Source organism: Oncorhynchus mykiss, chromosome 24 (genome assembly GCF_057628025.1).
Source record: "Oncorhynchus mykiss isolate SJ-2025 chromosome 24, ASM5762802v1, whole genome shotgun sequence".
NCBI lineage: Eukaryota > Metazoa > Chordata > Actinopteri > Salmoniformes > Salmonidae > Oncorhynchus > Oncorhynchus mykiss.
In genome coordinates, this window is record NC_143045.1 from 11,027,501 (window position 1) to 11,138,016 (window position 110,516).

General features: G+C 45.6%; 3 protein-coding genes across 10 annotated transcripts in view; all 3 read right to left on the minus strand.

Annotated features, from left to right (window-relative positions):
- The window catches only part of slc8a2b (solute carrier family 8 member 2b), a 104,273-nt gene extending 96,570 nt beyond the window's left edge, over window positions 1-7,703 (minus strand). Inside the window, exon 1 of the mRNA XM_036961149.2 lies at window positions 7,520-7,703. The gene's annotated coding sequence lies outside the window, so the exon portion shown is untranslated. The remainder of the gene's footprint in view (window positions 1-7,519) is intronic.
- A 43,115-nt stretch (window positions 7,704-50,818) lies between these two features.
- LOC110503707 (alpha-actinin-4) lies at window positions 50,819-98,757 on the minus strand. Of its 7 annotated transcripts, none has more exons than XM_036961895.2 (22): window positions 98,358-98,757; window positions 67,424-67,538; window positions 66,869-66,988; window positions 66,033-66,119; window positions 64,970-65,057; window positions 64,336-64,414; window positions 64,173-64,254; window positions 60,181-60,266; window positions 59,113-59,205; window positions 58,700-58,930; window positions 58,229-58,376; window positions 57,743-57,893; window positions 57,472-57,580; window positions 57,116-57,256; window positions 56,510-56,692; window positions 56,166-56,300; window positions 55,736-55,915; window positions 55,128-55,274; window positions 53,934-54,014; window positions 53,473-53,538; window positions 52,951-53,109; window positions 50,819-52,816 (listed from the first exon to the last, which is right to left on the minus strand). In XM_036961895.2, exons 1-22 carry the CDS (start codon window positions 98,490-98,492, stop codon window positions 52,658-52,660), a joined length of 2,775 nt encoding a protein of 924 aa, XP_036817790.1. In that variant the 5' UTR covers window positions 98,493-98,757; the 3' UTR covers window positions 50,819-52,657. The 7 variants fall into 7 exon arrangements, with proteins under 7 accessions (XP_036817790.1, XP_036817789.1, XP_036817795.1 ...); XM_036961894.2 differs by lacking the exon at window positions 60,181-60,266 and adding an exon at window positions 61,551-61,636 and having other exon boundaries at window positions 98,358-98,755; XM_036961900.2 differs by lacking the exon at window positions 53,934-54,014.
- Window positions 98,758-99,549: 792 nt separating this feature from the next.
- Window positions 99,550-110,198, minus strand: zgc:85932 (CysPc and EFh_PEF_CAPN13_14 domain-containing protein). 2 transcript variants are annotated; one of them, XM_021582183.3, is made up of 20 exons: window positions 109,675-110,198; window positions 108,528-108,597; window positions 106,391-106,509; window positions 106,093-106,226; window positions 105,625-105,796; window positions 105,313-105,384; window positions 105,034-105,125; window positions 104,874-104,948; window positions 104,621-104,784; window positions 104,300-104,457; window positions 103,893-104,101; window positions 103,208-103,250; window positions 103,005-103,094; window positions 102,847-102,907; window positions 102,451-102,515; window positions 101,988-102,056; window positions 101,609-101,687; window positions 101,306-101,422; window positions 101,047-101,105; window positions 99,550-100,859 (listed from the first exon to the last, which is right to left on the minus strand). In XM_021582183.3, the coding sequence occupies exons 1-20, from the start codon at window positions 109,921-109,923 to the stop codon at window positions 100,833-100,835; spliced, it is 2,124 nt and encodes a 707-aa protein (XP_021437858.1). In that variant the 5' UTR covers window positions 109,924-110,198; the 3' UTR covers window positions 99,550-100,832. The 2 variants fall into 2 exon arrangements, with proteins under 2 accessions (XP_021437858.1, XP_021437857.1); XM_021582182.3 differs by having other exon boundaries at window positions 101,949-102,056.
- Window positions 110,199-110,516: the final 318 nt, after the last annotated feature.

A 110,516-nucleotide genomic window follows, 5' to 3' on the forward strand; every position in this document is an offset into this window, starting at 1 on the left:
GTCTGTGACAGAGGGGTGTGGGTATTTGAGGTATTTGCTGTGGCCCGGCGCGGTCCGGCTCTCCTCCTGTCAGATCCTGTCACCACGTCCTCTTGTCCTGTTGCTCTACCGCTCCGAAGCACCCAGCTGCCCAACCCACCCTGTGTGTTGGTGTGTGTGTGTGTGTGTGTGTGTGTGTGTGTGTGTGTGTGTGTGTGTGTGTGTGTGTGTCACTCTGTGTCAGGCTGCACCACTCTCACACAAAGCCCAGAGACCTCAGCCCTGACAGCAAGGATTGGATGAACAAGAGAGAAAGAGAGAATGAGGAAAAACAGGAAAAGAGAGGGTCTGGGAGATTGCACCGACACACTGATACAGACAACAACACAGTTTTCATTATCTCTCTCTCTCTCACAAACACACACACCTACATGCACACACACACACTGTTTTCTTCACTTCCCTTGTTGTTCCTAACAACCTTTGCATTTCATACGATATACCTGGAGGGTGAGAGCTGTGCTCGAGCAACAGACAAAGTGAAAACAACAGAGAAACAGTGCTGCTGATCCCTCCCCCTGGAGCATCACGACCGCCTCCACCTGTGTGGCTACGCTCCTGTTACCCCTCAAAGAGAATGAACATTCAGGAAGTCAGGCTGACAGGACATGCTCTCTCTCTTTCTCCCTCCCTCCCTCTCACTCTTTCTTTAACTCTTTCTCTCTCTTGCTCCCTCCCTCTCTCTCTCCATCTCTCCTCCTCAAAGTTCCTGCAGACTGCATGCATTATGCCTCAGTGATAACCATGGTTGTCAGGACTCATCCTGGGCTGACAGACACACCGCTTAGCCAGGTACTGTAGCTGTACTGAATAGGGTGCATTGGTTTAGATCTTACTTAGCGTTAGGTGTAACATTGGATAAGGCATAGTATCTACAGTTGAAGTCGGAAGTTTACATACACTTAGTTTGGAGTCAACAAAACTTGTTTTTCAACCACTCCACACATTTCTTGTTAACAAACTATAGTTCTGGTAAGTCCGTTAGGACATCTGCTTTGTGCATGACACAAGTCATTTTTCCAACAATTGTTTACAGACAGATTATTTCACTTATAGTTGTCACGTTCTGACCTTTATTTCCTTTGTTTTGTCTTTATTTAGTATGGTCAGGGTGTGAGTTGGGGTGGGCAGTCTGTTTGTTTTTCTATGTTGGTTTTTGTGTTCAGCCTAGTATGGTTCTCAATCAGAGACAGGTGTCGTTAGTTGTCTCTGATTGAGAATCATACTTAGGTAGCCTGGGTTTCACTGTTGGTTTGTGGGTGTTTGTTTCCGTGTGAGTGTTTGTCGCAACACGGTACTGTTTCGGTTTTCATCACATCATTTATTGTTTTGTATTTCAGTGTTCAGTTCGTTTTTAATAAATCGGCATGAACCCTTACCACGCTGCATCTTGGTCCGATCCTTACTCCTCTTCAGACGAAGAGGAAATCTGCTGTTACAATAGTTCACTGTATCACAATCCCAGTGGATCAGAAGTTTACATACACTAAGTTGACTGTGCTTTTAAACAGCTTGGAAAATTCCAGAAAAGGATGTCATGGCTTTAGAAGCTTCTGATAGGCTAATTGACATAATTTGAGTCAATTGGAGTTGGACCTGTGGATCTATTTCAAGGCCTACCTTCAAACTCAGTGCCTCTTGCTTGACATCATGGGAAAATCAAAATAAATCAAGACCTCAGAAAGAAAATTGTAGACCTCCACAAGTCTGGTTCATCCTTGGGGGCAATTTCCAAATCGCCTGAAGGTACCATGTTCATCTGTACAAACATCTGTACAAACAACAGTACTCAAGTATAAACGCCACGTCAGGAAAGAGACACATTCTGTCTCCTAGAGATGAATGTACTTTGGTGCAAAAAGTGCAAATCAATCCCAGAAAAACAGCAAAGGACCTTGTGAAGATGCTGGAGGAAACAGGTACAAAAGTATCTATATCCACAGTAAAACAAGTCCTATTTTGACATAACCTGAAAGGCAACTTAGCAAGGAAGAAGCCACGGCTCCAAAACCGCCATAACAAAGCCAGACTACGGTTTGCAACTGCACATGGGGACAAAGATCGTACTTTTTGGAAAAATGTCTTCTGGTCTGATGAAACAAAAATGGAACTGTTTGGCCATAATGACCATCGTTATGTTAGGAGGAAAAAGGGGGAGGATTGCAAGCCGAAGAACACCATTCCAACCGTGAAACACGGGGGTGGCAGCATCATGTTGTGGAGGTGCTTTGCTGCATGAGGGACTGGTGCACTTCACAAAATAGATGGTATCATGAGGGAAGAAAATGATGTGGATATATTGAAGCAACATCTCAAGACATCAGTCAGGAAGTTAAAGCTTGGTTGCAAATGGGTCTTCCAAATGGACAATGACCCCAAGCATACTTTCAAAGTTGTGGCAAAATGGCTTAAGGACAACAAAGTCAAGGTATTCAAGTGGCCATCACAAAGCCCTGACCTCAATCCTATAGAAAATGTGTGGGCAGAACGGAAAAAGCGTGTGTGAGCAAAGAGGCCTACAAACCTGACTCAGTTACACCAGCTCTGTCAGGAGGAATGGGCCAGAATTCACCCAACTTATTGTGGGAAGCTTCTGGAAGGCTACCCGAAACATTTGACCCAAGTTAAACAATTTAAAGGCAATGCTTCCAAATACTAATTGAGTGTATGTAAACTTCTGATCCACTGGGAATGTAATGAAAGAAATAAATGCTGACATAAATCAATCTCTCTGCTATTCTTCTGACATTTCACATTCTTTAAATAAAGTGGCGATCCTAACTGACCTAAGACAGGGAATTTTTACTAGGATTAAATGTCAGGAATTGTGAATAACTGAGTTTAAATGTATTTGGCGATGGTGTATGTAAACTTCCGACTTCAACTGTATTTTACTGGTCTGTTATGACCATAGAGCATGTGAGGAGGAGGAAACAGTAGTGACTGTCACCCCAGAACATCCTAACCACCTATAATGCTAGGAGCAGTGAGAGTGGGGGAGGAGGTGTCTGTGCCTCTGAGGTCTGTGTGAGGACCAGAGAGGATTATGGCTTCTTCCAATAGATCTGAAAAAGGGCTGGAGTCAAGGCCAATCCTGCTCTCCTCTCCTCCCTCACCTCTTCCCTCGTTCTCCATCCACTTATCCTCAGCTAACTCTGCACTCATTCATCCTTTCTCCATCGCTTGGTAGGTTCTCATTAAGTAGCTAACTGGATGACAGAGCTAACTGCCATGCTAACTGACTGAGGCAGCCAGAGCAACAAAGTGTTAAACAGCAAAATCATCCAGGCAGAGAGATAACAGCCTAGACTGACACAAAGCTACAGGCTACGTGGAAAGAGAAAACAAAACACTCGCTCACGTTTAGAGAAAGAGAGCACCCTGTGTGTGTGTGTGTGTGTGTGTGTGTGTGTGTGCATAGGCTGAGGTTAGCCCTGTCACAACTACTGAATAATAGGCCCTGTGACTTTGTGCCAACGGACCAACAGTAACAATGAGAGCTGCACCACCCTGCCTAGAGCTGAGCTAACCGACTGTCCACCGACGGCCCTCTGCTCTCAAAAACAAACCCCGCTAACACAGCCAACGCACGCAGGCAGGCAGGGGATTGACTCTCTATCATCCACACAGAAGGTATCCCAAGGTCTGGCTGCATGCTGACGGATAAGCACACAGCTCTGACATATGCAAACGCAATTTGTAGAGATCCAGAGATCTGGATGTGCATACTGCACGAAAGCACATGAAAGCTGGTTAGACGTAAATCAACATGTCACGTAACGACTCCTCGGATTAGACCGAGACTTCACACGAGTGCTAAGAGTTAAAGAAAAATGGGACGTGAAATCTCGACGCATGAGATCAGCTTCTTATATCAGAAAAATATCAATTAAGCGAGAGTCAAAAAGCCACCTGCAGAAAATCTCTGTTCGGCTGATGGGAGAGGAAATTCAGCTGCATCTAGAACGCCAAGCTGTGTTCTTTACCACCCAACACACATGTTCATCATTGAGACAGCAGCCTGTTTGCATTTTGCCTCTGCCAATTCAAGGGTCAATGTGTGGATTGGAACGGAGTGTGGTGGAGATTCAGCAGCTCTGAATCGTATTACACAGGACAGATTGATAAAGATCCGATGGAGCCTAAGACAGAGAGAGACAGAGACAGAGACAGAGACGGAGACGGAGAGGGAGAGGGAGAGAGGGAGAGGGAGAGGGAGAGAGGGAGAAGGAGAGGGAGAAGGAGAGGGAGAGAGGGAGAGGGAGAGAGATGAGAGGTGACTGCTGAGGGTGTGCACGATACGCACAGCAGAAACCGGAGCCCCTGCCTCGACGACAGCAGAACCGACCGATAGGGGACAGCTGGTACCATAGTGCTTGGATAACATCCATTGGGTGTGTGTGGGCGAGAGCAGTTGGGCACTTGGGCGTGTGTCCCGACTCCTTGGCTACCGTGTTCCCATGTGTATGACGAGCCATCACAGCAGGACTTGTGTTTCCCATGTGAGATATTCTACATGGATCTGTTAGGAGGAAGGATGTTAGGGTCAAGATGGAGTCAAAACCAAGACCAATCCCTAGTTCCTCCAATCCCATAGGTACAGCATCAATACAGTGGACATAAAGACTATGATAAACACCTGTCACCAAGAGATGGGTCAGAACCACCTGGCATTTCATCTGACTACACCAAACCCAAAAGGATCACCAGAAATCCACTGAAAGAGAGGGTGAAAATGCAACATACCCAGAGAGGAAATCCCTGATCCCTGATTCTGGATTTGTACAGTAAAGCCCCAGAGTCCTTTTCACCCAAGGAGTCCAATGAGAAGACCAGCTCAGTGACTCAGGCAACTACGTTTCAAACGGCACCCTATTCCCTTTATGTAAATCCCGGGGAATAGGGTGACATTTGGGACGCACAAGGGAGCAGGGCAGGCTAATCCTATGTGTGTGTGTGTCAGGGTAAAAAATACCCACCATCCTTTAAGAAACGTGACATTATAATCCTCATAAATATTAATGAAAGCCATGCCAGGGAGGGATAAGGTTACTGTGTTCATCAGCAGCCTGAGGAAGGGAGGTGGAAAAAGTGACAATGAAATGGTGAGAGGGAGAGAGTCTTCTGTTCACAACGGGAAAAGCTCATTTCTGTTTGTTCTTACTGCAGGGGGGAACCACTCCCCATATACACTTCTGTTCTGTCGTTTCCACACCAATAAGAAGCTGGCTCACACACTGAGACACACCCAACAGACAGACCAGACGACACGCTTCTCAGCCCCACAGCTGGGCATGGAGAAACAGCACAGATGTACAGCGCACTGAACAGGCGTGCGCACACACACACACACACACACACACACACACACACACACACACACACACACACACACACACACACACATACAGTAAGGTCAACATACACACAGCATAGCAGCACATACAGGACATGCACACATTCACCCCCCACCCAAACTGCAGAGTGGGAGTGGCAGTGAGAAGGGAGCTCCCTCAGCCATCCTCAGACCGCCACCCATTGTCAAAGCACTGCAGCAGCTCCCGCTCTTCTCCAAGAACACCCCGCTCACGTCTCACTGCTCAGCCTCACACTGCACGGAGGCATGCACGCACACACACACGCATACACACACTACACATTGCGTCCCATCTCCCCCACCCACACCCCATCCTGCAGGGGTCTGCATAAACACCATGTTACCCTCCACCCTCACACTAAACCTTTCCACTCCACCACTCCAAAGGCCCAGCGCAAATTTAGTGTAAACTAATCAAGCACATAATTTGTGTAATTAAAAAACTGTGAAAATTGCTCTTTGGGTGGCATTAGACAGATTGCCTGTTCACCCCTCAGAGAGCAATCAGGACTGTATTTCCAAACTGAATGAAACACGCTTGATGTTTGTTCTGGGGCATTCGAGGAAGGGATGTGGTGGATATGCAGACTGTCAAACATCTACACTTGAGTTATTACTCTGTAACCTATGAGAGAGAGAGAGAGCGAGAGAGAGAGAGCGAGACAGACAGATTTCAATTGTGTCTCCTCTGACAGATAGTCTAGTCTGCAGTCTGTGCAATTCTGCAAATAATAGCCTATCCCCTGTATGAAAAGATCCCATAATAGATCAATTGGGAGGTGAGCACTTGGATACATTGAAGATAAAATAATCCCATTTGGGATCCCGAACGGTAATGAAAAAGGGAGGAATGAACCATAAAACCTACATGTAGTCAATGTTCACAAACTGCCATCCAAGGAGCAATACATAGTGGGTTCTCCTCCGTTAGTTTGGGGGGATGGGGAGTGGAGGGATATAGCGCATGCAGGGAAATCCAAACTGCAGAAAATGTCCACACCAAGGAAAGCCCCACTACAGCCTGCCCCACTACAGCCTGCCCCACTACAGCTGCACTGAGCTGGGTGAATCCCCACTTCCTATCTCTATGACGCAAGCACAATGAATAGAGGATCCGTTTTAAAGGGGGACCAATTGAGCCTTGCACTTGCTTAACAATGATGCTGTGATTCAGTATTCGGGTATAACGGTATATATTTATAGTTGGAAAAGCCTGTCATGTAATGTGTCTTTGAACAAGTGTGGGTTTGACAAGTGTTTTTTTTCTCCAATCATACAGGAGTTATAAAGGCCTAGTTAACTAATTTCGTGGACAACTGCTTGTATTTATTTTTTTACTATTCATTTGAATTCATCAGGGTGTGCTGCAGCACCCTCAACACCCCTGCAGTTATGGATCCAGGCGAACTCACAAGGGAACTAAAGGTCTTTAGGATTTCCAATTGATAGGCTATATGTTGAGCTTTATGCCTTATCACAAAGAAACATCTTGTGTCAACTAATAAGCTGTATGCAATTGACATATGGACATTTGCCTTCAAATTAATTGAATAAGGCTTTTATCCGTGGACAAATAAAGACATTGGTTCTACCGACTGTGCACACCGTATAGAGTAGCCTCAAGCACGGTTCCATATAGGCAACATCTTTAAGTATTTCAATCACGCAGCGGAACACTTCAGGGAAATGATGCAACATGGTATCTTATATATTGATATGTGACTGTGCATTTTATCAACACAGCCTTTTACAATACACGGAAACACAGTGACAGGGTTACATCTTGGTTGTGCTCACAATCTTCCCATCAATATTATTTGCTTGATTGTAAATCGTACTTCTGATAACTACTTTGCATTTTCAATTATTATTAAATCAATGGATCAAATCGAATATTAGAGCTACCCCACATGGTACATTGTTGTACCATATTAATCCATAGAGAATAGTCTACCCAGAATCCAAACAAACATCGAGCAAGTCAGTGTAGGGCAGATCGAGAAATGTTCAAGTGTAAAAGGCAATGACTTAGTACATATTTCAACACATCTGACATAAGTCCTCAACATTCAAAACTGAACACTTTTATAAACACATTCTTACCTTATATCTTAGTTTTTAGAGTAGCTCAAATCAGGTGCGGTCGTAAGGCACATATTGCTGTTGTTAACATGAAAAACTGTTCCCGTTAATTTTGCTGTTCTAGCCGCGGATCGGCTCGCATTCAGACAACACTCACAAACACGCTCAGTCAGTCTCTCCCAATCACATTGGAAGTGCGCGTTCTGGGAAGGGAGTTATGTTTAGGAGCGCGCATGGCACAGTGTTACGACCACGTGTCATCCGCTCGAGAAATGATGTATGAGCTAACCTACTTTCTTTATTAATTAATAACAGTCGCATTTCAGGTTGTCTAAAATATGTACAGGTGGAACACTATCCGTTCCTCAATGTAATCACTGAGACATTATTTGATGGGAGGACAGCTATGGGTTCCATCATGTTGACGGATCCATGTGTCAGTGTGTCACATGTCGCTGTGCCATGAAAGGCAAGGAAATATATATATTCTTTCAGAGTCTTGAACAGGGTCCTTTACTTTTTTACTATCCACTAAGTCCCTTGTTCCTGATGATGTTAGCTGACCAAGCACAATTTCAGTGGATGGTACTCAATAATAGGCTTCCCAGTGGGGTTTGGTCCCCAATGATATCCGTGGAATTCTACTCCCCTTCAAATTGGTAACTTGGAATGCTTTTTCAACAGTCTTGAAGGAGTTCTCACATATGCTGAGCACTTGTTGGCTGTTTTTCCTTCACTCTGTGGTCCAACTCATCCCAAACCATCTCAATTGGGTTGAGGTCGGGTGATTGTGGAGGCCAGGTTATCTGATGCAGCACTCCATCACTCTCCTTCTTGGTCAAAGAGCCCTTACACCACCTGGAGGTGTGTTTTGGGTCATTGCCCTGTTAAATAATAAATGACAGTCCCACTAAGCGCAAACCAGATGGGATGGCATGTCACTGCAGAATGCTGTGGTGGCCATGCTGGTTAAATGTGCCTTGAACACCATCACACTTCCTCCTCCATGCTTCACGGTGGGAACCACACATGCGGAGATCATCCATTCACATACTCTGCGTCTCACAAAGACACGGCGGTTGGAACTAAAAATCAGAAAGACCAAAGGACAGATTTCCACCGGTCTAATGTCCATTGCTCGTGTTTCTTGTCCCAAGCAAGTCTCTTCTTATTATTGGTGTCCTTTAGTAGTGGTTTCCTTGCAGCAATTCAACTATTTTATTTATTTTTAAATGTTTTATTTTATTTCACCTTTATTTAACCAGGTAGGCTAGTTGAGAACAAGTTCTCATTTGCAACTGCGACCTGGCCAAGATAAAGCATAGCAGTGTGAACAGACAACACAGAGTTACACATGGAGTCAACAATTAACAAGTCAATAACACAGTAGAAAAACAGAGAGTCTATATACATTGTGTGCAAAAGGCATGAGGAGGTAGGCGAATAATTACAATTTTGCAGATTAACACAGGAGTGATAAATGATCAGATGGTCATGTACAGGTAGAGATATTGGTGTGCAAAAGAGCAGAAAAGTAAATAAATATAAACAGTATGGGGATGAGGTAGGTAAAATTGGGTGGGCTATTTACCGATAGACTATGTACAGCTGCAGCGATCGGTTAGCTGCTCAGATAGCAGATGTTTGAAGTTGGTGAGGGAGATAAAAGTCTCCAACTTCAGCGATTTTTGCAATTCGTTCCAGTCACAGGCAGCAGAGAACTGGAATGAAAGGCGGCCAAATGAGATGTTGGCTTTAGGGATGATCAGTGAGATACACCTGCTGGAGCGTGTGCAACGGGTGGGTGTTGCCATCGTGACCAGTGAACCGAGATAAGGCGGAGCTTTACCTAGCATGGACTTGTAGATGACCTGGAGCCAGTGGGTCTGGCGACGAATATGTAGCGAGGGCCAGCCGACAGTGGTGGGTGCTATAAGGTGCTTTAGTAACAAAACGGATGGCACTGTGATAAACTGCATCCAGTTTGCTGAGTAGAGTATTGGAAGCTATTTTGTAGATGACATCCCCGAAGTCGAGGATTGGTAGGATAGTCAGTTTTACTAGGGTAAGTTTGGCGGCGTGAGTGAAGGAGGCTTTGTTGCGGAATAGAAAGCCGACTCTAGATTTGATTTTAGATTGGAGATGTTTGATATGAGTCTGGAAGGAGAGTTTAAAGTCTAGCCAGACACCTAGGTACTTATAGATGTCCACATATTCTAGGTCGGAACCATCCAGGGTGGTGATGCTAGTCGGGCGTGCGGGTGCAGGCAGCGAACGGTTGAAAAGCATGCATTTGGTTTTACTAGCGTTTAAGAGCAGTTGGAGGCCCCGGAAGGAGTGTTGTATGGCATTGAAGCTCGTTTGGAGGTTAGGTAGCACAGTGTCCAAGGCCTGATTCACGCAATCCCCTCTGAACAGTTGAAGTTGAGATGTGTCTGTTACTTGAACTCTGTGAAGCAGATTGGGCTGCAATCTGAGGTGCAGTTAACTCTAATGGATTTATCCTCTGCAGCAGAGGGAACTCTGGGTCTTCCTTTCCTATGGCGGTCCTCATAAGAGCCAGTTTCATTATAGTGCTTGATTGTTTTTGCGACTGCACTTGAAGAAACTTTCAAAGTTCTTGAAATGTTCCGTATTGACTGACCTTCATGTCTTAAAGTAATTGTTACGGTGCGTGAATGAGGACCCAAAAGCGAATCAACTTAAACAGAGCTTCTTTAATTACCAAACATAGGTAGGCTCAGATGGACCGGCAGATTCCGACAGGACAGGACAAGGTTACAGCAAACATGACGACAGTCTGGTTCAGGCATGAATGACACAAACAAACAAGAATCCGACAAGGACAGGAGCAGAAACAGAGAGAGATATTGGGACCTAATCAGAGGGAAAAAAGGGAACAGGTGGGGAACGGGGTGAATGGGTAGTTAGAGGAGACAAGGGACAGCTGGGGGAAAGCGGGGGAGAAAAGGTAACCTAACACGACCAGCAGAGGGAGACAGGGTGAAGGGAAAGGACAGAGACAAGACAACATGACAGTACATGACAGTACCCCCCCACTCACCGAGCGCCTCCTGGCGCACTCGAGGAGGAAACCTGGCGGCAACGGAGGAAATCATCAATCAGCGCACGGTCCAGCACGTCCCGAGAGGGAACCCAACTCCTCTCCTCAGGACCGTACCCCTCCCAGTCAACTAGGTACTGATGACCACGGCCCCGAGGACGCATGTCCAAGATTTTACGGACCCTGTAGATAGGTGCGCCCTCGACAAGGATGGGGGGGGGGGGGGGGAAGACGAGCGGGGGCGCGAAGAACGGGCTTAACACAGGAGACATGGAAGACCGGGTGGACGCGACGAAGATATCGCGGAAGAAGAAGTCGCACTGCGACAGGATTAATGACCTGAGAGATACGGAATGGACCAATGAACCGCGGGGTCAACTTGCGAGAAGCCGTCTTAAGGGGAAGGTTCTGAGTGGAGAGCCAAACTCTCTGACCGCGACAATATCTAGGGCTCTTAGTTCTACGCTTATTAGCAGCTCTCACAGTCTGCGCCCTATAACGGCAAAGTGCAGACCTGACCCTCTTCCAGGTGCGCTCGCAACGTTGGACAAAAGCCTGAGCGGAGGGGACGCTGGACTCGGCGAACTGAGATGAGAACAACGGAGGCTGGTACCCGAGGCTACTCTGAAAAGGAGATAGCCCGGTCGCAGACGAAGGAAGCGAGTTGTGGGCGTATTCTGCCCAGGGGAGCTGTTCTGACCAAGACGCAGGGTTGCGAAAAGAAAGACTGCGTAAGATGCGACCAATAGTCTGATTGGCCCGTTCTGCTTGACCGTTAGACTGGGGGTGAAAGCCGGAAGAGAGACTGACGGAAGCCCCAATCAAACGGCAAAACTCCCTCCAAAATTGAGACGTGAATTGCGGACCTCTGTCCGAAACGACGTCTGACGGAAGGCCATGAATTCTGAAAACATTCTCGATGATGATTTGTGCCGTCTCTTTAGCAGAAGGAAGCTTAGCAAGGGGAATGAAATGAGCCGCCTTAGAGAACCTATCGACAACCGTAAGAATAACAGTCTTCCCCGCTGACGAAGGCAGTCCGGTGACAAAATCTAAGGCGATGTGAGACCACGGTCGAGAGGGAATAGGAAGCGGCCTGAGACGGCCGGCAGGAGGAGAGTTACCGGACTTAGTCTGCGCGCAGACCGAACAAGCAGCCACGAAACGACGCGTGTCATGCTCCCGGGTGGGCCACCAGAAACGCTGGCGAATGGAAGCAAGCGTACCCCGAACGCCAGGGTGGCCGGCTAACTTGGCAGAGTGAGCCCACTGAAGAACGGCCAGACGAGTAGGAACGGGAACGAAAAGAAGGTTCCTAGGACAAGCGCGCGGCGACGGAGTTTGAGTGAGTGCTTGCTTTACCTGCCTCTCAATTCCCCAGACAGTCAACCCGACAACACGCCCCTCAGGGAGAATCCCCTCGGGGTCAGTGGAGGCTACTGAAGAACTGAAGAGACGAGACAAAGCATCAGGCTTGGTGTTCTTAGAGCCCGGACGATAAGAAATCACGAACTCGAAACGAGCGAAAAACAGCGCCCAACGCGCCTGACGCGCATTAAGTCGTTTGGCAGAACGGATGTACTCAAGGTTCCTATGGTCAGTCCAAACGACAAAAGGAACGGTCGCCCCCTCCAACCACTGTCGCCATTCGCCTAGGGCTAACCGGATGGCGAGCAGTTCGCGGTTACCCACATCATAGTTACGTTCCGACGGCGACAGGCGGTGAGAAAAATACGCGCATGGGTGGACCTTGTCGTCAGAGAGGGAGCGCTGAGAAAGGATGGCTCCCACTCCCACCTCTGACGCGTCAACCTCGACAACGAACTGTCTAGAGACGTCAGGTGTAACAAGGATAGGAGCGGATGTAAAACGATTCTTGAGGAGATCAAAAGCTCCCTGGGCGGAAACGGACCACTTAAAGCACGTCTTGACAGAAGTAAGGGCTGTGAGAGGAGCTGCCACCTGACCGAAATTACGGATGAAACGACGATAGAAGTTCGCGAAGCCGAGAAAGCGCTGCAGCTCGACGCGTGACTTAGGGACGGGCCAATCAATGACAGCTTGGACCTTAGCGGGATCCATCTTAATGCCTTCAGCGGAAATAACAGAACCGAGAAATGTGACGGAGGAGGCATGAAAAGTGCACTTCTCAGCCTTCACAAAAAGACAATTCTCTAAAAGGCGCTGGAGGACACGTCGAACGTGCTGAACATGAATCTGGAGTGACGGTGAAAAAATCAGGATATCGTCAAGGTAAACGAAAACAAAGATGTTCAGCATGTCTCTCAGGACATCATTGACTAATGCCTGAAAGACAGCTGGAGCGTTAGCGAGGCCGAAAGGAAGAACCCGGTATTCAAAGTGCCCTAACGGAGTGTTAAACGCCGTCTTCCACTCGTCCCCCTCCCTGATGCGCACGAGATGGTAAGCGTTACGAAGGTCCAACTTAGTGAAAAACCTGGCTCCCTGCAGGATCTCGAAGGCTGAAGACATAAGAGGAAGCGGATAACGATTCTTCACTGTTATGTCATTCAGCCCTCGATAATCTATGCAGGGGCGCAGAGACCCGTCCTTCTTCTTGACAAAAAAAAACCCCGCTCCGGCGGGAGAGGAGGAGGGGACTATGGTACCGGCGTCAAGAGCTACAGACAAATAATCTTCGAGAGCCTTACGTTCGGGAGCCGACAGAGAGTATAGTCTACCCCGGGGGGGGGTGGTTCCCGGAAGGAGATCAATACTACAATCATACGACCGGTGTGGAGGAAGAGAGGTGGCCCTGGACCGACTGAACACCGTGCGCAGATCGTGATATTCCTCCGGCACCCCTGTCAAATCACCAGGCTCCTCCTGTGAAGAAGAGACAGAGGAAACAGGAGGGATAGCAGACATTAAACATTTCACATGACAAGAGACGTTCCAGGAGAGGATAGAATTACTAGACCAATTAATGGAAGGATTATGACAAACTAGCCAGGGATGGCCCAAAACAACAGGTGTAAAAGGTGAACGAAAAATTAAAAAAGAAATGGTTTCACTATGATTACCAGAAACAGTGAGGGTTAAAGGTAGCGTCTCACGCTGAATCCTGGGGAGAGGACTACCATCCAGGGCGAACAAGGCCGTGGGCTCCTTTAACTGTCTGAGAGGAATGTCATGTTCCCGAGCCCAGGTCTCGTCCATAAAACAGCCCTCCGCCCCAGAGTCTATTAAGGCACTGCAGGAAGCTGACGAACCGGTCCAGCGTAGATGGACCGACAAGGTAGTGCAGGATCTTGAAGGAGAGACAGGAGTAGTAGCGCTCACCAGTAGCCCTCCGCTTACTGACGAGCTCTGGCCTTTTACTGGACATGAAGTGACAAAATGACCAGCGGAACCGCAATAGAGACAGAGGCGGTTGGTGATTCTCCGTTCCCTCTCCTCAGTCGAGATGCGGATACCTCCCAGCTGCATGGGCTCAGTACCCGAGCCGGCAGAGGAAGATGGTAGTGATGCGGAGAGGGAGGCGACGGAGAGCGCGAGCTCCTTTCCACGAGCTCGGTGACGAAGATCAACCCGTCGCTCAATGCGAATAGCGAGTTCAATCAAGGAATCCACGCTGGAAGGAACCTCCCGGGAGAGAATCTCATCCTTTACCTCTGCGCGGAAACCCTCCAGAAGACGAGCGAGCAAGGCCGGCTCGTTCCAGCCACTGGAGACAGCAAGAGTGCGAAACTCAATAGAGTAGTCTGTTATGGATCGATTGCCTTGACATAGGGAAGACAGGGCCCTGGAAGCCTCCTCCCCAAAAACAGATCGATCAAAAACCCATATCATCTCCTCCTTAAAGTCTTGATACTGGTTAGTACACTCAGCCCTTGCCTCCCAGATTGCCGTGCCCCACTCACGAGCCCGTCCAATAAGGAGAGATATGACGTAGGCGACACGAGCAGTGCTCCTGGAGTAAGTGTTGGGCTGGAGAGAAAACACAATATCACACTGGGTGAGGAACGAGCGGCATTCAGTGGGCTCCCCAGAGTAACACGGCGGGTTATTGATTCTGGGCTCCGGAGATTCGAAAGCCCTGGAAGTGGCCGGTGGATCGAGGCGGAGATGGTGAACCTGTTCTGTGAGGTTGGAGACTTGGGTGGCCAGGGTCTCAACGGCATGTCGAGCAGCAGACAATTCCTGCTTGTGTCTGCCTAGCATCGCTCCCTGGATCTCGACGGCTGAGTGGAGAGGATCCGAAGTCGCTGGGTCCATTCTTGGTCGGATTCTTCTGTTACGGTGCGTGAATGAGGACCCAAAAGCGAATCAACTTAAACAGAGCTTCTTTAATTACCAAACATAGGTAGGCTCAGATGGACCGGCAGATTCCGACAGGACAGGACAAGGTTACAGCAAACATGACGACAGTCTGGTTCAGGCATGAATGACACAAACAAACAAGAATCCGACAAGGACAGGAGCAGAAACAGAGAGAGATATTGGGACCTAATCAGAGGGAAAAAAGGGAACAGGTGGGGAACGGGGTGAATGGGTAGTTAGAGGAGACAAGGGACAGCTGGGGGAAAGCGGGGGAGAAAAGGTAACCTAACACGACCAGCAGAGGGAGACAGGGTGAAGGGAAAGGACAGAGACAAGACAACATGACAGTACATGACAGTAATGATGGACTGTCATTTCTCTTGCTTATTTGAGCTGCTCTTGCCATAATATTGTCTTGGTCTTTTACCAAATAGGGCCCTCTTCTGGATACCACCCCTACCTTGTCACAACACAACTGATTGGCTCAAACGCATTAAGAAGTAAAGAAATTCCACAAATGAACTTTTAACAAGGCACACCTCTTAATTGAAATGCATTCCAGGTGACTACCTCATGAAGCTGGTTGAGAGAATGCCAAGAGTGTGCAATGCTGTCATCAAGGCAAAGGGTGGCTATTTGAAGAATCTCAAATCTCAAATATATTTAGATTTGTTTAACACTTTTTTTGGTTACTACATTATTCCATATGTGCTATTTCATAGTTTTGATGTCTTCACTATTATTCTACAATGTAGAAATAGTAACAATAAAGAAAAACCCTTGAATGAGTAGGTGTGTCCAAGCTTTTGACTGGTACTGTATTTCCAATGACTACTACTGCTATATGTACCAGTGAGTTGTGAAGACAGAGCTGTGTATTTCTCCTACATGCCTTCAAGCATAGCGATGATCCTGTATGATCCTGTGATCATGCCGAGATGAGAAGTGAGCTGAGTTGTCTGTAAATAACACATTAGTCATTAAAGGATCTACTCTGCGGCGAGAATCTTGCATGTATCAACGATGCAAATTTGCCAATTAAATACAGTGTGAAGGAGCCTTTGATGTTACTTTAATGAGTTATTGTCTGTAATCCTCCTTTGCTGATCATATATTTCATATTATTCTATTTCCACTGTGTTTTGGTTATAGGCTTTTATGAATATTCATTTGATGGATGCCATGAAGGTGCATGCACTGTGTATATACAGTAATCAAATGTTGATATTGTAGAGAACTGCGGGGCAGGAAAGCGAACCGTGGTTCCTGGCGTGAAAGGCAAACACCCTACTCATCACACCAATAGGATTAATGGGAATTGGAACTTGGCTCATATAGCAAGGATCACTACATGCGTTAACATTTTGTGGTTGCCAAATGGGACCCTATTCTGTTCATAGTGTATTACTTGTCATACTTGAGTTTATAGTGCTTTAAATGGCATACTTGAGTTTATAGTGCATTAACGTAAATATACCTTAATAGAAAAGTGAAATTCATCCAGTAAAATACTACTTGTGTAAAATTCTAAAAGTATTTGGTTTTAAATATACTTAGTATCAAAAGTAAATGTAATTGATAAAATATACTTAAGAATCAAAAGTAAAAGTATAATTTGTATCAAAGTATCATTTGAAAATTCCTTATACTAAGCAAACCAGATGGCACAATTGTCTTGTTTTTTTAATTTTATTTACAGATAGCCAGAGACACACTCCAACACTCAGACGTCATTTACAAATGAAGCATTTGTAAATGTGAGTCCGCCAGATCAGATGCAGTAGAGATGACCAGGGATGCTCTCTTGATAAGTGTGTGGACCATCGTTTTGTCCTGCTAAGAATTCAAAATGTAACAAGTCAGGGAAAATGTGTGGAGTAAAAAGTACATTATTTTCTTCAGCAATGTAGTGAAGTAAAAGTTAGAAAAAATCGAAATAGTAAAGTACAGATACCCAAGAAAACTACTTATGTAGCCTTTTAAAGTATTTTTAATTAAGTACTTTACACCACTTCCTGGTCTTTCGCTCACTGAGCAATTGCTATGGTAACGATATACATGCTTGGAGACAGACAGGGAAGGCCATGAGTGACATTTAATTCCCTGAGTCAAACATCCTGACAATACACAGCCTCATCTCTTCCAGATGGAGGGGGTGTGAGAGAGAGAGTGACAGAGACATAAAAATAGAAAGCTACAAACTTGTAATTTCCTCTCTCTGGGAGATATTATTATTAGACTGATTGTCAAATTATTATACATTTTGCTCAACAGAGCGCTATCAGCATCACCAGGGGCTGGGGGGGGATTTTGAATGGGACTGAATTGTGTGTCCCCACAAGGTTAGTTATACAAGACTGTGTGTGTGTGTGTGTGTGTGTGTGTGTGTGTGTGTGTGTGTGTGTGTGTGTGTGTGTGTGTGTGTGTGTGTGTGTGTGTGTGTGTGTGTGTGTGTGTGTGTGTGTGTGTGTGTGTGTGTGTGTGTGTGTGTGTGTGTGTGTGTGTGTGTGTGTGTGTGTGTGTGTGTGTGTGTGTGTGTGTGTGTGTGTGTGTGTGTGTGTGTGTGTGTGTGTGTGTGTGTGTGTGTGTGTGTGTGTGTGTGTGTGTGTGTGTGTGTGTGTGTGTGTGTGTGTGTGTGTGTGTGTGTGTGTGTGTGTGTGTGTGTGTGTGTGTGTGTGTGTGTGTGTGTGTGTGTGTGTGTGTGTGTGTGTGTGTGTGTGTGTGTGTGTGTGTGTGTGTGTGTGTGTGTGTGTGTGTGTGTGTGTGTGTGTGTGTGTGTGTGTGTGTGTGTGTGTGTGTGTGTGTGTGTGTGTGTGTGTGTGTGTGTGTGTGTGTGTGTGTGTGTGTGTGTGTGTGTGTGTGTGTGTGTGTGTGTGTGTGTGTGTGTGTGTGTGTGTGTGTGTGTGTGTGTGTGTGTGTGTGTGTGTGTGTGTGTGTGTGTGTGTGTGTGTGTGAGAGTGTGTGTGTGTGTGAGTGTGTGTGTGTGTGTAAGATATTCCTCTGGAACCAGAACAGCTAAGGTAATCAACAATTCTGCAGCGTAACTCAACCAAGACGGTACAGTGCCAGAAATCCATCCACTCTCAGACAGGGACCAGTCGGATGAAGAAGTGATGGAGATGGAAGCAGTTCAAGGCAGGACAATGCTGCCAATGCCAATGCTGCCAGTGCTGAGTCTTCCACAGAGATGAACAGACGTAGGATCTTAATTTGAGACAGTTTGCTACAGCCGGAAAATAATCCTGCAGCAACAGAAAATGTGAATTATTATGTGGAATATAATTTATGGATTCTTTTGTAGGGGTTGATACATTTTTCTTTAGGGCAAATCAAGTCTAACATTTTAAAGAGTAAATTACAAAAATATAGAAGCCTTTTTAACCCTGAATACACTACAAATGTGCATGTACTGCTGTGCTGGAAGATTCTCAGCAACAAAAGAGCAATCAAATTAAGATCCTACATCTGTACTTAGTCAAAGTAGAGAAGTAGAGCAGGTGTTATGTTTTCATACTGAGAGAGGTTGGAAAATAATAAAAAATACAGTAGCTCATTTTGTAATTATTTACCACCACCCACAGCACAAACCCTCTGGGCACACCACATCATTTCAACATGGAAATGTGGGTAATATTTGGTTGAGACGTTGATCAATGAGATTTCAACCTTTATTCACCCACTCAAAATGACATCCAGAAGTTTGTTGAATACCCAATGTGTTATCACTGTGCTTTCAACCATCTGAAAGCACAACCAAGTTCAAATGGGAATACAATTTCAGATATATTGTATTTATGCAACAACTTAATGTGTTACCACTGTGCTTTTTAGTTTAGTTGAAGAACCGAATCCTACATATAATAAGTTAACTTCTCGACAAGTTATTACACTTTTTACTGTATTGCAAAAGTGATATTGAATTATGTTTGGTTGTCAACGCAACCAAATATCAACATTTGATAGAGATGTACACTCCCCTTCAAAAGTTTGGAGTCACTTAGGAATGTCCTTGTTTATGAAAGAAAAGCAACTTTTTTGTCCATTGAAATAACATCAAATTGATCAGAAATACAGTGTAGACATTGCTAATGTTGTAAATTACTATTGTAGCTGGAAACGGCAGATATTTTATGGAATATCTACATAGGTGTACAAGGCCCATTATCAGCAACCATGACTTCTGTGTTCCAATGGCACATTGTGTTAGCTAATCCAAGTTGATCGTTTTAAAAGGCTAATTGATCATTAGAAAACTCTTTTGCAATTATGTTAGCATAGCTGAAAACTGTTGTTCTGATTAAAGAAGCAATCAAACTGTCCTCCTTTAGACCAGTTGAGTATCTGGAGCATCAGCATTTGTGGGTTTGATTACAGGCTCAAAATGTCCAGAAAGAAAGCACTTTCTTCTGAAACTCGTCAGTCTATACTTGTTCTGAGAAATTAAGGCTATTCCATGCGAGAAATTGCCAAGAAACTGAAGATCTCGTACAACGCTGTGTACTTCTCCCTTCACAGAACAGCACAAACTGTCTCTAACCAGAATAGAAAGAAGAGTGGGAAGCACCGGTGCACAACTGAGCGAGAGGAAAAGTACATTAGAGTTTGAGAAACAGACGCCTCACAAGTCCTCAACTGGCAGCTTCATTAAATAGTACCCGCAAAACACCAGAATCAACGTCAAAGGTGAAGAGGTGACTCCGGGATGCTGGCCTTCTAGACAGAGTTGCACAGAAAAAGACATATCTCAGACTGGCCAATAAAAAGAAAAGATTAAGATGGGCAAAAGAACACAGAAACTGGACAGAGGAACTCTGCCTAAAAGGCCAGCATCCCGGAGTCGCCTCTTCACTGTTGACGTTGAGACTGGTGTTTTGCGGGTACTATTTAATGAAGCTGCCAGTTGAGGACTTTCAAAAACAAGGAAATTTCTAAGTGACCCCAAACTTTTCAACGGTAGTGTATATTTTGTGCAACTGACTTAGTTTGGCTTTATATCCAGTTTGTCTTCAAATTAATTACATATACAGTACCAGTCAAAAGCTTGGACACAACTACTCATTCAAAGATTTTTCTTTATTTTTACAATTTCCTAACTCAAAATGATGAAATAACACATTTGAAACATCTAGTAACCAAAAAAAGTGTTAAACAAATAAAATAAAAAGTAGCCACCCATTGCCTTGATGACAGTTTTGCACACTCTTGGCATTCTCTCAACCAGCTTCATGAGGTGAGGACCCTCGGAGTGTGGTGTCAGGAAAATAACCTCACACTCCACATCAACAAAAAAAAGGAGATGATCGTGGACTTCAGGAAACAGCAGAGGGAGCACCCCCCTATCCACATTAACGGGACAGTAATGGAGAGCGTGGTGAAGAAGGCGCAACAGTGCCTCTTCAACCTCAGGAGGCTGAAGAAATTTGGCTTGTCACCGAAAACACTCACAAACTCTTACAGATCGAGAGCACAATCGAGAGCATCCTGTCTGGCTGTATCACCGTCTGGTACGGCAACTGCTCCGCCCACAACTGTAAGGCTCTCTAGAGGGCAGTGAGGTCTGCTCAACGCATCACCGGGGGAAAACTACCTGCCCTCCAGGACACCTACACCATCCGATGTCACAGGAAGGCCAAAAAGATAATCAAGGACAACAACCACCCGAGCCACTGCCGGTTCACCCCGCTATCATCCAGAAGGCGAGGTCAGTACAGGTGCATCAAAGCTGGGACCGAGAGACTGAAAAACAGCTTCTATTTCAAGGCCATCAGACTGTTAAACAGCCATCACTAACATTGAGTGGCTGCTGCCAACATACTGACTCATCTCTAGCCACTTTAATAATGGAACATTCGGGTCTCCCGGGTGGCGCAGTGGTTAAGGGCACTGTACTGCAGCGCCAGCTGTGCCACCAGAGACTCTGGGTGCGACCGGGAGGTCCGTGGGGTGACGCACAATTGGCCTAGCGTCGTCCGGGTTAGGGAGGGTTTGGCCGGTAGGGAAAATCCTTGTCTCATCGCGCATCAGTGACTTCTGTGGCGGGCCGGGCGCAGTGCGCGCTAACCAAGGTTGCCAGGTGCACGGTGTTTCCTCCGACACATTGGTGTGGCTGTCTTCCGGGTTGGATGGCGCTGTGTTAAGAAGCAGTGCGGCTTGGTTGGGTTGTGTATCGCATGACTTTCAACCGTCGTCTCTCCCAAGCCCGTACAGGAGTTGTAGCGATGAGACAAGATAGTAGCTACTAAAACAATTGGATACCACAAAATTGGGGAGAAAAAGGGGTAACATTTTTACAAAATTAAATAAAACAAATAATGGAAACTTGGATGTAATAAATCACTAGTGACAAGTTTCACTAGTGACTAGTCACTTTAAACACTTTAAACAATATATAATGTTTACACACCCTACATTACTCATCTCATATGTATATGCTGTACTATATACCATCTACTGTATCTTGCCTATGCCACACGGTCTTTGCTCATCCATATATTTATATGTACATATTAATTACTTTACACTTCATAGTATAAGGTAGTTGTTGTGAAATTGTTAGATTACTTGTTAGATATTTACACTACACTTACTACACTCGTATTAACATCTGCTAACCATGTGTATGTGACCGATAACATTTGATTTGATTTGATATACTCACCTGGAATGCATTTCAATTAACCTTGTTAAAAGTTCGTGGAATATCCTTCCTTCTTAATGCAGTTATGTTGTGACATGGTAGGGTTGGAATACAGAAGACAGCCCTATTTGGTAAAAGACCATGACCATATTATGGCATAACAGCTCATGTAAGCAAAGAGAAACGATAGTCCATCATTACTTTAAGACATGAAGGTCAGTCCATATGGAACATTTCAAGAACTTTTAACGTTTCTTCAAGTGCAGTCGCAAAAACTCATCAAGCGCTATGATGAAACTGCCTCTCATGTGGACCACCACAGGAAAGGAAGACCCAAAGTTACCTGTGCTGCAGAGGATACGTTCATTAGAGTTAACTGCACCTCAGATTGCAGCCCAAATAAATTCTTCACAGAGTTCAAGTAACAGACACATCTCAACATCAACTGTTCAGAGGAGACTGCGTGAATCAGGCCTTCATAGTTGAATTGCTGCAAGGAAACCACTACTAAAGGACACCAATAATAAGAAGAGACTTCCTTGGGCCAAGAAACACGAGCAATGGACATTAGACCGGTGGAAATTTGTCCTTTGTTCTGATGAGTCCAAATATTAGGTTTTTAGTTCCAATCACCGTGTCTTTGTGAGACGCAGAGTATGTGAACGGATGATCTTCGCATGTGTGGTTCCCACCGTGAAGCATGGAGGAGGAGGTATGATGGTATGGGGGTGGTTTGCTGGTGACACTGTCAGTGATTTATTTAGAATTCAAGGCACACTTAACCAGCATAGCTCCCACAGCATTCTGCAGCCTTACGCCATCCCATCTGGTTTGAGGTTAGTGGGACTATTATTTGTTTTTCAAAAGGAAAATGACCCAACACACCTCCAGGCTGTGTAAGGGCTATTTTATCAAGAAGCAGAGTGGTGGAGTGCTGCATCAGATGAACTGGCTTCCACAATCACCTGACCTCAACCCAATTGAGATGGTTTGGAATGAGTTGGACTGCAGAGTGAAGCAAAAGCAGCCAACAAGTGCTCAGCATATATGGGAACTCCTTCAAGACTGTTGGAAAAACATTCCTCGTGAAGCTGGTTGAAGATTTAAGATGGCGCCAAAGAACATGGCTGACGTTTTAAGTTCTCCCAACCAATTGTGCAATTTTGTTATTTTTTAACTTATTTTTTTAACTTATTGTGTTGCTGCTACCATCTCTTATGACCGAAAATAACTTCTGGACATCAGCAAAGCGATGACTCACCACGGACTGGAAAAAACGTTTTCCTTTAACGAGTCCGATGAGAAGGCTATCCTGTTTTCACTGGAACAGGCCCAGATCCACGACTTTTGCGTGAAGAAAAGATAGTGGAAAAGGGGACGCAAATCGGGGATCCTTCTGAGAATCCGTAGGCGAGTGAGTAAACTCCCAATGCCTTCCAAAATTGATGACCTACTATTAAGATTATCCTACTAATGGGATATTAAAAACTGTAACATCTTATGTTTCACCGAGACGTGGCTGAACTAAGAAACGGACAATATAGAGCTCGTCGGATTTTCCATGCACCGGCAGAACATAGACGAGACCTCTGGTAAGACAAGGAGTTGGGGTGTGTGTCTTTTTGTCAATAACAGCGATGTCTAATATTAAAGAAGTCTTGAGGTATTGCTGTCGACCACACTATCTACCAAGAGAGTTCTCATCTGTATTATTCGTAGCGGTCTATTTACCACCACAAAGCGAAGCTGGCACTAAGACCGCTCTCAACCAACTCTATAAGGCCATAAGCAAAGAAGAAAATGCTCACACTGAAGTGGCGCTCCCAGTGGCTGGGGACTTTAGTGCAGGCAAACTTAAATCAGTTTTACCAAATTTTTACGAGAATGTCACATGCAACCACAGAAGAAAAAATCCTAGACCACCTTTACTCCACACACAGAGATGCATACAAAGCTCTCCCCCTCCATTTGGCAAATCTGACCATATTCTATCCTCCTGATTCCTGCTTACAAGCAAAAACTAAAGCAGGAAGTACTCGCTCAAAAGTGGTAAGATGACGCAGATGCTACACTAGAGGACTGTTTTGTTAGCACAGACTGGAATATGTTCCGGGATTCATCCAATGGCATCGGCTTCATCAATAAATGCATCGATGACGTAATCCCCACAGTGACTGTACGTACATATCCCAACCAGAAGCCATGGATTACAGGCAACATCTGCATCGAGCTAAAGGCTAGAGCTGCCGCTTTCAAGGAGTGGGAGACTAATCTGGACGCTTATAAGAAATCCTGCTCCGCCCTCAGACGAACCATCAAACAGGCAAAGCGTCAATACAGGATTAAGATTGAATCCTACTACATCGGCTCTGACGCTATTCAGATGTGGCAGGGCTTGAAAACTATTACGGACTACAAAGGGAGACCCAGACGCGAGCTGCCCAGTGACGCGAGCCTACCAGATGAGCCAAATCCCTTTTATGCTCACTTCGAGGCCAGAAACATTGAAGCATGCACGAGAGCACCAGCTGTTTTGAATGACTGTGTGATAACGCTCTCAGTAGCCGATGTGAACAAAACCTTGAAACAGGTCAACATTCACAAAGCCTCTGGACCAGACGGATTACCAGGATGTGTACTCAAAGCATGTGCGGACCAACTGGCAAGTGTCTTCTCTGACATTTTCAACCTCTCCCTGACCGAGTCTGTAATATCTAATGTTTCAAACAGACCACCATAGTCCCTGTGCCCAAGGAAGCAAAGGTAACCTCCCTAAATGATTACCACCCCGTGGCACTCACGTCATGAAGCCATGAAGTGCTTTGAAAGGCTGGTCATGGCTCACATCAACAGCATCCTATCGGACACACCCGAGACCCACTCTAAATCGCATACCGCCCCAACAGATCCACAGATGACGCAATCTCAATCGCACTCCACACTGCCCTTTCCCACCTGGACAAAAGGAACACCTATGTGAGAATGCTGTTCATCGACTACAGCTCAGCATTCAACACCATAGTGCCCACAAAGCTCATCACTAAGCTAAGGACTCTGGGACTAACAGCTCCCTCTGCAACTGGATCCTATACTTCCTGACGGGCAACACCCAGGAGGTAAGAGTAGGCAACAACACATCTGTCACGCTGATCCTCAACATTGGGGCCCATCAGGGGTGTGTACTTCAGTCTTTTGTATTTTTGCTTGAGATGGAAACATGTCAATTATTGATTTGTAGAAAAACTGTAATTAAAGCCAAACTAAGTCAGTGGCACAGATGGAACTATCCAAGCAGAAGATAAATCTCCTTCCCAACATAAGTGCCTTTGAACGGGGTATAGTAGGAGATGCCAGGCGCACCGGTTTGAGTGCGTCAAGAACGGCAACGATGCTGGGTTTTTCACCCTCAACAGTATCCCGTGTGTATCAAAAATGGTCCACCACCCAAAAGAAATCCAGCCACCTTGACACAACTGTGGGAAGCATTGGAGTCAACATGGGCCAGCATCCCTGTGGGGGGAGGGGAGGTGGGGGGGTGCAACTTAATTTAGGAATTTGCTAAACAGGGCTGGGTTGGTTAAAACCCTGGGCGGGAGACCAAATGGTTGGCTGTAGATAGATGAGCTCTCCATTAGGAGGTGCTTCCCAGCTCTGATGCTGTTTGAAAGGTACAAATTCAACATATTTTATAAAAGCTTTATAAAAAGATGTGTTACTATAATGACATAATCCTGTGGTTGAAATTTCACCATAAAACAACAGTTTACGTTGTTGACTTTTTGCAAATCCAATATATTATCCATGTCACAAATTACATTGAAACAATGTTGATTCAACCAGTTTGTGCCCAGTGGGGACTGTGGTGGTGGAATTATCTTCATCTTACATACATAGGACCAGGAAGCCCAAGAGCTCAAACACCAGACTTGCCTCGTCTTCAAATACAACAGAGGACAGCTTTTTAATAATGCATCTGCCAATGTCTGGTACCCATAATGGAGGTACCAGGCAAACAGGACAGGAAGCGATTTGGGCAAGCCGATCCCTGTGTGTCACACAAATCTAAATTGAATCTGCACCGACCGCTGGGAAGCCGCTCTCCACAAAGAAAAACAAATTAGAGTTAAATCAATGCCCTCGGAGGTACGAGGACTGAACACGAGCCATCCGTGATGAAGTCTGAGCTGAACGGTCGCTGGGTGGGTGGGCGGGGTAGACCTATTGGAAATCATTAAGAAGACACCTTGCTTTGAACTGTGGCACAGTATAAATAAAGGCCTAAGATCTCAGTTTTAACTAAAGGAAACCCCTTCACAATGGATGGAGAGAATGCAGGAAGGGAATGATTCAACACTGGGTGAGAGAGAAATAGAGAGGATTCTGGAATACGGAGAATAGGAGAGAGAGGAAGGGAAGAGAAAAGAATGAATGGCAATGCCCTGTGGTCATCAGTGTAAGAGCAGTGCCTTTTGTGCTGTATGAAATTAGAATGACTATACCTTTAAAGCTATATTAGCACTAAACTGCTCATGCCCTGAGGAGTGTCACAGTGTGTAAGCTGTCCAAAAGGATGGAGGAAAAACAGAGAAGAGATGATGAACAGGAGAGAAGGAGACTCGAGTTCCACAACAACAGAGAAAGGTAAGGAGAGAGGAAAAAGAGAGATATAAGAGCCTTATGTCTGCTGTCACATTGACTTGTGCTCTTGTCTCCTGTCAAAACAACTTGTTTGCCAACAGAGCATCTGAGAAAAATGATGAGGAAAAACAGAACAATATTTAGATGTCATAAAGTACTGCAGTATGACACATGGCAATTGGCAAGACATCAGAGAGAATTGTTTCAGGCTGCTTAATCACACTCAGCTTTAACCAGAGACTCCATTCCCAATTAGCATGTGATTAGTTGGAAAGTAAATTAATTCAAAACAGGTGTGCTCTCTTAATTTGATCACTCTGTTGTCCCAGAGAATTGTCCTGTGCAGCAGGAAATGCAAATTGTAGTGTATTCAAGGTTTGAAAAGGCTTCTAAAAGTTTGTAATTTCCCAGTTAAAATATCAGACTTGATTTATCATTTATCAACAAAAAATGAATCATTTCCTACAATTAATTAGAATCCAAGTAATATTTCACATTTCCTGTTGATGAAGGATTATTTTCCTTGTATTAGAACCTGTTCAAAATAAGATATCATATAAGTGCACAAACACATAAATTATGAAGCTTCTCAGAGTACGAGTGTTGATCTAAGTCAGTTTTGCCTTTTAGATAATTATGGATAAGATTACCTAGACAGGGAGAACCTGATACATATCAGCACTACATCTCTGAAACACTTTGTGAAAACAGGTCCTGGAGAATGAACCAAATCCAGCTCTGTGACTGAAAAAAACGGTATTTTATTCAATAGAAATAGCCAAATCTATGTGGTGTCGTATGTAAAGCTGAATGGTCCAGACAGTTCAACCCCACAGTGGAATCCAATAGAATCTCCTCTGTTTCCATCTCATTAAGTCAGGGTGATGGCATTGAACAGTAACAGCAGAATTGGAAAAACATAATGTCAGTATCCAAAGTATATGGTATTGCAAAAAGAGCTATGGATTGCATGAATTATAGATTCATCATAGCATGCAAATATCTGAGTTTCTCAAGGGGTTGGGGTATTGGGAAGGGGGAGTGAGATATATAACCAATTTGGAGATTGCTGAGATATTTATCACCCAGTATGACCTCATGGTCATGCTCCAGCCATTTGTCACAGTCTTGGTCCTTTTTTAAAATGTAACCTTTGTTCGACTAGGCAAGAACTAGGTTAACTAGGTTAAGAACAAAATCGTATTTACAATGACGGCCTATCGGGGAATAGTGGGTTAACTGCCTTGTTCAGAGGCAGAACAACAGATGTCAGCTCAGGGGATTCGACCCAGCAACCTTTCAGTGACTGGCCCAATGCTCTAACCACTAGGGTACCTGCCTTTGATACAGGAGCCCATAGCATACAAATAACCTTACATATCCATCCAACCATTCACGCGCATGCAAACACACACAATGTAACATCTCATTTTGTTTTATGTATGCATGCACTGAGGTGCTATTCTGCCTCTGGGCTGGGAGCGTATCTGGTAAAATAACCCCATCTCCTGGTCAAATTTGAGAGATTATCTGAAATACCGGGTCTCTCGCAGACATTTGTCCTCACAAGAGTAGTTTTAAACACACAAATATCCCAACATTTAACACACAAAACCATGCATACCAGGCATTATCAATATCATTGGCTAATAGTTTGTCATTCTTCGCTACTCTTGAACATGCCAATTGCACCGACATACAGTAGAAGTCGGAGGTTTACACACACTTAGGTTGGAGTCATTAAAACTTGTTTTTTTACCACTCCACACATTTCTTGTCGGTTAGGACATCTACTTTGTGCATGAGACAAGTCATTTATTATTTCGCTTATAATTCACTGTATCACAATTCCAGTGGATCAGAAGTTTACATACACTAAGTTGACTGTGCCTTTAAACAGCTTTGAAAATTCCAGAAAATTATGTCATGACTTTATAAGCTTCTAATAGGCTAATTGACATAATTTGAGTCAATTGGAGGTGTACCTATGGATGTATTTCAAGGCCTACCTTCAAACTCAGTGCCTCTTTGCTTGACATCATGGGAAAATCAAAAGAAATCAGCCAATTATAGACCTCCACAAGTCTGGTTCATCCTTGGGAACAATTTCCAAACGCCATCTGTACAAACAATAGTACGCAAGTATAAACACCATGGACCCACGCAGCTGTCATACCACTCAGGAAGAAGATGCGTTATGTCTCCTAGAGATTAACGTAGATTGGTGCGAAAAGTGCAAATCAATCCCACAACAACAGCAAAGGACCCTGTGAAGATGCTGGAGGAAACAGGTACAAAAGTATCTATATCCACAGTAAAACGAGTCCTATATCCACATAACCTGAAAGGCCGCTCAGCAAGGAAGAAGCCACTGCTCCAAAACCGCCATTGCTTGGTCGCAAATGGGTCTTCCAAATGGACAATGACCCCAAGCATACTTCCAAAGTTGTGGCAAAATGTCTTAAGGACAACAAAGTCAAGGTATTGGAGTGGCCATCACAAAACCCTGACCTCAATCCTATAGAAATTGTGTGGGCAGAACGGAAAAAGCATGTGCGAGCAAAGAGGCCTTACAAACCTGACTCGGTTACACCAGCTCTGTCAGGAGGAATGGGCCAAAATTCACCCAACTTATTGTGGGAAGCTTGTCGAAGGCTACCTGAAACGTTTGACCCAAGTTAAACAATTTAAAGGCAATGCTACCAAATACTAATTGAGTGTATGTAAACTTATGACCCACTGGGAATGTGATGAAAGAATTAAATGCTGAAATAAATAATTCTCTCTGCTTTTATTCTGACATTTCACATTCTTAAAATAAAGTGGTGATCCTAACTGACCTAAAACAGGGAATTTGAACTAGGATTAAATATCAGGAATTGTGACAAACTGAGTTTAAATGTATTTGGCTAAGGTGTATGTAAACTTCCGACTTCATCTGTAGGAGTGCACAGAATTATGTTGCAGATATGTTTATGTAATGGGTCAGATCATACGGGATAAATTCACCCCTCAGCTTGAAATGCTGCCAGTGCAGTGACGATTTTAGCATGTCAATCTTGGTGGGGCAAACTGAACAACAAAACAATTAGATACATGCCAGCAAAGCCACTAAATAATACATTAATTGGACTATAACGTGACAAACGGTACCCACAAAATGTTAGGGCCTAGGGAGTCCCAACACCTTACCATCGCTACAGGAGCCTTCTGGCAGTGAAACAGTTCATTCAGCCTCATTTACAGACTTTTAAAAAACATAGCTGATATGGCTGACTTACTTAAACAAATCTGGTTTCTACTGACAATTGAGATGTACAAACTATGCGGGGACGAGCGGATAAGAGGCCATCCGTAATTTCGATTAAAACATTAATGAGCGAGCTAGGACGGACATAGTCAATACAATTATTTGTTCAGCACTTTTGAAATGTACAGAGACAGAATTCAGAACATAGGCCGTTCTTACAGTATTCTCCCTGTACACCAAGTCAGAACCGTAGGATAAATAAAGGGGGCATATAAGCAGACAATGAAAGCTCTTACAATATTCGATGATGACATTTGTCTAAAACAGGCTATAGGATACATGTGCACCACCAAGTCAGAACAGTAGGCTAAATTATGAAGGGAAAAGGGACCAAATTATTAGGGTGAGGCACATGGGCTAGCTTACTACACAACATACACTTAGTATTACTGTCTTAGTTACAGTATACATATCTCCCTGGCATATTACATAATTTATGCAACAGCACACAAGACAGTTTTGGACACCTTGTCGTGCTCACTTGAACAGGAAGGTAGCGTGGCGGTCCTTCGTGGGAAAATTTTGTCAACAACCTTTGTCATCAAAGTCTGGCATTCTCGGGATTTATGGTGCTTTCAAGACAACTGGGAACTCTGAAAAAAGCAAGGCTGAATCATGACGTTAGTGATCTTTAGGTTGGAGCTCTAGAAAGAGGCCCAAGTTCCCGACTTGGAATTCCGAGTTGGATGACCATTCAAAACATATTTTCCCAGTCGGAGCTCGTTTTTTTCAGAGTTCCCAGTTGTCTTGAACTTACTGAAGTCTGAAATTTCCCAGTTCCGAGTTTCTAGTTATTTTGAACGCTGCAGAAGTCATGCTGGATAGACAATGGCCAATGTTGAGTGTTTATCCTTTTATGCTTGGAAAAGAGACCCTTAAACCCAGACTTGGACCACACATCCACTGCACTGAATAGCAGACTAGTGATTGCGTCGCAATGCTTGCAGTTAGCCACTGATTCCTTCCAAACCACTCAATTTGCAATTTCCAACTTGTTGTGTAATGTTTATGTCCAATTGCCGATGAGCACCGATATGTTTTATCTATAATTTCTATTCATAATTTCTCTTTCTCTTGGGCTCCCGAGTGGCACAGCGGTCTAAGGCACTGCATCTCAGTGCAAGAGGTTTGAATCCAGGCTGGATCACATCTGGCTGTTTTTGGGAGTCCCATAGGGTGGCGCACAATTGGCCCGGCGTCGCCGTGGTAGGCCGTCAGTTGGCAACCAACTTTAAGGTGCATTACCGCCACCAACTGGACTGGAGTGTGGACCAGAAACAGTGGAGGTCTAAATCCTACCCAATATCCTTGTCTCCCTAAGGAAACTAAATACATAATTAAATACTACATCCCCTGAACATTTTCCCATTAGTTCACTTAAATTCTGGCTCTTCAACCCCATTACTCTTTCTTTCACTTCCATATTTCTGGCACGAAAATAGAACGTGTTCCACTGTCTCCATTTCCTCCTGACAATGATCACACCTACCAGTCAGATGTTTCCCCACCAATTTCTAAGGACTATTGAGCCTTTTGTTTCTCAGTCTCAGCCTTGTGACTACACTTTCCTCCCTTCTCACTCAGCCTGATGACCTCCCTGCCCCCACCTTTTCCTGAATCTTATACAGGTGTCTTCCCTTTCCCTCCCCTTTCCACAACTCTTGCCATTTGTTTTTAACCACTGTTCTTATCACCCCCTTCCTTGGCTTCTGCTTTATTGATTGGTAATTCCATCTCAACATTAGGATGTTTAAGAGCCTGCTTGGCGATAACACCCTCCTCATTCCCCTCTACTCCCACATGAGCTGGTACCCAGAGGAACATCACAAAAAAAACCATCTGTTTCACTCTATACAAACACTGCAAAACCTATACAAACATCCAGTCTGCTCTGAGACACGTTAATTTAAGCTCATCAGTGCTGCACAGGAGTCAGAGTAGATGACTACCCTGTCTGGCCTCACCTCCTCCACCCAGTCTGCAGCCAAGAGTATGGCCATCAACTAGAAGTCGACCTATTCATCGGAATGGCCGATTAATTACGGACGATTTCAAGTTTTCATAACAATCGGTAATCTGCATTTTTGGACACCGATTATGGCTGATTACATTGCACTCCACGAGGAGACTGCGTGGCAGGCTGACCAGCTGTTATGTGAGTGCAGCTAGGTGCTAAGGTGCTAGTTAGCATTTAACTTATCTTATAAAAAACAATCAATCTTAACATAATCACTAGTTAACTACACATGGTTGATGATATTACTAGTTTATCTAGCTTGTCCTGCATTGCATGTAATTGATGTGGTGCCTGGCCATAGAGAGGCTTTTATTCTCTATTTTGGTTAGGCCAGGGTGGGACTAGGGTGGGCATTCTAGTTTCTTTATTTCTATGTTTTCTATTTCTTTGTTTTTGGCCGAGTGTTGTTCCCAATCAAAGGCAGATGTCTATCGTTGTCTCTGATTGGGAATCATACTTAGGCAGCCTTTTTTCCCACCTGTGTTTTGTGGGTAGTTGTTTTCTGTATAGTTTATTTGCCTTACAGAACTGTTCGTTTTTCTCTTTGTTATTTTGTTCGAGTGTTTTGATCAATAAAAATCATGAACACTTATATTAAGTTAAAATAAAAAGTGTTCATTGTTCATTGCTATTTTTGTCACTGCCACCTTAAACTCAGGAAAAGTAAAAGCTGCTCTTGTCCTCCTGTTCACTTACAACTGAATCTACTCGTTCCTTAACATGTCTTACCCTCTCAAGCAAACCTAGATCTATCACTGGTTGAGGGAGAAACCAAGATGGGATGGCAGGAAGAACCACAGAGGGGCTAAACTCCCTCCCAAACAACCCCATCTCTCTCGCCATGCAATTGGCTATCCACCCAAAACTTTATTCCGATTTCATTCATGTTCCCAGCACTCTAGGAGTACCTTTCTTGTAAGACGTGTAACCTTGTGTCCTTGTAGATTTACCCAATATGTCATGGCTGTTGTCTTCTTAACTTGAACGGTATCTCTCCCAACTCTACCTATCAAGTATAAAGGTAAGACCCAGATGCAGACAAATGAACAATGGTTTAATAATCCAACAGGGGCAGGCAATAGACAGGTCAAGGCAGGCAGAGGTCAATAATCCAGAGGTGGGGCGACGGTACCAGACGGCAGGCAGGCTCAGGGTCAGGGGAAGGCAGAGTGGTCAGGCAGACAGGCTCAGGGTCAGGGGAAGGCAGAGGTCAATAATCCAGAGGTGGGGCAACGGTACCAGACGGCAGGCAGGCTCAAGGTAGGCAGAGGTCAATAATCCAGAGCTTGGGCAAAGGTACAGGTCGGCAGGCAGGCTCAGGGTCAGAACCAGGAGGGCGAGAAAAAAAGAGACTGGGAAAATCAGGAGCTGAGAACAAAAACCACTGGTTGACTTGACAAACAAGGCAAACTGGCAACAGACCAACAAAGAGCACAGATATAAATACACAGGGGATAATGGGGAAGATGGGCAACACCTGGAGGAGGGTGGAGACTATCACAAAGACAAGTGAAACAGATGGGTTTGTGTGTGACACTACCTGCATCACTGCCACCGGGGAGGTCCTGAGGGCTCCACAACGTGTTCTTAGGGCTTAAGCCTGGATAACATCTAGCTTTTTAAAGATGTCTGAGCTGCTGATCCATATGCTATACTTCCATAATCCATTGAAGACATTAACGGCGCTGTATATATCATTTTCAACAGCATTCTATCTGCCCCCCACTCCCTTCCTGACAAGCAACATTCAATATTTTCTTTCCTTTGACAGCTACTCTTCTAATATACTCTGCCCATGTCATTTGAGTGTCAATCCAGACCCCCAGGAACCTAAACACTCCCACCCTCTCCAGATTCCTTCCATACAACTTCAAGTATATTTCATACCCAATCTTCCTTCTCAAAAAAAACTGTCTTTGTTTTCTCAACTGAAAACTTAAAGCCCCACCTGAGGGACCATGCTTTTTGAAATCTCCTGGCTGTATGGATAATATTTCTCCTCCTCTTCCACAGTGCCTCGTCATCCGCAAACAATGACCTCCCAATATCAGGTCTCACCTGGAAGAATACATCATCAATCAAAATGGCGAACAACAAAGGACTAATGACACCTCCCTGGGGGGTACCATTATCTTCCTCATAGCTTTCTGACATAGTGCTCCCCATCCTGACTTGGATTGATTGCCCAAAAATAAAATCCTTTATCCAGTTAAAAACCCTTCCTCCAACCCCCATGTTATCCAGCTTGATAAGTAGGCTTTCGTTCCACATCATATCATAGGCCTTCGGTACATTGAATAAAATGGCTACCACCACCTCCTTATTTGCCAGTGCCTACCAAATGACTGACTCAAGGCAGTACAGGATCCATCGTTCCCCTGCCTTTCCAGAAACCACTTTGATCTGGTGACATTATTCCTCTACTCTCCAGAAAGTACAGAATGTCAGTCTTTATGTTATCATCCTTTCCATACGTTTCCATACGTTTCCATACGTGAGACGTCAACGCTATCAGCCTGTAGCTTGAAGGACTAGTAGAGTCTTTTCCAGGTTTACCTATTGCCATCACCACCGCCTGCTTCCAACTTCCAGGCAGTTTCCCCTCCTGCCTCACCTTAATGTAAAGGCCCAATACTTTCCCCATTGCAGTGTCACTGCTGCCTGTGACTGGAACGAATTGCAAAAATCGCTGAAGTTGGAGACTTTTATCTCCCTCACCAACTTCAAACATCTGCTATCTGAGCAGCTAACCGATCGCTGCAGCTGTACATAGTCTATCGGTAAATAGCCCACCCAATTTACCTACCTCATCCCCATACTGTTTATATTTATTTACTTTTCTGCTCTTTTGCACACCAGTATCTCTACCTGTACATGACCATCTGATCATTTATCACTCCAGTGTTAATCTGCAAAATTGTAATTATTCGCCTACCTCCTCATGCCTTTTGCACACAATGTATATAGACTCTCTTTTTTCTTTCTTTTTTTTCTACTGTGTTATTGACTTGTTAATTGTTTATTCCATGTGTTGTCTGTTCACACTGCTATGCTTTATCTTGGCCAGGTCGCAGTTGTAAATGAGAACTTGTTCTCAACTAGCCTACCTGGTTAAATAAAGGTGAACTAAAAAAATTGAAAAAACTGAGACAAGCCATCATGATGTAACCCATCTCATCCTTCCCAGGAGATGTTACCCCAGCTTTAGCTAATTGCTCTCTTCAAAATCGCTGCTTTACTCGCAGGAATGTCTTTTATGTCCAGTCCTCCATCAATCACGATGTAGACTTGAGCGCCGTACATCTCCATTTGACAGTGATTCCTTCAAAAGATATTGAAATTCTTGTTGAATTCATCATAAACACACACAGATGAAAACCCTACCTGGAGAGTAAAATAATTTCACGATGCCACTTGCTCTCCGGGGGGGTTAATCCATATACAGATCTGTACACTGCAGTATTGTATTTTTAAAATCCATGTTGTTTATTGTCAACAAATATTTGAGCAGGGGTTTAAGGATTAAAATGACAAATACACAAGTTACATTGTGGTTTTACAGCAGAAGACCATTACTGATAAACAGGACTATGAGTAAATGATCATAGTCGACAAGATAACACAAAAGACATAGGACACATTAAAATAAAGCGGAGACTATATTCTCTATTCGGTGGACTGTATATTCTGCAACGGCGCTTCAGTTGAGGCCTTATGTTTGTGCTGTACAAAGTGCCGCAGAACTGGACCTTCCAATGACAATGTGACAGGAGTGGAGCAGAATGCAGGTCTTCAGGGCCTGTATTTACCAAGCGTTTCAGAGTAGGAGTGCTGTTCTAGAATCTGTTTTGCTTTTGAGATCATAATGAATCAGATTACATGGACCTGATCCTAGATCAGCACTCCTACTCTAAGACGCTTAATTAATACAGGCCCAAGGCTTCAGGCTTGGATCTTCTCCTCGATTCTACTGACAGATAGAGGGGAGGAGTGGAGAGAGAGAGAGAGAGAAAGAATTTATGAATGACTGTCTTGTTTAATTCAACAGGACCTCTAACCAATGTCTTGTGGGCTTTAGTTCTGTTTCAGATGAGTCATTCTGAATCATTGGAGGCCTTCCTCATTATTCCCATTACTGTCACCGGGAGTGTCTGGGGGATGGATACGTGTGTTAGGGAGAAGCCATTACAACACCTCTCACCTTCTCCCCTAGCTGTCACTACGCCTCAGCTAGACTGAATAATTGGAGGTTAAGGGTCGGGTGGGATTGATAGCTGACAGGGTGACCATTTGGGCTCCAAACAGCCATCCCTGGTGAGCTAGTACAAACTTGAGGAGGTAAAAGACCCCCTTTCTCTCCTCTGTCTCATTCTCCCGCTCTCTCACCCTCTCGTACATGGAATGGAGATGAGGAGAGAGAGGGAGAGAGAAACCAAAACACAGAGACCCATCTGGAGCTGGTATGGAGAAGGTCTGGGCCAGTGGAGGATCCTGAGGGGAGGACGGCACACAATAACGTCTGGAATGGAGCAAATGAAATGGCATTAAACACATGGAAACCACGTGTTTGTTGTATTTGATACCATTCCACTCCAGTCATTACCACGAGCACATTGTCCAACCGCCTGTGGTCTGGGCCCCTGAGGGACATTGCTGACAGGTCTATACACTGGGGTGAGAACACACAGCTTCTGGTACTGCTCAAACCACATCTTGTCATGGTCTTCATATGGCTGAATGGCATGGCACTATGTATGTGTGGAGCTCCTTAAGAGAGATCATGTATTTCCTCACCCTCCATGTAATTTAACGGGGCTAATCTCAACACATATTTATGCTAAGATACAGTAGAGCACATATACAATGTGGACAGGCCTCGGGAGAGAGAAGCAGTGGGTTGGAAGAGCTTAGAAATGCCTCAATCCACTCCATCGGTTCCTGTTCTCTCCGATGCTCTGTACCCATCTCTGTACCCATCTCTCGCTCTGTGGATTCACTGATAGTCATTTACTTAACCTCCGCCTCACTCATCTCTACAACACACACTCCCCCCACCTCTCCTCCTCCTGGCACTACTTCAAATGTGACTCATGAAGAAGAGAGCAGAGAGATCCAATTTCCCAGCTTGAAATGACTCTTTTTCTCTGACAAAGCATGTACCTGGCACTGACACCGACAAATAAAGTGTTCCACTTAAACGACCCCTGAGTGGTTTTCTAAACCGATCTTGGACTTTCATCAAATACAGTTGGTCTTACATAGCATATACAGAAGGGCTGATCTCACAACTCAAAGCCTCTCAGCTCAAAGTGGTAACAAACTAAACATATCAAAAGGCCAAATCTTAACCCATATTCACCTCTTCAGATGTTTTTTCTCAAAACTCAAACCCAACTCTCTCCTAGAACCAAACCCACCTCCCAGCCCCAGACAGGGTGAGGCCGCGCTCCCTGTGGCGGTCACAGTACTGGGCAAACTCAGCACAGCAACGTGGCTTTAACCTCCTGATCAGGTAGAGGCGGAGCGGCTGGGCCTCACGTTCGCTCAGCTCTCCACTGTCATCCGTATCTGAAGTGCCAGCGCAGCCCCTCATGCTCCCCGCCTGGGTCTGACATGTCCCCACTCCTCAACCCCCAGGGAGGGGACCGAGCTGGATGGGGGAGGGGACATGGTGCCTGACAGGAGGGCATCTGACACCCTGGTAAAGAAATTACACATTTTAAACCAGTAGCATCTCTCTTCTGTGCACTATAGTCATGTATTGGCTTGTATAGTCTTGAATTGAAATACAATGTTGATTTTAAGTGATGAGCCACGCACAGAGAGTATCTAGCAGACACAAATCTGAGAGTAACTTCTTACAGGGCCTCCCACTGACATACTGAAGATGACGCTCCACTGTGTTTCTTACAGAACCACAGAGTCTGACTAGTCAGTGAGTCTATACTGATGAGATACCTGCAGTCAGGATAAAATAATGAATTTCACACAAGCACTCCATTTCCGAACCTTAGCTGAAGCAATGCTGCTTGTCAGTCATATAACCATGTTCCAATTTCTGTGCCGAGACGAAAAGAGCAAACCAGTTATTTATAAACAGGGGTGAGAGAAACAGGGAATAGAGGAGGGTTTTGGAGAGAGAAGGGTGAGAGAAACAGGGAATAGAGGAGGGATTTGGAGAGAGAGGGGTGAGAGAAACAGGGAATAGAGGAGGGATTTGGAGAGAGAGGGGTGAGAGATACAGGGAATAGAGGAGGGTTTTGGAGAGAGAGGGGTGAGAGAAACAGGGAATAGAGGAGGGTTTGGAGAGAGAGGGGTGAGAGAAACAGGGAATAGAGGAGGGATTTGGAGAGAGAGGGGTGAGAGAAACAGGGAATAGAGGAGGGATTTGGAGAGAGAGGGGTGAGAGAAACAGGGAATAGAGGAGGGATTTGGAGAGAGAGGCGTGAGAGATACAGGGAATAGAGGAGGGTTTTGGAGAGAGAGGGGTGAGAGAAACAGGGAATAGAGGAGGGATTTGGAGAGAGAGGGGTGAGAGAAACAGGGAATAGAGGAGGGATTTGGAGAGAGAGGGGTGAGAGAAACAGGGAATAGAGGAGGGATTTGGAGAGAGAGGGGTGAGAGAAACAGGGAATAGAGGAGGGATTTGGAGAGAGAGGCGTGAGAGATACAGGGAATAGAGGAGGGTTTTGGAGAGAGAGGGGTGAGAGAAACAGGGAATAGAGGAGGGATTTGGAGAGAGAGGGGTGAGAGAAACAGGGAATAGAGGAGGGTTTTGGAGAGAGAGGGGTGAGAGAAACAGGGAATAGAGGAGGGGTTTGGAGAGAGAGGGGTGAGAGAAACAGGGAATAGAGGAGGGGTTTGGAGAGAGAGGGGTGAGAGAAACAGGGAATAGAGGAGGGTTTTGGAGAGAGAGGGGTGAGAGAAACAGGAAATAGAGGAGGGATTTGGAGAGAGAGGGGTGAGAGAAACAGGGAATTACAGATGGGCGGATATGTAAAACAGAAGAGGTTGAGTGAAGGAGATAGTTGTGTGTATAAATGAACTGAGTGAAAAACTGACAGATGTAGCGATAGATTGGAAAAGAGGTATATAGCATTTAAGTGGCCACGAGAGGGAGGAGAGATGTAAGGGTGAGAAAGAGAGGGATGAACTGGAAAGATAAAGTATAGAGGGGTATGCAGACTGACCTGTAGTAAGAAAGAGAGGGATGCAGTCAAGACATAAACAGATGGTAGAAGGAATAAGTCCAGTGGGTTTAATTACACTGAACAAAAATGTAAATGCAACATGCACCAATTTCAACGATTTTACTGAGTTACAGTTCATTTAAGGAAATCAGTCAATTTAAATAAATTCATTAGGCCGTAATCTATGGATTTACACATAGTCTGCGGTTGTGAGGCCGGTTGGACGTACTGCCAAAATTCTCTAAAATGAAGTTGGAGGAGGCTTATGGTAGAGAAATTAACATTCAATTATCTGGCAACAGCTCTGGTGGACATTCTTACCACCAGCATGTCAATTGCACACTCCCTCAAAACTTGAAACATCTGTGGCATTGTGTTGTGTGACAAAACTGCACATTTTAGAGGGACCTTTTATTGTCACCAGCACAAGGTGCACCTGTGTAATAATCATGCTATTTAATCCGCTTCTTGATATGCCACACTTGTCAGGTGGATGGATTATCTTGGCAAAGGAGAAATACTCACTAAACAAATTGTTGCACAAAATTTGGGGGAAATGGGCTTTTTGTGCATATGGAACATTTCTGTGATCTTTAATTTCAGCTCATGAAACATGGGACCAACACTTCACATGTTGCATTTATATTTTTGTTCCGTGTGGTATGCAGACTGACCTGTGAGGGCTGAGTATTCCAGACTGTCTGGCTCTCACCAGACTCTGCAGGAACTCTTTCTTCGGGCCCCAGGGCACCCTGGGAGCAGACAGAGGGTGTTAAGGCAAGGCAAGGGGGTCAGTTTAAGTTGTGACTCTTGGCAGAATGAGGAAAGCCCACCCGCTATGATGTAAACTAGACAGGACTCCACATGCTGTTCACCACAGCTCATTGACACAGTACCCACAGTACTCAGTATAGAAAGTATCAATCAAATGTACAGTCTTAGTGTTAGCCTGGTCCTAGAATACTTTGTAATGTCTGCCAATGACTATAGGAGTTGGCAGAAAGAACAAACTGATCTGGGACCAGGCTAGTAAAAATGAGAAAGGTCATTGTTGATCTATCCAGGTATAGTGCAGTGCAGTTTGATGATCTGACCTGGTAGAGATCTGTCTCCGTAGCTCCTGTCAGGGTGACTGCTGTGGGGCTCCTCCAGGCTGCAGTCTGGCAGCTGGTTCCTGAAGGGGGCAACAACAACCATGGGAATGATCTACGTCTGCAGCCGTAACTCATAGACTCCTCTCCAACCATTTAGTTGCTATGATCATACATCACAATGCATTAACCCAATGGTTTGTTCCCTTTTGTCATTTGTTATCATCTTTGTCATCATTCGCCATTGGCAGGAGGAAAAAAAATCCTTATTTTTGGTTGAGAAGACCTTGAAAAGACGTCTTTGAACCAATTTTGCTCACTGGGGTGTCAGTGGCATTGTTAGTCAGAGACGTATAGGAAGCTAAGAGAAAAGACAGTGAAAATGGATGGAAATGTCCATTAAATAATGTTATGGAACCAGGATGCTGAAGAAGGCCATCAATAAAACCATAGCATTGCACTATGAAAACTTTAGTACGGTGCAGGGGGCTGGTCTAGTTGTAGTGCTGTGGCCCCCAGACCACTTCTGCCCCTGGAGGCAGTGGTTCAATCCCCGTTCTGCCACTCAACACTCACTGTTCCCTCTCCTCTATCTCCCTATCTACAATACATACTGTATCTATACTAAAACTTGAAAAAAATGTTAAAGTAGCAGTAGAAGGTTTTATTGGTTTCTCACTGTCATAGACTGAATTGTATACCATATATAAATAATTAGAATTAGATAATAGATCATTACTAAATGGTAAAATCCTAAACACCCTTTTTTCCCCTTAGAACAGCCTCAATTCATCGGGGCATGGAGAGATCCTTATTTATTCTCTATGTTTGGTTAGGTCAGGGTGTGACTGTCTCTGATTGGGGATCATATATAAGTTGTCATTTTCCGTTTGGGTTTTGTGGGGTGTTATTTTCTGTTTTGTGTCTGTACCTGACAGAACTGTTCGCTTTCGTGTTGTTCTTTTGTTTGAGTGTTTTTGATAATAAAAATCATGAACACTTTCCACGCTGCGCTTTGGTCCACTCCTTCAAACGAGAGCCGTTACACATGGACTCTACAAGGTGTCGAAAGAGTACCACAGGGATGCTGGCCCTGTCACGCCCTGGTCGAAGTATTTTGTGTTTATCTTCATTTATTTGGTCAGGCCAGGGTGTGGCATGTTTTTTTTTATGTGGGGTGTTTTGTCTTGAGATTTTCGTACGTATTGGGATTGTGGCTTAGTGGGGTTTTCTAGGTAAGTCTATGGCTGTCTGAATTGGTTCTCAATTAGAGGCAGGTGCTTATTGTTGTCTCTGATTGGGAACCATATTTAGGCAGCCATATTCTTTGAGTGTTTTGTGGGTGATTGTCCTTGGTGTTAGTTTGCACCAGTTTAGGCTGTTTTGGTTTTCACATTACGTTTATTGTTTTTGTACAGTTCATGGTTCATCATTGTTTAATAAACATGGATCGCAATAGCCACGCTGCATTTTGGTCCGACTCTCCTTCTACCGAAGAAAGCCGTAACAGAATCACCCACCACAGCAGGACCAAGCGGCGTGGTGACAGGCGGCGGCAGCAGGAGCTGCGAAAGGAGGAATGGACATGGGAAGACGTCTTGGATGGCAAGGGCTGTTACACTTGGGAGGAGATACTGGCTGGAAGAGATCGCCTCCAATGGGAACAGGTGGAGGCACTTAGGAGCGCAGAGGCAGTCAGAGAGAGGAGCCGGCGATACGAGGGAACACGGTTGGCAAGGAAGCCCGGGAGTCAGCCTCAAAAATTTCTTGGGGGGGGGGGCTCACAGGGAGTATGGCTACGCCAGGTAGGAGACCTACGCCAACTTCCTGTGCTTACCGGGGGGCTAGAGAGACCGGGCAGGCACCGTGTTATGCTGTGGTGCGCATGGTGTCTCCAGTGCGGGTGCATAGCCCGGTGCGGTACATACCAGCTCCTCGTATCGGCCGGGCTAGAGTGGGCATCGAGCCAGGTAAGGTTGGGCAGGCTCGGTGCTCAAGAGCTCCAGTGCGCCTGCACGGTCCGGTCTATCCAGTACCACCTCCACGCATCAGCCCTCCGGTGGCAGCTCCCAGCACCAGGCTTCCTGTGCGTGTTCTCGGCCCAGTACCACCAGTGCCAGCACCACGCATCAGGCCTACAGTGCGCCTCGCCTGTCCAGCGCTCCCGGTGTCTTCCTCTACAGCGCTGCCGGAGTCTCCTGCCTGTTCAGCGCAGTCAGAGCCTTCCTCCTCTCCAGCGCTGCCGGAGTCTCCTGCCTGTTCAGCGCAGTCAGAGCCTTCCTCCTCTCCAGCGCTGCCGGAGTCTCCTGCCTGTTCAGCGCAGCCAGAGCTGCCAGTCTGCATGGAGCAGCCAGAGCTGCCAGTCTGCATGGAGCAGCCAGAGCTGCCAGTCTGCATGGAGCAGCCAGAGCTGCCAGTCTGCATGGAGCAGCCAGAGCTGCCAGTCTGCATGGAGCAGCCAGAGCTGCCAGTCTGCATGGAGCAGCCAGAGCTGCCAGTCTGCAAGGAGCTGCCAGTCTGCAAGGAGCTGCCAGTCTGCACGGAGCCGCCAGAGCTGCCAGTCTGTAAGAAGCTGCCAGAGCTGTCAGTCTACATGGAGCAGCCAGATCCGTCAGTCTGCCAGGATCCGCCAGTCAGCCAGACTCTTCCAGATCTGCCAGACTCTTCCAGATCTGCCAGTCAACCAGACTCTTCCAGATCTGCCAGTCAACCAGACTCTTCCAGATCCGCCAGTCAGCCAGGATCTGCCAGAACCACCAGCCAGCCAGGATCTTCCGGATCCAACTACCTGCCTGAGCTTCCCCTCAGTGCCGAGCTTCCCCTCAGTGCCGAGCTTCCCCTCAGTGCCGAGCTTCCCCTCAGTCCCGAGCTGCCCCTCAGTCCCGAGCTGCCCCTCAGTCCCGAGCTGCCCCTCAGTCCCGAGCTGCCCCTCAGTCCAGTGGGATTCTGGGTGAGGACTACTAGGCCATGGTCGGCGGTGAGGGTGGACTATCCTAGGACGCGAGGAGGAGGGACTAAGACATTGATAGAGTGGTGTCCACGTCCCGCGCCGGAGCTGCCACCATGGACAGACGCCCACCCGGACCCTCCCTATTGTTCTGATGTGCGTCCGGGAGTCCGCACCTTAGGGGTTTTCTAGGGTTCTGTCACGCCCTGGTCGAAGTATTTTGTGTTTATCTTCATTTATTTGGTCAGGCCAGGGTGTGGCATGTTTTGTTTTTTGTTTTTTATGTGGGGTGTTTTGTCTTGGGATTTTCGTACGTATTGGGATTGTGGCTTAGTGGGGTTTTCTACGGCTGTCTGAATTGGTTCTCAATTAGAGGCAGGTGCTTATCGTTGTCTCTGATTGGGAACCATATTTAGGCAGCCATATTCTTTGAGTTTCGTGGATGATTGTCCTTAGTGTCCTCTGTGTTAGTTTGCACCAGTTTAGGCTGTTTTGGTTTTCACATTACGTTTATTGTTTTTGTACAGTTCATGTTTCATCATTGTTTAATAAATATGGATCGCAATAGCCACGCTGCATTTTGGTCCGACTCTCCTTCTACCGAAGAAAGCCGTAACAGGCCCATGTTGACTCCAATGCTTCCCACAGTTGTGTCAAGTTGTCTGAATGTCCTTTGGGTGGTTGACCATTCTTGATACATACGGGAAACTGTTGAGCGTGAAAAACCCAGCAGCATTGCAGTTCTTGATACAACCGGTGCGCCTGGCACCTACTACCATACACAACTCAAAGGCACGTCAATCTTTTGTGTTGTCCATCCACCCTCTGAATGCCACCAGAGAATCTGGGTTCGAGCCCAGGTTCTGCGGCAGCCGGCAGTGACCGGGAGGCTCATGGGGCGGCGCACAATTGGCCCAGTGCTGTCCGGGTTAGAGAGGGTTTGGCCGGCAGGGATATCCTTGTCTCATCGCGCACTAGCGACTCCTGTGGCGGGCCGGGCACAGTGCACGCTGACCAGGTCGCTAGGTGTACGGCGTTTCCTCCGACACATTGGTGCGGCTGGCTTCCAGTTTGGATGTGCGTTGTCAAGAAGCAGTGCGGCTTGGTTGGGTTGTGTTTCGGAGGAAGCATGGCTCTCGACCTTCGCCTCTCCCGAGTCCGGAAAACAAAAACATATATGGGGATGAGGTAGGCGGTTGGTTGGATGGGCTATTTACAGATGGGCTGTGTACAGCTGCAGCGATCGGTAAGCTGCTCTGACAGCTGACACTTAAAGTTAGTGAGGGAGATATGTCTCCAACTTCAGTGATTTTTGCAAGTGTAACGGATGTGAAATGGCTAGCTAGTTAGCGGTGCGCGCTAGTGGCGTTTCAATCGATGGCGTCACTTGCTCTGAGACTTTGAAGTAGTTGTTCCCCTTGCTCTGCAAGGGCCGCGGCTTTTGTGGAGCGATGGGTAACGATGCTTCGTGGGTGACTGTTGTTGATGTGTGCAGAGGGTCCCTGGTTCGCGCCCGGGTATGGGCGAGGGGACGGTCTAAAGTTATACTGTTGCATTGGTGCCGAGACCCGGTCCCACGCAGGTTTCAATGCAACATAACTTTAGACCGTCCCCTCGCCCATACCCGGGCGCGAACCAGGGACCCCCTGCACACAGTGAAATATACGTGTGGGTGTTGCTGTGGTGACCAGTGAGCTGAGATAAGGCGGAGCTTTACCTGGCAAAGACTTATAGATGACCTGGAGCCAGTGGGTTTGGTGATGAATATGTAGCGAGGACAAGCCAACGAGAGCATACAGGTCGCAGTGGTGGGTAGTATATGGGCCTTTGGTGACAAAACGGATGGCACTGTGATAGACTGCATCCAATTTGCTGAGTAGAGTGTTGGAGGCTATTTTGTAAATGACATCGCCGAAGTCAAGGATCGGTAGGATAGTCAGTTTTACGAGGGTATGTTTGGCAGCATGAGTGAAGGAGGATTTGTTCCGAAATAGGAAGCCGATTCTAGATTTAACTTTGGATTGGAGATGCTTAATGGGAGTCTGGAAGGAGAGTTTACAGTCTAACCAGACACCTAGGTATTTATAGTTGTCCACATATTCTAAGTCGGAACCGTCCAGATTAGTGATGCTAGTCGGGCGGGCGGGTGTGGGCAGCGATTGGTTGAAGAGCATGCATTTCATTTTACTAGCATGGAGGCCACGGAAGGAGTGTTGTGTGGCGTTGAAGCTCGTTTGGAGGTTTGTTAACACAGTGTCAAAAGAAGGGCCAGAAGTATACAGAATGGTGTCGTCGGCATAGAAGTGGATCAGAGACTCACCAGCAGTAAGAGCGACATCATTGATATATACAGAGAAAAGAGTCGGCCCGAGAATTGAACCCTGTGGCACCCACATAGAGACTGCCAGAGGTCCGGCCAACAGGCCCTCCGATTTGACACACTGAACTCTATCTGAGAAATATCTGAGTGTATGCTGCTGCTACTCTGTTCTTTATTTTATTCTTATTATCTATCTGATGCCTAGTCACTTTACCCTGCCTTCATGTACAATCGCATTTGCTTATGTAAATGCAATATTTTATTTTTTATACATTTGCAAAAAAAAAAAAAAAACCTGTGTTTGCTTTGTCATTAAAATCAAATCACATGTTAAATCACATGCGCCGAATCCAACAGGTGTAGACTTGACTGTGAAATGCTTACTTACAAGCCCTTAACCAACAATGCAGTTCAAGAAAGAGTTAATAAAATATTTACTAAATCAACTAAAGTAATACAATACATTTACATAACAATAACAAGGCTATATACAGGGAGTACTGATACCGGGTCAATGTGTGGGGATACAGGTTAGTCGAGGTAACTTGTAAAGTGACTATGCATAGAAAATAAGTCAATGTAAATAGTCCGGGTGGATTAATTGTTCAGCTGTTTTATGGCTTGGAGGTAGAAGCTGTTAAGGAGCCTTTTGGTCCTAGACTTGACGCTCCGGTACCGCTTGCCGTGCGGTATCTATGACTTGGGTGACTGGAGTCTTTGACCATTTTTTGGGCCTTCTTCTGACACTGCCTAGTATTGAGGTCCTGGATGTCAGGATGCTTGGCCCCAGTGATGTATTGGGCCTTTCACACTCCCCTCTGTAGTGCCTTACTGTCAGATGCCGAGCAGTTGCCATACCAGGCAGTGCTGCAACCGGTCAGGATGCTCTCAATGGTGCAGCTGTAAAACCTTTTGATCTGGGGACCCATGCCAAATATTTTCAGGCTCCTGGGGGGAAAAGGTGTTGTCGTGCCCTCTTCACAACTGTCTTGGTGTGTTTGGACCATGATAGTTTGTTGGTGATGTGGACACCAAGGAACTTGAAACTCTAGACCCGCTCCACTTCAGTCCCATCAATGTTAATGGGGGCCTGTTCGGCCCTCCTTTTCCTGTAGTCCATGATTAGCTCCTTTGTCTTGCTCACATTGAGAGGTTGTTGTCCAGGCACCACACTGCCAGGTCTCTGACCTCCTCCCTATAGGCCATCTCATCATTGTTGGTGATCAGGCATACCACTGATGTGTCGTCAGCAAACGTAATGATGGTGTTGTGGGTGAACAGAGAGTACAGGAGGGGACTAAGAATGCACCCCTGAGAGGCCCCAATGTTGAGGATCAGCGTGGCAGATTTGTTGTTGCCTACCCTTACCACCTGGGGGCAGCCCATCAGGAAGTCCAGGATCCAGTTGCAGAGGGAGGTGTTTAGTCCCAGGGTCCTTAGCTTAGTGGGCGCCATGGTGTTGAACGCTGAGTTGTAGTCAATGAACAGCATTCTCACATAGGTGTTCCTTTTGTCCAGGTGGGAAAGGGCAGTGTGGAGTGTGATTGAGATTGCATCATCTGTGGATCTGTTGGGGCGGTATGCGAATTGGAGTGGGTCTAGGGTGTCTGGCATAATGGTGTTGATGTGAGCCATAACCAGCCTTTCAAAGCACTTCATGGTTACCGACGTGAGTGCCACGGGCGGTAATCATTTAGGCAGGTTACCTTCGCTTCTTGGGCACAGGGACTATGGTGGTCTGTTTGAAACATGTAGGTATTACAGATTTGGCCAGGGAGAGGTTGAAAATGTCAGTGAAGACACTTGCCAGTTGGTACACGTCCTGGTAATCCGTCTGGCCCCACGGCTTTGTGAATGTTGACCTGTTTAAAGATCATGCTCACACCGGCTACGGAGAGCGTGTTTACACAGTCGTCCGGGACAGCTGGTGCTCTCGTGCATTCTTCAGTATTGCTTGCCTCGAAGCAAGCCTTAAATGTGGGAGGTCTAGCAATTACCTTGACTACTTCCGTTGGCATAATTTATCATTCAAGCGGAAGTGTGTATAGATTGTGTGTACGGTATATATCAGGGATGATCAACTGGCGCCCCTTTTGAAGGCCCTCGGATCTATTTCCACAACAACAAAAAATATTGAATATAATAGAATACACAAGGTGCAATTTCAAAATGTGGTTTTTCTCTTGTTATGTCAGTCAGTGATAGCAGTAGAGGCTGCTGAGGGGAGGACGGCTCATAATAACGGCTGGAATGGAGTAAATGGAATGGTATCAAACATGTTTTTGGGGGGCTTTTCATGTGTTTGATAGCATTCTATTCACCTTCTTCCAGCCATTACACTCCATTTCAGCCATTGTTATGAGCAGTCCTCCCCTCTGCAGCCTCCAATGACTGGTAGTCAGTCAATGTCAGCACTTTTTTTTCAGATTGCTAAATTAGTTAAGCGGCCAGCTGTCTAAACTTTTTATCATGGTCAAATTACCAGCCGGTGGGCACCCATTGATTTTGTTAGTCAGTCTCACTCAAATGTTATATTAAAAACTGCAAACATTTCTCTCCACCCTATGGCAAAATGTGTAGAATTGCAGGAAATTAGCTGTAAAACGGCTAATTTTCCTCTCTGACCCATGGCAAAATGAGTAGATTTGAAACAAATTTGCTTTAGACTGCACAAAATTAACTTACAATGTGGGAGGGGGAGAGACGCAGACCCACGCTCAACTGCAGTACCTTATAACACGTTCAGATTTTTTTGGGGGGCCCCCACCCCCATCAAAGTTGCCAATCGCTGGTACATATGATGAATGATAGATGGTATGTATTGATGTGTATAGTATGAATATGTGTGTGTAGATGGAGGCATCTATGACTTACTTTCATAGAATGTACACAGATTACGCTCACTAAAGGGTACTTACCTGCACAGTGTGCTTGTGGTGCCATCTGTAGCTGAGTGGTGATGTACTGGGCTATCTGGAAGGCATACAGGGATTTGTAAAGGCGTCCATTGCTGCCACATTCAGTCCGGTGGCGCCCCCTGTGGCATTCCAGCGCATAGCCTCGGGGCAATGTTTTCTGTGATGAGAAACGTCTGGAGACAAGCAGCAACACAGGCAGCACAATGCAATTACAACCTGCTGACCTGTACTCTGATATGACACACTTTGACCCCCAATGTACTGTATCAGAGAGATAGATGGAAAAAGAGCAGGGTAGGACTCGTACTGAGGTTGTGTGACCAATCAGAACACGGGTAAATACATGTTTGTAGTGTGTATGGGTGTGGATAGACATGGTCAGAGAGAGGGATTTGTTGGTGCTTTGGCTTGTTAATGCTCAGTCTGCTGCTTGTCTGGCACAGAAACAGTGTTTCAGTGTCATGCCAGGAAAAGATGAGGGAGCACGTGAAATATGAGAGGCACTGCAGCAGTCAACACAAGGCCAAAGTATGTGAACATTTAAAACAGAAAAAGGGGAAATTAGTGGGTAAGTGTGTTTGTGTGTGTATATCTTGGTCTTCACCTGCTCCTGTACCTGTGAGAGCTGGTTTCGCTAGCTAACTGCTCTGTAAATAAACAGGCCAAACTTAGGGGACGGTTCCAGACCCTTCAGGCCCGCCTCACCGCCCTGCCTGTCAACTGTGGGCTCAATCTGCAGCTCATTGTCATGGCTGGAGTAAAGTACTGTATTTTACAGGCCTGCATGCAGAGGGAAGATGCTGGAGCATTTTTGTTCTGTCATCTGAATATTGCGCTAATACTCTAATACTGGACCATAAAACACACATGCATGACCTCTAAATTCTCTTATCTGTCTTTAAGTCACTACTTGAGTACATGACACACACCATCCTAGAGAAGGACACTTATCGCACTGTCATTTAGATTAGTATTGTGGAGTAACTACAATGTTGTTGATCCGTCCTCAGTTCTATCGCAGCCATTAATCTCTGGTGAAAACCCTGAGTTGTTTCTTTCCTCTCCGGCAACTGCTTTAGGAAGGACGCCTGTATCTTTTCTAGTGTCGGGGTGTATTGATGTATAACCCAAAGTGTAATTAACAACTTCACCATGCGCAAAGGGATATTCAGTGTCTGCTTTTTTTTTATACCCATCTACCAATAGGTGCCATTCTTTGCAAGGCATTAGAAAACATCCCTGGTATTTGCGCTTGAATCAGTGTTTGAAATGATCTGCTCCACTGAGGGACCTTACAGATAATTGTGTATGTGGGGTACAGAGATGAGGTAGTCATTCAAAAATCCATTATTGCAGTGTGTGTCCATGCAACTTAAGTGACTTGATAAGCAAATGTTTACTCCTGAACTTATTTAGGCTTGCCATAACAAAAGGGTTGAATACTTAGACGAGACATTTCAGCTTTTCATTTTTTATTACATTGTAAACATTTCCAAAAACATAATTCCACTTCGACATTATGGGGTATTGACAGTAGGCCAGTGACGAAAGTCAAGGATTGTGAAAATAACAGCTTAAATATTTGCCTTGAGGCAAATTTCTGGCCTGTGGTCAGGGCTAGTTGGCCAGTGTTTGTGTACTCCATACACTGCCTCTTTAGGGAACATTGGCTTTATAGACTTTCTCAGATTCCACTCCATTGCTTGGAGGTAAATATGGTCCCTACTCACTTATCTTGGATCAGTTTGTCATACTCTAGTACTGACCATAACCATTTAGGAGACAAGATTAGATCGTCACTCAGAGCTCTATGACTCAAGAAAACAGGTATATGCCCTTAATTCATGGATGTAGCCAACCTGAAAAGGGTTTATTTCAGCACTGCTTAAGATGGCAACCACTGCTTTCTGCCTATTACAGTCTACTTCACTCAGCTAGAGCACAATGTAATATAAAACGTGAGCGCAAAACTATATACTTGAAACGCAACAAGATGATGAGCAGCACGCGACAGGTGAAAGTGAGCACCAGCCTACATTCCACTGCCACAGCTTAGGCGCGTGGCTCCGCTAGTTGTTGCACCGGCTTCGGTCTCTGTGGCAAAGCGCGCACCGCTGGCAAGTCGCCAGCCAAGCCAGCCTTTGGTAGAGCCGTTAACGCGGAAAAAAAAGGTTAAAGGACAGCTATTTATATTCTTTCCTTTCACTTTCAGCAGGCCATTTAGTTGGTAAGCGGAAGATCTCTTCACATGTAGCACGACAAAACGGGTAGTTCCCAAATTATTACGCTTTTCCGCAAAACCGGTGGCAAGAATAGTTCACGGTTAATGTCTTCAAAACCTATACTATAATTGTAAATGTGGTTCTCGGTCCTCCTGGATTTGAGTGCAGACAATACGAGCACCTAGATCTCCCGTCAAATTCCTACATTGGCTTTATCCCCAAGTAGCCAGCCTCCTTCTGTTCGACAATAACATGTGCGTAACTGCTGCACAACGAGAACGAACCATTCTTTAGGCCAACATGTTCACAGTGGGCTAGTGTATGAAAAGTAGTTATAGCAAACGTCTTTATTTACATCTACTAGTGTTTTATAAACGTTAATAGGCCTATTTGCTGAGGTAAGAACGGTCTACTCCTGGTGGTCTGTCTACTACTAGGCTACGTCTCCCTCACGTGGACATAACCATGCAGACTAAGCAGCCCATAGGGCAAGCAGCCGACATTCACTATTTCTACCAGGAGGAATGCACTTTTTTTTTTAAAGGTAGTATGAGTAGACCCATTAACTGTCCAGAATCATATATTACTAACAATAACATGTATTACAGAGGATGGATAGGCTATGTAGACATATTTAGAAGAGAGAAAATAGAGAAGGGGAAAAAAGACCACCAAGTCATAGTATTTTATAAGGAAACTTTATGTGTGCTTGTGAAATTCACTTTTAGACAGAAGGCCGTTTTGCAGTTTCCAGTACAGCAGATAAGGTTTGATATTAAAGAGCACAAAAATGAAGAAATCACAATTCCAAAGTTCGATGCTTTCCAACCAGGCATGTGAAAGTACGAGCTTTTCGCCCAATTCTTATTTTCCTCCAGTCCCTCTTACTCGCTTCCCCCTAAGCTCCTCAACCCCTCTCATTTACAAATATCAAAGAAATAAAACAAACGTCTTGCACTTAATTTAGTCAATTTCTTCAAATCAATTCCTGCCATCTCTCTGAACTCTGTGATATTGGATATAGACGATTGCATAGATTGGTAGTCAGTCATTTCCTTTTATTTAAGACATAATGGAATGTTGATTAAGACTCTGGCCCCCTCCCTTTGCCCTCCTTTACACTGGGTCCCTGCCTGTCCTGCTGCAGAGAGAAGACAGACAAGGAGATGGAGGGATGAAAGAGTGAGAGACAGGGCTGTAGCCACGAACAGGCACATTTTTAGTACTCTCATTGTTTCCAACTTCCTCGGGGAACTCTCTAAAGTGGTGTCCCTACAGAAACAATTCAACTGAGGATAGTGGTGGGCCTTCACTTTGTCCATGTAAGCTTTACATGACCTGATATTCTTTTATATGTTCTTCAGTTGAAACTATAATAAATGAATAGATTGGGTGAACAAGAGCATCTTATATGCCTCCATGTCAAAGTGATATACCACAAAAGCAAAGTTTCATAAATGCCAACATGTTTGTGTCAAGTGTCATGTGATGTTTACATAGAAGCTATAAAGGCCTCACATATACCTCCTCCAACTAAATTGTCACCATATCTTCAATCCGACAGGATTCCATATTTGACCGTTGAAAAGAAATATAACAAAAATAAAACTTTACCCAAATGGAGACTCACAGTAACTCAAACCTATCTACGGTACTCAATGTGTCAACTGCTATTTGTTTTCCTTTGCCATTTGTTGTTTTTCCTTTTAAAAATGCCACTTGTTTTGCCCTACAAGCCTGCGATGAGTATTCTGACTGTGTTGCGTACTGAAAAAATAAGTATGTACAGCACTGAACCCAATTACTCACATTTGCTGGAGAAAAGAAACAAACAAACAGGAAAAGGAAAGAGTTGAGGTTAGCAATCCAAGTTCCAATTATCCAGCAAAATGTGGTAAGGGTACATGTCATTATTCTCTGTTCAACCCCCCCCCCACTTCATATATCTCTGTGTTCTAATACGCAACCCCCCCCCACCCCTCCCAGCAAGATAAAATAAACAAACAAAAAATGTTGTATAAGAATCAGAATATCTTGTACCCGGTCCCCAAGGCAGAGGGTGAAGATGGGACTTGCACTACAGAGCAGTGTCCTCATTCCATTCTGACCCAGAAGCGCACCTGTGGTTGCTTGTTTTCACCCCATAACATGATGTGCATTTGATTCTAGTTCTGTGAACAAAGTTGCACTCATTAAACGCTTGTAACAGCCAACGAGTTTGAGATGAAAACCTGCACTCAAGGGCACTGCGGGACCAGAAATTAGAGAGAGCAGTAGAGCTGTCCACCAATCACTTCCCAGGACTCTCCAACTGTAGCCCCTCCCTCTTCTACAGAGCCAATCAATCCACTGGCTGCAGACTCACTCCCCTCTTCTCTCCTCCTACTGCTCTCAGTGACTGCAGGCTATATCTAGAGGGGTGGAGTGCGTCTGCTCTGCATTGGGCCTGGCAAGCCTCTATGTACCCCCCTTCCACCCCAAACCTCATCCCGTCCCCATCCCTCCCCCCTGTGGTGTGCTCCTAGAGGTCACTCTCCCCGTAGAGGGCGGTAGAGAAGGACATGTAGTCGAGAGCTCCGGGCTTCGCGTCAGGGCCCGAGTAGGGCGCCATGCGGGCGATGCAGTACTCTGCCTGGTCTGGAGGCAGCTCACGCCTCAGCTCCTCAGCCGTGATGAAGTTCTGACAGAGAGAGAGGGAGATGGGAAGAGCGGGAGGGACGGTGAATAACGGAGTGATAGTTGTGTAATAATTGTTTGTCTACTTCAGCTATTTCTCACACACACACACAAAGCCCAATACCATTCCACCCCCACCTTGTCTGCAGCCAAGATCTTGAAGGAGGCGATGACCTGGTCGGCTGTGTCGGTGTCCGTGGTCTCCCGGGACATGAAGTCTATGAAGGCCTGGAAGGTGACAGCTCCGCTGTTGTTGGGGTCCACTATGCCCATGATGCGGGCAAACTCGGCATCGCCCTGGAAACCACCACCACAGGAAGAACAGTTTAACCCAGACAAAAATAGGAAATCGAGGGCATCATTGACCAATGACCAACCTCTGAGCAATATTACCACTAATTAAACATACAACTTGTCCATTTGAGTTGAATTTGACAACAAGCCTCAACGATAAAGATTGTGTTAATATCTGCTTAGGGGCAGGGTTGTTAAGAGGGATTGTGTTACAAGAGACAGTTACTACACATTAAACTTACCATGGCATAGTAGCTACAACAGTAAGGGTCTTACTCTAAACTCAAGATGGAGGGAGAAAAAGACAGAGGAGAGAGAGAGCGAGAGAGAGAGAGAGAGAGAGCAGAGAGAAGCGGCAGGCAGTACCAGGCTGTTTCCAGTCGCAACGAGCAGAGCGCGGTAATTGTCCATGTCCATCTGCCCTGTGCGCTTCTGTTTCCAGGGGCCGAGAGATGGAGAGGAACAGATATGGAAGGAAAAGAAGAGCAATAGAGGGAGTGTGAATTTGAAGAGGACAGAAAATTAAGTGAGGAAGACATGAGCAGATCGAAGCATGGGAAGAGGAGGAACACAGGAGGGGAGGTGCGGAGGTGAGTAATGTGAAGGAAGTGAAAAAAGAAAAGAAGAAAAAACCAACGTTATAAGAGAGACGAGTCAAATCAAGGTAAAAAAACAAACCAGCAGTGTCGGAGCCGAGGCGGAGGCTGGAGGCCAGTGGGTGAAATGAGGGTGAATGACAGCACAGGCAAGGAAAGAGCCAGGAAGAGAGCAGTTTAGACAGGTATCTCTCTGCTCCGCTCCCAACCCAGCTTGTCTGTGCTCCTTACCGCTTTGTTATTCTCCACATCGTAGCCCAGGCTGATCAGGCACGCCTTGAACTCCTCAGCCATCAGGGCCCCGCTGTGGTCCTGTGAGGTCACCACCAGCCAATTACAGCACACACCGCGATGATGGACACCAGGTTGGACCAAGCACAGAAGGATGCCAGGTGGGAGTGGTCAGGTGATGGGGTCATGGCATGCAAGATGAGGGTGATGGACAGACAGACACAGACAAACGGATGTTAGATGTTACACAATGACAACAGCTTATGGGGAAAAGACATCTGTGATCCTAGACACAATGACAGGCACACCAGTGACCATGAGGTGCCAGTGTCTCCCAAAGGAGAGCGAAGGTAATGTTCTGTAAGTGCTTAGGAACACATCCGCGATATACAAGCACTGTTTAATCATCTGTCTGTACACACACACACACACCTTTATGTAAATGACAAGTCCTGGAAGATCACCATAGTGCTAGTGACAGGACAGCTGTATTCCAAATGACACTCTATTCCCTAGAACCCTGATATTCAACTCTGAAGGCAGTTCCACTGCTTTATAAAATAAATGACACTGTTCCCCTCTAATCAGGGACTGATTTAGACCTGGGACACCAGGTGTGTGGATTAATTCTCAGGTAGAACAGAAAACCAGCAGTAGTCTGGACCTCAGAGTAACAGCCATATGGGCCCTGGTCAAAGCACTGCACTATATAGGGAATATGGTCTCATTTGGGACGCAGCCTGTGTCTTGATGCTGAGCCAAACACGGCATACATAAAGACTGAGGTGAAGTGATGAGGTATGGTGTTGTGGGATGGGTGAGGTGAACTCAGGGGTTAACCCCCCCCCCCAGTGCACTCAGCTCCACTCTACACAGCGCCAGCCCTCTCAAACCCATGGTGAAACAATACTAGTTCCACCTGTGAATGTCAACAAACAGGTTCATCCTCACAAGTCTAGTCCATGCCTTACTCCCACCGGAGTTTCCCTTCTGAAATAAGAGGGGTGACTTAAGTACTAGGCATAAGACTTAAGAATCTGCACATACAGGAGTTAAGAGTAAACCCCTAAGACACAACTGCAAAAGCTGGTGGCAATCACAGCCTTCTCGCAGACATAAAAAACAAACTGTTATTATACACAAAAAGAAGCCCTCCTGCGCCCTTTCGCATGATCCCGCATGTTGACCCCTGACCTTGTCAAAGTGGTTGAAGGAAGTGCGGTACTCATGCAGCTGTTCCTGGCTGATGCCCTTGGCGTCGCGGGTCAGGATCTGGTTCTCGATCTCGTTGATGGTGCGGGCGATGGTGGTGAGGAGCTGCTCCCAGCCCACCCGCAGGTGCTGGGATGCAGGGAAAGATGGAGAGAGAGAGAGAGAGAGAATATATGTTGAAGGTTAACCAGAAGAAACCGTACTGAGTAAGGACGAGAGATGGTAACAAGTGTAACATGTAGAACAGAGACGAACGGACAAACAGATCTAATAGAGGGAGGAAAGAAAAAACCTCCAGGCTGTCATTGTAAATAAGAATTTGTTCTCAACTGACCCACCTGGTAAAATAAACAGGTCACTAAAAAATTAACATCGAACAGATGAAAATCAGAGAAAATAAAGGTGAAAAATAGTCACCTATATCAGATAGAAAAATAACCAACAGACAGAGCAGGATAGCATCCCAAATGGCCCCTAATCCCTACATAGTGCACTACTTGTATTACCAGCCCTGGTCAAAAGTAGCACACTATAAAGGGAATAGGGGGCCATTTGGGCTGCAGAGAAAAGTCAGTGTTGTGTGTAGCTACCTCCATGGTGTAGGCGGTGTATTTGTTATCGAAGATGAGAGCCTCCTGGATGAGCTGATGGTCTCCCTCCAGCTGGTCGATGTTGGGCTTGTACTCTATGATGCTCTGCTCATACTCTCTCAGGTTCACCAGCTGGTCCTCCAGAGTTCCATTCATCTCAATGGATATCCGCCCAATCTCCTACACACACACACACAAATATTCACGGATCAGATCACCAAAAGGCCAAGGCCGGCGTGTATTCACTAGGCACCAAACGGAAGAAAACAGGAAGGGTCAACCTGAATGCTCAATTTAGTTTTAAGTTACAAAACATTTTCTGTTGACTGCCATTATGAACACGACCCAGGAGGCACAGAGTCAATAGAGCTAATGACTGTAACAGGGCTGGGTCAATCTTCTGTAGTATGGGTCTGTGCCTTTGCTGTACCTCCATTTTGGTCTGTATCCAGGGCCCGACGATGTTGGCCTGGTTGGCAAACTTGCGGCGCAGGTGGTCGTTAGACTGCTGCTTGGCCAGCTCCTCCTGCAGGGCCCGGTCACGCTGGGGCACCAGCTGTTCCACCTAAAACACACACCAGATGGGGGCGCCAGTCAGCACAGCACACACATTCTCATAGCAGCAGCAATGCCACAAGGCTGAGGCTCACTCAGGAGCCTGTTTTAGGTAAAAATAAATAAATATGAATGATTTGGATTCAATTAAAACTGGCAAAAGCACACGTTGCAGAGTATATGAACATACAGCCACAGGTACACATTGAACACACACACCTTGTGCCACTTGTCGTCGATACTCTTGGGTGTGATGGTGGTGTAGGGGTTGCCCCCGCTCAGCTTGATGCCGTTGTACTGGGCAATCTTCTGCACCTCGGCCTGAATGGCCTGGATGGCCTCCCGCTCCTTGTTGGCCTCTGGGAGGGTAGACTTGAACTGCTCATGGGCTGTGATTAGGCCCTGTAAGAGAGAGGAGGGGAAGGGAGAGAGAAACGAAGGAGAAGGATGGGAAATGAGGTGGACAGAGGGAATGGACAGATGAAAAAAAGAGATCTGCGTGGTATCACAGTACGTACCCATATCAGTCAGATGAACCCGTGAATACCATACGTGCAGCGTGAAGGACGTTACCAGTATTTTCACAAGCCAAAGCTAAGTAGCGTTAGTACAATGACTGGAAGTCCACAGGTACGGTAGCATTGCTACTATACCGGTCGATTTCCAGTCATACCAAACGTTCGTTACCCAGTATGAGACTAAATGACAAGTTCATTGACAACCTACGGTTAACAGCACAGGTCATGATGATACATTGTGGTAGTGGAGACCCTCTGGGGACGTAAAGCAGTAAACGGTTGGTGACGGTGTCCCCATGTCTTTTACCTGGATCTCTTCGATGTTGTGAACGATGAACATGTCCTGCAGGTCCTCCATGGCCCCCTCCATCCAGTTGTTGAAGGGTGCCGCCCTCTTGGCGTACTCCAGGTACAGCTCGTCAATGGACTCCAGCTGCTTCTCTGTCCTCTGTGGGGGGAGAGACTGGGGTCAGGTACCTGCTGGGAACACTACAATCTGACAGGGATTGAACATGAGACAGAAGTGGGGTAAGGGAACCCTGGTAGAAAGTCTGTGTGTGTCTACACATTTCTGAAGTGTAAACATGTCCTTGTCATGACCTTAGAAGCGTGTCATGTATGAGTAGATGGGAGTGTGTGAAAGGTGGCTGGTCGGGGGCGTACCTCCAGAGACTCCCTGCGGCTCTGGGTGAGAGAACCCAGGGCGTCCCACTGCTCACAGATCTTCTGACAGCGGGCGTTCACACTAGGGGAGTCGTAGTAGTCCAGCTCACTGAGGCACAGGGAACACATACGTGGAATTATTATCTTTACACGAGTCCTAATCAACCTGACCACAATCTCCATCCTTGTATTCTCCTGAATTATTTCGCCATTCACCCCCCGATTTACTCCTTCCCTCCATAGACTCCTCAAATCCCTCCAGGTCTCTTACTTGAGTTCCTGTGCGATGGCAGCGATCTGCTCCACGCGGTCTTGGTGGGCGGCCAGGTCAGACTCAAACGCCTCGTGTTTCCTCAGCAGAGCCTTGACCTCCGACAGGCTGGCTGTCTCATAGTCCTTCTGGGTTAGCATGGCCTCCTTACCTGGGGAAGGAAGGGGGGTTAAAGACAGATATCCAAACTAACTCACTCAAAACCCTTACTTCTTCAATATATTATCAATATAGTTAAAGCAGGGGAATCAACAAGTGTCTAGGTACAGTACGGTTGCAAAATTCCTGTAACTTTCCGCAAATTCTAAAGTTCTCCAGAAATCCCAGTTGGAAGATTCCCAGAATCAGCAGGGAACAAGCAGGAAATCCAGAATCCTCCAGAAACGGGTTCTGGAAAATCTGGGAAAGCAACTGGAATTTTGCGACCCTAAGGTAGAGTGAGGGAAAGGTGCGGTGTTGTCTGTACAGTAACTAGTGTTTCAATACCATCGGTCCAGGACTCGTGGATGGTGGCTTTCTGACGGAACTTCTCAGCCAGGTGGTCCAGTCTCTCCAGGCGACGGATCTCGTTGAGCATCCACTCCTCGTAGCCCTTCTCCGCCCCCTCCAGGTTGTGCCACGACCCGTTGATATCCTGCAGCCAGAGAGAGAGGACACTGATCCACCATACACTAGAAAGAACACTACACTGTATAACAGCATTACTCTCTCTAGTGCAATTTGTTTATAGATGTATTTGGTGTTAGAAGTCATGTTGTCATGTCTTTTTAAAACTGTCGCAAGCCAATTTCCCATTGTGGGACAATAACGTTAACTATTATAATGATGTAAAGAATAATGATAGTGAAACAACACAGAAGAGTTTCAGGATGGACATGTGAATTGTCCAATAGATATGGATGGTGTCATTGGTACAACTACATGTTTAAACTGTCTCCATGCGCCTGTCCCACTCACCGACACCATGCGTCCCTCGGAGGGCATGAAGGCGGGCCTGTTGCTCAGCCTCAGCTTGGTCTGCAGGGTGTTGAAGTTGATCTCCAGCTGACACTTCTCCTGCACCTTGGGGGGCTTGTGGACGCGGCGGTAGCCCCGGAAGTCCTCCAGCTTCTGCTGCATCTCGGCCATGGTCTTCTCTGGAGCCCGGTTCTCCAGCCACGGGATGGTCCGGCGGATCCACTCCAACAGCTAGGGCAGAGTAGAGGGGGATGGAGTGATACTAATAACAGAGATAAGTGTGAGAGAAAGGAGGGCAGATGTTTTTAATGGGAGATATGAATAAACATATGTGGTGAGGAGGGAGGGAGGTACAGACAGACAGTAGACGTGTGGTGAGGAGGGAGGTACAGACAGAGTGGTGTACTACTCACGTCACTGGCCAGCTTCTCGTAGTCCTCCATCAGGTGCTCATTCTCCTGGTTGACAGCCAGCACCTTGCAGATCCTATTGGCTGCAGTCTCAGCCTATCACAGATGAGAATCATCAGCAGTGCAAATACACAGGTTGCTTGTTATGGATTAGGTCGCCAACGTCAAGGAGCATGTGCACAAATGTGTGTGGCTTTTACCAGAGTGGGGTCAAATGTACAATTCAGATCAGCTGTCTACCAGTCAAAGACAAATGCAGTGCAAGCTCAAACTGAAGGTACTATGTACCGTGTGCTGGCCTTACGCAACTGGAGTTTGACTTTTAACTAGACGGAGTGGAAGATCTCACTTTAGCCATGAACAACTCCGTAAACTGAGTGAACACACCAAAACCACACACTAGCCGTGACTTACACTTTATTTAAACACCGTGCACATAAGTAAATCCATTGGATGGCTGTAAAGTAGTAAGGGTATGTGCTAACGCAGCATGCTACAGCTATCAATGGTTAGTTCCATGTACTGTGTGTGCCAACTTCACACTCTGTGCCTCAAAAAGCTACATGCTTCTCCTATACAATGGGAGCATTCAGTCTGGTCCTGTACCGCGTTTGTCCACATCAGCTGGCGTGTTTAGGGACTTAAAAGTTAAACCACTGAAATAAAGAAACAGTAAGAAACTGTATTATGCCTTGGAACGTCTAACACACTACGGAGTAAAATCTCCACAGAAAAACACTATGCACATTGAAACAGTTGCAGTGTTAACATTTGAACCGTCGTTAACAGCGCTTCCCACAGATCAGTTGAAGCTCATTTCAGTCACTTAACTGGTTTGTTAGAGTAACGCCTCAACTGTAGCTATGAGAAACACTGCTAATGATCAATCTACAGGGGAAGAGTTGAAACAGGGAAGTTACAGAGGAAGGAGGAGCGTTTTTTGTTGTTTCGTAGAAGTGTAGTGTGAGCCCAAAGCATCAGTGAGCATCCTTGGCCAGTGTGACATTGCCAGTGACCCTGGCTGGTGTCACACAGGTCAGGGGTTAATGGTTGCGTAGTGGCGGTGCTCACCTTCTGGGCGCCAGAGAAGGCGTGATAGAAGCAGGAGACATAGGTCATGATGGCCTTCTCGTCAGGCCTCAGCGTGCCCACGATGTCTACACAACCATGGCCAGGCAGTGAGCGGAGGGAGAGAGAGAGAGAAGTGGTGAAGCCAAGCTACCCAAAGCCAGAGGGTCCCGCCACACAGTGAGTTGGTGTGGTGAGATGAGGGGTGGGGTGTAGTGAATGGAGTAGACGCCGGACTCCATTGCTGCTGCCCCCTACTCTGGGGCCTCCAATGATGCACTGTGTGTGTGTGGGGGGGAGGGGGGGGGGGGGGTTGTCACTGTGTCACTGTGGGGTTACAATGAAAGAGAGAAAAAGCGTAACAGAGATGAAGAGAGAGAGACCACCTCGGGAGACAGGAGGGGTCTGCCGGGGCCACAATGCGGAGGATGGTACACACACCATTTGGATTATAATATTTAAACTGTCAAGCTGGTAATAACAGAAAAGGTCCTCCTGGTCCTAAAACTGAAGAGAAGGGTACACAGTGTAACCAATGTTCATGCTGTTTCTGGATTAATGATTGTTTTCCAAAATGAACAAATGATTGCCCAAAGGACTGTATGTTAACCAGCACGGGCCCACTAGCAGCTTACTGTGGTGTTCTGTAGTCAAGGCAACAGTGGGACTGTGGTAAACAGTTCTGCATGCGCACACACCTCTCCTGAGACTGGAGCACATAAACAACTTCTTAATGAATAAAAATCTAATTACAGCGACATTAAAAAACAGGCCCGTCAGCAGGCTTCCTGTTCTCAGTCCACAGGGAGAGGAAGAGCGGGGAAAAGAGAAGAGTGAAAGGAGGATAGAGAGAAAAGGACGAGAACGGTAAGGAGGAGAGGAAAGTGAGAGGAGAGGAATAAGAGGATGAATCCAGCAGACAGAGAGAGAGAGAGCCAGAGGCATTGTGGTGGAGGGTGAAATCAAAAACACACAAAACATCTAGGAAGAGTTCTCAAGAGTCCCTCTGACTAGCCTACCCTCTGCTCAGACACAAACTGACCCAGGCCTGATCTAGCCTACCCTCTGCTCAGACACAAACTGACCCAGGCCTGATTGTATATGATCCATTTAACTACGAAGGGCCCCCGGGGCCTGATCCACTCCAAGTGAATCCCTATACATAGACAGGCCACTACACAAGAGCAAGAGGGCCCTGTTATTACCAGCAAGACATTAAGAGACTAAGACTTAGTGTGTGTAGTGTGAGGAAGAGTGTCCAGAACCAGCTCCCGGTGAGGCCGTCACCAATGCTGCAGGAGAAAGCCATGCTGGAAAGGAGAGAAGAGGGTGGGGTAGATGTGGAGGACAGGACCAGGGGGGGTAAGGGGTACCTTCTGGGCTCCAGAGAAGGCATGGTAGAAACTGGACACATAGGTCATTATGGCTTTCTCATCTGGACGGGCAGTGTTCACAATGTCTGTAGGGAAACCACAGTTATACACAGAGGGAGACACACAGGCAGGGACAGTTATACACACAGGGAGACACACAGGCAGAGACAGTTATACACACAGGCAGAGACAGTTATACACACAGGCAGAGACAGTTATACACACAGGGAGACACACAGGCAGAGACAGTTATACACACAGGCAGAGACAGTTATACACACAGGCAGAGACAGTTATACACACAGGGACAGTTATACACACAGGGAGACACAGGGACAGTTATACACACAGGGAGACACAGGGACAGTTATACACACAGGGAGACACACAGGCAGGGACAGTTATACACACAGGGAGACACACAGGCAGAGACAGTTATACACACAGGGAGACACAGGGACAGTTATACACACAGGGAGACACAGAGACAGTTATACACACAGGGAGACACACAGGCAGAGACAGTTATACACACAGGGAGACACAGAGACAGTTATACACACAGGGAGACACACAGGCAGAGACAGTTATACACACAGGGAGACACAGGGACAGTTATACACACAGGGAGACACACAGGCAGAGACAGTTATACACACAGGGAGACACAGAGACAGTTATACACACAGGGAGACACACAGGCAGAGACAGTTATACACACAGGGAGACACACAGGCAGAGACAGTTATACACACAGGGAGACACACAGGCAGGGACAGTTATACACACAGGGAGACACACAGTCAGGGACAGTTATACACACAGGCAGACACACAGGCAGAGACAGTTATACACACAGGGAGACACAGAGACAGTTATACACACAGGGAGACACACAGGCAGAGACAGTTATACACACAGGGAGACACACAGGCAGAGACAGTTATACACACAGGGAGACACACAGGCAGGGACAGTTATACACACAGGGAGACACACAGTCAGGGACAGTTATACACACAGGGAGACACAGGGACAGTTATACACACAGGGAGACACAGGCAGAGACAGTTATACACACAGGGAGACACACAGGCAGAGACAGTTATACACACAGGGAGACACAGGGACAGTTATACACACAGGGAGACACAGGGACAGTTATACACACAGGGAGACACAGGGACAGTTATACACACAGGGAGACACACAGGCAGAGACAGTTATACACACAGGGAGACACACAGGCAGAGACAGTTATACACACAGGCAGAGACAGTTATACACACAGGCAGAGACAGTTATACACACCGGGAGACACACAGGCAGAGACAGTTATACACACAGGCAGAGACAGTTATACACACAGGCAGAGACAGTTATACACACAGGCAGAGACAGTTATACACACAGGCAGAGACAGTTATACACACAGGCAGAGACAGTTATACACACCGGGAGACACACAGGCAGAGACAGTTATACACACAGGCAGAGACAGTTATACACACAGGCAGAGACAGTTATACACACCGGGAGACACACAGGCAGAGACAGTTAGACACACAGGGAGACACACAGGCAGAGACAGTTATACACACAGGGAGACACACAGGCAGAGACAGTTATACACACAGGGAGACACACAGGCAGGGACAGTTATACACACAGGGAGACACAGGGACAGTTATACACACAGGGAGACACACAGGCAGAGACAGTTATACACACAGGGAGACACACAGGCAGAGACAGTTAGACACACAGGGAGACACACAGGCAGAGACAGTTATACACACAGGGAGACACACAGGCAGAGACAGTTATACACACAGGGAGACACACAGGCAGAGACAGTTATACACACAGGCAGAGACAGTTATACACACCGGGAGACACACAGGCAGAGACAGTTAGACACACAGGCAGAGACAGTTATACACACAGGGAGACACAGGGACAGTTATACACACAGGGAGACACACAGGCAGAGACAGTTATACACACAGGGAGACACACAGGCAGAGACAGTTATACACACAGGGAGACACAGGGACAGTTATACACACAGGGAGACACACAGGCAGAGACAGTTATACACACAGGGAGACACACAGGCAGAGACAGTTATACACACAGGGAGACACAGGGACAGTTATACACACAGGGAGACACAGGGACAGTTATACACACAGGGAGACACAGGGACAGTTATACACACAGGGAGACACAGGGACAGTTATACACACAGGGAGACACAGGGACAGTTATACACACAGGGAGACACACAGGCAGAGACAGTTATACACACAGGGAGACACAGGGACAGTTATACAAACTGGAGGATAGAATTGTGATCACACAGACAAGGGAAATAGGGGAGGGACAATCCAACAGAAAAAACAGTGAGAAGGATGAAGGGAGGGAGAGGGAGGAGGGGGGCTGAGGCTAACGGTCTGTGTGTAAGGGTGACCACAGCAGCCGTGATGTCACAACACATCCACCTGCACACTGGAGTCATGGAGTCTTGGGATGCAAGAGTAGTCAGATGAATGAATACAGTATGAATATGCAGAAACACTCCTGCTGTGTGTGATTGTAGCAACTGTGCCCTGTGCATACCTTCAGCATCCATCATCTTGGGGATGTCCAGGTACTTCTCAGCCACCTCAAAGGCATTGTTCAGGTTGGTCAAGGGGTCATCCTGAGCAACCAATCAGAGGGTGAGAAAACAAGCCACGGACATGTCATGCAATCAAAGCGAGGTGTGTGCTGATCCACTCACCTTCCTTAGCTTGTCGTAGTCAATGAGCTCTGGCCTGTGTCTGTGGATCAGAGCGTTGAAGGCAAGGCCATCCTTCCAGCTGTCAATATGAGAGCGAGAGAGAAGAGAGAGAGAGATCAGAGAGAGCAGAGAGAGTCGACGGCACTGCATCGCATCACTACAGACTCAGGTTCGGGCACCTGCAGGCTGACAGTTTGACGGTGTTTCCTCCGACACATTGGTGTGGCTGGCTTCTGGGTTAAGCAGGCGGGTGTTAAGGAGCGTGGTTTGGCGGGTCATGTTTCGGAGGATGCATGACTCAACTTTCACCTCCCCCGAAAAAGGGGGTTGGTGGCACATTTTTTTAAAATAATAATATAATACAAAAAAAGGGACAGTTCTATGCTGCACATACTTCTAACGTCTATCCTACGTTTCACCAGCAGGGGGCAGTCTTTCTAGAAGAGCTGGTAGAGTTTCCTGGAGTGTGTGAGTGATGCAATGTTTGAACTGGCTTCACTACTGTGGAATTTGATGAAAAAAATGTCTGGAGAAATACTATAGCCTGTTCCGGTCTCAGGGTCTGTTGTCAGGCATGACGTCTAGCTGCTGTCGAGGCTGTGTATGTGTGTGTGTGTGTGTACACGTAGGCTACCTGATGTGGAAGTTCTGCACGTTGACGTTTTTGTAGGGCGCAGTCTTCCTCTGGCACCACAGGAGCAGGCCCTCCTTGGCAGAGGTCTCTGGAAAGGGGAGAAGGAGTTCGATAAGTCTATGGCAGGGATATTCAAGTCCTAACCGGGAGGTCCAGAGTACTGCTGGATCTGTTCTCTCTGATAATTCATTGCACCCACCTGGTGTCCCAGGTCTAAATCAGGTCCTGATTAGAGGGGAACAATGAAAAAAGACAGTGGAACTGGCTTCGAAGTCCAAATGTGAATTTGAGGGGTCTATGGTATGTCCAAATGGCACTCTATTTCCTATATAGCGCACTACTTTTGACCAGAGCCCTCTTCCCTATTTAGCGCACTACTTTTGACCAGAGCCCTCTTCCCTATATAGTGCACTACCAGGAGCCCTATAGGAATAGGGTGCCATTTCAGAGTCAGATGCAGCCTAGACCTAGTTTCCACTGAGTTGGAGTGTACATTATAGATGGCTAACGTGTTTAACTTCTCTCCCGGTCACAGATGAGTGCAGAGGAGCTGGGGAAGCCAGGGTGAACGATCTCTCCTGCCATTGTCTGTCTTAGTCAAGTGCCAGTGAGAGCAGAGCAGGCATGTAGGCCAGACTTGTATTCACTTGGCAAGGCGCACTCAACCTCCTGTGGTCTCAGCAGAACAGAGCAGGTGAGTTGTTTTTAGTGTGTGTGTGAGTGTGTATTGTATCTGAGAGACCCAGTTGCATTAACCTGTGGAATCTCCTCAGCACAGCTGTTTTGAGTAAGAGTGTGTGTGTGTGTGTGTGTGTGTGTGTGTGTGTGTGTGTGTGTGTGAAAGAAAAGGAAAATGCCTGCTCGGTTAGTGGCATAAGAACATAGAGCAGCAATGGATCAATGAATATGATTTAAGGACAGTGACATCCCCCAGGTTCTTCCTCAAAAAATGTTGAGGAAGAACATAAAGCAAAGTTTTGTTTTCTAAACCAACCTCCTTAGCTGCCTAGTGGGGAAGGGGGGGGGTGAAGGAGAAGAGAGATTTGAAAGGAGAGAGACTGACCTTCCACGGAGATGTCCTGGATGGCGAAGCGGAGGATGATCGTCCAGATCATGCCCAGGGTCATCTTGGCGTTGCCATCCACAATTTCTAAGAGAAAAAGTGGATATCACTCATTAATACAATAAAATATCAACTCAGTTATGAATTAGCCTGAACCCAGATCTGTTTGTTCTGTCATGTCAACAACTTGTCATAATAGCACAAACAGATCTGGGACTAGTTCTGCATATGTTTGTGAACTTCAAATATATGTAATTTACAGTGCAAATACAAATCTGGCTGGGTGAGGCATGCATAATGCATTCAAGCAATGTCCCAAGTTGTTGCGGTGGCTTTGAACAGATAAGAGACAATGGTTTTGCCAGTCCCCCTGTGAACATCCAACACTTCAACATTGAATCAGTCACTTAGTTTATATCCCCCTCTCTGCCTGCCTCGGTCTCGCCATTTGTTCTTTGGTGGTGTAGGGTGGTAGGCTGCTGGTCTGGGTGGTGGGGGACAGAGGGCTGAACTGGAGCGATGTCAAATGGGCTGTGTGTATCATGCAGTAGGAATGAGGAGTGGAGGCTGGCAGGGCCGTTTGTCATGATAGCTGGAGCAGAAAGGTCACTGTCGCACCGTCAGAGTCGGGCGTGCACAGCCGTTTCTCCTCCTGATTTACTGGCCTTGTGAAGGGCCCCTCCCCCAGAGCTCCCTCCCTCTCCAGCCAAATGCCTTTGCTCCCAAGTGGGAGATGTATTTGGCAAGATGCTGTGAGCTTTGGAGTTGTGCTCTCTGTGTGTGTGTGTGTGTGTGTGTGTGCGTGCGCGCAGTGCTTGTGTGGTAGCTAAACTGACCCTCTGCGCCAATGGACACCAGCTTGACCCCCTTGCTGGCGATGTAGTCCAGCGCTTTGTTAACGTTGTTGATCTTGTGGACCCTCATCTTGCCTCTCTCGGGCTTAGGTAACCGTTCCCCTGTGGATGAACACACACGGACACGAACAGGCAAACAAAATGCAGTGAGCCCAGAGTCCCATGACAAAAACAGCCCTTTCCACTGGCTCAGCAAAACAGACAGGCACAGCTCCTATTAAAGTCACAGTATCACTCTCCACAGGGCTGCTAGTCAAAACAGACAACATCTACAGGGCCGAAGCCATGGCTTACGACCAGACTACTTAGATGAAAAGGTATCAAAAGAACAGGAGACACTAGTACTTTAGAGAGTCTGTTTCTGGCACTGCACTCGGTCTACCCAAATGGTACACTAACCATTACATAGTGCACTACTTTTGACCAAAGCCCAAACAACAGTATATTGGTGCTGAGTGCAGTAAAGTAGATTAGCGCTTAGCTGTGGTAGTCGAGCTTGGTATGTGTAATGATGATCAAGACGACGGGCTGGCTCACCTGAGATAACCTCCAGCAAGAGCATGAGTTTGAGGCCATCCCTGAAGTCCTCCTCGATGTTCTCGATCTGCGTGCCTGCTTTCCTCAGGTGGGAGTTGCACCAGGCTGTGAATGTCTGGAGAGAGACAGGAAGTGAGGTCAGAGAGGGCACAGAGTGGTGTTGGAGGGCTAGGAGGCACTCTTTCTTCTGGTCGAACAAAAATTGGCTCATTCATCCACGCTCCTCTCCCCTATAACTATTACCCAGGTCAATGCATTCTCAGTCAACTTACCTAGTAATAGAATTAAAGACAGACACAGGACAAAATAGGAGGGGGGGGGCTGAAGTTCCTCAGACAGTAGGCTACACGTGGCAGGAACTGCACCATGATTGGTTGACATAATTCTGAGTAGAAGTCCATATAATCATATTCATTGGGATTTTAAAAAGACAAAACTGATCCTATTTCAGCACTCCTACTCCGAGCCTCTTTATGAATCTCTTCAACTAACAGTAACTATTTAACCGAGTACTTTAGGGGATAGGTGAGTGAGCTGTAAGGTTGATATACTGCAGTGTACGTTATCCTGGTCACACCTCTGTTTGTACCACCATGTTAACTCATTGTCATGCCAAACATTAAAGGGCTCGCATGACAAGGAGTTGACTTGATAGCACAAACAGATCCGGGAATCAGGCTAACTGTACACATGACTAAAAACTAGACCAGCACCCACAATAAAAAAATACTTGTGTTTTATCACAAAGCCCCCTACATTAAGTCACAAGGCACTTTCTAGTGACAAACAGTCATTGGAAAACACGTGTTTTGAATGTACTTATTTTGAAAACTTGTGGCACACACTATTCATTAGTGGAGGGTTAAAAATGTTCTCCCCAAATTGCTTCTCTCTTTTTTTTTTAAGGAAGAAAGAAATCCCACAGAGAAGGCAACTGAAATGTGAGCTAAACGATGTTCCTTTCAGACTGGGCTATTCTTTATCAGTCAGAAATGGCATCATAAGAGGACCACTTGTGGTTCTTGGCTCCGTGTGTGTGTAGTAGACTGGAACGTCGCTTCTGTAATACACACAAACACCATTAAAACACACCGATTCCTGAGTGGGTCAAACAGTAGCGATAGGGGACACTAACCCTTGCTCGTCTTGTCCAGTGTCAACGAGACCCAACATGGCACCATTTCAACCCATCTGAGCTACCGTTTGAACACTCCTTTCTGCCCGCCCCACCCTTTCACCTTCTCCCCAAAAGCCTGGTTTCCCCAACTCAAAGTTGGGATCAGTCGACCCTCCCTCCCAGCAGGATAGGCATGGCCAGTCAAGGTGTTACGGTGTGTTGCGGTATGACAACATTATGACAGGGTGCTGGCCCTGGCTCTCCCCCCATTCCGAAGGGCTGCCGGACAAAGGGCCCATTGAGCAGCATGTATATAATGAGTCCCGTCAGCCCGCTCCCTGCCTCCCAGCCCCCCACTCCCCTGCCTGAGCGAGACCCACAGGGACAGGGGAGGAGGGCTGACACAAACATCCCCTGCCAACAATGCTCCCCCACGTTGCAGCTAGCCATCGGCCTCCAACTGAGCAGGGATGTGGCATGGTACCATTAAAATACAAAAACAAAATGGCTAAAAATCACAGTTAATTGATAATTACCAACACAACAAAAACTAACTTGACCATAGAGATAACCAGGTCACATTCAAATGACTCTAGCTAGACACCAATAGCCTACATGATACAAAACCACCAGTTGAAAAAAAAAAAATCTATTGTATTCTACTTCCTTGTGATAACAGAGTTCAGCAACAACAGTAGGCTACTACTAACCCTATGAGGCACTAAGGTTCTGGCACCATATCCCAAACATGATGTCACACAGGAACACAGGTGTGCATCTCTAAATCAGGAAGGGATTGGGCATGGCAGACCTGTCAGCTTTAACAATGGGATTTTACAACTCAGCGTCGCTCAAACGTTGACTCAACTAGTCAAATAGTTTGCCCTTCTATGGCCAGGTATGTGTTGGTTGAGTGTACTAACAACTAGATGACACTATTTTTGTGGTGTTGAAGAACAGAGCAGGATCATTGCCACTCAAGACAGATCCTAGTAAAACACAGGTCAAGTGGATTACAGATTTCTCTGCTCTCTGTCTACAAACAACGACCTGGACAGACACAAAGCAACAGCCAGGAGGAAACAGTGTCAATATTCTTGGAGATAAAAACCATGTTTTTTCTCTCCAAAAGCTACTTTCAGGGGTGGTATGGTATTCCCACCAGCTGGCATGTCCATGTTTGACTAACGAGGATCAAAATAACTCAGAGTTCTGCTGTGTTCTGCTCAGTTTGACCACAGCAAAGGTCACATTTGGTCTTTGCGTCAGGGCTGAACCTCACAGGGGTTAAGGGTCATGTAGATAGATGTCTAAAACCTGGGCTATCCAACAAGGAGACAAACAACTCCAGTCTCTGCCTGCCAACCGACCGACCCACCACCAGCGGCACTCCCCGAGCAGGAATGTAAGGGAGACGCAAGAACCGACAACCCACATAGCCTACCTACACACACATTTCTTCCTTCTGACACTTTCCCTGACGCCGCACGCAGCACCCTAGTCAAACATCTGCTTTTGTGACACACTAAACAGGTAAAGGTGTGGCTGGCTGGCTGCACCTAGAAAGAATGAGGTCGGCTCGCACACAATGTTATTGCACAACCGCCGTGCCTTCCCCATGACAGCATTGCCTGCTGTAATAAAATGACAGCCTACCCAATCCCTCACTGATGAGCGCACTCTCTCATCGCTCACAGTCAGTAACACACTGACTCCCAGTCAGAAAACAAGGCGGGCACCAACATGCAGCAGCAGGGCCAGCTTAGCTCTGGAAGAGAAGCTGGTAAATCAGTGGAACGTCTGCTAGCAGCTATGCCCTGCCGTGTGTTTATGTGGGAGAAATCAATATGGCCTAAGGGACAACGGCTGACGGGCCCAGTCAGGGACATGGACCGGGGAGGGGGTGATACTGTGTGTTCTCAACTGTCACAAAGGTGAGGAAACCAGTGAACAGAGGAAGCTCACATGCTACTGATTATGAAGTTATTATCGTCGTCATTATGATGACTGCTGCTGTATCAGCTCCTGTGAGGACTTCGTCAGAGGCGACAGCAGAGGTGTGGATTGTCCACCTCTGAGTGAATACAGGAAGGGGGTGGAAGGTAGCAGCCAGGTCTGGGAGTCAGTCAGCAACGCCTTGGCCGACACAAAGCCACCTATTCTTAGGCTACAGCTCAATTAGTTAGGTCGGCCTGGTGGCCAAGGCACTAGAGTTCTGTGAGATGCCCTTTGTCTCACGCAGTAGTCGCATGATAACCACACTGTTCAAAACACACAGCAACAGGTAGCTCATTGTGCCTGCCCACCAGCACCACACGCCAGCCTATTTCACTAGTTGACTGCTAGGACTTAAAATGGTATTTTCCTGACAAGCGCACACAAACACACACTTTGAGCAGGAGGAAGCTTGGTTATCCGACACCACTTCCATCAAGTTCAAGGGAGTTTGGCGACTGACTACCCCAAGCCATACATGTATGGGCCCATACGCATAAAGCAATGTTGGAGTGCCGATCTAGGATCACCCCCCAGAATGGGACCACAGAGTGCCGAAGCTCGTAGCACGTAAAAAATAGTCTGTCTTCGTTTGCAACACTCACTACAAAGTTCCAAACCGCCTCTGGAAGCAAGGCCAGCACAATAACTGTTCGTCGGGGAGCTTCATGAAATGGGTTTCCATGGTAGAGTAGCCGCACACAAGCCTAATATTCCCATGTGCATTGCCAATAGTCGGCTGGAGTGGTGTAAAGCTCGCCACCATTGGACTCTGGAGTGGAAACGAGTTCTCTGGAGTGATGAATCACGCTTCACCATCTGGCAGGCCGACGGACAAATCTGGGTTTGCCAGGAGAACACTACCTGCTCCAACACATAGTGCCAACTCTAAAGTTTTGTGGAGGAGGAATAATGGTCTGGTGCTATTTTTCATGGTTCAGGCTAGGCCCCTTAGTTCCAGTGAAGGGAAATCTTAACGCTACAGCATACAAGGACATTGTATATGACTCTGTGCTTCCAAATTTGTGGCAAAAGTTTTGGGAAGGCTCTCACCTGTTTCAGCATGACAACGCCCTCGTGCACAAAACAAGGTCAATACAGAAATGGTTTGTCGAGAGCAGTGTGGAAGAACATGACTGACCTGCACAGAGACCTGACCTCAACCCCATCGAACACCTTTGGAATGAATTGAAACCGCCGACTGTTCTAGCAGCAAAGGGGAGGACCATCTCCATATTATAATTTTTTATTTGACCTTTATTTAACTAGGCAAGTCAGAACAAATTCTTATTTTCAATGACGGCCTAGGAACAGTGGGTTAACTGGTCTAGGAACAGTGGGTTAACTGGTCTAGGAACAGTGGGTTAACTGGTCTAGGAACAGTGGGTTAACTGCCTTGTTCAAGGGCAGAACAACAGATTTGTACCTTGTCAGCTCGGGGATTCGATCTTGCAACCTTTCGGTTACGAGGCCAACGCTCTAACCACTAGGCTACCTGCTGCCCCGCCCAGGATTTTCAAATGAGAGCAAGTGTCCACATACTTTTGCTCATGTAGTGTAGCGAGGGAACCGTGCAGAGCATCAGCACATCCGGAGGGGTGAGGTGTGGTTGCACTAAAATGCAAAAGCGCTGCCAGGGTTCGGTTTCCCCAGACAGAACCACTCTCCAGCCGAATGCATAAACAGCTGTTTGAACAATGTCAGCACTCTCTCAAGGTCAGCTCTACCATAGACAGTGACGCACCACTCCACCACTGTCGTCCATGATTTTATCATGGACTCACTGCTCAATTCCCAAAATGTCATACAGCAAGACACAAAGCAACCTTGAGGGAATTGGATTCGTTGGTGGTCGTCATGTGTTTATTGCTGTAGGCCTTTACCATCTATGACTCTACCTACATAAAGCCGTTCTCCAGTCCAAACTCATGCATGGCCAGAGTCTAGCTAGCTACCATAAGTAGTGAGTACTCATCCTCAACCATTTTCAACAGACTTTCTGGTAGAGATTAACTAAATGGTGGAGTAGTATATCCCTGGGCTGTTCCCTATGACTGGCTCCCTCCCTGATCAAGGCCCCTATATTACAGAAGCCCTGGGCTGTTCCCTGCGACTGGCTCCCTCCCTGGCTCAGCCCATCTATTACAGAAGCCTTTAAAAGAGCATGTCCTGGTACCGATGTCGCTCTGCTCTCATTACCCCGTCAGGTCTGGGCAAGTGATCATTAAAAAGAACACGCACACGAAGCCATCACTAAGAGGAACTCGTCCGAGTGCAGATTCTTATCCAGTGAGAAAGTGTTGTTTCAGTTTGTCAGTAGTAATGACCATTTAGGGCAAACTGCTGTAAACAGAAGCTGATAAACAGGTCTGATAAATGAGAGTTTATCCTGACATCTCTAGTGTGCTTTCTTATGGTCGCCCAGTAAAACAGAGGAGGAGGAAAAGGGGGAAAGCGATTTGGTTGAGGTGTGAATATGATGCATGAAGGTACAACGTAACATGAGTGTCAAAGCCATCCAACATGACAGTGACCCACACATGACCTACACCTCATGTTATGTAATGGCTGTAGGCTACACCTCTAGTGGGGAAGAGTCTCAGATTGTGTCCCAATAAATCTCTCCTGCCTCCTGAGGTGCGGACTAGTTCACTACACCCCACAAAGCATAAAAGCGTTGGATTGGTTGAGGCATGAGCTGGTGGGAGTTACCCATAATTTGTTATAAACAGGCCTTTTCTTTCAAATCCGAGAAGGGAAGTGAACAAGTGCACACTTTGGGAGGAAGGAGAGAATTAGGAGTGGGACACAGTCTGTTCTGCACAGCAATGGTGGGCAGGAGAGTTGTCCCCAGGTCAGGTTGACTCAACTAGAGGAAGCACTGCCTAAAGAGAAGTAGTGACATAGAAGTATTCGTGCTGCAGTCCTGTGCTGTTACTGGCCTTTCTTTAGAAGTGTCTTGCCACAGCACTGCCTAAAGAGAGAGTAAATACCGGGGGCATATTTTGGACTTTGCACGCACCGTAGAAACTTCCAGCAGAGGGAAGCGCTGTTTATTTGTTGATTTATTTATGTAGCTTCCTGTCTTTGTGAGAGGCCGGGTTGGGTTTCACTGAGGGGGCTCTACCACGCGGTTAACCCTTTCAGTGACCTGCCTATGGCCAGATCTTGTTACAAGGCAAGACCTGGGGAATGAGCCAGGCTGGGAGGAGAGGGGTACAGCTACAGCAGTACAGCAGTATAGGGCCACAGCCTACAGACCAGCAAGTCAACACTAAGGACAGTAAGGACAAATGTGGACTGTTGTGTGTCAATAGTAGTGCTCTCAGCACAGACTGTTGCTTAATGTCAACTGACAATTAGCCTATACGTTGTGTCAATAGTCGAGTCTTAAACACCTGCAGCTCCCATGTTCAATACACATACCAAATTACACAACTTTATCTGACCACGGACACAAACACACACTTGACGTACATGCTGTAATTCTAGTTAGTGGTCTAGGATTTAGTTGGGCCGAGAAGGCAGTCCTAGGAGAATCTCTCAGCTACCTTAAAAGTGGTCAACGGCACTGCATCGCAGCGCTAGCTGTGCCACCAGAGACTCTGGGTTTGCGCCTAGGCTCTGTCGTAGCCGTCCGCGACCGGGAGGTCCGTGGGATGACGCACAATTGGCCTAGCGTTGTCCGGGTTAGGGTGGGTTTGGCCGGTAGGGATATCCTTGTCTCATCGCACACCAGCGACTCCTGTGGCGGGCCGGCGCAGTGCGCGCTAACCAAGGTAACCAGGTGCACTGTGTTTCCGCCGACACATTGGTGCGGCTGGAGGCGCGCTGTGTTAAGAAGCAGTGCGGCTTAGTTGGGTTGTGTTTCAGAGGGTGCATGGCTTTTGACCTTAGTCCCTCCCAAGCCCGTACAGGAGTTGTAGCGATGAGACAAGATAGTAATTACTAACAACAATTGGATACCACGAAATTGGGGAGAAAAGGTGTTTTAAATGTATTATAAAAAAAAAAAAGGATGACTGTAAAAGATACACGGCAGCGGTCACAGTGAGGAGAACAGGCCTAGTAGCATCCATTCAGCAGCAGCCCAGGGCATGGCTGGGTAAAGTATGTAGGCCACAGGCAGCTCAGCTGACACAGGAAATATGTCGGCCCACTCTAGCCTCCCCACTCCCTCCCTGCTCAGTGAGAGGATGAGTGCTTAATGAGAGGCTGGGACTGTGGCAGTGGCCTGCGAGGGAATCTTCCAGATTCCGCTCCATAGATCTGCGCTCCAGTTTAGCTCAGCTGAGAGGCTGGGTTAAACCAGCGAAGTGGAGGGAGAGTCCAGAGAGCTGTCAAAGGAATGACTGTCATCTCAATTAGCATGATGTCAGGAATGCCAACTATGTCTATTGATAGCAAACTTCTGAGGTGCGGCTGGTATGGGTCATGGTGTTTTGGGCAAGAACACCGAAAGAGAGCAGTGAGGCCAGAGAGGGCCAAGGCGTCAGAGGCGTGAACAGACAGGGACCTCGCGACTGAACTGTGGTAAAAATAAATTTAAAAAACACTAAACAAGTCCACTTTCACCACTGTTATAAGTGATGCCATAGATGAACGCTACCTACAAAAAAAGAGCCAGTGTAATTTAAGGCCCAGTGCAGTCAAAAACAAATTTTCTTGTGTTTTATATACATTTCCACACGATAAGTTTAGAATAATCCTGTAAAAAATTAAAATGCCCTTTTAGTGTAATAGCTGTTCGAAAAGACAATGTGAAATTTCAGTTTTGGTGGGATGGAGTTAAGGCCTGCCCAGTGACACCACCAGGTGGTAAATTAGTTAATAGACCAATAAGACAGTTCCAAACATCTCTGCCAATAACAGCTAGTTGTCCCCTCCCCACTCAGACCACTCCTATCAAAATTCTTGCTTGAGAAATTGTTTCCAATTTAAAATAGGAAAGGAGCAATCACAGTAAGGTACTTAAAGATGCACTATGGAGGAATCACTCAACTACTTCCTGGTTGCAAAAATTCTAATTGTTCATCTAAACAGCTGTGAAATATATATATATATATTTTTAATTGAACCTTTATTTAACTAGACAAATTCTTATTTACAATGACAGCCTACCGGGGAACAGTGGGTTAACTGCCTTGTTCAGGGGCAGAACGACAGATTTTTTACCTTGTCAGCTCGGGGATTCGATCTAGCAGTTACGGGCCCACCGCTCTGACCACTAGGCTACCTGCTGTCCCTGCTGCCCAAAAGTTGGGGGTCACTTCAAAATGTCCTTGTTTTTGAAAAAAAAATATTTGTACATTAATATAACATCAAATTGATTAGAAATACAGTGTAGACATTGTTAATGTTGTAAGTGACTATTGGAGCTGGAAACGGCCGATTTATGGAATATCTACATAGGCGTACAGAGGCCCATTATCAGCGACCATCACTCCGATGTTCCAATGGCATGTTGTGTTAGCTAATCCAGCAGCTTCATTAAATAGTACTCATAGTACTCACAAAACACCTGTCTCAACATAAACAGTGAAGAGGCAACTCCGGGATGCTGGCCTTCTAGGAAGAATTGCAAAGAAAAAGCCATATCTCAGGCTGGCCAATAAAAATAAAAGATTAAGATGGGCAAAAGAACAGACACTGGACAGAGAAAGATTGGGGGGGGGGAGTGTTATGGACAGATTGATCTAAGTTTGAGTATTTCGGCTAAAATCCGCTAGCGGAACCCCCGCGCTAGAAAGTTTTTTTTTTTAAAATGGCAGCATTGAATCTTCAAGAGACCGAGTCAGTGGGCAAATACAACTGGGCTCCACAGCTCTTGCAGCCACTAGAATCAGCAACCTTAGGCGCCCTAACTCTGTATTTGACATCACACTGCATTGCTACCCGCCTCACACCACCCGTTCACAAACACTTCAACTTGGCTAATCAGCTGCCCGCAAATCATGGGGGTGGGTGCATAGTCTACATCCAGGAAGGAGATTGTCTTCATATGAATCATTAGGAATGATAGTAATTTATCAGTGCAACACCGCCACAGCTAACAAACTTAGAAACCAGAAAACTCAAAGTCAATCTTGGTGTGATACTCCACATTGGTGCATCTAAAATGTGCTGTAAATAACTGAGCTCACTCCAAGATAAGATGGGGATAGTCATGTTTGTTCTGTTCACGGTTTCATAACGAATAGCAACCTTTACACTACTACTGACGTGTTTGCCAAGGAAATGCTCTCACGGCCACTAATGGATCCCGATCACTTTCAGAGAAAATGCCAAATGTAAACGCACCCAGCCTGTCAGGAAAGGAGATAAGAGTGTGCACACTAAATAGAGTGCTCCAGACATCTTTTTGGCAGTTGGCTTAGGGGAGGACTGGGCCTTTCCAATTCAAACACAGACACCTATAAATACATGGGGTATAATGCCAAAATAAATCACAGGTCAGAGAGATACTGCAGCAGGGTTCACATGTTGAATGTAGTCGGCATGACAGGTCCGGAAATAAATGGAAAATTCAATTAAAGGCTTTCCTTCCGTCCCAAATTCTCCTCCCCTGAGCAGAGGCGAGCTCTTAAGGATTATGCCCTATCCTGATTCTTAAAATGTCATTGTGGGGCATCAAACATGAGATAAGGATCCCTTTCAGTCTCCTCCCAGTTCGAGGCCAACGCCTGGAAACACAACCATTGAATCCCACACAATGGAGGCATGCAGACAGACCATAGTCTGTGGCACACGCATTCTGATAGACCATGATTTATGGTAAGTATCCTTCACCCGTTTATACTCTTCCGTATCAGTTAGTAGTCATAAAACTGCATGCATGTCAATTATGTACCATCAGAGTATCAAAATGGAACTTGCCCATTAAGGCATGTAAAGAAATTGCTTGACATTAGAAATGACCTTCAGTGAGTTTGCGGTTGCACTGCGAGACCTTTGAGTAAGTTACATATGCCCGACTTCAGGCCACCCCCAAAGACGTTTATTTGCTTTCCACGTTTTGACCTTCAATAACAAAGCAGCAGTTCAGCCAATAACAAAATAAGCTGATGTCATTACATGGCTCTGTGAGTTAGTCACAATCTGGCAGCCCCAGAGAGGTATTGGCAGTTATCATCGTTAACCCTTTGTATTGGCCTTGGTGAACTAATTGCATCATTTTAGGGTTATGCATGTCTGTGCTGGGTTGGAGAAAACGCTGTCAAATGCTGCCAAACAGGGAGGATGTGTACTGTGAGGAGTCACCCAACAGGTGCTTTGATATTGCTTAGGTCAGTCTGTATGCCCTGACCTTGACTACCTGGAATTTTGACCTTTGACCCTAGATATCATTTATTTTACCTACTCTTTCATATGAGCCCATAAGTTTTGTATGGAAAATTTTGGGGTCCCCTTTTAACAAAGTATCGCCTCTCGAGGCGAGATCCCCTAAAATGTTATAATTCATTTTTGGTCGTAGGCGAAAGGTTTTTATATATTCTCGAGCCTAATTGGATTCCGAACGCGCCGATATCAATTACCTGCAGCCTCTGAGTAAGCAGTGATGGAGGACAGCATCAAACGGGGCTGGTCACCATAATGATGACACAGCCTTCCCACATAATGTATCCAGCTATGCAGGTTTCCCCTACTGTGGTCTAGACAATGATGGGAGACAACTTAAGGGTGTGGTTCCATCCGTCACTCAAACTAGAGAATCTTTTGCTAATCGAATCTATGAGAATTGAGTTGTTTATTCAAGGCCTTTTTTTATTAGCAGAAAACAACACTATTTGAGTAACGTTATGAATGAGACAGTGTAAATGTGTTATTTTCTGATATCATCTGTACTAAAGCCAGAGCATCTCCTTCTCTGTAGTGTCTTACCAGAGCATCTCCTTCTCTGTGGTGGCTTACCAGAGCATCTCCTTCTCTGTGGTGGCTTACCAGAGCATCTCCTTCTCTGTGGTGGCTTACCAGAGCATCTCCTTCTCTGTGGTGGCTTACCAGAGCATCTCCTTCTCTGTAGTGGCTTACCAGAGCAAAAAGTAGTCCAACCAGAGTGGCTGCTGACCTTTTCCGCCTGGCCATTGAAAGGGGAAGCCATTACAAAGAGAAACAAGAAGTGCAGGACAGTGAAGCACAGCTGAGGCGCGAATACAGCAACCACAAGCACTCTAAACAAGGCAACTGTGGTCATCTGAGTAGCAACCACATGAGTGGGAATCAACCCATGTAGACGTCTTACTCAAACTATGAGTAGGACGTTCCTCAAACCGGTAGTTCTCACTTTACTCAGCCAGGCATGAGGTATTTCAAACTTAATCCGCAGACTCACTGCAACCAAACAGAGTGCTCGGTTGGTAAAACCACCTCCTCTGCATTGGCCCACATGACCACTCCAGCAACCCACACCATCAGTAAAGCTGGCCAAGATTGTGGGGGGTGAGCTGTCTGCTTGACACCTACACAGAAATTCTTCTCAGTGTGTGTGGCCAAGCGACAGCACATTTTTAACAGGTTACTGTGAACTTGATGCTGCCCTTGTCCCAGACATCTCAACATTGAACTGGAGTACCAATGAGTCATTTGGTCAAAGACAGAGGATTATGGGGGAGGATAGTAATTTCCTCAAATCAAAATGGGTGTACCTGGAATAAGCGCTGTCCTAAAACAAAGGCAACAGTCCTAACTTCATGACTCCAACTCCATTTCGATGTAAGAACAAGCAGAAATGTTTGGTGGGAACGCTGGCATTTTTGCCCAGCTGAACATGCTTAGGTAATCATTCCTGGGTCTCGTTTCAGAGCATTGGTGAGAGAAAGAGAGAAAGGGGAGTGTGACATTTCTGCTTTATTCCAAACATTCCCACTGTGGCAGGTGTGTATCTGGCCTCAATAGCCTGCACCTCATCTCCTCTAAATCTGTGACCTCCTCCACGGAGGTTCTCAGAGTCAGAGGAGATGTCTAAAACAGCCTCCGCAATAGCGCAGGCTGGAATCATCTCTTTAATAGTGATAGTCAGTCTGGTCTGCAAGATCTGAAACTATGAACGCTCGATGGGATTCCACAGCCCATTTTATGAAACATAGCCTAGGCCTATAAATTAAAGAGTCGTGACACTACTCAACTAAAATGTTTCATCTGTGAATGCTCGTTTGAAATCACCAAAAACACGTTAAGACCAAAGCCTTCTGGCAGTGGAATAATCAATCATATATACCTTTCTCATTAACATTAAGTCAGGCAAAGGTTTAAAGATCAATGACAAAAACCAGAATGTCACAGAGGGGAAGGGGAGGGGTATTTGTAGAAAACCTTTGAAAGGCAGGAACAAAATCCAATGTGGAGGAGAGAGAGGGAAAGAGGGAGCATGAGAAAATGTGACCAAACGAGAAAGGCAGGCTGGCCCAGTAGACAGCATTGTCACATTAACTGCCTCTTCCTGTCGTTGCCTGCCTCTCGCACTCGTTGCCTTATAAGGCAACGCATTTAACTGCCTGTCACTGTGGCGATGATGTAACAGCTTACCACCAAGTGCACCACCCCCCGCACAGACACACCACAGCAATTTTTTTTTAAACACCTTGGGGGGGGGGGGGACATTTCAGACTGAAACATTTGTTACAAAATTGGCTAGCATCTTGAAGTGACAATCCCACATCCTTTCACAACATTTCTGTCCCTGATGTGTTTGTTTGATCTAATGTGTGTGAACGTGAACCCCCCCCCCCCCCCCCCCCAACCCGCCCACACCTCCAACAGACATTCCACAACCAACCTGGCCCTTTATGACTCACAGCCCTACGTGTCTGACACACACACACACACAGCAGGATCTCACTCACACACTCAAAATGGATGCCAAAACACAGGCATATACAAACAGTTAGACACACACACAATGCCAAGATTCTTGCTTAACTATTGTCCAAATGGCCATTGCCTAATCAGACCCATACACAGATGAGAGCAGAATCACATAACTCACCCAACATGTCAACATCCAAGCAGCCTTTTCTAAACAGAAACACTCATCCCAAACATTATGAATACTAGGAGGGGGAGAACACCTCACCAGAAAACACACCCCTCCTCTGCAGTCAGGGTGTGTGACAGGTGATGTAGTGAGAGTGGGAGGGAGCCCTGGAGCTCAGCCCCTCTGTAGCCATGCAGGGGAGGGGGGGCAGACCGAGCCCCTTCAGAACCCACCCGGCACAGGATCTCTGGCTCGACCACAGCCCACATCACTGACTGACTGCGAACCAGTTCACCAGCCTCCCCATCTACCATCCCTCCCCGGGGTTATCCACTGCACCACACTCACTGCTGCATCATGTCATAAACACACTAAAGGTCGACCGATTAAAAATTAGCAAGGCCAATTAATTAGGGTCGATTTCAAGTTTCCATAATCGGTAAATCGGCATTTTTGGACGCTGATTATGGCCGATTACATTGCACTCCACGAGGAGACTGCGTGGCAGACTGACCACCTGTTATGCGAGTGCAGCAAGGAGCCAAGGTAAGTTGCTAGCTAGCATTAAACTTATCTTATAAAAAAACAATCAATCTTAACATAATCACTAGTTAAACTACACATGGTTGATGATATTTCTAGTTTAACTAGCTTGTCCTGCGTTGCAAATAATCAATGAGGTGCCTGTTAATTTATCATTGAATCACAGCCTACTTCACCAAGTGGGTGATGATTTAACAAGCACATTCCCAAAAAAAAGCACTGTCGTTGCACCAATGTACCTAACTATAAACATCAATGCCTTTCTTAAAATCAATACACAAGAATATTTTTTAAACCTGCATATTTAGTTAAGAAATTCATGTTCCCAGGCAATATTAACTAGGGAAATTGTGTCACTTCTCTTGTGCAAGCAGAGTCAGATATATGCAACAGTTTGGGCTGTCTAGCTCGAACTGTGTGAAGACCATTTCTTCCTAACAAAGACCGTAATTAATTAGCCAGAATTTAACAATTATATATTTTTTGATTTCACCAGGTAGGCTAGTTAAGAACAAGTTCTCATTTACAACTGCGACCTTGTCAAGATAAAGCAAAGCAGTGCGACACAGAGTTACACGTGGAATAAACAAACCTACCTAAAAGTCAATAACACAATAGAAAAAAAGTATATGTACAGTGTGTGCAAATGGGGTAAGATAAGGGAGGTAAGGCAATAAACAGGCCATAGTGGCGAAATAGTTACAATTTAGCAATTAAAACACTGGCGTGATAGATGTGCAGAAGATGAATGGCAAAGTAGAGATACTGGGTTACAAAGGACCCCAAAAAATAAATAACAGTATGGGGATGAGGTAGTTGGATGGTCTATTTACAAAATGGGCTATGTACAGGTGCAGTGATCTGCTCTGACAGCTGGTGCTTAAAGTTAGTGAGGGAGATATGGGTCTCCGGCTTCAGTAAATTTTGCAATTCGTTCCAGTCATTGGCAGCAGAGAACTGGAAGGAAAGGCGGCCAAAGGCTGAGATGGCTTTGGCGATGTCCAGTGAAATATACCTGCTGGAGTGCGTGCTACCGGTGGGTGTTCCTATGGTGACCAGAGTGCTGAGGTAAGGCTGGGCTTTACCTAGCAAAGACTTATAGATGACCCGGAGCCAGTGGGTTTGGCGAAGAATATGAAGCGAGGGCCAGCCAACGAGAGCATACAGGTCGCAGTGGTGGGTAGTATATGGGGCTTTGGTGACAAAACGGACCGCACTGTGATAGCAAATTGGATGCAGTCTGAGCAGAGTGTTGGAGGCTATTTTGCAAATGACATTGCCGAAGTCAAGGAAGGATAGACAGTTTTACAAGGGCATGTTTGGTAGCATGAGTGAAGGTTGATTTGTTGCAAAATAGGGAGCCGAGTCTAGATTACATTTTGGATTGGAGATGCTTAATGTGAGTCTGGAAGGAGAGTTTACAGTCTAACCACACACCTAGGTATCAACATTGAAGGTTGTGCAATGTAGAGGTCGACCGATTAATCGGAATGGCCGATTTCAGGTTTTCATAACAATCGGAAAACTGTATTTTTGGACACCGATTTGGCCGATATTTTTTATTATTTTACACCTTTATTTAATCTTTATTTAACTAGGCAAGTCAGTTAAGAACACATTCTTATTTTCAATGACGGCCTAGGTGGGTTTAACTGCCTCGTTCAGGGGCAGAACGACAGATTTTTACCTTGTCAGCTCGGGGGATTCAATCTTGCAACCTTACAGTTAACTAGTCCAACGCTCTAACCACCTGCCTCTCATTGCACTCCACGAGGAAACTGCCTGTTACGCGAATGCAGTAAGAAACGAAGGTAAGTTGCGAGCTAGCATTACACTTACCTTATAAAAACAATCAATTAATCAATCATACATCACTAGTTAAACTAGTAATATCATCAACCATGTGTAGTTATCTAGCGTGTCCTGCGTTGCATATAATCGATGCGGTGCGTATCGTTGCTCCAATGTGTACCTAACCATAAACATCAATGCCTTTCTTAAAATCAATACGCAGAAGTATATATTTTTAAACCTGCATATTTAGTTAAAATAAATTCATGTTAGCTGGCAATATTAACTAGGTAAAATTGTGTCAGTGTATATGCAACAGTTTGGGCTGCCTATTTTGCCAGAATTTCACGTAATTATGACATAACATTGAAGGTTGTGCAATGTAACAGGAATATTTAGACTTATGGATGCCACCCGTTAAATAAAATCCAGAACGGTTCCGTATTTCACTGAAAGAATAAACGTCTTGTTTTCGAGATGATAGTTTCCGGATTCTACCATTTTAATGACCCAAGGCTCGTATTTCTGTATGTTATCATGTTATAACTAAGTCTATTATTTGATAGAGCAGTCTGACTGAGCGATGGTAGGCACCAGCAGGCTCGTAAGCATTCATTCAAACAGCATTTTAGTGCATTTGCCAGCAGCTGTTTGACTTCAAGCCTATCAACTCCCGAGATTAGGCTTGTGTAACCAATGTGAAATGGCTAGCTAGTTAGCAGGGTGCACGCTAATAGCGTTTCAAACGTCACTCGCTCTGAGACTTGGAGTGGTTGTTCCCCTTGCTCTGCAAGAGCCACAGCTTTTGTGGAGCGATGGGTAACGCTGCTTCGAGGGTGGCTGTTGTCGTTGTGTTCCCTGGTTCGAGCCCAGGTAGGAGCGAGGAGAGGGACAGAACCTATACTGTTACACTGGCAACACTAAAGTGCCAATAAGAACAGCCAATAGTCAAAGGTTAATGAAATACAAATTGTATAGAGAGAAATAGTCCTATAATTCCTATAATAACTACAACCTAAAACTTCTTACCTGGGAATATTGTTAAAAGGAACCACCAGCTTTCATGTTCTCATGTTCTGAGCAAGGAACTTTCTTCTCCAGCATTATTTAAACCAAATTGAACATGTTTCATTATTTATTTGAGGCTAAATTGATTTTATTGATGTATTATATTAAGTTAAAATAAGTGTTCATTCAGTATTGTTGTAATTGTCATTATTACAAATAAATAAAATAAACATTTTTTTAAATTATTATTTATTTATTTATTTATTTATTTATTTTTTTAAATCGGCCAATTAAATCGGTATCGGCTTTTTTTTGGTCCTCCAATAATCGGTATCGTGTTGAAAAATCATAATCGGTCGACCTCTAGTACACACTTAGACCGGGTGGAGGGGCGGGGGTTAAGAGTATTTGAGTCAATGAGCCCGTCTCAGATTGATTGACTGACTGACTGACTGACTCTCTCTTCCCCCCCCCCCCCAGAGTCAGTAGGCCCAGGGTGCTAAGCCAGGGGGGGTACCACCATACATGCAGGTGGGGGATATCACAAGGCCTAGTCCATAAAGAGCATGGTAGTAGAGCAATGCCAAATACTTAGATGTGTACAGCTCAGAGAGAGACTGATCAAGATCATACCAACAACAATTAAAAGAAGAGTGGTACCGCGTGGCAAACAAGCACAGCATGAAATCTATGACAAGTATCCAACGTATTACACTGCGACCACAGAACACCACACACTGTTCTTCTCATGGGTGGTGTGAACGCTTGCACACTGAGGCGTTTATTCACACATCTGTCTGTCTGGGGCTACGCTGCTGCAGTTCGTTAGGCTTTCCAGTACACTGCTGCAGTGGAGGGCCCCTGTACAGAGCGCTCTTTGTTAAAATCGCTCATTTAAGAATGCCTTTGGGGGCTTTGATTCGATTTGTCAGAGAGATTGTCTGGTGCACTTCCCTGGCCTGCACGGCTCTGAGGAAGGAGAACAGATGCAGGCAGTTGGGTGATTCCCCAGCGAGTGTAGGACAGGAAGGATTCACTGGGGGGAAACATATCTAAAAAGAAACGTCCCTTTTTCAGGACCCTGTCTTTCAAAGATAATTCGTAAAAATCCAAATAACTTCACAGATCTTCATTGTAAAGGGTTTAAAACACCGTTTCTCATGCTTGTTCAATGAACCATAAACAATTAATGAACATGCACCTGTGGAACGGTCGTTGGTGGAAGAGTAACATCTCGCAGCAAGAACTGGCAAATCTAGTGCAGTCCATGAGGAGGAGATGCACTGCAGTACTTAATGCAGCTGGTGGCCACACCAGATACTGACTGTTATTTTAGATTTTGACCCCCCCCCCCCCCCCCCCCCTTTGTTCAGGGACACATTATTCCATTTCTGTTAGTCAAACTGAACAAGTTCCACAGACGTGTAGGTCTCTGTTAGAGGTCGACCGATTATGATTTTTCACCACTGATAACGATTATTGGAGGACCAAAAAAAAGCCGATACCGATTAAATCGGCCAATCTTTTTTATTTATTTGTAATAATGACAATTACAACAATACTGAATGAACACTTATTTTAACTTAACCTTTTAGGAATAGGGGGCAGCATTTTCACTTTGGATGAATTGCGTGCCCATAGTGAACTGCCTCCCACTTTGTCCCAGATGCTAATATATGCATATTATTATTACTATTGGATAGAAAACACTCTGAAGTTTCTAAAACTGTTTGAATTAAGTCTGAGTATAACAGAACTCATAGGGCAGGCAAACTTCCAAACAGGAAGTGGAAATTGTGGGGCTGGTTGATTTAACTCATCGCCTATTCACATCCAAATAAGATATGGATCTGTTCGCACTTCCTACGCCTTCCACTAGATGTCAACAGTCAGTAGAACGTGGAATGAAGCCTCTAGTGTGATGTGGGACCGGATGGCTATTTGAGTCACTGGTCTGGCAGAATGCCAGTTCCTGGTTACGCACAGTAGTCATTATATCGCCTTGCGTTCCATTACTCTGTAGACAAAAACAAATAACCCGGTTGGAACGTTATTGAATATATGATGATAATAACATCCTGAAGATTGATTCTCTACTTAGTTTGACCAGTTTATTCGACCTGGAATATAACTTTTTGAAGTTTTCATCCGAGTTCGCCTGGACCAGCGCCAGCTTTTGGACATGTGAACTAAACGTGCTAGCAAAAGTAGCTAATTGGACACTAGTAATGGACATTATGGAACAAAACAATGATTTATTGCGGAACTAGGATTCTTTGCACAGCATTCTGATGAAAGATCATCAAAGGGAATATTTATGATGTAATTTCGTATTTCTGTTGACTCCAACATGGCGGATAAATACACTGCTCAAAAAAATTAAGGGAAAACAAACATCCTGCGCCGACAGAGATGGCCGCCTCGCTTCGCGTTCCAAGGAAACTATGCAGTGTTTTGTTTTTTTACGTGTTATTTCATACATTAGTCCCCCAGGTCATCTTAGGTTTCATTACATACAGTCGAGAAGAACTACTGAATATAAGATCAGCGTCAACTCACCATCAGTACAACCAAGAATATGTTTTTCGCGACGCGGATCCTGTGTTCTGCCTTTCACCCAGGACAACGGAATGGATCCCATGCAGCGACCCAAAAAAACGACTCAGAAAAAGAGGGAAACGAGGCGGTCTTCTGGTCAGACTCCGGAGACGGGCACATCGTGCACCACTCCCTAGCATTCTTCTCGCCAATGTCCAGTCTCTTGACAACAAGGTTGATGAAATCCGAGCAAGGGTAGCATTCCAGAGGGACATCAGAGAATGTAACGTTTTTTGCTTCACGGAAACATGGCTCACTGGAGAGACGCTATCGGAGGCGGTGCAGCCAACTGGTTTCTCCACGCATCGCGCCGACAGAAACAAACCCTTTTCTTACCAGAAAGATGACGGAGGCGTATGCCTTATGGCTAACGAGACATGGTGTGATGAAAGAAACATACAGGAACTCAAATCCTTCTGTTCACCTGATTTACTGATTCCTCACAATCAAATGTAGACCGCATTATCTACCAAGAGAATTCTCTTCGATTATAATCACAGCCGTATATATCCCCCCCCAAGCAGACACATCGATGGCTCTGAACTAACTTTATTTGACTCTTTGCAAACTGGAATCCATTTATCCGGAGGTAGCATTCATTGTAGCTGGGGATTTTAACAAGGCTAATCTAAAAACAAGACTCCCTAAATTTTATCAGCATATCGATTGCGCAACCAGGGGTGGAAAAACCTTGGATCCTTGTTACTCTAACTTCCGCGACGCATATAAGGCCCTGCCCGCCCTCCTTTCGGAAAAGCTGACCACGACTCCATTTTGTTGATCCCTGCCTACAGACAGAAACTAAAACAAGAGGCTCCCACGCTGAGGTCTGTCCAACGCTGGTCCGACCAAGCTGACTCCACACTCCAAGACTGCTTCCATCACATGGACTGGGACATGTTTCGTATTGCGTCAGATAACAATATTGACGAATACGCTGATTCGGTGTGCGAGTTCATTAGAACGTGCGTTGAAGATGTCGTTCCCATAGCAACGATTAAAACATTCCCTAACCAGAAACCGTGGATTGATGGCAGCATTCGCGTGAAACTGAAAGCGCGAACCACTGCTTTTAATCAGGGCAAGGTGACTGGTAACATGACCGAATACAAACAGTGCAGCTATTCCCTCCGCAAGGCTATCAAACAAGCTAAGCGTCAGTACAGAGACAGTACAGAGAATCTCAATTCAACGGCTCAGACACAAGAGGCATGTGGCAGGGTCTACAGTCAATCACAGACTACAAGAAGAAATCCAGCCCAGTCACGGGCCAGGATGTCCTGCTCCCAGGCAGACTAAATTACTTTTTTTGCCCGCTTTGAGGACAATACAGTGCCACTGACACGGCCTGCAACGAAAACATGCGGACTTTCCTTCACTGCAGCCGAGGTGAGTAAGACATTTAAACGTGTTAACCCTCGCAAGGCTGCAAGCCCAGACGGCATCCCCAGCCGCGCCCTCAGAGCATGCGCAGACCAGCTGGCCGGTGTGTTTACGGACATATTCAATCAATCCCTATACCAGTCTGCTGTTCCCACATGCTTCAAGAGGGCCACCATTGTTCCTGTTCCCAAGAAAGCTAAGGTAACGGAGCTAAACGACTACCGCCCCGTAGCACTCACTTCCGTCATCATGAAGTGCTTTGAGAGACTAGTCAAGGACCATATCACCTCCACCCTACCCGACACCCTAGACCCACTCCAATTTGCTTACCGCCCAAATAGGTCCACAGACGATGCAATCTCAACCACACTGCACACTGCCCTAACCCATCTGGACAAGAGGAATACCTATGTGAGAATGCTGTTCATCGACTACAGCTCGGCATTCAACACCATAGCACCCTCCAAACTCGTCATCAAGCTCGAGACCCTGGGTCTCGACCCCGCCCTGTGCAACTGGGTACTGGACTTCCTGACGGGCCGCCCCCAGGTGGTGAGGGTAGGCAACAACATCTCCACCCCGCTGATCCTCAACACTGGGGCCCCACAAGGGTGCGTTCTGAGCCCTCTCCTGTACTCCCTGTTCACCCACGACTGCGTGGCCACGCACGCCTCCAACTCAATCATCAAGTTTGCGGACGACACAACAGTGGTAGGCTTGATTACCAACAACGACAAGATGGCCTACAGGGAGGAGGCGAGGGCCCTCGGAGTGTGGTGTCAGGAAAATAACCTCACACTCAACGTCAACAAAACTAAGGAGATGATTGTGGACTTCAGGAAACAGCAGAGGGAACACCCCCCTATCCACATCGATGGAACAGTAGTGGAGAGGGTAGCAAGTTAAGTTCCTCGGCATACACATCACAGACAAACTGAATTGGTCACACACAGACAGCATCGTGAAGAAGGCGCAGCAGCGCCTCTTCAACCTCAGGAGGCTGAAGAAATTTGGTTTGTCACCAAAAGCACTCAAACTTCTACAGATGCACAATCGAGAGCATCCTGGCGGGCTGTATCACCCACCGCCTGGTACAGCAACAGCTCCGCCCACAACCGTAAGGCTCTCCAGAGGGTAGTGAGGTCTGCACAACGGATCACCGGGGGCAAACTACCTGCCCTCCAGGACACCTACACCACCCGATGTTACAGGAAGGCCATAAAGATCATCAAGGACATCAACCACCCGAGCCACTGCCTGTTCACCCCGCTATCATCCAGAAGGCGAGGTCAGTACAGGTGCATCAAAGCTGGGACCGAGAGACTGAAAAACAGCTTCTATCTCAAGGCCATCAGACTGTTAAACAGCCACCACTAACATTGAGTGGCTGCTGCCAACACACTGACTCAACTCCATCCACTTTAATAATGGGAATTGATGGGAAATGATGTAAATATATCACTAGCCACTTTAAACAATGCTACCTTATATAATGTTACTTACCCTACATTATTCATCTCATATGCATACGTATATACTGTACTCTATATCATCGACTACATCCTTATGTAATACATGTATCACTAGCCACTTTAACTATGCCACTTTGTTTACATACTCACCTCATGTACAGTGCCTTGCGAAAGTATTCGGCCCCCTTGAACTTTGCAACCTTTTGCCACATTTCAGGCTTCAAAACATAAAGATATAAAACTGTATTTTTTTGTGAAGAATCAACAACAAGTGGGACACAATCATGAAGTGGAACGACATTTATTGGATATTTCAAACTTTTTTAACAAATCAAAAACTGAAAAATTGGGCGTGCAAAATTATTCAGCCCCTTTACTTTCAGTGCAGCAAACTCTCTCCAGAAGTTCAGTGAGGATCTCTGAATGATCCAATGTTGACCTAAATGACTAATGATGATAAATACAATCCACCTGTGTGTAATCAAGTCTCCGTATAAATGCAGAAGGTTTGCTGTGTCTGTCAGCGTAGTGTCCAAAGCATGGAGGCGCTACCAGGAGACAGGCCAGTACATCAGGAGACGTGGAGGAGGCCGTAGGAGGGCAACAACCCAGCAGCAGGACCGCTACCTCCGCCTTTGTGCAAGAAAGAGCACTGCAAAATGACCTCCAGCAGGCCACAAATGTGCATGTGTCTGCTCAAACGGTCAGAAACAGACTCCATGAGGGTGGTATGAGGGCCCGACGTCCACAGGTGGGGGTTGTGCTTACAGCCCAACACCGTGCAGGACGTTTAGCGTTTGCCAGAGAACACCAAGATTGGCAAATTTGCCACTGGCGCCCTGTGCTCTTCACAGATGAAAGCAGGTTCACACTGAGCACATGTGACAGACGTGACAGTCTGGAGACGCCGTGGAGAACGTTCTGCTGCCTGCAACATCCTCCAGCATGACCGGTTTGGCGGTGGGGCAGTCATGGTGTGGGGTGGCATTTCTTTGGGGGGCCTCCATGTGCTCGCCAGAGGTCCTCAGACGCCTTGTGAGACCATATGCTGGTGCGGTTGGCCCTGGGTTCCTCCTAATGCAAGACAATGCTAGACCTCATTTGGCTGGAGTGTGTCAGCAGTTCCTGCAAGAGGAAGGCATTGATGCTATGGACTGGCCCGCCCGTTCCCCAGACCTGAATCCAATTGAGCACATCTGGGACATCATGTCTCGCTCCATCCACCAACGCCACGTTGCACCACAGACTGTCCAGGAGTTGGCGGACGCTTTAGTCCAGGTCTGGGAGGAGATCCCTCAGACACCTCATCAGGAGCTAGCCCAGGCGTTGTAGGGAGGTCATACAGGCACGTGGAGGCCACACACACTACTGAGCCTCATTTTGACTTGTTTTAAGGACATTACATCAAAGTTGGATCAGCCTGTAGTGTGGTTTTCCACTTTAATTTTGATTGTGACTCCAAATCCAGACCTCCATGGGTTGATAAATTTGATTTCCATTGATCATTTGTGTGATTTTGTTGTCAGCACATTCAACTATGTAAAGAAAAAAGTATTTAATAATAATATTTAATTCAGATCTAGGATGTGTTATTTTAGTTTTCACTTTATTTTTTGGAGCAGTGTATATACACTTCTGTGTATTGATTTTAAGAAAGGCATTGATGTTTATGGTTAGGTACACCTTGGAGCAACGAGTCCTTTTTCGTGAATGTGCACCGCATCGATTATATGCAACGCAGGACACGCTAGATAAACTAGTAATATCAACCATGTGTAGTTAGTTACCTAGTGATTATGATTGATTAATAAAAAGGAAAGTTTATTTCTAGCTAGCAACTTACTGCATTCCCGTAACAGGCAGGCTCCTCATGGAGTGCAATGAGAGGCAGGTGTTTAGAGCGTTGGACTAGTTAACCGTAAGGCTGCAAGATTGAACCCTCGAGCTGGCAAGGTAAAAAATCTGTCATCCTGCCCCTGAACAAGGCAGTTAACCTACCGTTCCTAGGCCGTCATTGAAAATAAGAATGTGTTCTTAACTGACTTGCCTAGTTAAAAAGTTGTAAAAGATTTAAAAAATAAACGGCCAAATCGGTGTCTAAAAATACAGATTTCCGATTCTTATGAAAACTTGTAATTGGTTCTAATTAATCAGCCATTCCGATTAATCAGTCAACCTCTAGTCTCTGTTGTTGAATCTTATGTTCATACAAATATTTACACAAGTTTGCTGAAAATAAACGCAGTTGACAGTGAGAGGAAGTTTCTTTTTTTGCTGCGCTTATGATGCACACCCTGGGCCTGCTGTGATAGGGCCCTCTGTCAGCTGGCCGGTGACACACAGGCAAAGGCAGGTCACACTACAGACAGAGATAGACAAAAACCACCCAAAGTTCTTTCCTCATCTCTCACCCTGCAGGTTAGCCACTAAGAGGCCTGGTTAATAGGCGGGGACACCTCAAGGGCAATCCTCCTCCTCTGGTGAACAACAATCATCACTCTCTATTAGCTCCCACTCTGTTCTGTCTCATGCTGTGCTTAGGACTCCAAATCTCTGCTACCATGTGGAACTGAAAGACACAGATCTGAATCTGAGGGCTACTTCTACAACTGGAGTTGAATAAGGAAGCAACAGAAAACCACAGAAGCCACAGCCTTCCTTCCCCTTTCCTGCTACTCCCTTGAGATGGACTCTAGTAGGAGTCACATACTGGGCTGAACTAGGACAAACAAGCCCATTGGACTGGGTGAGTTTAAATGGGAGCATCTACAGCACGAGAAGAGCCAGTAGTCTTGTCACTTCCTACTAGAGAGTTGGTGATGGCTGTGCCCAAAGTAGCATGAACACCCTTTGTTTTGCGTTGATTCAACGTTCAAGTTAAAGGACAACCTTTATAAGTCTAGTAGATTAACTGTCCGGCGTATCTGTGTTTTTCTGGTCTTTATACGGTTGTCTGTGTGCTAACAACAGTCTCTGAGGAGCTGCCTTTGTGTTGCAACACACTCCGAAAAAAAGCCAGGCATTTCTCTCCCTCCCTGACGATCTGCCAGTCCGCCCCTGTAAATGCCTGACTAGAAAGAGCGCCTCCCACATGAGGACCCGACCACATGGCCAAAATGTTAAACTGCACTGGTTTTGTGATGAAGTCGAAATCCAACCGGCTGCTGGCCAAAAAATAAAAATATATAGCCTAAATACTAAAAATAAGCCTGTGTATTTCCGTGGGCCGCGCTCTAATCCTCTTACAAACAGTCTTTTGTCTGGGCCCTGTACACTTAAGAGTCTTTCAGTGGTGCTGCAGACATTATATGCAAACAATGAGCCAAGGAGAGGGAAAGTGTTGCTGTGGCTGGTTCTCTCTGTGCCCTCTCTGACTGGGTGCAGGGTGAAACCTCAAACTGAAAGACGGCGACATGACTCTGGGTTGGCCTAGTAGCTGCTGGGTCACGCTGTAATATTTAAAATTGCACTTGCCGTGCATGCAACCACCTGGGGCTCAGAGTCAGACAAACACTGTGTGTTGGTGGGTTTCTGCACTTTTCCAAGGGCTGGGGGCAATTAACAACATCCCAACATGCTTAGTTTCAAGACCCTCCCTCACACTGTGCCCCACTTACCAGAGTCTTTAATAATAAAACGAGAAGCCACAATAGAAATGAGGGCCTCAGAGAAAACGCTTTGAAGAGCTGCTTCTCTCTATGACCTCCCCTTATGGCTAGAGGGTAGGAGGAGCCTACCACTAATCATACAGAGATAACAGTATGTGTTTATGTGTACTGTTGACTGGCAGCTAAGCCTGTTCACTCAAGGCTGTTTTGTTTGGTTGTTAACACACACACACACACACCTGCTAGGAGCGCCACCAGCAGGTTCATCAGATCAAACCACATCCATCCAGACCACCCGGTCCCGACACAAACCCTGCGGAGCGACGGTTAAACCAATCAAACTTGAAGTTTATAAGCCAACCCTCTGCATCACTTCTGTCCAAACAGATCTGAGAAGTAGCTCGTTGGGACTACCCTTGAGTTACCCTTGAGCAGTGTTCTCCACAGCTATGGAAAGCCACTGACCAAAAGGATTAACCGATACGGTGTGTCTCTGGCCATGCCTTCCTGATCCTCCTTAGCCCTTCCACCAGAGCCATGTTCTTATTAAGTCCCCTGATCCAGCTGCCTCTCCTCCAGCTGGGATAAGGGTGAGATCATGTCAGGGGGCAGCATGCTACCAGAGTTTGATGCAGCTCAGACACCAAGTCCTGCGGTTAAACAAACACTAGATACATTAAAAACTCAATGACAAGTCAGTGGGAGGATGGAGTCAGTGGTAGAAACATTTCAATTGCGAGTCAACTTTAAAAGGGCGTGGCCCAAGGCAGATCTTTACCAAATGGTATAGCAGTGGACTGTAACTGAATGAACTATTTCACTAATGTGGCACTTTGGATAGAGCCGTCCATTGATAGCATGCCCCAGGAGTGATGACCCAGTCAAAGATCACCTTTAAAAAGTAACTGGTCTCTGGTTCATTGTGAAATCAGGTGGACTGCGTAGCTGTAGTAGGCATTCTACCAGCCAAAATGTCAAGGCTAAACTGTGGCGGAGCCTTTCCAATAGCAGAGATGAAAGCCTTCAGCTTCCTGTAACAGTTGACTCATACAAATACACAGCACGTGTCTCTGAAGCAACATCTTAATGTAAAGTACAAAGTAGTCTCTCTGCACATCTGCTCCCAGTAACAGAGTCTCCCTGTGGCCTGACACTGACTGGATATGATATGAAATCTCAGAACCAGCCTTTTATCCAGACAGTCTTTCCTGAAGGGGTTTCGGTGGATTTATGGGACAGATGTGTAGGGTTCAGGCCAGGGTTAACTTCCAGCACAGATTGGGGACATCTACTGCTGCAGTGGTGGTGCCACTTGGCAAGACCAGTAACATGGGTAAATTGACAGAGATACAAATGCTATCAAGTCAAACCTGGCAGGCTGCACTAGATGATGGTATTTCAAGTGTTTGACTTTAGTCAAGCTGAGGACACAATGAGTGTTGTGGTAGAGTTAGCTAGACAAACGCACTGGTGACTAAAAGCCACTGTTGGCGACTGCCATTTCTCACTAAAGCAAGATCGTTTTCTGTAGTTCAGGTTAAAAGCATCTCATAGTGCAGGGCTAGGCAACCCAGGTCCTGGAGTGGTACAGGCACTTCATGTTTTGATTTAACCGACCTGAAAGACCAGGTGTGAATAATTTAGGCAATCACTGAACTGACCAATTAGCTCAGTTGGTCAGGTGTGGTGCCTGTGGCACTCCAGGAACAGGGTTGCCTGCCCCTGTCATAGTATGTATGGGTTATATAGCCTGCAAGCTAACTTAGCCCACTCCTGCATTAGAATACATACAAATAAAATGCCTAGATCGGTATCTATTTACATTACAATTGAATTAGAGTCTCAGACAAGGCCATGATTAGACAGTGGATTGCAGTAGTGGTGCTTTTAATAGCAGCAGATAGTCTTATGCTCTAGGCCTGCTAAAAGCCCTGCTGAGCAGCACTGTGGTCTGGCTCCCCTGTGTCACTAAGCTTGGCTTTCTCACGGGTACAGACTAAATAATGACTGGTCCACCACTGCCAAAAATACTCCCTGCATAGAGGCCTCGGTGAGGCTTTTATCAGAATAGACATATGCCAGACACACATCACACCTTTGCTGACTGACAACAACAAAAAAGGGACCAAAAAAAAAAAAATGGTCATGCAATTACTTGGCACAAACCAATCTACTAGTGTTGACTGGCTACATTGCCAGAACATGCAACAGGAGAGGGAACTTTGTTTATTTAAATGGAACAGTGTTTATCACCAACCCATGGCGAAACCCCACAGTCATTACTCTGCTATGTGGAAGAAATAACTTCTCTCCTAAAGCCCCCTCCCACTCCCCATAATAATGCAGCCATCCCCTTCTTCACAGACCACACCACCACACCCAAACACACATTCCTTTCTCCCAATTGCCTACAAGCCCCCAAAAGCACAGGGCCTGGTCCAATAAGCACAGACATACCTACACGCAAACAAGCAGTGCTTCAAGTTGGTGTATACAAACACTGTCTCACATGTACAGACAGAAACCACAGACTCGAGTAGGAGAGCTGCACATTGCAGATATTTGACTCCTGGCTCTAAACAATCCTAAATGAGATTTGGGGGTTGATATCTATAGCCGAACAGTGGCATGTTGGCACCAGCTCAGAAGACAATCTCCCAACAGAAACAGAGTTTTAGTACTACTGATAAGGAGGCTACACAAGAAGTACAAGTCAATAACATGAGCCACACCATCATAGCGTGTGTGTTGCGACTCAATTTCAAAAGACCCCATCTATGGCTTCTAGCATGTGAAGGCATTATGAACCTCTCCTCACTCCCCTAAAATGTAGCCCCATAAACAGGGGAGGGGAGGAGAAACAGACCAGAGAGAATGGCTGACACAGAAAAACACAAATAGCCCCCAAACCCCAACCATTTCAAAAACGGGAGCACCCAAAGATGGTAGGACGACACCCCTTGCCAAGCCCTCAATATGTGGCCACACAACTTCCCTGACACGTTAAAAAAACACAGAACCCCCCCCCAGCTATAATGGGCCACAAATGGAATGTTTCCCCCTGCATGCTCTTGCTGTGGGAGAAAGAGAGAAGAGGGAGGATGGGAGAACGGTTACATTCCATTCTGCTCTGTCCCCTCGCCACCTGGTCATTTTACATTCAGCTGATTTCAGACCAGGGTCAGCAATACTGCTCTCAGGCTGATGACAGGTCAAACACTGACGTGAGATCAGGCAGGGACCACTTGACACCCAGAGGCCTGAGTATATAACTACAAAAAAAAGTGGTCAGCTAGAAGGCCTTCATGCAGATAAAACAATAGAAACTCAGGTGTAGTTTCTCTATGGGCGGAGATAGGAATATCCACACTCACAGTTGAGTCTTCCCTGCTTATCCCTTCATCAGCCCCAGTCACACAAACACACACTCGACAAAGGAGAAACAACCGGTTTCTTTTAACATGGACATAAAATCAGCCACTCCCACTAGTCCAGCGCTTAGTGCCCCAATTCCTTAAAAACACCCTGGCCACTTGTGAGAAACCAAAGCAGCCAGCCCTGAACTGACCGAGTCTGCCAGTCAAATGAATAGCTTGGGGAAATGGGAGAGAATGGAAGAAACTTAGAACACTGCCAACCTTGGCTGTGTAGTAATCTATGCAAGGGCACTGTGGTATGGGTGAGTCTGGTCAGGAGAGAAAGAGCATTTCTCTTGGTGGGGCTGAGTTGGAACAGACTGTTAACAATCATGGTAATGCAAACAGACAGGTACTTTGATAGTGCAGTGTATATAGGGAAATGAGGAGCAGTAAAAATTCCCACTGATCTTAAATATATGTTAAACTGAATGTGAGACGAGACCATATCCAAACAGTGTACGAAAAAGTTTGGCCATCACATCAGGCTGACAGTGGTTGAGTTTGGGGTGGCTTTTACCCTTTGCACATATTTGGTGGCTGAATGTCCTTTGCTTTGAAGTAGGTTGACTAACTGACATCCCGATACATTTGCATGGACACCGATTCCAACATTGCCCTGCTAGTATTGAAATTAAAACAGAAAGAATGGCCTCCAACAAAATTTGGGGTATTACAACATGTCTTGGCGTGTGGCTGATTTTTGGCATTAGGTTGGACTTAATTACATGTTTCTCAAGCTGAAATGGAGCTCTCTGAAGTGTATTACATTTTAACCAGTGTATTAAACTGGACTAGACTGAGCAGGATGACATTTTGGTGTTGAAAAAAACCCTTTAGGTAGAATAACACAGTGGCATGTTGGATGTCCACTTGGAGTCTGATTTCCACATACATACAGCAGGCCTAAATACATAGGCTACAATAAGTACAGAATCACTGGTGGGAGGCATGTATTAACTTCATGCAATAACTGGCACAGCAACGGTGAAAACGCCACAGGAATTTGCCCATGGTTCCCCCTCCGACTTTTCTGTAATAAATGTCCTGGCTATGAATGTCACGCCTCCCCAATGATCTATAAAAGCTATACATCCTTCAGTAACTGGTGTTATTTTTTTAGGAAAGAAGCCCCTATTGCCTGCGTTTGTAGGCCATCTGAGTCATTTGTTCATCATTGAGTATTTTTCTTCCTGTGAGGAAACGTTGGTCTCCCTTCCTTTATAGGGAAACCTATTTAGAGGATCGACATCCAGAGAGTGTAAAGCTGAACGCATGGTTAGGCTAAATCAATTATTTGAATGAATAATGTGGTGAGTTAAAACGCTGAGTAATGATGGGCAGTAATATAATACTCCGGGTGACGTCACTCCACTAAAAAGGCAAATCATTTTCACAACGAGGTGTAGCTCGACAGACCCTCAATCATTCCAGACTGTTAAGCAACATTGCCTCGAATGATCCTCACTCCACATTTCCAAGGTTTGATCATAGTTACAAGCGCGCGAGCATTAAAAGGATTAAGACGAGTCTAAAAACCTTTAAAATATTTTCAGCTGGAAATATTTTATTTTCAACTGCGACAGAAAGTAGATTCCAAAAAAAACAAGAGGGCACAGCAATGTTTTATCTGCTTCGACCCAGAACATATTTTAACACTTTCAGGACACAATTTCTTATACTATTTTTTGACTCACATCGAAATTATGCCTATGGCCATCTTGAAAAATGGCAGAAATATCGACTGGAAAATAAACCAGGCTAACATAAGCGGCAGAACTAGATAGAGTACAATGTTTCATTCCAATAAAAAAACTATCGCTGTCCTCGGTCGATTGAGAAAATACAGGTTGCTGTCGTAATGACGCATGTGGAAAGAGTTTATTAGCCCATGTCTTGTTTGACATATACCATATGGACAAAGGAAAGTTCGTTACATTGACTCGGTATAAAATCGTGTTGTTTTATAGATGCAGCGGCTAGGCAATCAGGGCCCAAATTCAGTCCCCGACCTCTCCCTTCCATTTTACCTTTCTTTGCTGTTTCTCCCAGGCCGGGTCCAGCAGCAGGTCCCGGTCCCAGTCATTTTCTTGTTCTCTTGGGTCCATGTAAACGGCTGGTCCTCCAGACGATGCTTGACTATTAGAAGCGTGATAATCTACCATAGTCAGATAGCTAATAACCTACCGGTATATCTAAGACTCTCGAACGAGAAATAGGGAATGTGACCCAGTTGCGGAAACTCTTTGCTTTCAACGTTCCGTCAGGAATATCCGGTCTATACACTGCCAATACTGGCTAAAAGAATGCTTAATCTCCACCCGAGGAGAGAATGGTGTGGTCGAAAGCAAATAGCCGCTCCTACAAAACTAGAGTAGGTTGCCAGGCCCAAATAGCTCATGAATATTCAGTCGTCTGCTTATTATTCATGAGCTGTTGAGATCCTTCCCCCCAAAAGGCTGAGAGCACATTATTTAGTAGTAGACTATAGCCTACTAAAAGTAATGTTCTAAAAAGTATTATGCCTGATATGTAGCCGAATGTCTTTGTAAAGTAACCTAAATCATTGCAGATTGAAGTCTTTGCATGTTGCTAAATATATAATTGAAACATTGTATCAACATTTAGATGCAATTTATCCTGGCCCCTTGAAACGATACAATGTTGAAATCAATTTTTTAAAAATGCACAAATGGATTTGTAGCCAGTATAGACAGATTTACGAACTGTAACATTTTGAGCGCAATACTAGAATAGTTCTGATAACTACTACTTCTATAATATCCATAGAATATTAAAGTAACTGTCCAGTGAAAATGTCCCTTTCAAAAGTTAATATTATGTTAACTCATATCCAAATAATGTTGTTGACTCATTTAAAACTAATATGTGGCCAAAGCATAAATTGGAGAAAAACACTTCAAAAACCCCACCTCAAACTTGTATCTCCAGTTGTATCTCATTCTGTTGGGGTACGCCCACTCCATTCCAACACAGAAAAGCTGCTTTTTAACATGCTTAATAACAAAAACTATTGAAAGGAAACTATTTCACTCATAGAAATCTGGACAGTTACTTTAAACACAAGCTACACACTACACAGGGGTATATATTCGTCTAAATATATGACTCTGCACAGGGACACTTTCAGGATGCAACCTTTTGGAACGTTCAGATAGAAATACACTATGTTGAACAAACATGCCTCTCTTACATGTAAAATATGGAATTGCATGAGCTTTATTCGTGGCATTTCTATCTACAACATTCTACAATGCTTCTTCTTGCAAGACACGAATCAGACAGAGCCTATAACAAGACCACCCATTTTATGTAATATTAATGAGGACATGCTACACCATGAATCATTTAGCCAGTGAGCCCATTGGTGTTGTTACCCACCTCAGATTTTTGTTGTCCCTTCATGGAGAGCCTATGCCACCTCACTGGTGCCCAAATCAATAGTCCTACATGCAGGTGCATCGAAACCAAAACCGTATGAAATTCCCTTGGGCCTATAATTTTGTTTGAAAGCTTGTCGTGTGTAAAGTGGCTTATATTTACCATTCAAATTTGATATGCTGGATCTGGCTGACATGACCAGACACTACATGAAGTAGGTCACGCTCCAACTGTGTGTCCATGCCAATTATCATCAGCGAGGCCTGATATACCATATGAATCATCGCAGGCCCCCCTAGCCCTCTAATGTTTTCATGACTGCCACATTGTGCCACATTCCTAATCGTTTTCTGATATACAGAAATCCCATGGGCATTGGACTCCATCCCCCATTACTATAAGGAATCATTGTGGTGTGTACAATGTCAAGGTTAAATTATTACACATCAAACTGTCATATCCATTTTCTAATTAATTATATTTAAATGTAATGACAGACCTAGATTTGGCATCTCCTTTTTCAAAAAGCCTGTTGCAGGTGAAGCTAGTACATAGGGGAAAGGACAATTCATTCAAAGGTGTGCAACTACACCTGTTCTCCTTTGATATCAATGTTTACTGATCCTAATTCCAGTTATTTTAGATTGTTTAATACGTCTGGGGTGTGTGTGTGTTGAGTACAAAATTAGCAGCTGTACTTCAAGCTACATTTTTAGCTTCTGAAATCAGTCTGACTTATTTAACACTCGTGTAATAATGGCACAATAGGAAATTGCTTGAACGTTTGCCACAGTACCCCTGGTTCTGGTATGTGCTTTTTTTTCACTATTCAGAAAACAAGATCATCCCACATTTGAAGCGGATATTTACACACACTAAAGTCTCTCAGCAGAACATACATTTTTCAAAACATTCCCCGCTGAAAAGAAGTCAACAGAAAGTGAAACAGAATTACAGCATGCACTTAGTTGCTAAAATCTGATGTTCGGCACAAATAATTGAAAGTCTTTATTGCAAAATAGATCTGTAACTTTTCATTTAAAACAATGCTGCACCAAAAACCAGTTGAGCCGGCGGAGGGGATGAAAACCAGTGAGAGCGGGTCAGTTGTACATCGTCATGTGGAGCCACTACAAATCAGAAAAAGGGTGAGTCAATAAATCAATATTTAATTAAAATGGCTATCCAAGCCATTATACATATGTGATCACATGCAAAAGCGGCCTTTTCATTCATGTTAAGTCTGCCGTATTCTGCATGTTTACTAGGCTGTGAGAAAAAGAGTAGGTTTGGATCATCTGTCCTGTATGCTCTTACCTGTCTGTAGCTAACTGATATGGTCCCCATTCCCACAATGTCATAGGCTTGAAATTTATCTGTGAATGGCGCAAACATGATGAATTAGACCAAATATCCTTACATACAAAAACACATTTCTCTTGTATGATTATTAGTTTATTCTAAGTGCACTTTCTTGTCAGTAACACATCTTCAACCATTTAAAATCCCACATCAATCAGTCTTCCTAAATTCCTATTTTCAGTCCTTGTTGGACCACACCCATGCCCTCCCTTACGAATCATGCTGTCCAGTTTCATCAGCAGGTATAGGAAACCGGGGTAACTGACTGTCATGTCTGGCTCTGTGTAGCGCAGGCCGATCAGCTCCAGGATGAAGTCATCCACCCCCATGCCTAGACCAAACGAATACATATCAACATATCATACATATCAACTCATGTTCAACCACATAACCAGTTTCAATTCTGTTGGTATAAAGTTCATGTGGACCAATAGGGACTGAACATGAAGAGTGGCATTTTGGCGCCCCCTAAAAGGCACCAATGGAAGCTTGTCATTATATCATAAGTGTGTTCTACCTGCAGCTTTCAAGGCAGGTGAGACTTCAGGGTACTCCAGCAACTGGGATTTGTTCTTATCAAACGTCAAGAATATATCCTGTTAAGTGGAAGATCAAGACCAGCATGACTGAATAATATTTTCAGACAAATATAACTCAAATCACTTCGCATGCATCGAAGGGGTCGTATGATTATTGAATCAGCTCAGTCACATGATTGAATCAGAGAAGTCACCGATCCCTATTATATGTCCTTTAGCCAATCATAATTAGACTACAAAGACAAAGCATGCTTTAGCCAATCATACTACCGCCCAATCTTATCATATTGAAAGAACAGAATGATTGAAACTGTAAACCTTCCACTGACAGATGGCTTCGTATGGTTTAGACCTTACTGTCCATTTCCTGATCTTGTCCCACAGTGCCTGGAACCCCTGCCAGTCCAGCTGAGCTAACCCCCGACTCTGAGTTGACACTGCAGTCAAGGAAACTGCCCATCAAAAATGCATGGCATAATTAAGGTCTTGGTAGATCAGCAGACCAAGTGAGGTCATGGTGGACAAGTTACCCTACCTTTGTATGTCTATGTACATACATGGCAAGTGTGTAACGTTCCACATTACATAGCTCCCCAAAAAAAGGGCTATGATCTTCAAACAGTCGGCCTAGCCGAGGCTCGAACCCCTATGACCAGGGGGTATATGTGAGCTTAGACCGCTACACCAGAATCTGTTATATATTTAACCTATATTAACATGTTTATTGATCTATATAAACTACTGACCATACAGCCATGTTGAGACTCGATGCAGACTGGTTCAGCCATACATGTATTTTTTTCTCCAGGAGAAAGGATACATCCGTGAGGACCACAAAGCTCTTGCAGTGCTCCAGGACCAGCTTCTTCTCGCTCCCCCCCAGCACTGCAGGCCACAGCCCAGGAAAAGAGCAGGAAGCCACACAGACAAACCGTCAGTTTGGAACAGTTAAGACTTCCTCCTGCAGTGACATCACTACTTCCTGAATGTTCCCGCTGTAGTTATGGCTTATGGAAGACTGCTAAATCAGTAGAGAGATTCGTACAGTTTTCCAGAATTTTCCAGGTGCATGTTGGCAAAGCAATGGCTACTGGTTGACAGATGCCATTATAACAAGCTGCTGTAAAGGGGAAGTGTGTACATGGTAATCAAAGGTGTGTCTTAGCTCCCATTTTTGAGGGACGATAGCGGCCCATTTTTGGAGCCAAACCCTTACCTCCGCCTTTTATGGCCTCGGTAAGCAGGTTGAGAAGCTCCAAAGGTCGACACTCTCCTTTCTGTTGGGAGGTTAGAAAAAAAGTTTTGAAAGTAAATATTGCACATCTTAGGCTAGAATGGAACAGTTCACATGGAACCTACTACATGTGTTCTCACCTTGTTGCGGTGCTTTTTAAAGAGCTGTCGTGTGGCCTCAGGAGAGGGCAGAGCCGACAGGTGTGGAAAGGAGGGCTGCAAGAGGGAGATCTACAGTGGAACACACAGGATGATCCATTTAGTCATATCATGAAAACTCATACTAATGGAAACAGGAGGTGTTGGATTGTGGATACTTTGGACATCAATGCAATGACCTCTACCTGTGTGGGGGAGTTTACTTCAGTGCCGGGCTTCTCAGCTGGCCTGCAAACACAAAGAAAATACAGAATCATACGATTTAACTTGAAAAACAGACCTTTTAATTGGTGGATAAACATACACACCGAGTGTATAAAGCATTAGGAAAACTTTCCTAATATTGAGTCACATCCCCTTTGGTCCTCAGAACAGCCTCAATTTGTCGGGGCATGGACTCTACAAGGTGTCCAAAGTGTTCCACAGGGATGCTGGCCCAAGTTGACTTCAATGCTTCCCAAGGTCAAGTTGGCTGAATGTCCTTTGGGTGGTGGACCAGTCTTGAGACAGTTCTTGACACACTCAAACCGGAGTGCCTGGCACCTACCACCATACCCCATTGAAAGGCATTTAACATCTTTACTCTTGCTCATTCACCCTCTGAATGACACACATACACAATCCATGACTAAATTATCTCAAGGAAACAGTTCCTCCACACCGACTGTGGATTTAACAGGTGGCATCAATAAGGATCATAGCTTTCACCTGGATTCACCTGGTCAGTCTGTCATGGAAAGAGCAGGTGTTCTTAAAATGTTGTAAACTCAGTGTAATTTAGAGAGCCTTTTCTTGACTGAGAGCCGTGAAACTAACAATTATCATAGGTATCTCTGCCTCCAACATCCAGTCATGGACTGGTCCACTCACGTCGCATTGTTGCCCTTTTCTGTCAAAACCCGCAGGATGAACTCTCCCTGCTGATTGGTATCCGCGGTGGAGGGGATGATGACATAATGGCCGGGCGCCAGGCGACCACGAATCACCACCTCCGTTCGCTGGGCGTAACCCTGGGTGCTGATGAGTGGGCGGCGCAAGCTCAGGTCCAAAGAGGACAGGTAAGAGCACTCTGAGGCAGCCTGGGAAGAGAGGGGTGGATACGGTAGGGTACATACACACACATTTCCACACTGAGAAAAATGATGCCACACTCAAATATTCCCTGACTTCTTCCTCCCTTCTTTTTTCTCTCATATTTAGTGAGGCTCATTTAAATCTACTCTGGCTGTATTTCCTGTTGTGTGTGTATGTCTGCATACAGTCATGTGCTGGTGTACCTTGTAGATATCCAGGCCGATGCCCAGGTGGACTCCTCTGAGTCTCTGGTGCTTCTGCATGAGGGCCACTAGGAAGGAACAGGTCAGTTCAGGGTCACTGGGGTCATCGTCCTCCTCCAGCAGGGTCAAGTGGAACTGAGGGTTCTGCCAGAACCAGCCTGGACAGATACATATTTAGTATTGTACATCATCTGCGTGTGTATGTTTCAATAAGGCACACACATGGATATCAATCTATTCCTTCGCTGATTATGTATGACTGAATTCATTTTTATTTCATAGTTGTGGTGTGTGTGTCAGTAGCATTGTGACTTTTCCCACCCCCTTTGGGAGAGCCCCCGGCGGAGATGTGTGGAACCCAGCTCCCATGATGCATCGTGCAGTTCCATGGCCTCTGTGTGGCGCCCGGCTCACTCAGGGTCTCCTCACTCAGGTGACACACCTCCATCGACTCAAAGTTCTGACGGAAGTCCGACACTGCCATCCTGAGCGAGGAGAGAGAGATGCTATTAATATATGTGAACAGGTGAAGTATAGACACAAAGAGAAAGTCTATGAAGAGAGGTCCACTTACCAGAACTCCCCGTCCTCCTTCTGAACCCTGTCCAGACGCTTCTGCTCCTCCTCACGGACATGACTCCACTCAGGCCTGTGGACAGACAAACACACTGTGAGGAACCTGCCCCAACACACACATGTAAATGGTATGATTAATGGGTTAATAGCTAGCTAACCCATTCATGTCACTCCAGGGTCCCTCCCACTCCATCTTTCCCCAGGGGTTGTGAACACGGACCAGCTCCACAGTCCCATACTTCGTCTTCACCTGAGGGAGTGGAGGAGTGAGAGAGACAGAGTCACCCAAGCTGAAAACCTATTTGACTATCAAACACAGGAAACCCAACTCCACTGAATGTGTGCAGGTTTTGGCTGGTGGCATTAGGACACTTTTGGCCTTGGTGTGCAGTCATGAATCAGAGAGTGAATTTGACAACAGAGGCAGGTAGTCTTACATTTTCAAGCCCAGTTACAGAGTAGGCATGTCTGAACAGGATTCCAAACTCATTCCTCTCCTCAAGGGGGCCCTGTGGGAAAATGAACCCACGCATAACATATGTTAATGTCTAAGCAAAGTAGAACAGAAGGTTAATATTACCGGGTTCTGCTCACTGATACAATTATAGGAGTGGGTTTGAATCCTAATACACGTAGAAAGGTTATTCCATCAGAAAGATGGAGCTCGGCACCTATGTTTCATCACTATGTCCCCTGTAGTATCACACACACACACACACACACACACACACACACACACACACACACACCTGGCAGTTGGCACAGTTGATGAGTGCTCCCTTGGCCAGAATGGGCTTGAGGAAGGCTGCCAGGTCCTTGGGCAGAGAAGCCACAGTCAGCACCTCAGTTATGCCCCCTGTCATGTCCACCATGGCCTCGTGGGGGAAGCCCATGTTCAGGGCCCGATAGCCTCCCTTCAGCCTGACAGAGAGGGTCAATCACAACAGGTAAGATTGGAGGCCAGAGCAGCATTATAGTGCAGTGGACACACTGGTACATCCTGGTGTTATCCACTTTGGCCTTACGCAACTAAAGCCACACGCAGGAGGTAATTACACTGACAAGATAGAATGACGTAGACATGCAGTTCTAGACCAACTCGGAGGTAAAATATCAAATCATTGCATCCACAAAGACAACGTGTGTGTGACAGGATAGCAGGAAAAAAAACAGCATGCATAGAACACCAAAGATCGCAGAGACAGACAAACACCGACTTGGCGTAGGCCTTCTCCAACAGAGCACTCCAGAACTCTCTTTTCTCTGAGGAGCACAGGTAGATCAGCTTGCCCTTTTGCGTAGGCAGCAGGTCATCAACCTTCACCTTCTCCCACTCGCCATACTGCCAGAACTATAGACAGACAGGTTTTCATTTTAATCTCAGGGATAGGCATCAACAAACTCCAACTAAAATAGTCATTCACCCATATGTCCTATAAACAGGAGTGCAAATTCGACAAACCTTGACAAATACTGTACAGCCTAATTAGGTGTGTTTAATGTCCTGAGGCTGACCTGGAAGTAAAAGCTGCCGTTGTAACCCTCCTGGAAGCTCTGCCCATTGGGCACCACCCGCTCCAACAGTGGGCGATACAGGGAGAGGGATGCCACCGCAGACAGGAACCAGCAGTCATCTAATCAACAGAGAGCAGGGGAGGACAGAGGGTCACTGGGTAAGTCAAGGGAGAGCATGTTTAGTAATTTGATGATGACCAGCTGTCGTTTACTGTACAGTAGACATACAATTCATTAATGATGTCAAAGCCATTCTGTGCTCTAGGGTAGAACTTTGCTGTCATGACATGGCCCTTTCTGGGTATAAAGTGTGGCATCCCCCTTGCTCTCCTTTCTTACACCCAGGTTCTGTTATCTCAGGTTGTCAATTCCTTGAGGAGACTCTCTCCTCCTGGCCATGCAGTGTAGAGAGAGAGAGAGAGTTTCACAGTAGAACAAAGGAACTTCTTCTACATCACAGAACTTGAGAACTAAACAATATCCATGTTTTGGAGAATGTGTAAACGGTCGGTGGAGAAGCCAGCTACGACCTGGTCCGTTTTGTTTCATGTTTGTGACCTCATGAAAGACAATACAGCCACATTACCATAACTCTGTTTATACAGGTGCCTCCGTTATGAGGTTTGCGTCTAATTATTGTATAAAATAAATGAGTAAAGATGAAACTATTTGTGAAATGATGTAATGCTATGTTAAACCATTAATGTGAGAGAATTGTATTCCCTTTAAAGTTTAACTCAGTCATTGGCCCGCCCCCATGAGCACAGGCATGATCTGGCTCATGGGACAGCCCTTTTCTACTGTTACGAATAAAAACCCCACCTGAAGAAATCCTCTTCAGACCATGCGTACCTCGGTCAGCTGAGGGGTCTAAGGGTGAGTAGAAAAAACCTCAGTATAAGCTAAGGTTGTAATGGTTGTTGAATTCCTAACCATACCACGTGGAGCATTGGCCACACAGGTGGAAATGGTTAAACTCAGACTATCGATCCCGACAGAATAAGAGCAAATCTTTGATACTAATGACTAGTCTGCAGGTAGAAATGATGTCAACCTGACATGCGAAGATCGACAACTGCCGAAACACCTAATCTATAAGAACATTTTTGAAGGGAACTCTGAAGTATCCATTCTAATCAAGAACAGAAGAGACGCTTGGATGAACTTTCCAACAGAAAGACGGACGATTCCAACAGAGATCATGACGACACACTGAGCGTAAATATATAGTGATTGCAATTATTCCCGAATGACTGAGCGTTTGTGCAAAGGATTAGCATTTCAATTAATATAATTATGAACTGTGTAGTGACTCATTTTTGTCTTTCCCGCCCTTCTCAGTCCACACCCACTTCCCTTTGTCCACCAAGCCGTTATATCGGCTTAGCCCACTAGGGAACCTCCCCTATCATTTCCTTGTAACCATATCTACTGTGTTGTTTGTTTATCCATTTCTGTGATTATTTAGTTAGTAAATAAATGATTAAGACAATTGATGTATGGATGATTCATAGTAAAGGCTGGGTTCTTGCAGATAACCAACAATTTACATTGTTTGAAATGAGACGAATGTGAGGTAAAGAATAATTAATTAATTAGAAGACTAATTGATCAGATATTAAAATATCTGAAGAGTTATATATGGAAAATTAAAACTTTGCAATCTGAAGATTTTCCTTGGTTAATTATATTTACATGATTCGTTTAATCACGTAATAATAATTACAGAGAATTGATTTGATGAAATAACAGTCTTCACTTTAATGATGCCAAAGACACGACATTGCCATCAATGGGAGAAAACTTTGGCTAATAAGGAAACAGACAGATCAACCGTACCCCAGCTTATTGTGGTACTGCAATGGTTGGAAACAAGACTAAGGGCTCTATTCAATCTGTAAAGCATTACAGATTCCACAATAGACATTTGAAGGTAATTTCTGATTGAGCAGACATATGCAGTGTTTACAATGAACGCAGCCTCCACTAAAAAGCGGGAACATTGACATTTAAAGGCAATCACGCTGCAACGCTGAACTTCTGCGACGCAGATTGAACAACACCCTAATATGTAAGGAGGCAGGTGGTGGAAAGCCACTGCTTCGGGCAACATACATATGGCATTTGATCTACTTACTCAGAACTCCCTGACACACGTCCATACGTGTTGCTCCATCCACTATGAACTGTGCTGAAGGGCAGATATCCTGGGAGAGAGGGAAGAGAAAGCAAGACACAACATGCCTCTTAATAACAAACCTTTAGCTGAGTGTCTCATTTACTGGGTAAGATGAAGTGGATAACAACATACCAGGGACACACTCCTGTTTACATGATCTAAAGTAGTGTAGAGACTTTAACCCACCTGTCCTCACTCACAACTGTTGCTTTTTACAGTTTGTTTATATTTATGATTGACTGAACACTACTAGGCCTCCCCATAGATAAATAAACTGAAATAAAAGTGCAAAGATACACGGTGACAGGCATTGTTGACCTAAGACTCCATCTTCAATGGAGAGAAACAAAGCAAATACAACATGACGTAGGTAAGGAGACCTTTGTGTCTTTATGACTAAAACCAGCCGACCAGACTTGGCTCTCATGACAGCTTGACAATTGGCTATGCCTTGAGGCTAAAATCACTATGATCTAGTCCTGCCCTAATGCAGTAGTCTTCAATCCAGGGCCTGAACTCATAAAGCATTGTCCAATGGTAGGGCTATTCAACTCTTTCTTACCCTACGAGGTCTGGAGCCTGCTGGTTTTCTGATCCATCTGATAATTAATAGCACCCACCTATGATTCAGTAATCTGGAGCTTGATACCCACCCAGTGGATCAGGGCCAGGCTGGAAGATCACTGCCCCAATGTCCGAGTTTCTCACCACTTCATTGACATTTGAGTGACAAAAGCTAAACTCTATACCAAACATTACCCACACAAATCTAATCTGCGTTTTTTCTTTTTAATGGTGGTTGTCAGTACATGCATGATTCTTAGCACGTCTATGCGACCTGAAAGAGAAGTATATGACACACCCCTAAAAACTTGCATTTGTCATGCATTGAAAATAACTGTCCATTAGAGACACCCGTCCACCCCTGTTGTCAATGCAAACATATCACACTCACAGTGTATTGCAATTATACATAACATGGTATGTCGGATGGTTTTATTAATACACACTTATTTTGTAAGAGAGAAAGGTTTCCATTTAAATTAAGTATTTTCATTAATTATTTTTTATTTGTTTATGTTATAACAATGTCATACTGCGCTACCTTTGGGCGTCTCCATTCCATGGCGGGTTGAAGAATCATATCTCCCATTGGAAAGTCGTAGTCCACGAACAACCCATCATCCATTGAATTACCGCCGCTACCATGTTTTTGAAGAACTGGAGTAGGTTTGTCAGCGGTAAATGACGAGAGCCACCGTTTGGAGTTAAACGAGCTTCCGAGATCTTCAGTCGTTGCCTCTGCTGTACCTATTTCTGCGACCGGAGTCTTCTTTTCATTACTGTCACTCATACCGTCGCAATTCTTTCTGAATGTCCTTACAAAACCGATATGCTGTTTGTTGTGCAGTTAAAATAGTGTGCATGCAGAGAAACCCTTCAACTTTTAAAACACTTGCTCTATCCACTTTTCAATTATTATCCAGGAGTTACCGTACCAACTTTTCTAGAGTCTTCTGACTTTGTAGTCATGAACCGATTTACCTTGTCAAAATGGCCATTGGCCACACCCTCGTTACTGCACTGTAACTCACCTGTGCAGCCTTCGAAAGTCTCGCTTGCATGCGCACTCTCATGATTCATAAATCGTTGCATGACCCAAGTCATATAAATTGAACAAAAATATAAACGCAACATGTAAAGTGTTGGTCCCATGTTTCATGAGCTGAAATAAAAGTTACCAGAAATGTTCCATATGCACAAAAAGCTTATTTCTCTCAAATGTTGTACACACATTCATTTACATCCCTGTTAGTGATAATTTATCATTTGCCAAGATAATCCATCCACTTGACAGGTGTGGAATATCAAAAAGCTGATTAAACAGCATGATCATTACACAGGTGCACCGTGTGCTGGGGGCCATACACCGCTACTCTAAAATGT

What these genes read in the sequence shown, in the direction of transcription:
- zgc:85932 (XM_021582182.3), bottom strand. Translation starts at nt 109,923, where the DNA reads ATGAGTGACAGTAATGAAAAGAAGACTCCGGTCGCAGAAATAGGTACA. An exon ending in CCCTGGAGTGACATGAATGG is followed by an intron (nt 104,949 to 105,033) that starts GTTAGCTAGCTA and finishes GTCTGTCCACAG; the next exon opens with GCCTGAGTGGAGTCATGTCC. An exon ending in ACCTGCCTTGAAAGCTGCAG is followed by an intron (nt 101,423 to 101,608) that starts GTAGAACACACT and finishes CGTTTGGTCTAG; the next exon opens with GCATGGGGGTGGATGACTTC.
- LOC110503707 (XM_036961895.2), bottom strand. Translation starts at nt 98,492, where the DNA reads ATGGTAGATTATCACGCTTCTAATAGTCAAGCATCGTCTGGAGGACCA. An exon ending in GGGAGAAACAGCAAAGAAAG is followed by an intron (nt 67,539 to 98,357) that starts GTAAAATGGAAG and finishes GTCTCTCTCCAG; the next exon opens with ACATTCACAGCCTGGTGCAA. An exon ending in CAAGATGATGGATGCTGAAG is followed by an intron (nt 60,267 to 64,172) that starts GTATGCACAGGG and finishes ATGGTTGTGTAG; the next exon opens with ACATCGTGGGCACGCTGAGG.